This window comes from Astatotilapia calliptera, chromosome 1, assembly GCF_964374335.1.
Source record: "Astatotilapia calliptera chromosome 1, fAstCal68.1, whole genome shotgun sequence".
Classification (NCBI taxonomy): Eukaryota; Metazoa; Chordata; class Actinopteri; order Cichliformes; family Cichlidae; genus Astatotilapia; species Astatotilapia calliptera.
In genome coordinates this window covers 22647833-22792011 of record NC_137422.1, presented here as the reverse complement: position 1 = coordinate 22792011, position 144179 = coordinate 22647833, and the positions used below count along the sequence as shown (strand labels likewise).

The 144179-nt window shown below is 40.3% G+C and overlaps 3 long non-coding RNA genes across 3 annotated transcripts; 1 reads left to right on the top strand and 2 right to left on the bottom strand.

Annotated features, from left to right (window-relative positions):
• Positions 1-46899: 46899 nt before the first annotated feature.
• LOC145425454 (uncharacterized) lies at positions 46900-130668 on the top strand. The gene is made up of 4 exons (XR_013906143.1): positions 46900-47032; positions 86285-86319; positions 107646-107688; positions 130261-130668. It is a non-coding gene; the product is annotated as an uncharacterized LOC145425454 (long non-coding RNA).
• On the bottom strand, positions 110141-111593 carry LOC145425451 (uncharacterized). The gene is made up of 2 exons (XR_013906141.1): positions 111269-111593; positions 110141-110916 (listed from the first exon to the last, which is right to left on the bottom strand). It is a non-coding gene; the product is annotated as an uncharacterized LOC145425451 (long non-coding RNA).
• Positions 130669-136963: 6295 nt separating the features above from the next.
• Positions 136964-143942, bottom strand: LOC113022743 (uncharacterized). Its single transcript, XR_003272447.2, has 2 exons — positions 143284-143942; positions 136964-138202 (listed from the first exon to the last, which is right to left on the bottom strand). It is a non-coding gene; the product is annotated as an uncharacterized LOC113022743 (long non-coding RNA).
• Positions 143943-144179: the final 237 nt, after the last annotated feature.

Below are 144179 nucleotides of genomic sequence, written 5' to 3'. Positions count from 1 at the left end.
CTAAACAAGTGAGGTGAAGGAGCACATTTTTTTTTTATCTCCTTTCTCCCTTCACTCTTTCATTCGGCCTTTTTTTTTTTTGCAAGAAGAGATCATCGAAATGCCAAGCGTTCCAGGAACGCTGTTCGTCTGATAACACTATTGGCTGAAGAATGGCTACTGTGGATGGACACAGTGGTCACATGACCTTGCTGTAGAATTTCCCCGAAGCGGAAGCATTTACACATCCACCAAAGAATCGGGGTCGATTACGCTGTCTTTGAGCGTACAGACAAACTCGCACCAACTGAATGCAGTTTTACTTTCAGTGAGAATTTTACTTTCTCATTTTAACTGTTGCATTATTTCCTGTAAATTTTGAACATGCTTCTTTTTAGCCACAAAGAAAAATGGTGTTCCTTTTGTTGGAAATTAACCGAACGTTTTCTAAAATTCTGTGGTAAAAAGAAAAACATGATAATTTGCTTTTTGTGTCGCAATTATTCTTGGTATTCTTTATAAATTTTGTCATTTTTAAAATCGTATTCACCAAAATATATTAAAGGAGGAGAGCGATTTAGTGTGGAAAAAAACATCACCAGACAGAAAGCCATTTTTTTCCCTTTTACTGTTCATATATTGTTTATCCAAAAAACAAACAACAAAGGCAGAAAGTAAATGTATTTCTTAGGACGCGCACAGAAGCTTGTGTGTGTATACTGTATATATCGCAGATGCTTATGTGTTAGTCTGTAATTTCTGGACTGTACTATATCTCCATGACAACATGGTTTTGATGTGGGTTCCCTTCCTGACATTTCCCTGTTTGGGAAGGCTTGTGAATTGCATTGCCTCTCCTTCAGTCAGCATGTCACATGAAAAAAAAAAAAAAGGTGTTTGGGGGTGGTGGGTGAATGGGGTGGGGAGGGGTACATAGGGGGGGCAGTATGAGGAATCTAATGGGCGTCTGGTCTGATTGTCCTCAGCCGTGGCAGTAGAGACAAAGCAGATGAATTGTGCAATGGATTCGAAGAGATTGGAGACAAGTGCATGTCAGCAGCTCCTCCATCTCTCCTCCTTTCCTCCCCCCATCCTCCAGGATCCCTCCCTCTCCATCTCTCCTCTCTTTTTGTCTGACATCCTGAAAAAAACAGGCATGACAGCAGTGCTCCGCTTGAGCAAAACATTAAAAACAAAATGCAATCCTCACCCATTTTGCTTTTATATTAGATATTCAGGCAGACACTCAGTGTGTTGGGCCCATATTAATTGTGAAACTCTGCATGACGAATTTTCACAATATTAATCACTGAGCAAACATCAAGGACATTTTGATTCATGCTGTCTGAAGTGCTAGAAATAAATGACAGCATTTATACAAAACACATTTAAAGATAAAGGCACTTATCTAATCATCTTAAAAGAGGCACGCTGGGCTGGAATCTGATAGACTTTTTCCCTGAATGTTTTTGTCTCTCATTCTCCTGATTTCTGCCCCTTTTTTTTCTTTTTCTTTTTTTTTGTTGCTAGGATGGAAGTGGGGGGTAGGGATGCGGATTTGGTGGGGGACACTGTATCTTTCTCCATCTTGAGTAAATGTCTAGCCAGTGTGTCTGGCGAGTATCTATCTTTTCCACCGGACACTAACCTCCAGGAAAACGTTGCTCGTCAGCAGCCCCACTGCTTCCGTCCTGAAGCTGGTCACAGAGCAGCCATGCTTTGCATTTTCACTCGATCGTTTCTGAACCCTGGCAGGAAAAACAAAACAAAAGTGAGAAATCCACTGTCTTTTTCACACAAGTTTCTGGTCAGTGTCTTAGAGTCAGTGACTGATTTGTTTGCAGTACAGTCCGGGACTGTAAGTGTGAGGCTCCCCTATATTAAGCATGCTTATGTATTTTAAACAGCTGCTTTGAACTTCCAAAGAGGAAGGGATCTGCGAGGTATGGCATTTCTTTCTACAAAACAGGTGTAGTCATTTAGTGTCCTTTTATTTATTTATTATTTCTCTCTCTCTTATTTATAGCTATATATCTATATGTCTCTCTTTCTCTCTCTACATATATATACATATATATATATATATAATATGTACGATAAAACAAAACACATTAAAGCAAAAGTAATCTCAGGAGTGGAGAAACTTTAATTTGTTTAATTTGTTATGTCTTAGAAAAAATAACCCATTATTAAGATAAATGGACCCAATAAATTTTCATTTCTGTCAAGTGGCCACCTTGACAGTACTGGTCTGCCAGCTTTTGTTTTGTGTTGACTGCATTTATTATTCATCTTTACATCAGTCTGTATTTTAATATGAATAATGGAAGAGGTATCAGAGAAAGAAGAGGGATGTGAGAGAGGGGTGCCACACAGCATGTGTCCTTGGCTGTTCTCTGCTCCAGCACTCCTCAGAGTGGAGCAGGTGGGGGGTGGAGGGGCGGGGGGTTAGAGGAAGAGAAGGTTTGTTGGGCCCCGAGTCTTGCTGTGTCTGGTGCAGGGCCAGGATTCTGGGTCCTGCTCTCTTTGTCTTTCTCTCTCTCTCTCTGTCCCTCCTCTCCACCTCCTCCTGCCTGCTTACCTGGCTGGCTCTCTTGTCGGATTTAATAACAGTGTATAAATCAAAAGCCTCCTGTCAGCCACACAGCCTTCATTAAATTCAAATGGGGAACGGGTCTCTTTGGATCCAATTTTAATAAAACCAGGTAATCAAATATGGGTTTAAAATTGGGTCATCATTTCACAGCCGCACAGAAGTCTGATCGCCATTGGTTTCTTGTACACACATTTACCATTTCAGTGAAGAAGCCCTCACTTATACATATAGAGTATACAGTAAATATTTTCTCCAAGGGCAACTATATATTGTTTTCTTTTTATGCACACACAATGAAAACTTACTAACTTATTGCATTCTTTTCAGTCCAAGAACTTCATCATCAACGCGTTTTACGTTTCTTTGTGCAGTTTGTAATGACATTGTGATTTTTTTTTTTAATATGAGCAAAATATACATCGGTGAAAGTAGTTCATCTTCCCTGAATGCAGTTAACAGAAAAAAAGAGATAAATCTCATCAAAGGTGTATTAAATTGTCATTGTTACTGAGCCTTTAGATAATTCACAGAAATTCAATTTGGCTCAAGATTTTCAGTTTTTATAGCTTTCTAATCAAAACATGCCTGACCACGTCACACATATGTATATGTACAGTGTGTTGCAGCTGGGCCAAAGATCAGTGTTCTTACTGTATAGAGTGATTATATCATCTATATGAGGTATCACGATTCACTGAAAGATAAATTAAGCTTTCAGGGTGATCCCCCCCCCCCCCCCCCTCCCAAAAAAATAAATAAATAAAAATAAATAAATAAATAAAGTTTAATTGTGCCCAGTTACTTGTAAGAACTGCATGTGATGAATGCATCAGTGCTAGCTATCTCCTTTTTTAATGGTGGTGCCTTCAGACCTTGTCTACATGTTTTCGATATCTGATGTTTGATGTGTTGATGTTTATAGGTTTGCACATCAGCTTTTTTATTTTTTCATTATGACTATAAATAAGGATATAAATCATTGTGCATGTGCAGAAATGTAAGAAAAACGAAGGACTTCTGTCCTTTATTAGGTGCTTTGCACATGTGTTTTGATGATCAATAGTTGGGAAAACATGCATCATGCAGCTTGCGAGCAGAAGAGGGCACTATGAGTCGCTGCTGTGCATTCTCTGTCCCTCTCTTTCATTCTGTGTCCATCTCATCTCACTTTGTTTTGCCTCCCTCTGTTTTTTTGTAACAATTCACCATATATGTGTACTTCAAAGCCAAAAGCCACTTTATGTCTGGAAAAAAGGAGGGAATATGTAGGATCATAGTTAGAACACATTCTTTAAAACCACAGGTGGAAATTATGAAAAAGCTACAAATACCATTTTCTGCACAGACCACTGCTTCATCTGCTTTGTTTAACCTTATACATGTAGTATAAGGTGCAATATTGTACCTTAGCACTCCCTTTAGTGAACGATATTAACATGTTTATAGTTTTACATACAAAGTTACAAAAAAATGCCCCAACAACTATATCTGTTGTTGTGCAATTTTATATTTTATGTAAATACTGATTTAAGTACATAATCACATTTTTTGTACTTAACAATACTGTAAGTGGCTATGCTTTCTATATTTCTTTTATGTCCAAGATCCCTCCCTTTAAGCGTTCCAGCCACACCTTTGTTAGAGGAAGACAATCACAGTCGGTCCCGGAATTATTTTTCCTCCTCAAAAGCCATCATGGCCGCTCTACCTGAGCATTGTGTCCTCTACAGGCAGGTCAGAGGAGTTCCCATCGCCCCCTGGTGTGTTTCCCTCTTGCCTCTGTTCTTCCTGCCTCCCTTCCTGTTGCCATCGTGGCCTGCCATGTTAGTGCTGGCTCCCGCTGCTCAGCCCTCTCCTTCAATAAATCTTCATATGTGTTGGAGGGAAGGTGGAGGGTACAGACAACAATAAACACCGGTACTCTCCATCAAAGGGTTATCTGGCTTTCACAGGCGCACTGACAGACTGCTCTCTGACACGGAGCAGAGGCCAAGTGCCATGGCTCAGATGGGGAAGGGAGGCCAAGATTTGAAGAAAGGAAAGTGATTCATTTACACGCCTAAAAAAAAAAATCTTCAAAAAGTTCAAGCATCAAGAGAAAAGAACTGATGTCAAAACAAAGTTTGAATGATTAAGTCGCCAAAGATTCATGAGTCCCCATAGTCTTCCATGCATAGCACCCCCTTTACTGCATTTCTTTCTCACTTTTGTCTATCTTAATATTAAAATAGTAAATCTGCAATTTGGCTCTGAGTATGAGTATGCTTATTCGTCTGATTTTAAACAAATAGACTCAATCTTCTTGCAGCGTTTCAGAAGAAACTGTGTTTTATGAACGGTATATATTTTTTTGTGTGTCGAGTTGCAGGGCCCTATTCTTCAGTGCCATATTAGTGTGTCAGCGAGGCCTGCATGTTATGAATTACCAGCCCCAAATTTTGCAACTTAAAAAGTGGGAATGAGAGTAAACCTTTTGTTTATGTCACCTATCATCTTGAAATATTTACCACTCTACGCCTCTCAGCTCCCTGTCTCCCTCCAGTGTGATAAAAGGTTGCTGGCTCCCAGTCTTAACCCCTTCTTGCTTCGTCCCATCTCCAGCTCCATCTGTGCTGAGAACAGACATCATATAAACCTCATCTTTCTGCTCAAACCTGCTGCCTCCATTTTTTTTTCTTTCTTTCTTTCCCGCAGGAAGTAGTTTATTCAGGCTGGTTCCTTTGGGAATCATATAAGCATTTGACCAGGTGTCTGTGACACTTTTCAGTATTTTATTTCAGAGCATGTTTGTGTGTTTAGTTGTGTATTTGAGTTATTATATGTTTGACTACTTAGTTCGAGGAGAAACAATACACGTTTGTACTTTTGCACTTTGTATGTATGTGTGGTAGGGTATGGGTGAAAAGACAGAGAGAGAGAAAGAAAAGGAAATGAAATTCAATGCTGAATGAATTATGGAGTATGTATCGTTACCTACTGCGTGTTGTTCTGAGCGTGCAAGAGAATGGAATTCATGTGCGGAAGGTGCAGAAATAAAAACAGAAAAGCTGCAGTGTGTTTTAGACGGAGTGCCATGTACTGTATGAATTGCCTGCGGTTGCCTTGCAGGACTGATACCTCTGAAATCCACTATTTCTCTCCATTTGCTTTCAACAAAAAACATGTCCCCCAGCTAAGGTGCACATTCACTGTTTTACCACCACTTTTTCAAGAGAAAACAAAACTGTGCGGAGTAACAGCCAGATACTGGTTTTGTAAAGATGTATCGCAGTGCTTTCTAAGGTAGATTGGCATTGTGCGAGAGTCCCCTTCCATGCACCGCTTTTCACTGTGAGGGGCTAGCTGGTGAGATCAGAATTACTGAAAATTACTGCTGTTGTGTTGCTTTGTTACGTAAAATGATTGTTTCATCAAACGCGGTACTTGTCGTTCTAGGAATTGCTAATCAAAAGACAAGTGAGCCTACAGTAGAAGAAGAAAAAGCATCCTCTATTTTTGATTTACTTTTTTTTTTGTTATTGACATGAATTCTAATAGGCTTAGCTACATGTGTTGCACAGGATAGATCTTACTGAGTTTGATCTTTTTATTAAATTATTTTTTTGTTTTCCAGTTTGAATAAATGGAAATCAGTGCTTACAGGAAAGTTTATAATAATAAAAACCTACTGTCAAATAAATGGAAATCTTTGGTGAGTAGTTCAAGATCCCTAGTTTTGTATTGCTCAATAATATGCATAATTCTAAAAGGCAATTCTTCCTGTTCTACACATTGCACTCACCTCTGTCCTTGTCTTTTACTTTGTCTTTGTCTTCTACCTCTTCTGTTTACTCCACTTTCACCTAATCTTTCTGTTTGGACATACCTCAAGTATTCTCAGTTGCATTGAACAGTGAAACGACTCTCCTCTCTGCCATCCTTGTTTTCAAGTCCCATCCAGATTTTTTTTCTTTTTACTATTGGATTGGGGGTGGGGGGTGGGGGGGGGGGGGGGTGTAGGCCTGATGTGGGGGTTATGTTAGGAGGGGTGATCATAAATATTAGGAGCTGCATGGAGACAAAGAGGCTAAAATGGAAAGGCTTGGCTGGACGAGGGGACCTGGCCATGTCATGTACCCCAGTCATTTTTCTTGTGCGCTTAGAACTCAGTCAGGGGTTTAATTGGAATCCAGACTTCAAAGAAACCCTCGGCCCATCCAGCAGCACCCCATCCCACCTCCACCCCTGCACTAACTCCCCTGGCTGGATCCACTCACGTCCACAGCACATACACACAGACCGTGACCACTACAATATCAGAGAGAGCATCACCATGCACGACCCCGGCTGAAATTGACTTTGCTCATATTTTCACAAGATGTTTAGGTGTGGTGCATGGATTTGTGTGGTCCTTGGTTGTGCTCCTATTTGCACATACCCATTTTTGTTGTGCTTTATAAAAGTTGCATACACTTTATATATTTTGTTTGTTTGGCAATGATTAAACCCAGATATAATATATAAAATCAGAATAAACAGAAGTTGACATAATATATATGTATATATAATTTTCCTATTGCTGTGTAAAAGAAAAGAATCCGCTTGTGTGGAATATGAATGAAATATGAATGTCACCATATTTCAAGAAATCTACAATAGCAAAAATACATACTATGTATTGGTACTAAAAACTTAAAACATCTCAAATAGTTTAGAATTGTTAACAGGTAAATACATTTTGTTGTACAGTTTCCTCCACAAGCCATCGAACAAAACTTTTACTATGCTGAATGACTGTTTTTCATCTAGTGGGCACACACTGGTATGTTATTTTACTCTTTTAAATGATTGTCTATGTTATTTCTACACTGAATTGTCTGGCATTTATGCCATTATTACAGGAATTAAAAATATGCTGTATATGACTCAGAATTAAAGTGAGAGAAAGTTAACTTTGTAATAGGCAAAGCCAGAAAAAAATGGGTGAGATAAAATGTCTGTTGTATAGTAATTAATATTGGAGCAGCAGGGGTTGATGGGTAGTAATATTCACCTATGTAATTAAGACTTATGCATGGTCCTTTGGAGTTTCAGTAGGCCTTGTTAGCACTGTGTGGAAGACCTTTCTAAATCCTTACCTGTAAGATAATATGTTTCAAAGCTGTAATTATGAGTAGGGAAAGAGGACCTATTTTCAGACCTCTAACAAATCACTTTTTCCGTTACACCTGGTTAAGGTGTTAATGACTCCTTGTCTTGTTAATTTTTTCCATTTGAATTATGAAACAACTTGGGTGAATGGGTGAAGTTTTAGTAGAATTGCATAGAAAAAACAAGTATTCAGTTTAAAAACTATTGTGGCTTTAATAAAGGTGAGGAGGAAAAGGTGCTTTTTCAAAAATGGATTAGCAAGTTCCAAAATAGGTAAATACAAGAAGTAAATGTGTGATTAGAAGCACAATTTGGATAATATTACTGAAATTGTGGATAGCTTTCATTATTTCATTTAAGGAAAATAAAAAATAAATTAATGGGCAAATATTGGTTTACGTTTTGTTACGCCTTCACGGCCTAATTTTTTATTAAACTACCTCATTTATACTTATTTTGTGAAATTGTGACATTTTAATGAGGTCATTTTACTTGCTGTAACATTTTCTTTCGAGGACTAGCTGTTCAGTTTTGACCTGCCATATCATAGTTTACAGTTGACTGCGTAAATGAATTCAGGCAGATCAGTTTAATGCAAGAGCCATACTAACAGCTGGTGGTAGTGATGATGATGACTGTGTTGTTTAAAAGAAAACAAAGAGGTCTTTTCTACTATCCAGCTGTCTTGCTCAAAAAAAAAGAAAGAAAAGAAATGTATGGCTGTCTTGAAGAGAAGCGTGGGCTCTGAATGACTAATAGAGCTGCTCATACAGAATGGTTTGTAATGGAGGTGTTAATGACCATGTTGCTTAAAGGTTACTTCTGAGTGCTGTTTTCTTTCTCCCTCACGTCAACACCTTTATGCTCCCACCAACGTGTTCACTTTGTTTCCTATTATCTTCCCCTTTTCCAGCGCAACCTCGAGTGTAACTGCAGCATCCAGAAGATCAAGGGATGACAGAATCTGAAAAGAATAAAGAAATATATATATAAAAAAAAGATAATGAGAGAGAAAGAGAGACACGAGACTATAAGGGGAGAAAAAGGTGCTAAATAACAGAGGTCTCCGCCCAGCGGGATTTTGACTTGAAGGGACTCGGACACCGGTCAGCGGTGCTGTTAGCGCAACTGACACCTATAGATGCATAGAACAAAACACACAGATTCCTGTTGCCTGTGGATTCCAAAGTGGGTGAAATTTGGGGGAAGAAGGGGTAGGAAAGAGAAAAGGGGAGGAATTTTTTGAGAAGTGTGGAGTCGGTGGTTATTTGGGGTGTACATAGAGAGGGGGTGCTAGTGAATGGGTGTGTATGTATGGGTGGCTAGGTGGAGGGGTGGTAGGTTTTTTTTGGTAATTGCATCTCAACATCCCATTGTCAGTGGGCTCAGTGGTAGGTCTAATTTGGGAGCAGAGGTTGTTGTGCTTTGCACCCTGGCAGACCAGACTATTGTCATATGTAGCGGAGCAGGGGGCTCTGCAGCACTTTCATGCTGGGTCTTTATCGAAGAAACAGGTGCACGTTTGGGTAAATAGACATCGTTTTCAAGAAGATGGCGAACATTTGCATAAACTGATGTCCTTACCTGAAAACAGGTGAATGACTGTTCATATATATGTCCTGGGTCCTGGTGGACTCGGCATGAGAGATCATACATGTACAGCTGTCATATAGGGTGTAAATTAAGGCAATTAAATGGTGATCGTTTCTTCTCATATGATCGCTATTGCACTTTTTGTTCCGATTTTCATATTTGTTCAAATCCTAGTCAGTCTATAAATATTCTACCCACCTTCACGGTTACCTGATAAGGTTTCTTTGTATATTGTTAGTTGTTTACAAATTTACATAAAACAATGAAGAATGAGCAAGTTGCAGACATGTCTGTTGCCCTTTTTATGTAGACACACTGGAAAACATTTCGTCTTTGACCCAGTAAAGAATATGAGTCTTAACAGATTTGAAACTAGTCATCTGAACTGCAGCGAAAAGAGCAAAAAAAATGGAACTCTTGGCAGCATTTTTAGCTAAACAATTGGTTTGGATAAAGAGCCTACCATTACAGCATGCTTCCAAAAAGGAGCATGTCATTACTGTGCACCATGTAGTAATATGCACTCAATGAATGGCGATGAAGACCTCAGTAGTTGGAAGAACAATTAGTGACAATTACCAGTGGGAGTCCTCATTTTAAGGTGCTCAACGACTCATGTACTATACTTTAGAAAGGTTTGTAGAACCTAGTTAGCCAAAGAGAGTCAAACACTGAGTCTGTCCACACAGTACATGGCTCAGCAATGTGGACCCTGTGGATAATTCTGATAATTTCGTACAAAAGTTCCAGTGGCAGAAAAAAAGCATACTATGCATATAAATGTTTTCCTCCGAAGTTGGTTTGAATACATGATTTGAGTCTATTAAGCATAAAGTGAAGCACTGTTTCCAACTTTTTGCAAACCTTTGCTGATTTGGAATGAAGGACTACACCCTACTATTAGGATGCTGTAATTTAAAGTCTAAAATAACACACACACACACACACACACACACACCATTGTATCTCCCTACATCATCTGGGTTGATAACAGACCTTAGTGCAAAGAGAGAGGAGATAGAACATGACCACAGAGAGAGCAGCTTTGCTAAACAGCCCACTCCTTCTTCACCTGCATGTTACACCTGGTTCAAACATCATGCTTCCCTACTTCATCACTGTGGATAAAACTACAGTCTATATATATACTGACTGAGCTCATTTAAATGCTGTCTTTTATAAATGTCAAGGAGAATATTTCACAACACAGAATCTTCAAACCATAAATCTGTCTCGATCACACCTATGGTGGTATTTAAATAAAACGAATAGCGTGGCTACCAGCATCACAGTGAAATTATATTTGTTTGGCCTTTTTCTAGGGTGTTTTAAAGGGTACGCTATTACAGCCGATGCAGAAAATTGAGTAGTGTATATATATATATTTAAATTTCAATGACATAAGTATAAGCACAATTAATATATGTCGCATTAAACAGCACCCTTGGAAATATGAAACAAAGCACGTATATCTACGAACTTTGGAATTCTAGGTAATAAAGCAAGACTTGGCTATAAATGTTACAATGATTTGCAAGACTTCAGAATAGAAAGGTGAACCTCCTGATCATTTGTGTAAGCGCAGGTAACAAAATGTTTGGTTGAAGTTTTGAAGGACTTGTCAAATATTAATAAAGCCACACCACAACTTGAAACATAAGTGCATATTTGTGAAAATGTACCTTAAAACAAGTTTAACAACCTTAAATTGTTCATCCCACACATATTGGTTGTTAAATACAATTTTCTTTCAGATCTGCACATATTTTTGCTCTTGCATCCTTAGACAAATGAAGCTGCTGTGAATGTTTCTATAGGTACAAATTTGTATACAAACTATGTTAAGAAAGAAAAATGCTGGACTATCATTCAACCAAAAGCATTAGTGATCATTAATGCCTAAACATGACTGCAAATATTTTAGCCGCTATCTGTGTTTATTGCATTACTAGAGGAAATACTAGAGGAAAAATATATGACGTTCACTGTCAAACAGTATTTTTGTATTGACACATATCTCAAAAATCATTGCATTGTATATATTCCATTGTACTGATAAAATCTGTTATTCAGACATTACACCAGCCTAAGTTTTATAGAGGACACAATAAGCAAAAAACATACCAACCGTTCAATTATCCTTTACTTTCTGCTTGGTTTTATATTTGCTGGTGGTGTTTCTTTTGTGAAACTCCACCCATCTTCAAGCGTACTTGAAAAGCAAAAGGTGGGAGGAGCGTGCCTGCCTGCTGGAAGGGTCAGGGGAAGAAGCAGGACGGTATCAATACAGAACAACCGATTCACTTACAGCAGCCTGTGTGGAGGTGGGTTGCAAAGCGGCCTGCAGAATGGCTGATGTCATGCACCCATGTTCTGTATGTTTGAAGATATGTCTTTTGCATGATCTAGTTACATTTCAAGTAGATGTTGAAAGTAAAACAAAAAGTGCAGACACAGTTATTCTATGTGCTTGTGTTGTGTGCTGAGGCATCCTTTGTGCACCCTCCTGAAACGCCAGGCTGAGCCCGTCAGACTGTGACACAGGAGGGCAATCTGCTCCTCCTGTGGTTTTGTGTGGTAACAACCTCCATGCTTCAGACTTCTACCAAGGGGATTAGGCCTACCAGTGGGGAGAAGCAGAGTGGAAGCCTGTGTTCCTAACATTGTAGTGATCCTCTCTGCTGGTGACTGTTGTGGGATACCTTTTTCACCCACTGAAGCTGCACTCCAAATTGTAGCCTCCAAACTACCTGTGCCTCGCAAGGAAATCTCTTACAAAGTACTTGTAGCTTTTATTCTCACTTTTATTGCGCCACAAAAGTGTCTCTGAAGTCTGTCGATCACTTTATATAAAGGGTTCGCTGTAGTTCACTTAAACCTCCTTGTCCTCTGTCTCTATCTTTACATTATTTTGTTCTGATCAATACCTGCATTTCTTTGCACCTTATTAGGAATGTGATTGTAAGTTTAGAATGAAAGTGTTTAAGTGCCGAATCCACAAACGCAGAGAGAGTAAAGAAATGCTGTGCCAGCCCTCCTGCAACAAAGGCTCCATGTTCTATAAAAACCTTAATTGGTCTGTTAAACATTAGACTGTAATCTCATGTGGTGAGCCTGGAGAGATCTGTAAACACCCTGTATGTGGTGTTTCTCTCCACCCTCTCCTCTGCTTCTTTTCCCCTTACACCACACCAAAACAGACCCATGTGTTGATTTCAAGGCCTGAAACTGGATTATGGAGTTTACTATCTTTTTTAGGTAGTAAAGATCTCAATAAAATAATGTTTGGAAATTTATTTATTTATTTATTTTAATTGGTCCTTCTGTTAGCCGTAGGACCCTAAAACAGAGGTGTTCTGCTCTTTATTTCAGAGCCAGTTAAAGGGTAGCAGACATCAGGTTGCATGTAATAGTCACCTTCCTAACATGTGGCACAAAAGTTAATTTTATTGGGCCAAAGCATGAAGATGTAGGTCAGTTGAAGGACAACATGGAGAAAGCAGAAAAACATCACCCGCATAATGTGAAAGCTGTCTGGTTTTAGGTCAATCAGTTTTCTTCGGTACACCCCCATTTCTCTGCTCATTCACTCACAGACTCAGTGGAGCCAATCATCACGGAGTGGGAACACAAAGGGGTCATTGTTTATTAACTTTTCAGCAATGTACTTTACAAAATAGTTAGCAACATACCGTGCTACGGTGAAAACACTGCTTGACTGCACCACTGTCTACACCTCTTTATACTTTGCTGCATGTCCTGTCGACAGTGTTAAGAATATCGTAAACAATGGTTTTATCAACATATCTAAATTATTCAAAGCAGTTTTCGTATCAGTGCATATTGAACAACACATACGCTAAAACTGATGTATAGATTAGTTCAAACAATAAATACATTTCAATTCAATTCCATATATATATAGTGCCAAATCACAATAACCGTTTGCCTCAAGGCGCTTTATATTCTAAGGTAAATACCCTATAATAATACAAATAAAACAGAGAAAACCCCAGCAATCATGTGACCATCCTATTAGCAAGCGTTTTGGTGACAGCGGGAAGGAAAAACTTCCTTTTAACAGGAAGTAAACCTCCAGCAGACTCAGGCTTAGGGAGAGGTGGCCATCTGTTGGTTTAGGGGAGAAAGATGGGACAAAGAAGGAAAATAGATTGCATTTTTTTTTTACCTGTATTGTAGTTAGCAGGAATCCGACATTGGTGAAATGGAAGCAAGATTTTCCATACTGTGCCATTAGATTTTTAGGGAGGGTAGCACTGCACTCAATATTAGTCCAAAATAGCATTTTTTTAATGAAACTGAAGTCGTAGGCATTAATTTTGCTGGTGAAACAAACAGCAGTCACTGGATGCTGGAGTGAGATCTTTCAGTTTAAATAATAGGTGGCATCCTATCTCACGGCTCCACCCTGCAGTCCTACCTAGTAGTGCACATGCAGACACACACGAAGTATCTGCATGTCTTCTGATACGTGCAGTATAGCTTTGTTGTTGTTGTTGTTTTTATTTGGCAAGGTGAACCCCCTTTGTGAATTTCACACTGCATAGAAAATGATTGCTGTGACACTTTCGTGAAAAATTTGTCATAATATGGAAAGAACATAATTGCCAAGCTGAAAACTGATGCACTTTTTTATTATTGCTCTTGAGGGTTTTCTTCTAAAGCCGGTGAGGTGGTGTCCTATTCTGTTATTACACCCAGAGAGCTGATAGCTAATGTAGATACATGCTGATAGAGGAGGTTTATCACAACACAGCACAGCCGCACTGATGGCTGCACTCTCCCAGAGGGTAGAGGTGCTTATTATGCATCCCATACTATACAACGGCACAGTGTTTGCTCATAAAAGCCCAGTCTGGATAACGATGCTTGAACACTCACTCTCATCTGATTTCATCTAAAGACTAATGATGAGTTTGCCTTCTAACTTCATTTCCTCTAGACATCACAGGGCAGCTGCATTTTTTTTTTGTGTTTTTAAGTGTTATAAAACATGTGGACGAAATGTCTGAGGTACATTGGTGAAATGAGGCAACACAAGTCCAGTTTTTCCAGTGGATGGAATTAATTCTTTAAATTAACACAGAGTAGCTGTGTCTTTCCCCCCCTTCCTCTTCTTATTCTTCCACTTCCTGTATTTAGAAGAGCCCATGCAAACATGTTACAGCTAGTTACAAAAAATCTCAACTAGTTAGCTGACATTTTGCTACCGTTAAATCAATTTTGTCCACTAAATGGTAAATTTATCTAATGAAAATGAAAAAAAAAATTCTGCATATTGGATTGGTAGAAATTGTTTAGATTTGCTCTCCATGTACCTATGAACTTCATTCTAAACAATTTAATCCAGCTCTATCTTTAAACTGTTGTAGCCTTAATAATGATTTATGACAAATGTGGCTAGAAATTAGTTAATTCATATACTTTTTTCTCTGTGACTTTGAAAGTCTTTTTCTGTTACGTTTCAAAAGGGACTAAATATTTTAACGTCTAACTACAAAGATACACTTTAAGACAGGCTTAAAGGGAAAAAATCCATCACTGCAAACCAATATAATGCTGTAGGCATGGCAGTTTTTAAATGCGATAGAGAGACAGAAAAGAAACTGCAGAATTCGAGTGACTACATGAGGAAAAGAGTGATGTGTGTTACACTGAATACTATGGTAAAACCAACAAGGTAAAGCCACAAGCCATGAAATCTGTGTTGATCACATGCTTTCCTGTAGTTGCTAAAGTGGAACAACTGTTTTCACTGCAGCCTGTATCCACCCATCCATAAACATTGACCTTATGCCTGAAAAATCAATTGCCTCTCTGAAATCCTACAGTTAACATCGCTGGACTGTTGTGGATGAATGGGGAGAAAATGAAACATGCTTATTTTTTTTTTCACTTTACTTTACTAATAATAATGAAAATGAGCTACTCGTTTAGTGTTTGTAATATGTCATTTACAGCAAATATAATCAAAAATCTTAATCTGTATGTATATATACATGTGTGGATATATACATACATATGTATATGTATATATATGTATACAGGGCTGCTGGTCATTTGAAAAAGTAAACATGAGAAGACATGTGGTCCCTTCCCCCTCTTTGTAGCGTCCTTCCTCTGAGCCACTTTTGAATTTAATATTCCATGAAATAAGGCAGCCCATCAGGCTATTGTAATCACATCAGGTTAATAGAAGAAGCAAAATTACTCTTAGTATTTACTTCTCTCTCCTCTCTGCAACACTTTCTCAACTGTACCCTTTTTTCCCTCAATCATGAGCACATTATAAGCCAAACTGCGCCATAGTATTTTATCCTTCCTTGAAATTCTTTATCCTTCCTGCCCAAGCGTTCTGATTATTATTAGCATTCTTCCTGAATGGCTGATGTAGAACCTTTTGAGAGTGAAACGACTGATTTTCCAGTCTTAATAGGATGTTCGTTTTTCTGGAAAATAAATTTGGACCCTCATTCCTCCTTCACTTATGCTGTTGTTGTTCATTCTCTACCTTGCAACCCACAGTTATATGCTCACACCCACATGCGCACACATACAAACATGGCTGAAGTCTGTGGGTGTCAGCCTGTCAGGGTTCTAGATGTCATGTAATTGTATGTATCACCTGCAGCATTCCTTCAGTGTAAAAGCATTCTCCTGCAGCACCAAGGCCTGCTGTTCCATAGTGATACAGCAATGCCATACATGTGACACCCCCGCATTCTCCCTGTGGATCACTCTTTATTGCTCCCATCTCACCTCCATCAAGGCCTGGTCTGCTGCCATTATGACACCTGAGGAGAGAAGGAGGAAATGGAAGAGAAGGAGAACAGTCACACTTAGGGCAGTACGAGCCTGACAGACTGTCTTTTGGACAGGCTGGGGACAAAGAGTTTCCAGGCAGGTAGCTCCATAAGTATGATTTCCCCGTTTTTATAGCACACCTTTTCTCAAAAAGATTGGTGTCTCTAAGTTTGCTGACTTAAGTCAAACATAGGTGGGAAAAGTCAGAAAAGATGTGTCGGGAAAGCTAGTCACGTGCATGTGGAAGCTTTTGGTGTGCTTAAATTTGACTTTGACTTTTTTAGATATATGTTTAAAAATGAAACCTCAGAGGCATTCAGATTTTTCCCAGAAATATAAGTTTTATTGGAACATTTGCCATTTGTAAGCAAAAACTGGCTAAAACAGTTTTCATTTCATTTATTTGTTTATTTATTTATTTGTGTTTTTTGTTATTTTTTGTTTCCTCAAGCTAGCGTCATGTTAAATTAACCAAACCATGCTCATTTATGACTTTGGAGCGTGTAAATGGGTTAGGCGTGTTTTTTGACATTACTTGTGGTCAAAAATGATTCATAAACATCCGTGTTTTGGATATGATGAATAATAAATATGTGAAATGGGGTGAAACGTTTGGCTGATATTAATGATCCAAGGGCTGGTATGATGTAATAGTTTAATTTCATAGTATATATTTTAACATTTTAGATAATTTACAGTGAAGTTACGTAAGCGTATCCACAACGTCAAGTACCTGAAACACATTGGGGTACACTGACAATTATTATTCCCAGGATACGATCTCTCTTTCTTGCTTCCTTAAAGCCTTTTCACTGGAGAAGGGTCTGTGTCATATTAAGAGAGGACAATTTAAAGCAGGACAAAGGGCAGAAAGAATCTTGACAGGACTACTGGCATTATGCCTGCTCTTAAACATAAACCTTGGTTTGTCTGTAATAAAAAGAAAAGAAAAACATTATTTACCATTTATTAAAATCTGCATCTGTGCTCTTCATCTACCATGTAGCTTAGTAAGGTATGCTGAGAGTTATGGGCTTTATCTTTTCAAGGTGGAACTTGTATCTGTGCACCAATTATATTTTATCAGTATTGTAGTGATTTCCATGAACTTCACTATTAGTGTTTTAGAGGAAATTAAACGACAATTTAAGACTCCAATCTCATTGTGATTATCAGTTTTCTAATATTTTTATAGCAGTCACGTCACTGCAGTATTTTCCTCTTAATGTTTTTGTTCATCTTGACACAGCATCACATTTAACAGTCTATTTATTATGCCATAGCTTAAGATTTATTAGTGAAGGAAGCTGCGAGCTGTAATGCGTCTGGCACTCTGTTTGCTTTTGCAGATGCTAGATTAAATATATTCTGTTTAATTAAAGAGCATATTTACCTAATACCAGCTTAATTCATGTAATAAAATTAGGTTTAGTACCCATAGTTTTTGCTATTTCGTTATTTTATTTGGAAGCGTCTCATAAACTGACGCAGTTTTACAGTTTTAATGTAATCTTTAGTAATGGGGCGGGGTGGGTTTGGATGGGGGTATAAAGAACAGGGAGAGATGGGGTTAAGATGTTGTATGCTGATTTATAGCAAGGCCAGAGAGCAAAGCCCTGAAGCAGCAAATGCAGTGCCTCAAATAGAGATTGCTGGTGGCCTTTGGTGTGATCGGTGACCCAAGGTGAGGCACTTAGTGATTTATCTCACACATATCCCTTCATCTCTCTTGCTCTGCAACGGGGCCAGGGCAGGCTAAAACATGTAGCACCTCACTCGGAGCTCTGATCTTGGCCTTGACTCTGACTGGCTCTGGAACATAGCTGAGCCTGGGCTGGGAAGCATAGGACACAGAGCCCAAAACCTCTGACAGTTAGGGTTAGCAACACAAAAAAACGTGGGTCAGAGATGCAGGTCAAGCTGGCAGACCTCTTACCACCACTGAAGTGCACCCGCTGCAAATCTACTGTACTCTGATCTGATTGTTTTTGTTTTCTTCTATTTTTGAGAATCCGTCTGCCTCTTTCGTCTTTCCTTGCCTTCACTTTTTTTTACACACACACACACTAACACTCACTTTTACACTATGCTATGATCCTTGCTCTCTCACACGCACACATGCCTGCTGTGCACACCTTCATATATACAGTTATGAACACTCTCTGAGCCCACAGCTGTCTAAAGCTGAGGTTGGCTAATGAGGAAATGTCTTCGCAGTTGAGTGGACTTGATGCCAGCAGGAAAACCTGCAGAATCAGCCCTACAGCTTCATCTGTCCTCTTTCTGTTAAATGTGTGTGTGTGTGTGTGTGTGTGTGTGTGTGTGTGTGTGTGTGTGTGTGTGTGTGTGTGTGTGTGTGTGTGTGTGTATGGGTCTCTGTGTATATGTGTATCTACTGTATGAACACACATACACAAAATGCTCCCCGTTAGTGTGCAGTCGAATGTGGGCGAGTATGAGAAGTGTGTATTTGTGCATGGCAGACCGAAAGAGAGCTCGACTCCACTCTTAACATATTTCACTGCATGGGACTGAGGCTGACATCTCCCATGCCCTGGGATCCTTAAGGAGCATATTTAGAGTGATTTTCAGTGCAATTATACCTGCCAGCTTTGACTGGTAGACTTGCCCTCTTCTCGGATCATGTCTTCATGCTAGAGAGCAGCTCCTGTAGTGTTGAGGAGGCTAGTGCTGAGGCCCAGGGCCAAGAGCCAGATAAACTAGAGGATGCGCCCCTCCCTTGCTACGAGAAGAGAAGGGCTGCAACCAAAGTCCTCCACGGTGCCCAGGACAGGAAGCCATTCACAGCCAGCGGAAGGTGATAATGAGCTCCTGCGCTGAGTGTCAGTCGCCACTGTGTCCTGTCCTTGTAATGTGTGAGGGTGTGTGGGTGTATAGAGGTTTGAATTTTGGTGGCATAATTGGAGGGGCCATGTGCGGAGGTGCAAATGACAGCATTAGGCCTCAGTGGATGATTAGTGATCTCTGCACCTCTAAATAGCCTCTACTTATGTATTATGAGCTGGTAAAAGCATTTTTGACGCTGAATTGTTATATTACATCAAATGGATGTCGCAGATATTAAAAATATGACATTTTTATCTATACTGTGCAAACATAATATTTTCAGTTATACAGATTATCGCTCAATGCAATCACCGCAGTGTAATGCGTGTGCATGTTTATGTGTGCGAGAGCAAGTGTATCGTTTTTCTGACCTGGACCCCGATGACCTCTGTCTGTATTCTGGTCTGGGGCCAGACTGCACTGTCTTCGACACCATATATCAGATTAGCCATAAAAACCTGTCCTGGCCCAATTCTGCCGCACACACTAGCAACTAATGAGAGATGAACTACCAGCTGCACAATGAAGCCACTCACCGCTACTAGTGAAGTAGCCTGGGTAATAAAGAGGGGAGGGGTGTTGAGGACAATTTGATCCCTTACAAGAAGTATATTACCACTTCAGCTGCCGTGTCCATGTGCCGTCCATTTTACCTGTATCAAGGTAGATGGTAAATGCACAGGCTCATTTTCCAGGTGAGAAGAGGCTCTGCGCAGAGACTCGAGCACTTCTCGCTAATTTCACAGATATTTCACAGAAGCTCAGAAGAACATTTTTGTGTTGTACTGGTGTTTCAGGAGATTAGGAGAGAAGAGTCTTTGCCTGGCTGTGGAGGAGCTTTTTCAGTGTGTGCAGGGAAGAAATGAGACTGAACTGAGGCAAGTCAGGGACAGGCAGATTAAACAAAGGTGCTGTGCGCATACACGTAACAGTAACACTGTTTGTGTGAATTTGTCGATGAACCCTTCCGTTATAGGGTGAAAAAGCTCAAGAGCAAGGGTCATTCTGAACACTAAACATGGAGCGAGTTAATGTGTTTGTAGTGTCACGTAATAAACCCAAACCACTGCTCATCCAGTTTGCTGCGAGCAGTTCTTGATAGATGCATATATAATTTGTATATCATTTTAAAAGTGGTGCCCATCCATTTGCCAGTGGCTACAGTTAAATGCACACATTTGTGGGTTGCACTGATTGAGAACAATGCAACATGCGTAAAAATGATGAATATGTCATGCATTTGTCTTTGTCAAAGGCAGTTTTCTCTCTTTGACACATGCTTGATCAGCTGCCTGAAGATAAATGCCAATCATCTGTTTAGTGCAGTAGATTGTGTTATTGTATTGCTCTTAATTCTTTTATTCACTTAAAAAAAAAAAAAAAACTTTACAAAAGATCATTTCTGGTAATAAGCAGCCGGAAGGAGTGGAAGGGTGTGTTGTTCCATATTTGTGTCATGATGCAAAGAATGAACAGAAAAAAATGTAAAGACAAAGTAGGGTTAAATTCTTCTTCTTATCAGTTTAAGGATGGGTTTATTCCACTCCTCTGAAACCAACTAAAAAGTTAGGTTTGGGCCTGTTTATATTGGCTGACCATTGCAAGGGTTTTTTTTTTTTCATTTGTTGTTTTGCTCTTAAACAAAGTCAAAAAAAGAATGTTAGTTTCCCAGTAAGTGTATCAAGCAACAGTTTACTCAGAGGTTTGAGGGAAATAATCGATAGGGAATAGTGGGCAGATGAAAGCTAGACTGAATATGTTTTTTTAAACCAGAGACAGCGATTTCAGGATTACATCAGATATACTGTATATATGTTCAGATTAAGCATAATTTTATTTCTTTTATTTTCTGTTGTTTGTTTTTTATTTTTGGACATAAAGCAATGTGATAACAGATGCCACCAGAATCGATACATTTAATGCTTTTCAATATCTTTTGATAACAGAAATGAAAAATACAACAGTAATTTTTAATTTTTTTAATACCATAACTACTACAAAGGTAGCACTACCAATGGTATGGAGGCTTTATTTATACTCTGTTCTTTTGCTTATAACTGAGTGGTATCATAAATGGCCGGCATTTGTATAGCGCTTTTCTAGTCCTTAAGGACCCTAAAGCGCTTTACACTACATTCAGTCATTCACCCATTCACACACTGGCGATAGCAAGCTACATTGTAGCCACAGCTGCCCTGGGGCTCACTGACAGAGGCGAGGCTGCCGGACACAGGCGCCACCACCAGTAGGCAAACATGGGGTTAGTATCTTGCCCAAGGATATTTGGCATGCAGCCAGGAGGCAGCCTGGGATCGAACCACCGACCTTTTGATTAGTTGCTGACCTGTTCTGCCACCTGAGCTACAGCCACCCAAGATACAGAAGAAGGGACACCCACAAGCACAGGAAAAGCAACTACAGATGGAAGATGGCGACTGGTGCAGCTGCCGCTGCTCCGCCACACCTCGTTGATAAGAAAAGGCAGTAAGAGTCAGCTGTGGAACTACTTTGCATTGTTATCCCAAAATGCACATTGCTTTTCTTCTTAGACTGCTTTCATTGTTGTCATGAAACCATCTTCCATAGGCTAAATGGAACAAAGATGGTTTTCTTTTACAGTGGTATGAAATTAGATATCAAGAATCATGTAAATCTACTTGTATTGGTACAACTACTATATTTTTGTAAAAGAGATGCTAAAATATTTCTTGCCGCTAAACTAAGATTTTAAACAAAGAGACACGTTTTGGTTCTGGTAGCTTAGGTTGCATTAGCAGAGATATAGAAAAATCTTAAATGTCCCTGTTTACAAAAGTTTGAAGTTGCCTTGCACTCTGGCTTTCTCCTGTCCAGAGATATGCATAGCAGGTTAAGTAGTGTGAACATGAATGGTTGTCTGTCCCCATGTGTTATCCCTGCAATAGACTGGTGACCTGTCCAGTGTCACGCTATGACAGCTGGGATGGGCTCCAACCCCCTGCGACCCTTATTGGATATGCAGTGGAGAATGGATTGATGGATGGATGTTTATGCTGTTATAGTGACTTAAATTGTGTAAAATCTCCATTCCACACATCTTGTCTGTACACAAACACACAGTGATTATGTATTGATGGGTGCCCCTCTTGTTCCTCTTGTTTGTTGCATGGTGCTGACTCTGAAAAAGCACCTGTGCACAGATAAATAATACAGCCAAAGTGGCTTTCTCGTGTTGTTCCACGGCATCAACTCCAGACGTCAAAGTTGACAACTCAGCTGTAAGGCGTCCATCATCTGTTGAAGAACAGGCTCTTCCTGTAGAGGACGCATGTGTTTAAGCACGAAATGGCGTCCCCGGGCCCTTATGTCAACTCACCTCTTCCTCTGCCCCTTACTGTTACAATCAAAGCAACACAAAGGCAGAGGGCATCTCTGCCTATTAATATCCTCCTCTGCTCAATGTCATGTTTATCCGTTAAGGTCATGATTGGGATGAACTGTGATCAAGTACGCTCTCGTGCACTCACAAATACTCGCACACACACCCTTACACTCTCCTTCTGTCACTCCTCTGAGTTGCGCTCGCAGTCAACAAAAGCATTCAACGGCAGAGTGTTTGATTCCCCTGCTCTCTGTCACTATTTATTCTAATATCCTTTGGCATTATAGCAGTAGCTCATAATGAGTTCTGATAAATTAAAGGTTGTATTGTTCAGCTGCCATGGCTGTCCTTGATCAGGATGCCAATTATGGAGGGTAATTTTTCCACTCTCCCCTTTTCTTCCATATGTTCGTAACAAAAGGAGGTTTCTGCAGGGTGGATCAAGTTGACACATGGTGACAAGTCTTTTTTCCCCAATAATATTTCAATGTTATGATGGAATTTTCCACATTTTATTAAATCCTACCCCCATTTTGTGTCCTTTCTTTAGGGGTAAAGTACAAAATACTGCTTCTTTGACTCAATTGAAAATGTCACCCAAGAATCTTTAACGTGAATAGAATAGTTTTGACTCTCCTTATGAAACATGACAGATGAGGACACAGTCTATCTTTATTTGTAAAGATGTAGTCAGACAAGTATGCCTGTGCCTAACTAGTGCATGTCTAAAAATAAGTAAATAAAACTAACATGCTCGGAGGCAGGTGAAGGGAGGGGAACCTTTGCTGTTTTTTTCATAAACAATATATGAGGTGCTTTTTGCAAGTCAAATCCTTAAAGATTTACTCCTGGCTCCACTCTCGGTGCTTTTAAAAGGGCCAAATAGCTTGCATAGGAAATGGCGAAGCCTAGGGTGAGGTTGGTAAACAGGAAAAGATGCACTATATAATAGTTAATGGATCATATTTAACCTCAGCATGTCAATCCATCTCTCTATCCCCCTTTATTTACAGTCTACAGTATGGAGAGAGCTAAGATATGCTCACATGCCCAACTTCTTGTCTGTGCTTAAAACTGGGCTGCCAGCACAGTTTTACTCAGAATCTGTGTAGCATCTCCTCAGTCACGGAGTGACCAGTAATTAAGGCGCTCAGATTCCCACTGCATGTTATCGCTTTTATAGTCTCCAGGGTAAGATGCTTTTTGACTGCTGGTTGTGCAGTGACCTGTGCACATCAAGCTTTTCTCTGTTTATTGGGTTGTCTTCTTTCCACCCTAATGGCCATAGGGGTCTGAGTCCAGGCTTCACCTGACCACGGCTCACAAAGCTGGGTCTCTGGAACCGACAGGCGGAACAGAAATCACATTAACCCAACTCGAACCAAAAGGAAAGCCTGCATTCTCTTGCACCATATTCTAAACAAAACAGGAGAGTCTTGCTATTTTTCCCCCTTCATCAGCAGCATGTGTCAGTTCAACTCATTGTTGTTTACTGGTGTTTCATGAAGGCCGTCTGCCACCCACACCTCCTTCCAGAGGGCAGTCGACAGGCACCTTGCAAGGACACTGCTGGGCTGAAGATATAAAACACCCTGTAGGTGATGCCGTGGTCTGACCTCTTTAGGCAGCAAAAACAAATTTTGTCAAAGGGAGAGTATAATTTGCTTGATTTTCTTCTAATTAAAGGTTCATTTCTCTAATTCAGTGCAGTTTTTCAAACAGGTCAAACAATCTGATGGCAGTTTCCATGACCATAACCAAACTAGGGCATTGCAATCTGGCATATCACATCCTGCCTTCAGGCATAAAGGGAAGGAATGGAAGGTGAATTAAAGCTAAATTAGTTATCATAGCACTGGCAAGATTTTTTTTCTTGTAAAGAGTGTGGTCGAGTTTTTTTAGGTGAGCCTCCACGTCTCTCATCTTTCATCTCTGTGCGGAGCTCTGTGTCCAGAAGGCATCTAGACTCATTTCTTTTCTCCCCTTTACATTGCACCTCATCATAAACTCCCCCCACACTGACAATGCTGTGGAGAATAAATCGACCATATTTCAGCACTGATGCTCCCTGCCCATTCCCAGTCCTTCAGAGGGGAGGGCAGTAGCACTGGCAGTTTGTTGTTTTTATTTAATGTGCTCCTACTTCTATGTCATATTTTTTCTCTTTAATTGATGCCCATGCCTGTGTAGTTGCCCATTGCACCATTGAGAGGATGCTTTCTCCAAACAGGCCCTTATCTTGCTCTAATAGGCCTGGCACTCCTCTGAGGCCTTCAGCTGTGTCAGGCCACTGCTGCCTTGCTGCGCCTCCGGTTTGAAGTGTTGCCGTGTTGCCCATTAGTTCTCTCTCCAGACCTCACTATTCCCTGTGCTCATTCCTCTGCCACCTCACCCCACCCCCACCCCCACAGCCTTCCCAGCCTTATCTTTCACCTCTGCCTCCTTTGCTCCCTGCTCTCCACTCCCCAATGTTTCATCAGCTATAATATGAGCATGCTTTCACAGTAAACATTTTTCTTCTCATTTTTCTCTGCAGTTCACTTCCGTGGGTCTGGTCGTGTCCAGGCTATATGTATTTTGGAGGTACTTAAGGCCATGTGCCACCACAAGCCCTCCCTCACGTAAGAGCTCTCATTGATCAAACCAGTGCGCGGGCTCTACGATTTTAGCCTTCATTTAATTGGCGTGACATTTGCATGTATGATGTTTTTTATTCATTCACTGTTGGGTTGGATCCAGTTCTTGGTAATCAAAATACCCCAACGTTGAGGCATGGTGCTAACAAATCACTTACCAAGCAAAGATCAGTGTTAAAACATGCAGGTACTGTAACATTAGAAGGCTTCTCATTTAGAGATGACACTAATTGACCCTTTTACTTTTTAAAATGACTAATGTCACTGCCAACTAGATTAAACCAGCTGGAACTAATTAATGTTAATGTTTTACCAGTTACACTGAAACCAGTTTTTTAATGTGCTCACTCTAAGCTGACTGTATCTGACAGACAGAATAGAACATTATATTATTAGTAATTATATAATAATTAATAACTATTATAATATATTATTATATATAATATAGTAGAATATAGATAGATGAATGAAAAGACATGCCAGTCTGTAACATAACTATGATTACCAGTGAACTGGTGCATCAGTGATAAAAGTAGTTTAGGCATCAAATCAGTATTTTGAGTTTATTAGATTACAGCAAGTAGTTTATGAGAAATCTGATGTAAAAGGCAGCTGTCATATCAGTGTATACAATACAGTCAATTAATTATCATTTCATATATTTTAATTGAAGCTAAAAGTTGGGGAAACCTTTTTTGGTCGGTGTAATTGATTTTAATTATGTCTTTGCTTGGGCTTGGTGATTTGGATCATAACCATAGCTTTTGTTTGGCAGATTAAGAAATACCCAATATGCAGTGCCAGAAATGATTATTTGATCCCCTGCTGAATTTGTAACTTTGCTCACTTACAAAGAAGTGAGCAGTCGCTTATTCTTCTGGCAGTTTCATTTTCCTGGAGAGAGATAGAATATCAACCAAAAATAAAACAAACAAACAAAAACATTACACAAAAGCCATAAATTGATTTACATGCAGCTGACTAAAGTAAGTATTTGATCCTCAAGGGAAACATTTCTCAGTATTTGGTGGAGAAACCTTTGTTGGCAAGCACAGCAGTAAGATGTTTCTTGTAGTTGGTCACCAGGTTTGAACACATATCAGCAGGAATTTTGACCCACTACTCTTTACAGAAATTCTCTAAAACCCTTTAGGTTTTTTAGCTTCTGCTTGGCAAATCAAAGCTTCAGCTTCCGCCACAGATGTTTGTTGGACTGAGGTCTGAAGACGAGCTAGGCCACTCCATGGCCTTAATGTGCTCCTTCCTTAGCCACTTCTTTGTTGGCTTGGTGGTATGTTTTGGATCATTGTCATGGTCCAAGACCAATCCAAGACCCATCATCAGTGTTCTGAATGGGGGAAGGAGGAGGTTTTTTGTGACCGCTCAGATGGTTTCTTTCCCTTTTTAAAAATGTACTGAAAAAATGTGTTGTCAGTCTCCACATTGTATGTGTTGCTAACATTAAGTGCCATCTCCTACTCTCGCCTCGGATATCCTGTAATTTAATACAGTAAAATCCCCAATAAGTGTTCTCAGTTATCTTTGTTTTCTGTTTCTGTTATTAAACAATGTCATTTTAACACATCCAGTTAAGACTGCACTGTTAACCAGATGTTGTTTCCCAACCGTTTGCTTCATCTAAAATCTGTATTTTTGTAACTGTTACAACTGATAATAAAATAAGGATAGATATCATTTAGACGTGATTTTGACGATATTTTACATATAAAACGATCACTAAGAGAGATGTGGAGTTCATTTACATTTATGTCAGCTGCCCTGCAATAAGCTGAATGTTGCTGTCACTTGTGAACAGAGATGGTTGCTTTTACAGACCTTGTGCTCTTGGGGCAGTACTGGCAACTCTTGTGTGGAAAGATTTGTCTAAAAAGTTGTTAGGTTTATTGCTGTTTTTTTAAATGGCTAAAGGGGTCTCCAAAGTCTATACATAGAATTAGCAAGAATGAGGACAACTAGAGAGTGAGCGGGGCCAAGTTTGCTTCCAGTTGGAGGAGGATTGTGGGGGCGGGGCTGTGCAGAAATTGAGAAATGTCTCAGGTGTTGTTTGATTTGTATTGATATAGCTTAAAAAGTTTATATTTTTTCTTTCCTTACAGATGGCAGTGAACTGAGTACTTGATGCAAATGATGAAAGCTAAACTTATTGATATTTGATAGAAAGGTGGATTTGACTCTGGATTTGGATCCAGTAACACTGTGTCCATAGTGTGCTTCTGTTTTTATGTAATCTAGTTTCTAAAGTTTGACAGTGAAATCTATGACAGTAGACCAGTAGGCCATCTTAAAATCAGAGCCCCTGCACTGCATTGATAGATTGGCAAAGCAGTTTGTTCTACCAAATTTAACAATGATATATCATTATCACAACTTTCGGGGAAATCTATAAAATCAATAGGCCTGCCGGTGGAGCAGGATTAGTATTACTAACACGCTGAGAGAGTGTTAAAGTGCCCGAGTATGGATCTCAGTTGTGGCTTGGATCAATGGCATTTGTGGACACTAAGCTCAATAACAAGCCATCCAAGAACTGGTTAGAAGAAGAAAGAAATAGATGTGAAAAGCAAATTTGCTGGTAGAGAAGCTAATATCCTGTGTGCGCCTGGCTGAACATGAGCTGTGTAACTGCTGGCGGGTGAAGAGGGAGAAGAGGGCAAGAGAGGAATAGATCCTACTGCTGAAATGGTACAGATACAAATGTAGCTGTCATTATTGATATTCTTCCATCATTGATATTGACAGACAGGGATGAAGAATGTAAAATACATTGATCTCAAAGGGTGGGAAAGTGTATTGAGTGACACAGTTTGATTTAGCTATTGAGTGTTTTCAGAAACACAAGTGATGTTGAAGGGGTTATTGAGAAAACCGTAGAATGAATCTCTTTGAGTTTTTCCCTCTTTTTTTTTAAGGAGTTGTTCGCCTTCAGATAAGAATAATCGCTGACATCCCTGTTTGAACGGGGCAGAGTGAGATGTAGTGCTCTGTTTGCATGGCTTGCTGCACGGTACAACATCGAAAGGTGAGGCAGAGCTGCTGTAATTGGATCGGTAAAAGTCAAATTTCCTGTTTAGTGCCCAAGTCTTGAAACGATCACACAGAGTGCTGTTTTTATGTCTGACCACAAGGACTGTGTTCTTTCATGAAAGCAATGGCAGACCCCATGAAAATACATATTTTCCTCAACACTGCACAAGAGTAAAAGATATCTCCAGTTAGCACTCACTTTACCGAGTACTCTGCCAGTACAGAAAAAGCCGACTACACTTGGAAGGTGTTGTAGCTTTCTGATTTAATCAAACTGCAGCGATTGTAACAGATAGTGGTGTTTCACTGAGCTGCATTATATTCGTTCTAATTTTTTGTCACTACCATTTACAAACATGAGATGAGCAGAATATTGTGATCACCTTTCTGTAATCTGAAAAACCTTCTTATGAAACAACTGTCCTGGATTACATTTGATTTTACAGGCGTACAGTATACAGTCACATGGGATGGACTTTATAGTTTAATGTAAACCAATGAAATCCTGCCATAAGTGATTATTATTTCCCACCTCAGTTGCTGTGTTTCTGATCATTTTAGCATTTTAAAGATCTGCATTGTTTTTAGCTCTTGAAGGCTTTTTAAATTCTGTTAATTACAGCTTATGCCAGTGTCTCCTTTTTTCATGTCTGTGTCTCTGTACTGAGCAACCCCATGTGATGCATTAACTCTCAAGTCGTGAAAACAGGAAATAGTGGAGTGCTGAGACTGTAGACTAGTAGTTCTCAAAGTTTTGATGATCAAGTGTCAGTTTAGATTGTCAAAATGTGACTGACGGCTGAATAATAAGTGCATAATACGTGAAACACAATAGTTTTTCTAATGCATCTGTTCAGACGATAGTTTTATGTGTATTTTGCTTTGTTTTTTTAAATCATTATTAAGGTGGATGTTCTGTTTCGCGACATGTGCTGATCAATGTTAAGAGGATTTAACGTGATTTAACTAGAGCAGAAGTTCTAGCTAAAGTGAACTGTGGATGCTTGGAATACAGTAATGTTTTTTTCCCACTTGTGGTTATATAAAATATTTCCAAGGGTCAACAAAGGTGACACCATGAGACATAATAATTAGAGGATGTTTATTGAGTAGGTTTATAGTGTGCCTGTGGTTCATTAAAAACCGCCTCTACACTCCACTTAACTTAGGAAACTGACACATGATGACATTATACTAGTAAACTTTTCTAAATATATTTTCATGTATGTGTGCTTTAAAAAAACATCGTCACACATATAGTTCTTATTTGCAGGCATATAGTCGGTTTTCTCCATCTACCAAGACACTTGAAGAGGCAAACAGGGCATTTTCTTTCTGCCACTGAATCTGATTGCTTATGGGCTGTTGCTCTGTGATTGTACATCCAATACTTGTCGGCTCTGGCTCCAAATGTAACTGCTGGGGAAAGGTAGCATGTGAGTTGTGGTCAAACAACATCACTTCCCTAAGAACACAAGTGGGTCATCTATACAAAGGGCCGGCGATAACAGCAAGACAACAACCCAACTTATTGGTTTGGAGGAAAATACAAAGGGGAGAATGATAGATTGAGCAGAAGGGAGGAAGAGGAGAGATTGTTCTCTGAGACGCAAAATAAGACCAGGTACAAAAGGGAAGGGACAAAGTAAAAGGGAGATTGTGCCAAGAGGATGATGTGTGACAAAAAGAGAAAACTAAAAAGCTGTGACGAGAGCCCGGACCACTTCTGATGGGGACAGTTTGTTTTTTGCCTCTATTTTGACAGAGATGATGGATAGGTGGAGAGAGACGCGAACAGGCCGTAATTAAACAGCCTAATGAGTTTGTGGCTCCTTTGAAGACTGTTTTTAAATGGAGCGCTGGTTTTGTGGTAGAAAATCTTCTCTTTCAGAGATGTCAAAGAAGTTTCTGACAGAGCAGTTATCACAGCATGTCAAATTGCTCCAGCTCAAGAAATAATTTGGAATTTTTTCTTTTCACAGAGTCCTGCGAAACAAAAGCACCCCCCACCCCCTCCCTAATTTGCCTTGGCAGGGTCCCTCTGGGTGGGGGGTCCGCATGGACAGAGAGGGCTTTGCCAGAGGATTATAGGATGAGAGGGGGTGAGATGAGAGAGTATGTATGTGTGTGCGTGTGTTAGAGGTGTGTATATCTGTGTGTGATGGGCATGGGGTGTGATGGTGGTGGTGGGGTTGCAAGCAATTTTACCCAAAATGCTGCAATTGTCCCCAAGATTGAACAGTGCAGAGTGGTAACGCTCATTTTCCAGTCTATTCATTATCTCCTCTGTATTTACTTATCTTTGTCTCACAAGTAAAAAAAAAAAACTGTTAAAAAGGGGCCCCTTTTATGTGAAGAGGGTTTTTAACAGGGCTTTATGCTCTGACATGGTTGAGTTAAACTAAACTGTAGATATGTTATGAAAGCAGTATGAATAGCAAATTAGTAGTTTCTGCTTTTCAGTGGTGTTATAAACTGTATTAGATCCCTGATTTCTGCAAATTACATTTCCCTGCAGTCTCGTATAATGCCTTCTTTTGGATGAAATTCTCAGTTTTGTGGTGTTAAATTAGTGCAAAGAAAATTACACCATTATTCTGGGACAGAAAAAAAATTATAGTGTTTTTTTACAACCTGTGCCATAGTAGTTTATGATTTTATTTCTCTTTGAAACTAAATCCCCTCATAAATGATTCATTTTTGGCGAGAGATCATCTGACAAGGAATAATAAACCAGTACTAGCTGAGCCATATTTACATTCAAATAAATGCAGACAAAGGGAGTTCATATGAAAAGATATTTCTTCTGTTCTCAACACAATAAACATAGTTGTCATTGCCTCTCTCAATGACTGTCAAAGCTGATTTACAGGTTTGTTTCTCTTTGCGTCTTATACCTTGACACAACATCACTAGTGACGATTTTTACAGCTATTACTTTTACTGTACACATTTTTCTTTGATCAAAAAAATGTGACAAAATATTGTATTTTGCTCTGTTTTAAGTCAATTTATCACAGAGCTGCTAATTACTGAGCTCACCTATTTTGTGACGACAGCGAATTATTAAAAGGTTATTTGTACAGCTGAAAAAAATTACATCCCTAGTTTGTTATTAAAATTTTAGATGATTAATTAAAGCTACTCTCACTCTTATGCAATAAAGAAACTACAAATGTGGCAGGTTCATTTTGAAATGAAAGACTTGTTAATAATTCTGTCTTAAAAAACAGAAATTGGGCTGTTGTGATGATAATACTAAATACAAATAACCCTTAAATAAATCCCCTTTGACCCCCAGATGTCTGTAGTTTCATCGATTATCACTTCCTGTGTTATCACAGCTGACTGGTAATGAACTGCAGTTTAAAAGGATGTTACATTGTGTTTAGAGTGCTGATAAAGTGACACTGCTGCAGATACAGTGAAGTCTGTGATAGAAATAGCTTGGAGAAACATCTCCTCGGGGCACACCTACAGCTTTCAGCCATCTCTTCGGGAGGAAAAAAAGTCCTATAAAGAACTCTCAAACAATAAGGTTTTTTTCTCTCCCTTCCAACTTAATTACAGATATTTCTCTGTAATAGGTGCCTGATTTGAGGTAGATAATTAGGTGGGATATTGAAGTGGGCCTCCAGGGGGCCCAGGTCTGGTAGATCAGGAGTACAAAGATGAGGGGAGACACCATCTTTTCAAATTATTCTGGGGGGCCAGTGCTCCCAAGCAGCTTATGCAGCTAAGGCTTGGTAATTAAATTATAATTTAACCTGCTGAGGGTGGAGTGGCAGGACTGGACCAGACTGGGGGTGGAATGGCACTGACAGGATTTACACTTAATGAAATAATAAAGCAACACCAACAAGGTAGCTGGCAGCGGAGAAACAGAAGCACTGCCACTTGGCTTTCTGTTTATCCACTCTTCTGCGTTGGAGGAAGGTTCAAAGCTAACGAGTGGTTTTCTCTCTCATTTTCCATTTCTCTTGTTGTTGAGTTCAGGTGAATATAGTGAGCTGCCATGTCTTTCTGTCAGTATAATGTTTTTATAGTTTTATTTTTGAGTTTATTGTATATATCTGTATGTGCGTTTTGTTAATCTTAAATGCTGGCTGTTTACAAACCTGTGAATGTAAAAAACACAGTGATTCTGACTGTGTTTCTTGGATTTGTGCTGAGGACTTTATTATTTTATATTTATCCTGCTGCATTTTGCTAAGGGTTTATGTTTGTTGTTGTGCCCGGTAATTCTCTGTTGATTAATTAAAAGCTCTCTGTGGGGACCCTTAAAGTGTATATAATTAAAAACTCTCAAAATACCCACAATATAGCTGATTCTCAAGCATAAAAAACTGCAAAAAGCAAAAGCTCACTTAAGAACAGTGTTAGTCCCACATAAATGAATGCTGACTGGCTGTTACTGTGTATAAATTGTAGTATTTTTTATATGATCCTTTTACTGTGAGTTGTTTTGTTTAGTTTTACAGTTTTTCAAGTGATTACATTTACTTGAACGTGTAGCCCAGTGTAATTCAAGAAATTCAAGTATATTTTATCTATGTCTCTGACGTTTTTTCTGCAGCATCCTGATTGAGATCATACACTATCAGACAGCCAGATAATATATTAATGCAAACTAAATTCACAAAGAAGCTAGAAAATATATGAAAGAAGAAGAAAGTGAATGAGAGAGAAAAAGGCAGAGCAATTTCAAAACCAATGAGGTAGCAAGAAATATCGAATGCACCACATCTGTTTTGTGTCGCTGCATCTCTTCCTCTCATTCCCTTCTCTCTTCTTGCTCCGTCTCTGCAGCTGTTAAGATGGATGCCTCACAGCGGAGGGAAAAACCATGCAGTGTTCCTATAGCTCCGCATTGCCGCAAGCTCATTATAACCCTCCCCTCCAAAATCACTCCCACCCTTGTCTGCCCCACTCCCACCGTTCACCCAAGCCTAAATCTGCCCCCAGCCTCAGCCCAAGATCCAGCCCCAGCCAGCATGACAGACAGGCCCAGTTAACAGTCCCTGTAAGCGGGGTAAGAAAGCCAAGCATAGAGGTAAAATGACTGGACCGCAAATGACAGGTGTAGTTAAAATAGTGAGGCGCAGAAAGGCTTGAGGACAGAGAGCCGGGGCGGCACTGTAATAAGCAGGATGAAGGAGCTCAAGCATTGCCTAAGTTTTCCACTCTCTTCCACTAACATCCTTCCTGAGGCAAACAAAGGGAAAATAAGAGAAAGTTAACTTTTTCTTTTAGTCACTTCCTCTCTTCATTCACTTATTCCTCTCATGATAGTCCCATCTTCCGCTGCTTCTTTAAGGGACACTAATGACGCTTTATTGACATAATGCAAGATATTTCTAAAATTTAAGACTTTTAATAACACGCTGTGCAACAGGGTTACTTGAATTGTAAATGGGTGAGAAAAATCATTTTGCATGGTCCCCCATTGGATTCATGTAGATGGACACAGGAGGGATGTGCCTTCACTGCATAACTGCATCTGTTTTCTACGCCATTCATACATTTTCCATTTTGCCTGTTTTATCGCCACCTTTCAATCAGATCCCCTGCAGACTCATTTCTAAAATAAGTCATTTTTTTTAAGCATCTCCACGCGGGGCAGCTTGAGATGGGGCGGTGAGCAGTTAATAGATTGGATGTGTGTAAACACTAGTCAGCACATGCGGAGGACTTGGAATATGTAGAGCCGTTGACTGTTGTCGCTAACCTTGCATCTAAACAAAGCTCATTGTAATCGTTCTAAAAAATAGTGAAAATGATTAAGATTGGTTCAGTCATTAGTTTCTTTTTTTATTCTTCTTCCCCTCTCCACCAGCAGATGGCTGCTCCTTCCTGTGCCTAGTTCTGCCTGAGGCATCCTCCTGTTAAATGGGAGTTTTTCTTTCCCACTGTCGCCACGTGCTTGCTCATTGTGGTGTTTTTCTTGTGTGTTTTTGTTTGTTTAAGAGTTTATGGTCTGTAGCCTACAATATTAAAGCACTTTGAGGTGACAGTTGTTGGCGCTATAGAAATAAAATTGAATACAAAATAATGAAAAGAAACTGCAGTTTTAATCTCAGCGTGTTATCAGAGTTATTAAAATTCATATAGGCAGCCTCGTGGATATCTGTACCAAATTTCAATAACAAAAACAACAAACCTCCCCAAACAACAGTAATAAAGACATCTCCATCTTAAACAGAAATGCCAACTTCATAGTAGCACTAAGGGAAAAGTCAAGCTTCATTCATGTCATTTGAATTCCTTGTTTGGGAGTCGTGTCAGTCTGGACTAGATTTAATGGCAATCAATCAAAAAGCTGTAAAGAAGTTATAACTAACAACCACAAATGTCAACCTACAGGAATATTCAGAGGCTTTATCCTTTAGGGACCATGAATGTCTGTGCAATATTTGATAGCAGTTCAACCAACTTGATGTAGTGACAAACTGACATCGCCTACACGAGTAAATCAGTAAATAAAAAATACAGTGAGGACAGTGGATGACAGCCAGTTGTTACACACTAAGCCGCAAGTAAATATAGCATTTGTGTGATTTGGTGGATTTTCTTTTTACGTTATTTTCCCTGATTTCTCTGAGTAAATTTGTTTTGCTGTTTAAATTGGATTGTGCTCTTGCTTCTCTCCTACTGCTTCCTTCTCCTCCTTGCCCTCTTCAACTCTGATTCCTCACCCTATCTGATTTGTATTAACAGGATTATCAATGCCGCTGCCATAATTAGAAGTAATGCACTGCAATTACTGATATAGATCAGGGGGGATTAAACTTCATAATGTTGAGCTTGCTTCCAGGCAATAAATCTAATGCGTTTTGATCATATGGACTTTGTTGATATCTTCATGTCAGTATTTATAAAACACTCTGCCACTATTTCCACAAGACTTGAAGTAGCCAATAATTATTGGCTCTCAACCCACCTTAACTCTGGCAGATACTGTACAAGTGAGTAAATTAGTTTTCTTTCATGGTGGGAGCTGATTTCAGGTTGAGTTGATGCCATGGTCTTTATTGGAGTATGTTTTTTAGGAGTTTATTGAGCTGTATATTTAGAGTGAAGTGACAGAACAGATGAAAGAAATAGTGTGGTTAGTATTTGACATCAGCTCATAATGTCACAGCAGACCTTATAGACCAAAGTCCGCCCAGCTATAGAATGCTAAGATCATATCCTGCTGTAATATACGACCATGTATTGCATGTCTCTTCAGACTATATAAATCTGAACCAAAACGGCGCCTTAGAAATAGATTGGGTACAGAGTATCACCATCTGGGGGCTAAATTTAACAGGTCCTTGTACAGAAGATGAACATCTGTCATTAGGGGTGGTTAACTCAGTACAGGAAACTCAGCACATGTAATTCATGCAATATTTAGATGAGAGGGTCAGAGTGCTCCTGTGGGGATGGAGGCAGGCTCTGTTGCGCTGACTGCATGATTGACCTGTGCCTCATCTGTGGAGAGGTGCCAGCTCTGATCTCTTTAAAGGACAAGACGGCACGCAGGAATGTCATGCTGGAACTCCTCCATCTGCAGAAGTTGCGCTTTTGGCGGATAAAGCAATAACATGACTGCATATTACACACGAGAAGCTAAAGGATGCATGCATTAATGGGTATAGCTGGGATAAGGATTAACTGGGATTTTGATAGTGGAACTCATAGCCAACTGGTAGAAAGTAAAACTACTTTAAATTACATTCGTATTTGTAACCAAATACGATGTGGTACTGGTATTTTACAAGAAAGTTTAAAGATTCCATTCCATACTTTCATAGTGTGTGAAAACCTGCTTAAAGCATTGAAAAAGAGAAAAATAGCATATGAATAGTTGGTTAACTGCAGCACAAATGTGTGATAATGCTGAAGAGAAAGGTCAAAGAAGTTCGCTGAAGTCTGACAAGTATGTTGTATAGATTTCTTTTAGATGCATCCATACCTTTAAATGGAATATCTGTATTGTAAATGGTCTTTCAGCGCTTTTCTATTTTAATTGAACACTCAACTTGCTTGTCACTAAAGACGCTGTAGTAAAAATAGTGCAAAGCGCACATTCATAGAGCACTTTTTGTATTGACAAAAAGTGCTCTATGAATGTGCGCTATCCACACGCTTACACTTCAATGAAGCCATCGGGGCATCTCAGGGTTTGGTATCTTACTAGAGGAGCCAGGGATTGAACCACCAACCTTCCAGATAGTAGAAAACCCACTCAAGCCACAGCTGCCCAGCTAGCATATATATTAGGTGAACAATGGTTTTTATGTAAAGGCTTTAGTCCTGGTCACGAGGACTGCAAAAATAATATAACTGTGAATCAAATCTTGCCAAACATATTTACAATATTTGAAAAAATCATACTTTCAAACCTCAACGAGGGACTTTGTGTTATTCTATTTTTTATAAGTTCATTTAGCATGTGCAGCTGTTCCTGGAGAAGACCCTCTTCTCACACTGAGATGGTCTTCACTAAGTATTTCTTGGCAACAGACCTGTCTTATCTTAGGGGTGTCATGCTGTAGCGTCGGTCCTATGATTGCTCTGTTCAGACCAGCAGAAGCAGAGAGAGGAGAGCTAAACAGAGCCGAAGTTCTCCCAGTCCTCCTCCTACACATATTATCAGGCTGGAATACACAGAATTACTGACATGGATTCAGCCAAGACAGATAGATCGTAAAGATGCAAACCCAATGGGTCACCTGCGTCTCTGGCTGCCCGTCTCTCTGTTGCACAATGAAAAGCAGATACAGAGTAAGAAGTACTTCAGTATTCTAAAAGTACATAAATATTTGTAATGATGATTAATCTGAGTAGTGAGAACTTATTTGATATTTTTTTTATAATTCTGACCTACCTTGTCTACCTTTCAGTCCACAGATGATCCACACATGACGATGGAAGCTTATAACAAGCTGATAAGCACATAGTTGAAACTGTTCCAATAAGCTCCCACAGAGGAGAGAAATTCCATCTTATCAAATCAGTCATCCACCCACAGATGCGCAGTGATGATACTTGAATAATAACTTTAAACAAAAAGAACAATCTCATTCATGAGATGAGCTGGCCGTTTTTGTTCCCTTCCTGCTAAGTGATCTGCCATTGTGCAACAGCAGCGCGATCAAAATATGACATTATTTAGAAGTGAAGCCAATAACCCGTTAAGATATATGAAATACATTTGTGAAATGTTTGAGAAATTGTTGCCAGGGGCTTTGTGGCTTAATGCAGTCTCTGATGGCAACGCTGAAGATTCACACAGAGGAGTTAAATAATGAAAATTGAAGAAGAAAAATCACAATGAAATAATTTGCAAATTTATGCTTAACGTATGGCTCTGTGATTGTGTCCATTTGAGTATGTATTTATCTACAGAGAGCCTACAGAGAGGAGTTTCCAATCAAGGCAAACGTGCTCCCGTGCGCGTTTCCAAAATGCCAACCACTTGATGTGCGTTGGTCAAAAGCTGATTTGGTCGGAACAGGGTGGAGAGCAAGAACAGGAATGGTGAAAAAACATCAAAGATCAAAAATACAGCATGAAAAGTACAGAGTGGCTTCAGTGGACACTTTTCATTGTTTTCCGCACTTTGTATGTTATAACTTTGATTCTCCACCGCTGGCTGGTGGACTGACAACACAAGCAAGAGTAGCCCACAGAGCAGTTGTACCACTTATTTTTGACACTGCCCCCATCTGACAAGAGATGCTCTCTGCAGCTAGAAGTTGTGTCTGTAGCTGCCCACAGACTGCCAACATTCTGCCAATGCATTACCACCGCTGAATCATAATTTTCCCATTAGATGGCACACACACACACACACACACACACACACACACACACACACACACACACACACACACACACACACACAGATTTTCACATGCCATCTCCCAAGCTTTGAATTTATGTGATAAAAAAACATTGTCCTTCATGCTCTGCAGCTGATGTCTGATATTTCATCCTCGTTATATTAAAAATTGAAACAAGTTTATGTCTCCAACAAATATAAATTAGCCATTTTCTCTGACACACACTCTGATCTAATGGAGAAATATTAAGAAAAGAGGAGAGAGATGGAGATGGAAGGAGAAAGTGAGGCGGTTATGTTATATTATATTTCCACATGTGAATTTAATATGTTTAAAGAAAACATTACGTTATCGGTTCCAAGTGGGTGCTGTTATATTTGGTTTAAAAAGGCTCATCGGAATATGTGGGAATTCAGCAGTTACTTTACCTCACTTTACTACTGAGGAGACAAACATAACCTATTTTTCTTAATATAATATAAAGGTGCAGTCTGTCTAATTTTAACTACGCCGAATGAACGGGTAACCTCAGTATTCCTCCTGCCACCAGTTATTCTTTCCTGTAACTTTGTCGATAAACTTCTTGTAAAGCTGTTTCATCTTAGGCATTTGCTACGTTTAATTTCTGTGTCTCATTCCATCGGCGGCTCTTATGTCACTGCTCTCGTGCATCCTCGGAGTCAATCGATTACCTCCACGGGTGAGGTTGCTACTCTCATCTGACGCATTGGGTATCCATCCTTGGTTTTCTGACCCGGGCCAACCCCTTTCCTCACCCTGTGGCTCCTTCCGAACTTTGATGCCAGGTTCCGTATCTATGTCACCAGTCTGACACTGTCTGTCCTGCATCAATAAACATTTGGGGAGGGCAGATTTTTCTAGGCTGAATAATTTATAGTGCATGATTAGAAACTCTATCCTGAGTGGAGGATCTAGTTGCTTGCATGTTTGTCTAGGATCTTTACAATAAAACATGACCCAGTCTGATTAGAAAGTCCAGTGCCACACAGTTGGTCACTGTGTATGTGTGTGTATGAGAACCAGAGAGGAGATAGAGAAATGAAATGGATATAGGGTTTAGCTTTGTTCTCCCTTGGATTGGGATGTCCAGATTTAGTAAGGAAAGACTCTTAATAAGGCTCTGTAATTTTCTTTATACGTTTCCTTTGTGTTCTTGCAGAAAGAAACGCAAAGAGAGGAAACTGGCAATGTAGCAATGTTGCTGAGACATCCCGCCCTTAATTAAAGTTAAAGGAAATTGCCAAACTGTATGGAGGAGATGTTCTGTGTGATTTGATGAATCACTGTCAGTCATATTGATTATTTCTTTAAAAGTAGCAACATTATAACTTCATAAAGCTATTTATCATTGTGTGACAAGTAAGTAGCACAGTTAGTAATAGTTTTTTAGATCGCAGAAAGGTTACTGCTGAATATGTATTTCTCATATATTTTATACTCTCATGTAGTTCAGCTGACTTTTTGTTTAGTTTATGTCAAGCAGTTTATTTCAGCAGCTTACTAGAGGTTTATGTAGCAGTAGCACACTTACTGACCGGGGTGCCACCAGTGAAAAGTAAAAGAAATCACACTGACAGGGAAAATGAAAACTTTAAGCCATTATCTTTATTTGAAATGTGCATCTGAACTAACAATTTGTGGTTATTTTTATGAGTCAGGCACAGTCTGAAGCCTCAATCTTTTACCATCAATATCTAAAAGGATAAGAAAACTAACTTTAAAAGTGACGCCTTTTTTTTCATTTCAGCACCCCGTCTGTTTTACAAATTGCAGAGGAATATTCTGCATGTTCAAAATAGCAAACCTTTCAGCTTCTCGCAGTTAACAGGGGCAGATGCAAGGGATGTGTCTGGCAGGCACTTTTGTCCTTCGCTGCAGCCTGTTTCTCTTTGCGTTTCATAGGGACAACAGAGAGCGCATCATGAACTTCTCATCATACAGTAGCTAGGAGTGTGTGTTTGGGGTGGGTAAGGGGGTGTTATGTTCATTAGCACAGTCAAAATGCCTAGAGGCATAAGTAGAAGAGGAGTGAGTGAAGGAGAGTGGGGAGGGAAGGGGTGGCTTGTATGGAAATTGACCAGTGTGCTGTAACTGTTCATCTGGTGTAGGCCTTTGAAGTGAGCTGTTCAACACTGCAGCAGGCCTTGTTCTTGATAATTGCCTAAATGATCTCCATGGAGCGTGGGGTTGTGTTACAACTGAACTAATCCAGGGGCAACCCGCTGATTTGGCAGAGAGCTCTTCGCTATGTCAGTCAGTCCCCCACCCCCCCACCCCCCCCTCGCCCAAACAACAGCCTATCTTCCATTCTGTTTCGTCTGTTTATTAGGCTAACACAGCAGGGGGTGTGATGCTCGTGTTGTGGATTCTGGAGTGATGGGAGGTGGTATGGGACCCGGGGGTGGGGGGAGTCCTGTTTGTTGTAGGGTTGATGGCCTCTGCTCCCCAAGCTTAGCCACACGCTTAACCCGCACTCCTTGACATCATACCCTTCGCTCGCCCCATTGATATGTAAATTAGCAGCAGCTCTGTTTGCAAATGAGGGAGGAATAATTAGTCAGGAGCACTTAGTAACAACAACAATAATACACACGTCTGATCTAGGCTGAGCTGCTCTCTCTTTGTCATTTGAGCTGCTCCTGGCAATCTTTCAATTCCCCCCACCCCCCCGCCCCCAATTGCCAAACCAGAGACACTGGTGGGTGGTTGGGCATACGCTACAGTGTTTGGCCTTTTGGAGCTTCACCAGGGTTTAGGAAGCCAGTGGAGCATGGAGGCCAAGCAGGGCCCTAGGCCAAGAGAACCAAGTGCAGAGCACAGCCTGGGTTGGAGACCTTTCTGGTATGCAGGGAGGTCAGAGCAGAGAGCAAAACAGACAGGAAGTAATGTGCATACCCTGGGACCTGAGCTTTACAGGTCCTGAAGGAAGAGCACCGTCACTCATGCCCATGAAAAGGACCATGCTTAGATGGGGAAAATGGAAGTTCAGTTAAATTTTTAAACTGCATTAATCCCAGAAAGAATCAGATCAACAGAGCGGACCATTGACTAAAAACAAAATGGCTGACAGAAAAGCCAATAAGAAGCATCTGTTTTGGAAATGTGACTCTGCACACTGACTGGGAAAAATAGATTATTACGTTCAATTTACATATGTTTTTGGTGGTTCAAAGAAGTGGGTGTCAGGTTAGTACTTCGGTGCCAGGGGTAATGAAGAGCCCCCCCTACTCCCACTGTCCTGGGACAGGCCCAGTGGCAGAGTATCAGGTAGACTGAGGTCCCATATAAAAGCGGCCCCTATGAATTATAAATCATAGGCCACTGGAGCCACAGCCTGTGGGAAACATAAGGGGGTAAGAGTGACTATATTCCTGGAACAAAGCACAACAATGGGAGGGGGTGAGGTGGAAAGGTGGTGGGACAGCATCATACAGTAAAAGTTAAAGGACAGACAACTTGATGGTGTATCCCAAATAAAAGCTCTGTAATCACAGTGTTTGTCCAGTGCTCCACTTTATGCTTATGTTGACGCGGAAGGATTTCTGAACCAGATGGACTTTTCTGGTCCTCCCGATTGGTCATTGGGTTGCAGGCCTGGTTCAGTCAGAGGTGATTGAATAGAAATATTGTTGTTTTTTTTCCTGGGGTGGGGTGGTTGGAGGGGGGGCATACTGATGAAAGGTTGATTGATATGGTGTCAGGCGCTCTGTGATGGATTAAATTGTGTGTGCAGACGTTGTGGCCCTGGCCAGTCATGGCTGTTGCTGCCTTTTCCGCCAGCCAGTGCTGCGGCAGCTTTAAGAAAATTTGATTTTCGCAGCTCAGAAACACACGGCAGACCCTTTCTCTCCGCTGCCTGACTTCCATTTAGTTTGAGAGTGCACAAGTGATTCTTTATTGGATGAAATCTGCGCCGGATTGGATAAAGTGTTAGAGCGCTGAGCCATCTATCACTATCACCGCCCCAGCTCCAGTTTCATTTTAAAAGAAAAGAACGAAAGCAGAAAAAACAGAAAGAAGAAGAAGAAAAACAGACAGCCATAGGATGTTGGAGATTTGAAAATTAACTGTGGCAAGGGAAAAAAAAGATCTATCCTCCAACCACTAAGCCTGTTTCCTCTGTTGGAGGATACCAAGCTTTTCTCTGTAGAGATGCCTCCATGACTCACTAGCCTCTCAAGCTCTCCTGTCTCATAATGTTTGCTGACCAGCTCAAGCTCACACCTGTTCAAACCCTGCTTTACAGATCGAATCATTCAACCCAACTTCATCTCATAGCAATTATCTTATCTTTACTATTCTACTAATAATTTTGTTGGTGTCAGACACTGAATTATCAAACATGCGTTTTTATTGACCATTATTAGTTTATAACTACTGAACATTACAGCTGCACTTACAGTAGCAGCAAAAAAGGTCCTTCATGTTGCATTGATAACATTTTGAGATAGTCTTTTGCAATCTTTGATTTTTCCTTAATGTATCATAACTAGTCCCCACAGCTCGCCTAAAAATACTGGTGACATTTTGGATGCGTTTATTTACACGCTACATTGTATAAATGTTGTTTTCTTGCACCTTGCAGACTTCGATCTCATGCAGAGCTTTTCTTTTTATCAAACCGAAAGCCTTACATTTATATAAAGACCATATTTACGAAAAGCACAGGTTTGGTATTAATTTTTAAATTAAATTTACCCTCGCAGACGTGCGACAGACCAAACACCAGCCTTACAAATTCTCTGACACCCCATTGAGCCCACATGAAGAAGAGTTAGTGTAACTCATCAGTCCCGGGTCTGTCCTAGGTCATGCCAGTTAGTGAGACGTGTGTATTTGCTCACATCTGACCATCTCACTTCCATTCATTTTTAAAGACTATTTCTTATATATCCCCCTGTCTGTCCATTAGTGCTTTGCTGTATAAAGCACCTGGCCATGAATTTACCTCAAGGCGATGCTCAATGAGAGCTTCTCAAAGACGGAAGAGTAGGAAAAAAAAGAGCGAGGGAAAAAGGCGGCAAAATTGTGAAACTCCTATGTATTTCATTTCGTCTTACATAATTCATTTTGAAATGCATCTTGGATGATGTAAATCTGTTCAGAGGCACCCTCTATTCCGAGCCTTTACCCTTAAATGTCTCTGTGGTTGGAGTGTCCTGAGGCAGTTTGGACCCACCAGCCTTCCCCACCCCCACCTTAATAAATCATTATGGCGCAGAGCCGCACTTATCAAGCTGGTCAGAGACCTCTAATGAGCACAGGGACCACGACTCTGCACAGCCCCAGAAATATTTTATTAAGAGCACATTTAGACACACACTACTCAGGATGTATGACCACATTGGTAAGCTCCCCTTATTGCATCTGCATCATAAATAGCAGGCTTGGGAGTACAGACTATGTGAGATGCACACATTGTTTTAGCTGCTCGCTGTGATGCGGCCAACTCTCACTTCTTGTATGACTTGTCCACAGCCGACACTGAGTGCCCTCTACGGAGTGCTCGGATTATTTCCTGGATCCCGATGACTCCTGTGGGGCCTTATGACCTTTGATCTTTACGCTCCGCTTATGATGACCCATCAGAGAAGCGAACATACTCACAAGTCAGACATAAGTCGTCTCCTTGAATAATGGTTTTCGGGCCTCTGCTTGTTTTATGTGCAAAATTTTTAACAAAGGCAGAACTATAAAAACACTCTCTAGGCTTCTTTCAGTCAGTCCTCAATCAAGGCAGTTCATGTTAGAGTATGAACAAATAACTTTTATGTCAGTCAAACAGACATGTATACCAGGCTGAATTAATTAATGAAGTCAGATGCTGTGCTGTTAAATTGAAATGAACCACAGCTCTTGTTGCTTTGTTTTTAACACCACCTACCAATTTCTTTCCTCATGTCAAACAAAACACTTCGCAGAAATGCAGCGTATTTTATGCGAGGGAAATCGCTGCCTTTGAAAAAGACCACGAGCTTCTGCTCATGTATTTTCTACAAATGAATTAATGCAATTTAAACTAGCCGGTAAGGCATTTTGTGGAAAAATGAGAAAAAAGAGAAAAAGATCATATCAGAGGTTAAGGCTAGTCTCTTTGATACAGTCAGACTATCATTAAAGAAATGCTCAGGCTCTGAGCCATGAATCCACCATTCAGAAACACCTGACCCAGGATAATGGCAAGTACATTGTTAATGCATCATTTTTTTAATAAGTTCCAAAATTGCTTAGACCACTGAACAAAGTCAAAATGAGCAAGGACTCACTGACAGTAATAATAAAAGGTAAGAAAGCCTTTCTGTTACATTCCTTTTAAGTTTTCAACATCCAAGACTGAAAAAAACTAGTGAGAGAAAAAAAATCATTACCCGGTTGTTTCATCTGACTCTTTTCTTCCCCAGCACAGAAACACCGGGCTGATTAAAGATGACTAAAACCTAAAACCGACCAAGCTACGTCCTTCTTCTCTTCCCCCCTCTCTGCAACTTTTATTTTTAATGGAAAATCGGCCCTGAGCTCGTTTACTCAGGAACAGAGGGATATAAATGTTTTAAAATTTAACCAAAAAAGAAAAAGAAAGGCAGGAAAATGGAATGGAAGGAGGAAAGGATAGGTAATATGAGAAAGATTTTAATCTTAATAATTCATAAAGCAGTCCTTCAATCCCCCTTTTCTCTCTGCTGACTGGTGTTTGATGAAGATACAAGCTTTCTCTCTGCTGGGCTCCTGCAAAGTAAATGTTGTGTGGTGTAGATAGACCTCCGATAAGGCCAATATATGAGACACTTACCGAGGGGGAGTGGGAAAATGGCGTTACCCAGACAGGACATGAGGGAAAAGCACAGAGCAGGACGGGATCAGAAACAAGGTTAGAATGGCAGAAAAGGCCCTAAGGGAAACCAAGCAAGACAACAACTCTTGAATGCATGCTGACTTTGGCACCTATGGGTCACAGGGTTATTAAAAGAGTGGGACATGGGTCCTTAAGGCTCCACAGACCCATGTTTGTTTATATAAGAATCATTTTTTTAAATCCACCGACAAAAAAAGGGATTTGTTTATGAGACCTGGCATCTTTTTTTAAGCATCTGTTTATTGTAATTAGCAAGAATGTGATGTTCATTAATTTGTAAAACGAAAAACTTTCATGTCACAATATGTCCTTGAAACAGCTCTGATGTCCACAGAAAAGCTATGATAATTTTTTTGTTCATTTCCTGCAGGTTTTGTGCATGTTTAGTCCAGAATTCACAAAGAAATTTTCAGTGGTAGGCAAGTATGAAAAAATTGTTAGGCTGCGAGTGTGCAGAAAAAGAGAACGGCAAAGACGAGGAGGAAGGAAGAGGGCTTTGCTGCTCTGAGGTACAACGCTCTGATCTCCTTTTAAGTTGTGGCCCAGCATGCTCAGCAACATAGTCAGTCAAACCTGCAGCCCCCCAGGGTTCAAGCTCTGCTCAAAGGGTTCTCCTCTCTGAGGCTCCTCTGTGTAACCACCAGGCCATGGCTCCTTTCCACCTCAGTGATCACACACACTCCCCGGCCAAAACTCGTATGTTGACACTGTGTTTGAGGAAGCATTCTGTGATAATGTCCCAGTATTGATCAGCTATCTGTGATGATAGCTGTTGGGAAAGTGACCTGAATTTAATCTAGAATGATTGCTAATGCTGGATACTGGATAGGTGGGCCCGCCTGTAGGCCGCCATACTCTAGGTGAGGGTGATGGGGCTAGGGTTCACCAAAGGTGAGGGGCCCATCCTTTCCCTCTGCGGTCATGAGAGTCAAGTTCAGCCAGAGGGTCTATGGGGGACCGGAGGTCTGGACGCCATGTCCATCTGGATAAATCTGCATACAAAGGCCAGCTGACTGAGACAGCCCCTCCTGGTTGGTGACAGAAGAAGATGGCTGAAGGAGACGGTTGATTTGGGAAATGTGATTTTTCTAAGTAATAGAGAACTGAAGTACTAGCCTTTATATTTGGTAATGCAATGCAAATTGATTTTCAACATCACCATCACTGCTCATATCTCACTGGTTCAAGTTTATTTGACTTACATTATCTATGTAATGGAAGGACGCGGCCTGTATATAATTTATTTAAAAAATGACACTAAAATAAAAAAAATGTTAAAAAAGACTTTAAACATTTAACTTTGAATCATAAGAAGACAGTTAAAAAAAAGTGAGGGGCAATTTCATTAAAAAACACATTTTAACATCCACATGTCAATTTTAAACTTCCTTCCTCTATGGTGGATCTAGATGTCATATATTTGTGTATGTATATATACATAAGCCATTCATGAGATTAGTGTGAACCTTGTCCTCCCTGAAGGTGCAAAGGCCAGGCACACTGCCGCTGCTCATATGCATCTCTTTTATTGTCTATTGTGTGTAATCACAGTCTCCTCGCTTCTCAGTGCCAGACTTTTGACCCCTTTTATTTTGTTGTCCATTTTCAGCTGCTCCGCAACATAACAGGCATTAGACTGCTGAACAGATGTGCAGGGATGGGGGGCAGTCAGTGAATGCTAATGAAGGTTCCTGAATCACCAAATTCTGAGAATGGATGGCAAAATGAGGAAAAGTAGTAAAACGCACATTAAGTCCAATTTTAGTGAAATGATGGCTTCAACTTAAAAAAAAAAAAGGCTTTAATTATAGCTGTAACCCAGATCTTACCGTGTGAGTCTCGGGCCACGTGTGCGTTTGTGTTTTTCTGTGTCATCGCGTGCACGTGTCTGTGTACGTCACTTACATGCAAGCGTGTGCATCAGCATTCTGGCTGTCCGTGCATGTGTGTATGTGTGTCCCCCAGGCTAGACAAAGCATGCTACTCCTTGGCAGTTCCCCCCTGTCACCGCAGAGGCCTCAGTGTGAGTGCAAGTGTGTGATCAATCTCACGTGGACCAGTCGTGGTGTCAGGGCAGCAGTGGATCTGACTCTCACTCACCCCTCTATCTCTCTCTCTGTCTCCCTCTCATCTCTCCCCCTGTCCCATTTCTCTTCCTCTTTCTCTCTTGCTCCTATCCAGCCTTTTCTTTGACTGTGGGACAGTAGGGATGCTGGGTCAGAAGCAAGCCTATAGAGCACCCATCTATCCAAGAGGATAATTAATGCATGCCAAGTTGGACGACTGATCCCGCCAGCAGACTACTCCAAACAGGTACCTATGCCTTCCTCCTCTGTGGAGCTGCCCTGCTCTGTCTCACTTTGTCACCTGATCTTTGCTGACTGACTGATTTGCTGACTAGCACTCATTCATGCTTCCTCTTTTTCACACTGTCTCTCTCCCGCCCTCTCTCTCTCTCTCTCCTCACTCTTTCACTCTCTCTCTCTCTCACACACACAAACACACACCGCTCGCACATACTGTACGCAAGACAATACTCAAGTGCATGCAGTCACATTACTGAGTAACTTTTAATAGTGTTTTCTTGAATTAGAATGGCTCGGTTTTTGCTCCACAATGTGTGGGTTTGCAGGTTTACAGGTGTAGAGTTAGAGAGACACATTTTCTGCTCTGAGGTGGCAAATGTCATGTTTTTGAAGTTGAAGTGGGTTGTCTTTACTGCTCTGGGCTGTACTAGGTGCTTCTACACCTCTGATCGCCTCTGATCGACTTTCACAAAGGTTACAGCTTCTCTCTTTACTGTGATTTTGTGTATTTGATGTGTTACTCCTTGCTGAGTTAAAAAAAAAAAGCACAATATGTGGCAAACTGTGATAATTCTCAAGCATATAAGTCTGTTTGACTGCTTTGCAACAGTGTTCCCTCTTTACACCAAAATGTAGGGCTCCTAAAAATTATTATAAGAATAATAAACAATAAAAAGAATGAAAGATGATATTAATTTAAATGGTATTGAAGGTAGTAATGGTTGTTAAACTTGAAGTTGCAGTATGAGTAGTACATTTGTTAGTTTTCCAAATGATGGTTTATTCTCTTTCTATTTACTGCCAAACTAAACAATATGCATTAAATTCACACGACCTGGTAAAAGGATAATTAAAAACTTTAGCCACTGTTTTGAGTTTCCCCTCGTCCCATTAGTCAGATTGACAGGTTAGATCAACTTTCGAAGTCCTGTAGGTATGTAGGCAAACAGCTACTTCACAGATGTGAGGAAAGAGGAAAAGGCGTTTCCTGTAAATGTCACTCTCATTTTTAGATGAAGAGAGATTTTTCTAAAGGGTCAGCACAAGAATTTATGGTAGGCACTGCTCTGGGACTTTTCAGAGGGGGTTAATTTGGAGAGTATGTGCCAAGGCTTTCAGCAGTCTTTTTTTTTTTTTTTGCCAAAAACAAAAAAACAACAACAACAAAAAAAACCCAAAAACCTGCCATCAAAAGCTGTTTGGTGTTGTATTGTAATATGTCTTAAATATGTTAGCATTCCATTTATTAGATGACACTAGGTAACCCATTTAGAAGTTGTTTTAAACTTAATTTACACGTACATCCACCAGTCCAAAAGGTTAATGGCTGACAAATTAACCCCTGCAGCATTATCTTACAAATGGCCTGCAGCATATGATAACCTATAATCAATATCACCAATTATATGTCAGGCAGAGGCTATTGGCTGTGACCTGTCTCTTGTGGAGAGACTTTCTGAGGAAACAGGATCTCCTCCACTATGTAGATGCAGGATATCTCACATGCTGATGTCATTAGAGACACCTGGGACCACCTATCATCCACTGGCTGCATCTATTCATCTGATTTTGTTGCTTCATAACCTTCCACTCTGCTTTTTTTCCCTCTTCTCCTCCACTTCATCTTTGTATCCTCTGCATCTTCTTACTCTTGTCCTCTTCCTTCCTTTGTCATTCTGCCTCTCCATCTCTCGTTTTAAACAAATGTGGTCATTTTCAAAACATAGTCTAAAATGTTTAGTCGCACATTTCCTTGTGACTGCCACTTGGCAAAAAACACATAAGAAAAATTTCTGACCAGATATCATCGTTTAATTTTGTCATAATACCTAAAACATTTTGCTGCTCAAATTAAATTGCTGCTTATATAATCCTTGAGCTGAATGTGCCTTTATTAATAAAGCATTTTCACCCAAAGAATAAACAACCAATTTTATTTAAATTGACTGGAAATCAGAAAAACTTAATTTTTCCTCACTCCATCTTTTTTTTTTCCAAAGGATTTGACTCTGGAGAAACCACAAACCCGGCCTCACACATACAAATCACTACTTGAATCTGAACACCTGAGCTTCTCCTTACAGTTAAAATAAAATGATTTTGTTCTTAAGTTGAGATAAAGAAAGTGTTAATGACAGTTTTTTTTTTAATTTAACAGGCCATTCAACAACTCCAAACGTGAAATTAAAATTACATAATTAGTAATAAATAAAGAAATAAGCACGATTAAAAAACATGCCAGGTAATGCTTTTAGATAACTGTCGGCCTTTTGCTAAACATGAGCACCTGAAGGTTTAATGAAGTCAAGCTGCTTCCAAATTAGAAGTATTACAACCACTGTAATGATACAGCTTGCACTATTATTATTTTTATTTATTTATTTATTTTACTATTTTGCCCCAAATCACCCGATACAGCTTTAAAAAAGTGTGTGGCTTAAGCTTTTTTGTTTACTTTTACATGACGAGGAAAAAAAATCTAATTGGGTGGCCTCGTCACAAACTTTAAAAATGAAAGGTTACTGATTCTCAGTTTCCGTCGTGGTCTAAACGATTTAAATGGAAAATAATATATTTATGAAGTAGGCGACCCACCTTAAATTCGATATTTCTCAAGTCTTACATTTCGTGGAGATTCATTTAAAATGTATCGTCTACAACTCTTTATGCATTTGAATAATAAAAAAAATAATAATGATACAAATAATAATAATAAACAAAAAAGATATGTTGTTTATTTATTTGGCGCTGGAACATTCGGGCAGACAGGCAGGATGTAGACAGCAGGCGCTTCTGTCTGCGTCCGCGCTGCTCCCGTAATGGTCACTGGCTTCAGAGACCTTGAACTTCACCGGAGCTGCTTGGGGGTTCAAATGCGGGGGGGCAGCTGAGAGCCATATGCCTTCAAGTGACTGCTGTTACACCCAGCGCAGGGGTGAGTAATGCTCACCGACTCTTACAGGGAGGACAAATACCCACTGGTTCTCTGACGCCTGAATATTTCTCTAAAATATATATAATCCTTCATATTTGTGTATCTGCGTTTGTTCAGTTTTTTACACAAATCTCGCGATTATGAATTTCCCGTGCTCCACACTGGCCTGCGTGTCACTGCTCTGCGGGCTTACAGCATTAATTTTGATCAAGAAATGAAACCTGAAATTGATTAAAATTTTATATTCAGGAAGGTATATATTTCTTAAATTTCCGCGATAAAGGCCTCATGAATGTTGAACCTTTGAATAGCAGCATGCAGATGGGCCTATAAAATATTCAGCCAAGAGAAAGGTAAGTGATGTGTAGAGTTCAAAACAAAAAAAGGGAGGGGGTCAACTTAGGGTGGGTTTAGCCCCCTCACACTGCAGCCACCCGTTACCCTCACCCACGCTGCTGTCCAGAGCTGCTTTAAATTTCGGCCCATCTTAGGATACAGAGGGTGGGGTTGTGGCTTACTGGAAACCAACATAAATAGAAGGCAAGCAAATAATTGTAAGGCCTACTCGACTCTAAATGTCTTGGTGATGGTCCTGCTACATTCATCATCCTCTTTTGTTTTTTCTTTGTTTCTTTTTTTTTCTTTTTCTTTCCTTTTTACCCACAAAACGGGCTATTTTGTTTCATAAATGTTAATTGATTAATGATCAAACATTCTCGCCAGTAGATCCGTTTACATCCTGCATTGATGTTTCAGGTTTCTATTTTTATTGCACATCAGTTTGGGCTATGTAAGACTACAGGCCCTATCCTCTACACGATATGTCAGTTCTTGCAGTATATGATGTCATGTTTGAAATCCCTTTGGTCTTTGAATGACTGAAAGTAACTCTTAATAACGGAGGCTAAATAAACACTATTATTTCGCTGTTGTGGGGAAAGAGATGGGGCTGACACCGAGGTTGAAGATAAATAAATGATGTTTAGATTTGAATCTTGAAAACAAACTCAGGTAGATGAAACGCTTGATTGTGGCAGGTCCCAATACTACTCGTTTGCCTGCTCGGAAAAAAAAAGCGAAGGTTTATTATCCATATTTTCTACCGCTAAACTTTGATAAATAATGAAAAAAAAAGTTTGGGGTTATTTTTTATCCGGAGGCTCATAAAACGATTTGGCAAAGATTAAACAGCAGGCCCTACTCTGACTTAAATTACACTGAAGTCAGGTTTATATTATAAATAATTTAGTCTTAAGAAAAAAATTGGGATTATTTATGTCGCTCTTTTCACAATTAAAATCATAATTTAAAAAAAAAGTTTTTTCTACTCACAATAGCAACAACAACAAAACAAGAACAAATTAAAGAAAACTTTAAATAAATATATATATATATATATATTTATATATTTACGAAAACGATTAAAAAACAACATGTTGAGTACAAGATTGGCCCTAATTGGTATACTCATGCTAACAAGTGTCCTATTAGAATATAATGAATATTAAATAGACGGAATAAACTTGTCAGATTCAATTGGATCACTCGTCAAATTCCTCAACAGTTGGCCCGCGAGGCATTAAATACAAGCTATTACCCCGCGATAAGGCCTAATTAGCCCCGATTAGTGCAGAAGGGGAGGGTGGGGGCGCTAATTGAAAAATCCTTCAGAAAAGGGAGGTTGTGTATTGTAGGCCCGAGCTCCTTAAGCAGCTCTCAGTGGTAAATACCATTCACATTCAAATGAGAGTGACAAACTTTGGCACAGAAACAAGCACACGTCCGCCTCCCGGCCTCAGCCTTTTTTTAAGCGCTCCGCCTTTTGTTAACCTGACACGTGCTTAGAGGAGCGTGATATGGTTAATTCCGTAGGAGGATGGCACTGTGCCCGACAGCCCGGAAAAGAAACCCGACCACATATATTTAAAAGAAAGAAAGAAAGAAAAGAAACAATAAAAAAAAAACCAATAATTAAAATGATCTCTTTTTTTTGGCCTCTGCTTTCACCTTACATTAAAATGTAAAGCTCCCAGAGACATGCGCACACAGCCAAGCGCGCACACAGCAGCCAACAAAAGCACAGTAGAAGAATAATCTTCGTTGAAATAAAAAGGGGGAGTGTGTGTGTGTGTGTGTGTGTGTGTGTGTGTGTGTGTGTGTGTGTGTGTTAAGAATGGACTTCAAATGCGTTTAAGCTACAGTATAGAGAGCAGAGCCTTGCACCTGTCTCCCTCTCGCTGGAGATTTGCACCCCTCCTGCTGCCGGCATTGAACAGTCGTGTGTGTCTGAGTGTGCGTGTGTGTGACCAGCCATGCATGTCATATTTTTCGACCGAGACACACGCACTCGCACATCCAAACGACGCCTTTCCTGCGGCATTTGTCTCTTTCTTGCGCATTACAGTGAATATGTGACCTAAATAACCATTTTATTGTCTGTTCCTCCTTTTAGGCTTCTCATAAGAACAATCCGTAATATTGCACGTTTTGTCGTATCCTCCCTCCTTCTCCATGGTATAGTCTTCTTTGATGAGTGTAATATTAACATGATAAGGAGATGTCAATGAAAAGCTCTCTACCTGACTGAGCAGACGGCTCTGTGATATACTGGGTCTAATGTAATATTAATGCATGCAGGGCTTGTTTCTTATCAGGAAAGATCTCTCCAAAATTGTCCTCCACAGGGACCCACTTAAAGAGTGAAGCCCACATAATAGAAATGATCACTCTTTTTTAGCCTGCATCTGAAAGATATCACTCCGTTTTATGCAGTTTGTGACAGGAATGCTAAACTCTTTATCTTTTATTTACCATTTGCATATGTATATGTTTTTAGTTCATTCAGACACATTATTTTTGTTAAATGTACAGTTTTAAGTTTGATCATCTCCCATTAAACATTTTTTAATAATAATCGCCATTAAAATAAATTAATTCAATTAAAATTTCATATTTTTTATAAATATTTAGGCTCTGGGGCTGAGAATATTCTGAGATCAAAATGAAAATGATTATTGTAAAATTGGAATCATGCTAAGTCACTAAATGAAAGTACTTACATTTGAAATTAGATTGCACTTTTACTGCTATCATCATAATTAATCTGGAATTCACTGGTAATTTCTCATATTAATTGCAAAGGTATTTCCATTATCCTCTGTTTATTATATTTATTTGCATATGCATATTAATTTATACTATCTTAATGGTTATCTGAGAATCGCTACAAAAAATCAGAAATAATTTTTGTGCATGGTGCCGAATAAGTGTTGACTTCAGCTTAGGTCACTTGAGTTGTATTTAAATGAAAAAATGTTGTCACTTTTAGGTATTGATTGTGGGATTGCAAATATGTAAGTAAAATTGAGTGTTGATGTGCCTCGTCTGGGCTGTTCCCTGTTAACAGAGAGCACCCAAGGATAATGAGGCATAATGCTGCCTGAGACGGGGCCTCCTGCTGAATAAATCCTAAATTATATCCCAAACCTAAAGTGAACATTCTCCTGGGGGCTGCAAGGTCAAGTCCATGACCTTTAACCCCAGAGAGTCTGGGTCTGGAGAGGAGGTGAAGCAAGAGACTGAACATAGCTGCTGCTGCTGCTGCTGATGATGATGGCAAGGGAAGTGCCGAGGACCTGGTTGTTGTATGTCTCCGCAGCCTGCTGTCCTCAGCCCTGCTCCTCCCAGCTTGATTTTAGCCAACACTCCATCTATTATTTAGGAGACTTATTAAAAGTTATTTCAGAGCCATCAGGTCCTGCCAGATGACCTGAGAAAGAGGCCCTCCTGAGTGGCCAGGCAGACTGGATAATCCAAATGGACACAGTGGAACTGCTAAAACACATAGACTGAAAACAAACAGAAAACAGAGCCTGCATTATTAAGAGGTGCATCCACTATAGGCAAAATAAGAGCTTTTCAATATTTCACAAGCACAATCTCAAGTATAGAAGAATGTTTAATTAAAGCCAAGTTTTGCAGTAAGATGGAAAAAAGTAGATGGCATGAAGCATGAAAAGCATAAAAACCCAGTTTCAGCAATGCACAAAACTTTATTAAATATCTTCTGAATTATGTGAGAAAAATCATTTTTAAATTCTTAAATTTGTTTCAAAAAACAGAGCAAAACAAAAAAAAAAAAGACTTAAGCAAGACCTGTTTTAAAATTTTGAGGTTTTGATGAAATGAAGCGGAAACTAACAGACGTTTGAACCACAGGAATTCACAAAAATAGGGTTGTAATCATTACAATATTTTAAATGTAAATTGTTTTCATTTGTTAAGTAAACTGCAAATGCACCTTATTTTCTGGGAATATTTAAATACTACAGCAGCAAACAAGAAAATCCAACAGAAGAGGATTTTGTTTCAAATCCCTTTTTAAATTTTATTCGAATTCTACAGCCAATAAAAGCCGGACCATATTCAAACATGTAGGCTTAGGAGGCCGACTTAACCTATGGCTTGACACGGCTTTTGTGTCGTTCTGTGTTTAGTTTTGAATATTCATATCTTTGTTGTAAAAGCGTGACATAACCTTTTTCCACCTAATGAGATGTGCGCACATGCACTTCCCATCTGTGTCCAGAGAGGGCAGGGCTATCATGGAGAGGTGGGGGTGGGGGGTGATTGGGGTTGGGGGTGAAAGGCGCACAGAGCAGGAGCTGGCCGAGGCGGAAAGGTCAGGAGAGGCAGGAGACAGGCGGGCTGGCCGACCACTAAAGCTTTGAACCTAACAGATGGTGAAGGTTAGGTGACGTCCCCTCGCCTGGCCTTTCCCCAGTAATTGAGGATAATTTGAGCACCAAAGAGAGCAGGCCTGTCCACTGTCAGGCCCAGAGAGGAGAGACGAGGTTAATATGAAAATGATTTTGCATTATGGTTGGCTTTGTGAGGCTGGGCGCAATCCTAATCCTGGCCTGAGGCAGCAGGAATGAAGAAGTGTCACCCTGGGTCCAGGCGCCACGCCATGCACATGAATACATCTCCAACCCATGGCCCTGTGCCCCCCATTAACCAGCACTCTGCCAGGACCGATTACACACTCCCACTCAGAAGCCAGGCTTTGGGGGCATTTTAGGGAGGCTTGGGAGTGAACTGACATCACCTCTTATCCCATAAGAACAAAAGAGGTACAGAAAGGCCATGTGATATCAATGGGGATTTTTCACCTCTCACCGCAGCTACTGTATCTGAGCACATCATTGCCTCTTTGCAACTTAACTCGAAACATTTGGAGTTGTTGAAATCTTATAAAGAAACACTGCAAGCGATGATGTTACATCTTGTCTAATCATTTATGTTTCCTTAGACTGTGACACATCTTTTGAAAAACTTTGCACCTTAACTACACTAACCAGACCTACACCCACAGGACGAGCTTGTAAAACTTCCCAAATGTGGGGCCAGTATATTAAGAAAGTTGCCTATTGGTGCAATGAAGTCATTTATAACTATTGATATAATAGTCAAACTGGGCATGTTAACCCGAACAGCCTTGGAGGGAGTTTCTGGGAAAATGGAGGTGCCCTAGGGACCCACTCATAAGCCCAAGTAAGACTCAATAGATAGATGTAATTTAAAATGCATGCCTGGGCCCTTCAATAGCAGAAGCTATTGAAGACAAAATAACACACTCAAACACAAAAATATTTACCATGTCAACTGTGGAATCCTAATTTTTAGCAGGTCTGCCACAGTGAGACCAAAGTTTCAATTTTTTTTAAAGATGTAAATATTTCAATGAGCATTATCATAAATGTATGAAGTTTATCCATAATAACCACCTTAATCAGATGATTTCCCATCTGTATAGTTTGCTTGTCCATTGCTCATCATTTTTTCTGATGATCTGCTCCTGCTGTATTTATTTCATTTTTAAATTCACCATATGACAAGTGTCCAATAATCTCTCCACATGTTTGTGTGGATACACACAGCTCTTTGTGTGTCTGTGAGTAGCTGCGTGTGCTGTTGAGCTGGGTGGCCCGTGGGCTCCCTCAGGTGTAGTCCAGATGAAGGGGTCTTTACCGGGGCGTCCCTGCTGCTGTGCCCTCTGCTTGTCTACCTTGCTCCCCATGAGCAGCACGCTTTAAACCTCCTCGGCTTGTGACCTCCTCCTCCAGCATGGCCTGTCTGAGCAGTAAAGGGACTCTCCCCACCCTGGAGGATAGTCCCTGGCTGTAACTGCAGTCCCCATCTTTCTTTCGCGTTTGCCCTCCTTGTTCACAGGAGCCCCTGCTGAAGTTCATGTTCATGTAGAGAATGTAGCTAAATAATAACTTAGTGGCTCTACTTACACCACTGATTTTGGTAATTGTCTGAAAGATGAAGCAAAAGAAGTGGGGTTTTCTTCCCTCTGTGGATTGGTCAGGTGTCAGGTCAGCTGTTCTCTCAGAGGAAAAATGCTGAATAAAAACTGCATGCTGCTTCCCTAAACAATGAGAGAAGCAGCTGTTTTACGAGACTATTAGGCCATTTTCTTTTTACTGGCAACAAAGAAATGCAAACACAGGCTTACACACACTTTGAATATGACTGAATTTTTCTCTTATTTTCCAGTTTACATGTCGCTAAATCACATGAATGAAATATTTTAATCTGATTCCTCACCAGGGGTCTGTGTCTTGTTTTTTTTGTAGTGGGAGATATTGTTTTGCATGTGTTTTCTATTGTACAAGTGCAGGCTAGAGATCTGGGAGGAACCAGTGGCATGACAGGGCTTTCTATAATATTACTTTCTGATTATTTCACCTTTTTTTTTTTTTTTTGCTTCAATTGGAAAAACAACATTCATCATTCTTTTGACCTATAAGATCATGGCAGAAAGTATGTCTTTGAAAGGTAAAACAAAAAATCCACTTTTAAATAAGATCAATTGTAAACAAACCTGGGGCAACCCTTTGAAAAGCCCCACCAAGAGATTTACCTCACCCTGTGGCAAATAATATTTCTTGAACTGGGCTTAAATTTCAAGTGCCTTGGGTTTATAAGAACCTGGAACAAAAGAAAGCCAGTCTCTGAACAGCAAATATTATCTGCTGGTTGGGCAAGATGTCAAGATTGCCTTTTTGTTGTCTCAAATACAGGGCCAGATCTAGTGTCTAGCAAATCCCAGAATAAACCTCAGAATAGACTCCTGTTTACTAGAATTTAGTAGGATTGCTGTAAAACCACATCTGCATTTATAGTTTGATTTAGTCCTTATCTGTGTAATGCATTTTCACAAGTTGCCTTCTTCTGGGATTACTTTAAGTTTCTTTTTAACCGCTTCCCTTGCTTGTTGAAATATGTGTTAATTCACAGTAAAAACAGCATTCAATCAACATTTGTTTTTTTCTCAGCTATCAAAATGTTTGCTCAAACTTTATTAGATTTGACTGCAATTTTAGGCTCTAAGTAATTCTGGATGACATTAGAATAACTATATTTTTTATGTTTCCACTTATGATATGCAATATAATTTATAAGAGGATTGAGTGTGGAAAAAAAAGGTGCTGGCTCGCTATATAATAGCTATCTTTCAGGATGATAAACATTGCAATAACTATTTACTGTTCCTTGGTAATAACAGTACTGGGAAACCAAGTAATGTCCTGTTCCCTTGATCAGTCTCATCGAGTCATGATGAAAGCATATGGGAATTTGCTATAGGGGCCTGGTGTGACATCCATTACTCCTTAATATCCTGTAATCTTTCCACTCTCCTCACTCCTTTCCCCCAAAATTCCCATCACTGCAAATATAACACCCCACCTCAGCACAAACATTCCCTCTCTGTCCTTAATGCTGTGACTGATTTGGTCTTTTGTTTGTTTATGATATTAAAAAAAAAAGTGAACACATCAGAAAGAAATGGCTAAGTAATCATAAAAGAAAGCTGCTGCTGCACCGCTGAGTCACTTTTCTTTTAATTGGATACAGCTTTTCAGTGAACTTCACAGGCTGGGTAAAGGGAGGAACGGTACTGTCCGTAATTTCGTTTTACTTTGTAGTGAGCCCTTGTCAGAGCCAAATAAACGTAGTGCAGCTCACCGACCGGGCAACCTTTCTTACAAACCATTGCAACCCAGCAAGAGAGCCTTCTCTGTCATCTGATGTTCCACTCTACTTAAAACAGAGCTGGGGGGTTAGAGTGTGGGGTGCAGGGAAAAAAGAAAAAGAAAAAGAGAGAAGCCATGGCCCCGCTATCATCATTTTATTTTGATTTTTTTCATCCCATTCTTTAATCCCTCTGATGAAGTCTGGACAGGCAGAGGCATGCTCTCGCAGACAGCAATTTCACTTCACCATATGCGCCTCACACATGGCAGGGAGGAGAGGGGTCTGTCGGCAGCACAGCCAGGAGAAAGAAGAGAGGAAGAAAATTCATGACATGAAATCCAGAACGGGCAGCAGTCGGGTGCATTGATACCCCGTGATGTTTCGTCTGCAGCATCCACTTAATGCTCCTTTAGAAACGCGCCTGTCATGCATGCACCCTTGCAAAAACACATTAAATGAGGCATGCCACGAATGATACTTTGGCCCATCGCAAATTAATAACACATATGCAGGTAAACATATGAGCCAGGTACTCACACAGAAGGAGCCAGGTACCCACACAAAATGGTGGTGAGCTCAGTGCTGCTTTGCCCCTCCCTACACTGAGTATGTGGTGCCGACACCCCGATCACATGATTAGAGAGGATGGAAAAAGGCTGCATGTCTACTGTGGTTGCCTTCAGACTTCCCTGGTTTGTTCGCTCGCCTGTAGGAGATGCCTTTAGTACACAGTAGGCAAGCATCGGTTAAACGCAGGGCAGCAAACAGAGGGTTAGATTACACGTATTTTATGATATGACCAAAAAACAACAACTTACATTCTGAATATATTTGTTTCTGCATGCATGCCCTTAAGCACTACAACATTTATATGGATATCAAAAACAACAGCATCAACAAAAATAGATGCATGTCATTGTAAAGGCGACAGGAAGGGGAAAGGGAATAGGTGGAGGGGGGCTAAAATAATTAAATTTGGGTCAATAGACCTTGCCCAGTTACATATAAGACGAGATCCATAATCCTGCTTTTCCAGCACACTCTGTGCTGAGCAAGCAGGTTGCTCCTTAAATCTCACACTTGCTTCCTATATACATAATATATCCATCTCATATCCTCTAGTCCTGTTTATTCCCTCGGTGAAATATGTGTACATCCCAGATGGGATACATTGCTTTCGTTCTTCGTAAGGTGGATAGAGGGAGCAAGCACTGGGCTACACCAAAGCTCTGATTGGGTAATATGTAATTAAGGCTGCGTTTGGCAGCTTTCGATTTTAGGTGAGAATTGAAGGGGAATTAGAGTGGCTGTGTCTATTACTAAGCTCAACTGAGAGCTCGGGAAGCTCAGTGTCCTCTTATAGACTCCTCCGCAGTAGGCCTGTCGGGCTTGCTGACATTGAGATGCTGTTGAAATGACCCGGTATCTTTAGAGAACGTCACCGTGTCTGCAGGGACAGAAAACAAAATAGAGGCAATTTACCTGTTTGATGATGATCGATGATGACACTTTGCTTTGATTGAAAGGTTTTCGCTCATTTCGAAACAAACGTCTTAGCACAAAGGTTTCCATCTGGTCCCATCCAAGATACCACCGTGAAACATTTTTCACAGCAACACATCAGCGTCACCGCGTCCATGCCGAGTTGGACAGTAGCTTCAGTGAATCGCTTTAAATGTATTTTAAATGGCAATAATGAGTCCTGCTGAGTGATTGATGTTGTCAGCAAATAGAGTATACCTAGGCAACCCTGGGCCCAGCAGGTGTAGATCAGCAGTACATTACGCAGACAGGAGAAATGTGGCACGCATGTGTTGGTGTCTGAGAGAAGAAAACATATATCAGCCGTCCCTCGGCAGAGGCAGTGCATGTACTGTAGCCACTGGTTGTGTGGTAAGAGCTTCGCCCAGGAGGATCTGTATAATGCTCTTCATTTGCTGGAGGGAAAACTGAGACATCCTGAGATATTGACCCAACTATTGACATCATTTGATGGTTTCTTTCAAGCATATTGTTAGGCTGCCAAGGAAAGAGAGTGAGAGTGTCTAGGGGGTGATCTCTCTGTCATCAGGGCCGCATGTGTGTAATGTACTACATGCATATTCAAGCTACTGTTGTTTAGAAAAAAGTAATCCCTCATCCTGGCCCGTGCAGCTTAGCCTTCCTCTTTTTCAAGTTTTTAAATCAAAGAAAGGCTCCAGCTCACTAACGCTTCTCATGCCTGTCAGTTTGTGTGTGTGAGTGTGTGTATGTATCAGCTGGTCTAATTAAGTAAATGTGTTAAAAAAAATAATTGTAATTTTTGGATAATCACAGTGAAATTCATCATTCATCATTAAACTGTAATTTGTTCCTGTTGAAAATTTAAATATTTTAGTCACCATTTGGTAATTACCCTAATTCACTGAGAGACTGCTACTGCGTCCAGTCAGCGTTTGGTCTGTGGAGGCTGCCCTTGACTTTGAGCCGTTCCCAGGCTCCTAAGGGCTGCAAGGGGCTCCAAGGGGACAGCTTTGTGTGACGCACAGAGAGCAGATGTTCCTCTGCATTTGTTGTGACCAGTTTGGGATGCTTTCTCTGTCCAGACATGACCTCCGACCCTTTAGGTTGATTAGCATGCTCCCGCAGTAGGGGTTGAAAAACAAATCTCTCGTAATCACAGCAGCTTTGCATTTAAGATGGGAGGAAAATCTGTTTTCAGCGAAGGATCTTTTTTCAGTTCAATGCATTAAACTGATAAGCTGTTATATGTGATTTTTTTTATACAAGAAATTTGTTTAGTGCTATTTTGGTTATCTAAACGAAATCTGGAAAAAGCTTAGCACAGTGTCTTATTTTAATAAAAAAAAATGCATTTTTCTTCCTGACTATTTAAAGGCCTTTGCTTTTGGAATATTTTCTTTTAGGCACAATACCTCTGAATTTTGTGTATGATTGTATTTTTCTATGTTTTCTTTCTTTATCCCTTCTTTCTTGCTTTTCTGCACAGATACAATAAACTACATTAAATGAGAATTTTTATAACATGGATATAGTAGTGGGTCTTTATGCTTTATGGTTATATTTAAAAAATGACACTTAAGCTACAAACACTCTTAGGCTAACAAAAGTTCAGCTTCAAGTTTAAGCGGTACAGTTTTTCTTTTTTCCCCGTCATGCTGTGTTTGTGTGTACCACTTTCACTGTATGCAAGGTTTCTGAGAACTCATATGTGCGAAGATGGAGCTCAAGCAATGCATCCCAGCTGAACTGGGAATATATTCCACTTGTCTTAAATAGTTAGGTCATGAATTCACCTGGCATGGCACCTCTGTCTCAAATAGGGGTCCTCTCTTCTGCTTTTCCTTCCGCTCACTATGTATCATGCAGCGCTGAGATGTTGTGAAGCTGCTCCCCACTGACCACCTTAAGGCCCCCGGGCTTTCTGTGGGGAATGAGCTGACTTGCTGACCACTTCAATAAAATTCAATCATGGGTATCATTCACAATTCTTGTAACTATGTTCAGACTTTATAATGTGACAGGCTCAGTCAAAATCTAGATTATTGGAATAGAAGTTAAAGCAAAATTTTCCTCCAATGGATCATTTGTGGGTGGGGCAAATGCTGTTACTGAAAGGTGTGCTGAAAGGGAAATGGGAAGACTTTCGGAATATTGATTCTTGTTAAACAAGGAAAGTTAACTTTTCTTGAGTTTATCAAACTAAATGCAGTGTGAACAGGTATGCAGGGCACTAACGGTTCAGTGTGTCTGACAGGATGTTTGTACGTATCAGTGTTGAGTTTGATGCTTACAAATGATTACCCTCTTTTCTTTTTTTTAAAAAAAATGTATATTTTAGATGGTTTTTTTAGGTCTCTGTTATTCCATGTGGAAAATAGCAATTTTGCCACATTGGATAGTACAAAGTCTTTATTAAGAAGAACTGATATCCCTTTAAAATGATCAGTGATGCAGTAAAATTACTCATTGTAAAACTTTAATTTCACAATGAAAAAATTGAATTTTGATATGAATACAAGCCCCATAGTCATAATCACAGTCCTGAAAAAGAAACGCCTTGCACCGCTCTGTTATCCTGATCAATTATATTTAATAATCTATTTTACATCCCGACTAAACTCTCGTATGACTCAGTTCTACTGGCTAAAAACTAAATGCCGGCTGATTCATGCTTTACAAGTTTTGATTGACAAAATGATGAAAATAGGATTGGTCTGTAGAGAAAAGCAGCTTCGTGGGGCTGAGCTTTGGTGGCTTTTTATTGTCCATCCCTTCTGAGACATGCTGCACAGACTCAGGTTTATTTGACCTCAGCCACATTGTTGACTTTTTCAAGGTAATGGGAAGCATCTTATTGTGTTGTCTGAAGTACGTTGATTATTGCTTTCCCTATGAAAGTTTCTCCAGGATCAAAGACTCTCTCATGCATTAATAAAGGGTGTTTTGTGAGACTCTTATTAGCTGTAATGTGCCTGTCTGGTAATTCATGTCTGATGGCAGCAAGCGTCAGTTGTAGGCGGAAGAATGAAAGAGCACAGACAGTGTTGTATTTCAATATTGCTGCCTTTTATGGGTACTGGGGCTAAATTTATATTGATCTGAATTTGATAATGATTCTATTAGCTCTATTAAATCTGTATATATTCAAGGGCTCAGTTACACACTGAAACAGAAAAAGAGCCAAAGAAAACAAATTAGTGTGTAAGGGTGGATTGTGTTGCATGTAATATAAGAGGGGGCCAGCGGGGATCATCAGGAGCTGTCAGTGAAGTTGGAAAGGAGAAAAGAAGAGCCTGTGTTTGTGCTTGTGTATGTGTAAATATCTAAATTGCTTCTGGCAGATGATAATTAATAGATGTAATAAATTATTCAAATTGTGCGTGGTGTGTGTGTGTGTTTGTGTGCGTGTGTGTGGGAGGTTAATATACATAAACCTATAATATGTTTGTGTACATTTTAAAATGCAACACTCTGTTTCACAAGTATTTTTGTGCTATAAAATTTTATATTATCACCTGTTTTTTTTATTAAAGGAAGTTTAGCATACCTAGCTGCATCCTAGGTGATAATCTTCTCCTCGAACATAGAAGTTGGTCCGTTTACAGAGGCCACTAGGTCAGTTGTTATTAACACACTTACCAATTATTGGCACATCACTGACACTGGTCAGCGAGCCTGCCAATACCTGTCTCCTGCTATCATGGCCAGACAAAGGTCATTATCAGAGATCTGGGCCACAATGGGGGACCTCAGGGACTCCACTATTCACCGGCTCAACAGGCCTATAGCCAAGGCAGGTCAGGTCAAGGCTAGCGCCCGCCCTCCAACCTCAGCCTCTCTCTGACTTCTTCCTCTTCTCTCTCTCTCTGCGTTTCTGCCTCATCCTGGTTTTTTTTCCCTTTACCACACGCCGCAGCTTCCATGAAAGACTTTACTGGCACACCTTGATATTTTCTTAGTTTCCGGGGATGTTTTCTATCACTAGATTTACAGCCATGTAGGTTATCATCACTGAGTGCCTCCAAGCTTTGCCTGTGGCTTGCAGTTAACAGTTGATATGGAGGAATCGCAAGTCATCCTCAGTGTTTTCATTTCAGCTGGCACCATAGGCCTGATAAATCTTTAGGAAAACACTCATTTAGATGGTATGCATATGGATACATGCCTTGAGAGTAATGCGCGTTGTATACTTAGGGGAATTAACATAAGACATTTTACACAGTCTAAGAAAAATATAATTCATGCATAATTGATTGGCGGCATGATTGCCTGAGTTTACTGTCATTTTTCTGTGGTGAGACAAAGTCTTTCCTCAGGCTGTTTAGCCTAATGGACTTTGGGGATATTTAATTTAGGGCTGTCCAGGAGCTGATGTGGAGCTCCAAAACTCTCACTCCTTTTTATATAACATATATGGATCCAACTACTCAAATGACTCTCATTTAGCACGCAAACCCATGGTCAGAGCCAGTCTAATTGCCTGTCATTTTGATAAACTCCATCAAGTTATTTAAATGTGTTGCGCCTCACATCCCAGTTTGAGGCGCAGGTGAGAAGAGAGGGTGCCTGCTTCAGTCTGTTTCATGACACGCTCTCGGTTTACACACAGTTGTGTTCGACAGAATCACAGTATAGTGCAAAATCTACTGTGTATGAAAATGAAAGATTGTGGAAACACACCACAAACACATCTTTAAAATCATGAAATACAAACGTCATCTAGGAAGGGGCGTTGTGCACTCTTTTGATGTTGCCGTGGAAAAAAGACTTGAGATTAAAAGAAGATTATAGTCAAAGTTTAATTTTTCAGTTATAATTTTTTAATAGTCTTAATTTGACAGAACTGTAGCGATCAAGGGGGAAGGACTGCAGACAAGGGTCCAGGACAGAATCAAACCTGGGATGCTGCAGCCTTTTGTCGGCTCATCAAGTGAGCTAAAGTTTTAACATATTTTTGATCATGATGGTACTACTCCTGTTTTCAGTAGTGTAAAGTTGCATTTGCAGTAGTACTCTATTTATCTGTCCATTTTGGAAGTACGATTGAGGGTATTCACTTTAGTCACTGAAACAAAAACACACCAGCCACTGAAGAATCATACAGGACAACACGTACATATTTGTTTGTGATTTTTTGGAGGGGGAATGGTGCGTGATTATTTTGACCTAGCATTTATAAGAAAATGCTCACAGTAGGACTGAAGCAGGTGTGGAAGCCCATCATTGGTTGGTTAAAGTTTAAATGCTGCTCTCTGCTTTCAACAAACTGGTTTGTGTGTTGCTGAAGGCGTTGGACAGGTTGTTTTAGTTATTAATAAGTCCTCTCCAACAGATAAACTGAGATTGGCAAGCTGTCTGTCATGAAGAGGGGGATGAAATAATAAACGTGAGGATTCTTGGAAGGTTTTCTTCACAGTTTATTTATAGTGAACACTTGCTCAGTCCAACACAATACTAACTGATGAATGAAAAGATTAAAGTTGCAACAAGAGTTGGACATTTTCACAGCTAGGCACTTTCCACGGGGCGTACCAGCAGGCTAGGAACTTATGACGGCTCAAAACCAGGACGGGCTAATAGCCACATTCGGCGGTGGGCCCTTTCACAGCAGGGTGGACGGGGTGAACAGAACACGGCCAAGCCCCCGGTCGCCGCTTCATTATCCTGCTGTAACCATCCACATCAGCAGACACCTCCGCTCCAGCCTGCTGGGCCTGCTGCTGCACCGACCACTCGCCCGAGACGAAAGGCAATGAACTCCAAAACATGCCGTTCATCTTCCAGATGGAGTGATTTACTGATTTAGCATGGACTCTCTCCCCCAAGAGCCACTGCACCCATATACCAGCTTTCCCCACTCTGCTGAATAAACATTTATATTCTTTAACTTGATGTTCTGATATTATGAAAATAGAAATCAAGCAGTCGAAATGCATTTGGAACATTCTCTGCATAACCAACCGATGGAGAAAATAGAGAAAAATGACACTGGGGGAGTAAGTGAGGAAAAATGAATATATCTGACTGGACTGCAGTGTTCAGAGGGGATTTGAAATTGTACTGGGGGAGGACGGGAGTGTGGGGTTGCTCCTTTTCTTGCTGAGTTGTGCCGAAGAGGAGAAGGGGCACAGTTACTTTTTATTTCCCCCTTTTTTTATTACCTTCCAAGAAGGAGAGTTTTTTAGAAGCTGGATTTCAATTTCGTAATTTTCTCATCACTCTGATGCGGCCACCTGTCTCTTCCTAAGATCCCCTTCCTTTGTCTCTTGAATAATAAGCCTACGTCCGCATACGAAATGGGGTAAGGAGAATGACCAGGGAGGGAAAATAGAAGGTGTTAGTGAGGGAGGCAAGAAATGAAAAAGTGGGGGAGAGAAAAAGAATATATATATATGTGGGAAAAAAAACACAACACCGCAATAGAAGGTGTGCTGGGGGAGGGAGGGGTGTATTAAAAGATGAGAGAGGTGACCTTTTTCTCCCGGCTTGCGTCTGGCCATCAGTAAGCAGCCATGTTTGAGAGGGAAGCCATTTTCTTGTCCCGCTCATTATTGTTGTGTTTTATATTCAGCTGTGTTGGGATTCGCTGGTCACTGTTCAACCCTGCAGTCATGTCAGGCTTCAGTTGAAGGGTGTATATTATGTCTGTGTCTGTGTGTGGAAGGTTTAAGGGAGGGGCTGTGAAGGGTAGCCAGGGGCGCTAAGGATTAGACAGAAAGACCACTGGGTTGGAGGCCAGAGCTCAAGTTCATCAAAGACAGACAGACAGACAATGGAAAGCTCTTCAGAAAGCAATTGGGCTCTTAGTGATTTTGGCGTCTGTGGCGTTGGCCGTCCTGCAAAACTCTCTTCTTGTGCATCGCCGTCATCTCCACCTTTTGCTCCTTCATGCCTTCTCCCAGTCCAGCTACCTTCCCGTAAGGATGGCCAGATGCCACGGTGACCATTTGTGTGTTTATTTGCGTGGTTCATTTTCCCTGTGTGTGTGTGTATGAGGGACAAAGGTGCTATTTTTTCTGGGCATGCGCACGGGGTCAGACTGTGCTCTGAGCACAATACTTGACGATAGCACGGCACACACACATAGCACACCACCACTACCATCAGTCCTTCTCCCTCCTGCCCTTCTCCCAACCTAACCTCCTCCCTCTTTACACCCCTTCACTAGGACATCTGCTCCCCTAGCGTAGCTGCCATTGTGGCGCTCCTCACTAACAGGGGTTTTAGCCACTGGTGGTGTGAAATTAAACAGCCACCTCGTCCCTTGATGATAAGTGGCGTCCTGTCTTCATGCTGCGGCTATCTCCTGTCACACAGCACAAGGTCACGCTTTCAAGGGTGATCATGGGAATTAGACTTCACTATTGTAAAAAAAAAAGAAAAAGAAAAAAATGATAAAGAGTGAACACGAAGGAGCAATAGTCGAAACTATCTTTTTTTTGGTGCTGTTTTCTATTTTTGACTGAACCCCTCTATCTGATATTGTATTGGACATGAAAATACACTGAATCACCTCCATCATGCAGCACCCACATCCATTTTGTGCCCTGTTTTCATGAAAGTAAACACTTATGTGGCTGTCTCATAGTCTTAATATCATCAAATATTCTATTTGAAACACGGGTGAATATTCTAATTACGTATCATTCACAGAGCCACAATCAGAAGGTGCACTTAGAAAAAGGAAAAGGAGCCATAGAAGTAATGAAAAGGCTTTTTTCCTTGGCAAATTATCTTCTTGAAATTAATAGTTAATATTTTAGTATTGTTATATATTTTTAATTCACCCTTTGCATTTTTGCAAATATAATGTATCCTTCCACATTCATTTCGCTGCGCGGTCCTGATGAGTACTTCAAATGTGAATTAAAGCACTCAATTTTAAGAGGAAAATGAGTAATAATTCAAAGATATTAATAAAACATAATAATGCTATTCAGGAAAATTGAAAGTTGGAAAAACAGAGGAGAAGGAAGGAAGAAACATTAACTCTTAAAGTGTTTAGCGATGCTTTATGGTTACCCGTCTAGAAAATGATGCGCACCGAGTGGATATCAGGCACACGGCAGGTTTTTATGTCACTGGTCAGATGGGAGCGTGAGGTTGGAGAGCAGATGACAGTTGTGTGAAAGAGGAGGACTTTAAGAGCGAGTGGGTTAAACTATTAATTGTCTTGTTTATATAGTAATTACACCTTGTAACTTGTACCATGGTGAGGCCAGTAAGCAGACAGATGGAAGTGTGTGGCAGTGTGCCGGTCAGTGCTGGACACAGCAGCAGGAGGATTAGAGGTGACTCTAGATCACTTTTTCCCCCCTGTCTCATAAGATATCACTTTCTTCCCCATTCACTTAGTCTCTCTCAATTTAAGATAGTTAAGCAAAGGAAATGAAATTCCATTTTTTTATACCAGGGCTTTTAAAAATAATATTAGAAATTCTCATGATTATGATAGTATTAAAATGATTGAGATGGACTGTTAATGCCAATGGAGTAATTTTCCAGTTCTACTTAAGCCCTAATAGCAGTGATAGAATGGCCCAGCTGGGCCTTTGGCCACATCATTTCCTTTTCCAGGTACAGAAGATGGGCATCCTGTGGCTGAGGACCAAGCAGTTAACAGGCTCTACTGGGGACAGGCAGCTGGAGACTGAATTAGACTGTATAATAAAGTGCAGCACGGTGAGGGTCACATGGATAGTCATGAATTGTGTAAACAATTAACTTTCAATATCTTTTGTGGATTTTAAGCTGAGTAAGTGCGTGTGTGTATCTCTGTGTGTGTTAGCTGTTAAATGCATCTTTGTTTAAATCTTTTATGAGAAATATTAAATCTGTTCAAGTTTAGGCTGCGATGTGGTGAAAATGATCATTAGGTATTCAGCAGAGGCTCACAGCCTACATATTGAGTGATTGGATGAGATTCTTGTGTTTCTGTTGTATTGGAGTGATTCTCCTGCTTGGAGGGAGAGAGAGAGAGGAGGCTGATAGTGCTGACATAGTCTTGGGGGTCCACTCTGCAGTCATGACTCCTGCCTGGCTGTTTGCCCTCATGGGTGCATATTGCAGCAGCCTGTTGACCAGCGTGGCAACTCCAGCTTACACAGCTATTTCCACCCCCTCCCGCCGTCTTCTTTATGTGTAAGTGCAGGCCCTAAACGTAATTACTCAATGTTTGGCCATTCATACTACACAGAAATTTGAACTCATTCTTTCATAATTAATTATTTGTAGTGGTTTAGATTACAACAGTATGAAATTAGCTAAACTAAAACTATAGTTAACACAAAGAGTACACACAAAAAACCCGTTTCTTCTTTTTTAAGTTACATCTCAAAATTTCATTTTTTTTCGACATACATTAACAGGAGGAAGTGAGTTTTGGGTTTGGTGTTTCAGGCCCTGAAACCCAGTGTTACAGATGTTTGCAATGTCTACACTAAGTTTACTTTAAGTTTACACTAGTTTTATTGTAGTTTCTATTAATATCTTCAAGCTTTGTCAGAGCTTTGTTACAATCACAAATATTTTCTTAAAATTCTTTGCTTAAAACACAAAGACAAAACCCTTCGATATTGGAGCAAAAAGGGTTATTTTTTTTTGTGCGTGTGTGTGTATGTAATTTTAAATTGATCATCTTATTAATTAATTAATTAATTGGTTAAAACTTTGTTAAATCAAATGATTATTCATATGCTAATTAATCAAATCCATTTCAATATAAATGTGTCAATGGGATATTGAACTGTAGATTAAAAATGATTTACTGTGAATATTGTAATTGCTTTATTGTACATACCATAGAGCGATGCAGTAATTTTGGAATATTTAGCACCAAACGTAATGAGATATGATCATCTTTAAAGGGATATGCTCAAATCAAAAGTTTAATGCTTTTTAAATTGCTAAAACTCAAAAATATGACTCAGTCTGACTATGAATTTGCAACCATTTCACCTATTTTATGAAAGTTTGAAACTCTGTGTTGAAATTGCTTGTGTTGAATGAATTTTGTGTAAATTTGATTTTTGGATAATATTAATAGTAAATATTTTTATTTAAATCATTTTTATTATAATAATTTCACTTGATACAGAAGGCTTATTTGTCTGTCCACCTCACGCTTGTACTTTATCTATCTTTTTCTCTTTCACTGACACACACACACACACACACACACACACACACACACACATAAAGGTATAAATCATTTTGATGAAAAAATGAGTGGCAGTGTGATTTGGGACAGCTTGGAGCCAGCAGTGATGTCATTAGGCAGCACCTTGGATGATAAGGCAATCCCAGCCATTGAATAAATAAATAAATTAAAATCATATCTTATGTATTCTTTTCACCTCCCTTCAGACCCCTGCTATCACAAATCCTGACCCCTCATCCCTGCCCCCCCTGCCACCACCCCAGCCTCCACCAAACACACATATAACAAATACACCCCTTCGCTGCTGATGCAGTCGCCACAACTGCTCCCTTCCCCCGCATGTCCACCGGCATATCAGGAAAAAAAAATGAATGCAGCTTTGTAATAAATAATGCATTTTACTAATACGCATTCAGGTGGAGTCAGTCTTTGGCCCCTTCTCATGCACATCTAGAGTGAAGAGAAATATAGCATCCAAGAAGGGAAGGCTTTCCTCCTGAACTGAAATCGGTGACGGCTCGATAATAGGCTAAAACAACGAGCATGAGAGCGAAAGAGTGAGACAGAGAATGAGAGAGAGGGAACAGAGGAAGAAGGGGGGGTAAGAGAGAGGGAGAGAGTGGCAAGCATATTATAACTCATCCATGTGGATCACACTAGTAGATTGGGAGCAATCCCTTGTTGAAATTGTCTTCTAAATACTTAGAGAGAAGGAGACAGAACGGAGCGGCCAGCCCATCTCAGTGTGCCTGTGTGTGTACTCTCACACTGCCTGCTATCCCAGCCAAGGTAGAGAGACCTCTGACAGACTTCTTGCATGTGTGTGTATTTCACTTTACTTGTGTGTGTGTGAGTGCATGTGTGTGTGTGTGTGTGTGTGTATGCATGTGCTCTTCCCTATCTTGTGGGCCAGCCAGCTAGTGAGTGTTTGCCTGTGTGTTTGAGCGAGAGGGAGAGAGAAGGTGTGTGTGTGTGTGGGGTATTATGCACCCTGGATGTTGCCTCGTGCTTTAAACAGCTGCCTACAAGCCCAGGTAGTGCGTGCCGGCTTCTAAATAAGCAGCACATTCACCGTCCCCTTCAGGACGGGAGGCTAGGCTGCAGAGTGTGAAATCAGACTAATACAGTGGCGTAGGGCTGAGCAGGAGCAGGAAGCAGCTCCTGCATGACTTACTTAGACCAGAGGTTTAGAGGACAAGAACCAGCAGAAGAAAAAGAGGGGACTGGACGTCAGAGAGAAAAGGGAGGAAAATAAGACAGTAAGGTCAGTACATTTTTTTTAAATTTCTGCTTTGTGGAATCTTTCTTTGAGTGTTTAGTAGTTTGAGTACAAGTAGTGTGAAGCTGGGACTGAGGCTGTGACTGCTGTGTTTTGCTGGAGAAAGTATTGATCTTTCTAAGTTTGTGGGAAGTGTGCTCTTTTTGATCCTGCCAGGTGAGAGCAGATGGAAACACTAGATGTGGGGGGGCTGGCTTAGAATGGCCCAGTTCTTTATTGTGCGTGCATGCATGTGCGTGCGTGTGTGCATGTGTGTGTCAGGTGTGTGTGTGTTTAGCATGTGTGTATGTAATGGTATAGAATTATTGTATTTACATAACTTTATGCATAAGTGACTAAATGTACTGTGCAGTGTATTATGGGCATTTTTTTTAGATTTAAGAATTTAAAGTAATGTTCAAGTCGCGTTTGTGTGTGTGTGTGTGTGTGTGTGTGTGTGTGTGTGTGTGTGTGTGTGTGTGTGTGTGTGTGTGTGTGTGTGTGTGTGTGTGTGTGTGTGTGTGGTGAGTACACCCAGAAGGGCTATAGTGGACTAGATAACAGGACGGTCGTGATGAACAAAAAAGAAAAAAATTCCTTCCTTTATCCTCAGTTTGCGTTGATGCCGTTACCATTAGACGCCATTGACAGACAGAGAGTCAGTATATGGTCCAAACACACCACCGTCACTGTGTCATGTGGCAGCATGTTACCCAATGAGAGGGTCAGTGTATACAGGTGCAAAAAGACCATGTGACTACGGTGCACACACGCACACACACACAAGATGGTCTCCACAGTCTCAGTAGAGAAAGTTGAGTTTAGCAATGCAACATGCTTTTTGTAAATTGAACATTTAATGCAAATTGAATATTACAGATAATGAGGCGTTGAATAATTTTTTTAAGGTTTTGGAATATACGCCCGGAAGTTTGCAAAATTTTAATTTGAAATTCTTGTTGAATTGAGCCCCCCACAAAAAGAAAAAAAAAATCTGGCAAAGGATATTGTTCATCCAAAAGCAGATTTTGAGTTGGTGTGAAACACTGATGTGTAGGTATGAGCATGTGCCAGAATTTAGATGTGTTTAGCCACACACAAGCACAGGAAAAGTGAAAAAGCCTGGACTACCAAATTGTCAGCAATACTAAAGACATCAACACAAAAATTTCAGCCATCCATCACAGCTGTCGGCCTGTTTCTGTGGCGACAGTGATTTATTCTAGGGCTAAAATCCATTTGGACTTTCTCTCTCTCTCTCTCTCTCCATCCCTCACTTACTCCTCACACTAAAAACCACATATAAACCCAAATACCATGCACAGCAACTCTCCCGTTGTTAATAACTGTTGATTTTTTTTTCCAGTTGCAATTATTTTGAGTTGACAAGTGTTGATTGGAGAATTATCTGTCCACTTACAGAGCTGACATGGCTCAGGGGCAGGTGTTCAAAATATCAAATATGTTTTACTCTGGTGAGTGTGGGCTTTAACAATTTTTATTTTTCTACTTTCAGAGTAATATTAACCCTGATAGTTTGGTGATAGAGCGTGCATACAAATAATCAAAAGAATCACAGTGTTTACTGACAGCCATTTAAAGCATCAATTTGGCATTTTTTATTTATTTTTTTTTAGTTTTATGGGGGCATATTCATAACAAATACAAATTTAGTTTACTCTCAGTCATATAAATGGAATGAAGGGCAGGAAAAAAAAAACATTAAACACCTCTTAGTATAATGCAATATTATTCAAAAGCACCAACATCACCAGCCTCAAAATGACTCTGAAGTTAAATCTAGAGCTTCCTAAAAACCATCTAAAGAAATTTTTTTTTTTAACTTCCTAAATGAAAGATCCATCTCACAGATGACATTTCAGACTCCAAAATATTTAGGTCAGTGTACTTAATAAACTGATATACATTTGCGAGTGCACATACATTTAGTTAGTGAGCATGCTATATTTAAATGTTCTTGTTGTCATATCATATAAATTCAAGACACTTGACCACATTACTTTAAAAAAAAAACAACCAAAAACTGCACCACTCTTTCAAACACTTCAAAATAAAAGAGTGCTCAGTTCCATATTTTTTTGCCTTTGTGTTGAGGAGACCACTACTTTGAAAGTTTTGATAAATTTCAATAGAAATCTTTCTCTCGTCAGTAAAACGGCAGAGACTCGTGCATAAATTAAGGGTTTCAGATAGTGGTGATCCAGATTCTAAGCTCCAGAAATCCACACAGGAAGTAGCTGGTATTCTTACAAGTGTTCGAGACTATTTTTGACATGTGTATTAGCCGGGCGGTTAGCTACTGTTGTGCTCAAGACACAAGAAGAATAAATGTAGAAACATGAATCAGATCTGACATGTGGTGTGTATGTTTCCACATACAGATTGTGTTTATGGGTGAGGATGAGGAGGAAAACAGATGCCTGCTACAATACTGGTTTCCTCCCATTCTTTATACCGCTCTCATTTAATTTCCTCTCTTTTTGTCTACTGCTTCTCTGGTATTTTTTCATATGTCAGATGATAAGTCAGGTCCTACACTGTGCAGGAAGATTTATAAGTCAACACACAGCCCCTAATATCCCCCATCTGCCAACAAACACCCAGTTTCCTAAGCCCATGTTCTTGTCCTAAGCCTTGGCCCAGGCTCTCTGCACCCTAACACTGGTGCGCGCATGTGTATGTATGTGCGTGCAGCCACGTGACTGTGTGCTCGCCGCTGTCATGTTGCCCGATGGGTATTTGTCCACTGCTAAATCATGATGATGCTACTTTTGCAGATGCATGGTCAAGGCTGTCAGCTCTTAATATGTTTGTCTGCACAACTATCTTTGATGTTGATCTGAGCTGGTATGTGTGTATCTCGAGTCGAGCAGAGCAGGGAGTGCTGGGTTGCGTGCTTAGCTCTGTTCTGGACTGTGTACATCTGGAGGTGTGACGCTAACGTAGAGACTGAGGCTGGCCAGAGAGGTCACTCAGGCTCTGTGGGAGCCACTACTTTGGGTATGCCTCGCAACCATACGTTACAGAATAAAGACGCTTCATCTGTGTTCATACTATAGATGAAGTGCCTAGTTGGATAAAACTCTTACCCTTACCCTGGGTGTTAATTGTAATACTTTTATATATATCTGCACTTCAGTTTAAGATAAACTAAAAATATTTAAGGGGAAAGTCATAGACTCACTGATCATTTCAAGAATTTTAAAACTTTTTGTGTCTCTAGCACACCTACTATTTCATTCCAGTCCAGCTGCAGTGCTAGTCATGTCTGAGGCCTGTGTGACTGAGGCTGTGAGTGGTTCTGCATAGTGATTGAACTCCGTCTAAGGTCTGGGCCTTGCCATGATAACGTGCCAAACTTAGCTCTGCTCCTAAAATCCTGGATTAATGCCTGCTTTAAGAGCTTAACATGGTCAGCCATTCAAACATGCACTGGATTGACTGGGCTACCCTAGTTGCCTGTTATCTCCTCTGGAGTTTTACAAGCACAGTAGTCAGCGGGGGAGAAATGTAGCAAAATCACAGCCTGTGTTTCTCCACCCTGTACACCACTGATGTGGTATGCTTACGAAAAAAAACATTTATTCTAATTAATATTTTTTCTAATAAAGTTACTGCCTAAACTTCGTAATGTGACTTTAATTTAATGTAATTACAAACAAAAACAAAAACATATTTATCTTTCTTTCATTAATCTCATTTTGATTTAAATGCATAAAAATCTTACTTTTTTATTATAATTTTTATTTGAAAGAATAAATTACAAGTTGTGGAAAGCGGAACTTTTTTTTTTTTAATCAAAATTAATTTGTCATTGTCAGAATGCAACATTTTTAAAATGTTAAGATGATTTTTCTTTTTATTTAAGTCAACATTAACCCTATAATACTTGATACAGTTTGTTATGAACTAAATATTCATACACTTTAAGTTCTAATTTCCTTCCTTCTCTTTATATACTAAATAGACACATTTGTTGTTGTTTTTTCACATGCTGGCTGCAGAAGGTTCAGCAATATTAGCTTAAGGTCCATTGTTTTTCCTATCCTTTTGTGTGAACAGTGCTTTATAGCACACCACAATAGAGCAATGCAAGATATTTGAGTTTAAATTCACTCATTTGGTTCTGAGGCTTTTGTTAGCAAATGAATGCTGGCATGGCAGCTAGTGTCTTTGCTTCAGTCCTTCGATGTTACAAACTCTATTGGCTTTGTACAAAGAGTGACATCTGTCCCCTTCCTATAAGCTATCCACCTCTCTGCTGTGGTGCTGTAGAGCACCCGGGATTGGATGCTGCTTACAAACATAAAGTGTTTACTGACACAGGAAATGGCTGCATCTAAAGAAACGTCACTGCTGCTTTAGACGGCGTTTCTTTTTTTCTGTCTGACTGAAACAGGTGCATCCGTAAGTCTGATTTGCTTTGATGGTCAGAATTCCTCAGACAGTGCGCAGTGTCTAATGGGGACTGTGAAAAATTGCACAGCCTCAAGAAGTTCTGAAATCACATCAAGCAGATAGAGAAGCTGATGCCTACAGGGAATTAGTTTAATTACATTAATGTCCCTGATTTATGAAATTCTGCTTGACGTCCTTGTTGCCTCATTTGTTGTTGTTTCCATGTTTGCTTGCATATAGGAAGCGGGATGTAGTCACATTGGCTTGCTTTGCACAATGTCTGGAGTAAATGTGTATGGTCATTTTACATCTTATTACAGCTTATTACTGCAGTCATGTGCGTAATCACTTTATGCTTTTCTCGCGTGTGAGTAACTTTTGCACACTCATCTATAAGCCTGACCAAAGACGGTGCTTTTTCCAGCCTCAGTGTTTTATCTACTGTGTCATCCATGTCTTCAAGAGGACATTCAAATCTTTCTTTTATCATCATGTCTTCTCACGGATAACAATAAGAGCACTGGCATCTTACTCCAAAAAACTAAACAAAACAAATTATCATGCATTGGCCTTCACATGCAAAATTGTTATTTTAGGTATAATATTTTGTTTTTATTTTTTACGTTTAACTGACATGGCATAAAAAATCTAATTTTCTATTAGTTTGTTTTGGTTACAGTACATGATAAAAACAACACGGCGTGTGGCAGAGTGGGCATGATGGTTTTGTTGTGTTGTTTCAAATCACAAATGGAGATTCTCGCGATGATGTGAATGCACGGGGAAGACCAGAGCAATGCTATGTGCTTGATGTTGTGCTGGGTGTAAGAGTAATGATGCTGGGGTTTGGTGCTATGTTGATTCCATCTTGGCTGTTCTGCAATAATTCAGGAGAGGAGGAGGAGGAGGGGGAGGAGGAGGGGCGGGAGGTACCATTTTACTCCTCCAATCCTCCTCCGCCACCACTGGAATATAATCCTCTGTCTCCTGACCTTCAAATCATGCAGTGCTGCAGTCATTTCAATTGGCCCGGCCGCCATTAGCGTGAAATGTCCTCTAGCCACTCTGCTTCTGCACATGGAAGATTTCCTTTCTCCCAGCATGGCTTCCCTCTTCTACTTTGCTCCTTCCCTCCATCTCGTATTCTCTCCACCATGCCCCCTGAAGCCCGTCTGCGATGGAGGGTGGGAACCTCTTGCACTAAGGAAATGAGCCACCACAGGAGATGCTGGTGGTCAAAGACAGGATGAAAAACACTCACTCCATTAGGCTCTGATATGTTTGTGTTGCACCATGTTCCTTTAGAAAGAAAAATGTTTTTTGCACATATCTTACACGTCATTTGTTTTACGGGCTTTCGTTTCACAAAACGCCCAAGTGCACGCATGACCTTTGTAAGCGAAAGCGTCTTTGTCAAGAAGCACTGGCTTGTATTTGAATTATTTTATATCTTGAACAGATATTGAGCCGAAATACAACAAAACTAAAACATATCGAAACACATGCTGTAACATAGTAGAGTCATTGTCTTATATGCGGCGCCATTTGATTCTGATCCCAGAGACAAGAAAAGGCAGCTGTAAAGTGTTACTGACCCACAGTTTGTGGTCACAGGGTTTGTTGGCACGCGCTGAGGGTATATCCCTTGGCCAAGTAAATCACATCTAGAGAGCAGCCGGTGCCCTCCTTATCATACTGAATAGAGGGGAAGAAGATATACTGACTGAGGCATAGAAATCACATGCCAAATCCCAGCATGTGTTATGTTGCTAGTAGATAGATAGATCAATTATTGAAAGAGGACATATTTGATATGATCTGAATATTAAAAATATATCAGAGGGCAAACAACATTCATGACTGTCTTCAGATCTGTGCTGAGAGATGTGTGTCAAATCTCCAGAGAGATGCTTTTATTCAGAAGGGTCAAAGGGTTCTCTGAATGCTTGATAAGACGCAAGAAGGTTTTTTTTCTTATTATTTTTCATTTATAAAAAAAATTGTGTAAAAAATGTCAGCAGTACCTTTCAAATTTATGTTTATTACCAGCATGTCTCTTAAATTACTTTCCTTCCATATTCATAACTTCGGATAAATATTCTATGACCCAGAATTCATATAACGATACAACATCATTACACAAACACACATATCCCAGCGCATATTTACCCTGTTTCCAAAAAGATGTTGTTTTCCTGGTTGTACTCTGAGTGATTTGGGCTCACCCTGTCACTCCTTATTATGTTTCTGGGCCAATGACAATCGTAAATGTGTATTTCTGTATACATGTTGCCTGACTGTGTGCCAGCTCGGGGAAACATTGACCCAGGTGGAGTGGGTGAACTGATGAGATTTGTTTACACAGATAACCACTGTGTCCCCTGGTCTTGTACAAGTCCTCTTCTGAAACCTTCCCCCGAAGTCTGCTTCTCCCCACTGGTTGTTATTACATACAGTGTTTGTATTTATGATTAATGACCCCATTGGGGTATATCCATAATGCTATGACCTCAAGGTAAAATTGAAATGCATGCACTGAATGTAGAGCATTTGTATATTATTGCCCAATATACTTAGCGGCTATTACATTTGTTGGCGCTGGTGAAAATAAAACGAAAGGCTATGAGGTTTGAAATCAACAAGGCCACTCTAAGAAATGGACTTATTGGAATTGCATTAAGTTGATTAGACTGAGAAATGAAAACTGTTTACAATGGAAGAGTGTTAAACACTCGTTTTTTTTCCAGCAATAGGAGTACATTGACAGTTGGTCAGCATCAATTAAATCTCCTGATCTGTATATCCTGAGAGGCCGGACTTGTTGTCTTCCAATAAAGCCAGTCTGTGGCAGCAGAATGTTTCATTTCCTCTTGGAGATTGCCCTCAGTAATGCAGAGTGCTTATCATAGTCCTGAAAAAGGACTGCAACAACATAACATTCAGATGCTTGATACCCAGATCAACCTGAATCCAGTGCACACAGCTCTTCTGAGGGCCATTTGGACCCTTTTAGTTTCACTGAACCACAAACATTTAAACGCAGCAAGCCTCTTGGCTTTTAATTGTCTGTTTGATTGATGTCTTAATAATTGTACTGTACATTCTTTAGTTAACGTGTGTATATAAAAAAAACAACAATCACACTATTGCAAGGAATTTATGTTAAGGTGATTTCTTTTTCATGGCATGTGTGGTATTTTTGGAATACTATGAGTGCTCTTTCTCGCGGTTTTGTCTGTTTGTGCAGATGAAAATGAAAAATGGTGTCTGGAAGGGACAGGGTTGTGAGGGGGCCAAGCTGTCCCTGGCCATTCATTCTCTTTGGCCCCTCTGTCTAATTAATGGGCCACGTTCATACACGTTATTGCACCAGAGGGTTTGTCACTCATTAATCATGTGACCTTCTGTGGCACAGTTAATGACCTTGGAGGAGTAGATCAGCTGGAGATGGCTGAAGCTGTGGAATTAAATTGTTTCTGGAAGTGGTCATGGTCACATCAGGCACTTTAACTGCCTCCCTGCTCGGGCCTTCTCCTGTTACACCTACACTTGCGCCTCACCCGTAGGTTCTTGTAGCCGCCTCTGCTAGAGAGTAGGACTCCAGATTAGAGCAGGCAGAGAACTGAACTACTGTTGAATTCAAATCACTCAGTTATGACTTAATTGGCCAATTTCCTGCATGGCCATTGCTTGCCACTCTGCAAATCACGCATAAAACAGTTAGCTTGCACAAGCTTTTATAAATACAATTCTTTTATCAAAGTGTTGAAAGTTCAAAAAGAAATTATTGCGTCAATGAAAGCAAAATTGAATTGAATTTTTTTTTTTAAATGTTCCATTATGGGCATAACAATTACATACCTCGGGAGATTGCAACCACTTTGCAAGTTGTGGCGTAACTTGTTGATCTTGATTCGGTACAAAGAAGTTCAGTGCAGCGCCTAGAAGAGGATAAACAACATGTGTGTGTGCTAGCAGTCTGGCTATCACATGCAGCTGTAATTTAGGGCTGAAATGATTATTCGATTATTGGTGAGTAGAGACACAAAATCAAATGAACATTTTGTGATTATTCATTTAAGTCCTTAATTAACCACATACGCCATGCCAGAGCGGGGGGAAAAAAATAATAGCACAATCAACATGGATGAGTGAGTGCAGTATTTCTAACAATTAATTGAAACATGGGAAGTATAAATTCACACACTTCAAATAAAAGCAAGTCACATTTTTAATTGAGACTTAAAATATTCAACTCAAGTGCCTTGCTTAATTTTGTTAAGCGGGAAAAGAGCCATTATGGAGAAAGCTCAGCCATCCTTAGCATCGGGATATTGGAGCTTCTGCTCTGATTCAGACTTCAACTTTCTGTGTTAACTGCATATAACTGCAGATAAATATGGAGTTAATCAAAGTAAAGCATATAATGTATGAATGGCTGTGTTGCTGCCATAAGTAGCTCTATCTGTCTATACCTCTCTGTCTGTCTGTCTGTCTGTCTGTCTGTCTGTCTAGATAGATAGACAGTTAGACTGATAACACATTTAATTTTATGGAACTTTTTTTTAACTCTCTACCCCTGAGAGTTCCAAAAATCTGAACTAGTACAAAGTAGGACAGTATATTTAGAATAAAATAATATCAATAACAGGATCAGGAGAGATCTAAAATAGTTCTTCCACAAGCAAGGCCATAATAGGGAACCCATGAGTTGGGAGAATTACTATACCGCCTCGTGGCTGACGCAAGTGCAGCAATTATATCTCGGTTGCTACAATATTTATAATTAACTATTTTTGAGCAAAATAATCATTTCACCATGTGTCCAGAGTTTAAATGATGATCTAGTTATGGCTGCCACCTCCTGTTCACAATCGCAGCATAAAAATGTTGGCTTTCTTCTCAGTGACATTGAAATGGAGGGATTTTGTTTATCCCCGTCTTTGTTTATTTAACATTTTGCTCAGCGGGGGAGTTTCAGATAGATTGTTTTCAAGACAGTCCCTGCAGACAGCGAGCAAACACTCTACAGCTTCATCAAACAGAACAATCTTCAACTTTCCCCTTCTGCAGTGTGCAGGGAAATGTGACTGAGAGGAACATCATAATGGAATATGATTGAAAATGATCGTCATAATTTTGCTGTCTGAGTCTGTAACAATATGCTAGCACTGGTTTTTAGAGGATTTATTTAGAACCGTGTGTAAGTGTACCCTTACACGCGCACACACACACACACACACACACACACACACTAACACGAAGCACACTGATGGATGAAAACATTTCATTTTCATGTGGCAAACATTTGCAAGTTGTGTTATTAATGGATACGGGCTTGTGTGATTGATTGTAGATATGTAGATGGATTGTTTTATTTCCTCACTAAAAAAGCTTCAGCAGACACTGGGCCACATAAAATTCAACCTGGGATACAGAAAGGAAGCTAAAACAAATCTTTGTGAGCTGTGAAGTGAGTTTAACCCCGTATGAAATGGGTTCTGAATTGAGTTCATTTCACATTTGTGACTCCTTTTTGTGCAAATGTGAACCTTTGAGGTTTGATGGTGGCACTGTTAAAGAAAAAATAAATAAATAAATTTTTTTTTTTTTAAACCAAAAATGTCACACTCAATAATGCATATTGATATTCAAAGCCTGGTTGGGACAGTCATGAACCTTTGCGGCTGTACTCATTAAAATACATGAAACCAAGCAAACACACAAGCACATATAGCATGGGGACTGTGCAGTTGTCCCCTCTCCGTCTTTTCCACCCTGCATCTCTCATTGCCGTCTTCCTTCTATCTCTACTTTCCACCATCTTTTTGCTTGTAGCAGGCTTGATTAATATTTTCCACTGTTCCGTAACCATGGCAATAAGGTCACTGCATATGATACTTAATTGAATCTTCTCAGTGCTTTTGTGTGCTCCTCCAGTGTCCGGACAATAAAAATCTGCACTGATGACTTCAGGCCCCTTCTTTTTGCTCCACTCCCCTCCATCTTTCTTTTCATTTTGTGCCCCATGAATTTATTCATTTGTTTCCTTTGCTACCTCTTTCTTGTACTCCCTTTCTTTCCTGGCCTCTCTTTGACCTAGTCTTCCTCGCCCTGTCATAGTGTTTTACTCAGTTTTTTTCTCAAACGTTGTTCTTTATGCTTTGTCCTTCAGCAGGATAGTGACATTGTTGTGGTGTAGAGCTAAATTCAGCTTTTTTCTTCCTCTCTCTCTCTCATTTTTTTGTTGTTGTTCTTTCTTTTGTTTACACCCACGTGCTGGAACAATACTTGATGAATTCGTGCTTTTTAGTGCCGGAATAATGCACAGTCCTCTTTCCTTGGCCTTTTTGCCCCACTCTTATCTTCTTTCATTGTATATTGCTTTCTCTTTTTTCCCCGTGCGTCATTTGCATTCTCAAATCAGTCTCAGGCACAATCATTAAATTGATTTCAAATGACACTGATGGCTGAAGTGGGGAAACAAAAAGCCTGGCAGTCAGGGAACCACTGGGACACAAAGTGAGCCACTGACACAGGCAGCTCTCTGAGCAGGTGTTCTGATTAATGCCTAACAAATTGGGGTCCTCTAAGATCTGGACATAAGTGGGAGACACATTTCCTCTTCACACAACACATGGACCAACACATAAACACATGCTGACTGAGTCTTTGTTCATGCAAGTATGGAGGCTAATCCATGACAAGAGGGGATACAGGTTCGCAGGGAGAAAACACTGGAGTGGATAAAGAGTGGAGCGGTGAAGAGGAGGTGGTGCTCTGTGTGGGGAGCTGGCCTTTCAAAACACCACCACGGACACAGAAACACACTTTATCGATGTTAGATTGCCCCGAATTCGCTGCGGTAGAATTTAATTCTTTTTCCACTTTATTATTCAGTTTTTTACACAGCTCAATCTGGGACAAGAAGAATCATCCTTTAGTTTTATGTCGCAGAGTGAAATAAATATTATGCCACTGCTAACTTGAATATTACAAACAAATGAGTCATAATATATATATTTAAAAAAAAATCTGCGATCAGTAATATATTCAGGGACAAAAAAGTTGGTTTTGCAGCTGTGCTTCACAGGTCATTTTCCTGAAAGGTTTTTTTTTGTGAGTGTTACTGGATAGGATGAAGGTTTTTTTTTCTTTAAATAAATGTATAAAAGTGATCTTGAGGTAATAATTGCACTCAAATAAAACAGGAAAAGACACAGTGGGAGAGAGGATGAGAAAGAATGTGCACATCATGTTGGACACATGCACCATAAAACAACCATTAACAGTTACCTACAATCTGAAGAGACAGGCTATCAATAATGTCACTCTGAAAATTGGACAGGTTTGTTGCTGTGTTTAAATCACTAGAAACTCCACATAGCAGACGAGCACGCAGGTATAAGAAAGGCATCATGGCTTGATGTTAATGGGTTTGGTGGGAGCAGTGGGACACCAGGGGCACAAGAGGACATTGCTCTCTTCTCAATGAGCTACCAGCCATCTGCGTGGTTGGTAGCTCAGTCAGCAAAGACAGTATCGACAATGACTAAACTCAGTTTATCCAGTAACGCTGTCATTTACAGTCTGCTTTGATAAAGATGTGTTTCATCTCCAAACTCTCCAAAAATTAATCAGATTTACTGTATGCTGTATGCCAAATAAGCTCAGAATGCACAGTGTGAGCATGCTAACAAACAGCAGCGTAATCTCTGTGAAACTCTTAAAAAAATCTTCCATTAAATTTTCTTTTATCCCAACCCAATTTAAGTGTTCAATCTCCAAACTCAACTCAACCTAACACAATCCTTTTAAGCACACGCAAAGTGAATGCTGTCACTTTCAAAGATATGCAAACACGTATGCAAACACTCGCGGGCAACTGCCCCCTTCCTCCCTAATGGGGCATTTGTGTACAATCAAACTTTGTGTTGCATATGAATGGCCCTATTAATGAATGGGACATGCACACAGTGTCTGCCAGCTTTGAAAGCTGAGAGCAGAACACGCTTTCTTTCTGCTTCCGTGTTTAATCTGGAAGCACGTGGAGGCTATAGTATGCCCATCTGCTCCTCTCACACGCCCCTCGGCCGCCCCAGTTCTGCCATGTGCTGGCGTAACAGGCGAGCGTTATAGCAACAAGTGTCTCCACATTACCACGCTTGCCAGCTCCCCTCACTTGGCAGCGAGCCTGCTAAGCTGCCCGCCCCCTTATGAGAAAAAGACTTTATTGTGCCAGGGGAGAGAGCTTAGGGGGCAGAGTGGGGAGAGGTGGGGGATTTGATTTACATACTCCAGCTTATGTGACGCTCATCTGATTTTAAACAGCTCCAGAGCAATTAAGGGTCATTAGTTCTATTGTTTTTTGGGGTTTTTTTTGTTGTGGTCCATGTAGCACTGACAGCATCTGAGGCGAAGGCCCCCCTGTGGAGGCTGCCTGTGGGAATGCCAGCGTTATACAAGGTCTGTCTTCCATCGTTCCTCCCCGTTCGTGTCTGCTTTTCTGCCACCAGCACAGCGTTCCTGTGTGTGTAAACAAACATCTGCACCAGCCTGGTGCTGCGTGGAAAGCCACTTTGGCAAAGATCCAGCTCTGGAGTACGCAGCTGCCAATGGTGGGAACTCTGGGGGGCACAGGCTGCTTATCCTAATTGTTCTGATCATGATGACAATTTCTTTCATATGACATAATCAAAATAAATTTACAGAATTCATTTTTTTTCTCCATGTGTTTTTTTCTCCACTAGAAAAAAAAGCACACAGAAGCACATTGTAAATGGGAACGTTTCTATTTGAATTTTTGCATGTTTTGGTTTTTCGAGCTACTTGCAGCATGTCGGGTAGCGTACTACTAATCAATTGGACGCAAATATAAGATTTAAATGCAAATATCTACACAATTTAACACAAATAATGATTTTGTTTCTCTACGTAGACGTAGCAATCATGTCTATTGTGATTGCTCTCTTTATGCTGACTATACGCTACCCTGACAAGCGTGTGAGAACGAATACTGTGAAATAATTCAAACTGTGTTCCTGAATATAATAGCGTTCCAAAGTGTGGCTATAATGAAGCAGGTATTTTAAATAAGATATAGTGCAGAAAATAACATTGCCTCAAGGTCAATCGTGCAACTGTAATGAAGGCTGGGATGTATTCTTCAATATGTTTATGTCTCACCTAGCAGGCAGTGCTGTGTTAAGCACCCCCGCTACCGTGAAAAAAGGCATCAAAGGCAGCAAAAACATGTATGGTATGGAATGTGAATGTTCACATGTCCATTCGTGGGGCTGTAAGACCCTCCTCAGTTGGTATAGAAAAACACTTACTGCTAATGTAAATAGCAAGGCAGCATAAATCAGAAGACACGTGCAGCCCGGGAGAATATCGTGTAATAGTTATTGCGAAATGAAGTGGCATTGGGATCAATATCCCACTATATCTCACTCTGGCGTAATGGCGCAGAGGGAAGCTGGAGGCCAAGGGAGTCTGGTCCCTCCACCCCACCATGGGCCCATAAATCTGACTGACCTGCAGCCTGCTTATTAAAGTACATACACAATCAGCAGCCGGCATCCAAAAATACATGCTTACTTACTGACCTGGAGTCAGGGGAATGGATGCCTTTACTTTGTCTAAGGGCAAGGGTTAAAGTCTGATTGGCATCATCACTATACTATACATAGAAGAGGGCAAGTGTTAGTTCACTGTTGATAATGTCTAATAACATTTAAACATTTCAAGTAAACTTTCAATGCCTCGACCGCAGGGAATTGTTTAGATTAGTTTATGACCGTTGTAAATTCAGCGTGTCGTGTGTAACTTTTAATATTACGTTTATTTATAAATTAATCTGTTTTTATTCATGGTATCTTAAGGCACAAACTTTTCTGCTGCCACAGAGTGTAGAGCAATTATGCTTTCTAAGCTCTGGCTTGTTCACCAAAATTAAACTATGGTGTACTGTTCACTGAGGAATCTGCTGTGCTGTCAGTAATTATTTCATAATAAATGAAAGGAGAAAGAAAATTGTTTTCAAGGTTGCGCTTCCAAGGTTGAGATTTCCCTGCTTGAAAACTGTCTTTTCAACCTCAAGCTTGAATTTCATGGCCACACAGACACAACTAGTAGGGTTTGCTTTTGGCACAGTGCTCGGGACGAAGGGCGCGTGTCATTCTCACAATTACACAACACAAACACAAAGGGAAAGACGTATAAAAGCATAATGAAGATGCAATTTCTCTGATACCAGTGGAGAAAAGGCTTTATTCGAAGCTGTTTGCATTTGATTGCGCAGTGTTTTGTGGGTCCAATCGAGTACAGTATACACTATAGCATGCAGAGATGAAATTATTTTCTCTGCTCAGAATTGCTAATTACGAATGGTCTGAATAGGAGACCTACATTTTGGATGAGCAAGGAACAATGAGCTGGAGTGTGTTTGCGGTTTGGATGTTAAAAGAAGGCAATGGGTGTATAAAAAGAAGAGTAGTTTTTTGTTTTCTCTTCTCTGAGACTTCCTCTTTTCTGAGAAAGAGAAAGTCTTTTAGATGGCTTTTTCTGTATTTTATGCAACACATGTTTGCATAGTGTCCTTTTATTATCCCTCAGGTTGTAATATAATTTCTTAACAAACAGTACAGAGCCTGCAGACAAAATGAGTGCAACAGGACAATGTAATGATAATGGCTGTCTGTGATTTCCCAGATTATTCTGTTTTTTTCCACTCGCATATAAGTTGCAAGCTTAGTACAGCCTTGGGAAGATAATATTGCCCACTAAGAAGGTTGCTGGCAAATGCTTATTGATAGTAATTGTAATAAACTAATGAGAACAGTGAACTGTGTGGTTAACGTTTGATCCTTTACAGATATCTGTTTGATTGGTACACAACTGAAGACTGTGAACAATGATGCACCTCTCTTCTGTTTTGCAGGACTGTGAAGGAAGCTTCTCTCTGTTTCACAGTTGGTAAGTGTTTCCTTCTAAAATTGTCTTTCTTTCATTGTAGTTTCAGAGCATGTATGAGACTTTAGAGGGAGTACTTTCTTTGAGAAAAGTTTGAATTTTTGTTATATGAAATCTCAGAGTAACCCCTTTAAAACTTGAGTGAAAAAAGTATCAGATAAAGCTTTATGTGTTTAAACAATAAGAGATGGTATGCAGTCAGTCTTATTGACACACCCTTATAGGTACATCTTTAATTAATTCCAACATGTAATGGGTTCTTTTGTTATTGTAAATGATGTTACTTGCGTAAACTCTACTGTGCTCATAATAAATAATATTGTATGCAAAAGATTGATGAAACTACACATTTTGCAACCAATCTAATAAAAAGACATACAACTGATAAAAAAGGAGAGAAAGAAAAGAAAAACTGAACAAATATGTGGCACATTTAGAAAGTTCAGACTCTTGTAAACTCAGACTTCATAAACTTGTCAGGCCTTATTTGACTCGTTAGGACTTGTAGGGCAGGTGAAGAGCTGTCCTTAGGAATTGTCAGCTGATGACAGTACAGAGCTTGATCAATTCTCTGACTCTTTAGACCTTGTGGTAACAGTCAACAACTATGAGCTCCTCTAAGCAACTGACTGAGGATCTGAAAATGAAGTTATTTGATGTCTACAAAGCAGAGGAAGGCTATAAAAAGATATCAAAGCGCTTCCACCTTGCAATTTCCACTGTCCAAAATGTCATTAAGAAATTGCCGGAACCGTGGAAGTAAGAAGATCTTTAAGACCGAGAAAACTTTCAGATAAAACTGCGTTCCTGCTGGGCAGAAAGGGAAAGCAAAAACTTTGTATGATTGCAGAGGAACTGCTAAAAGGTGTAGCTCCTGACTCGGGAGTAGTGATATGCAATTGCGCTATGAAGCAATGATACACAAATAGGGTCTACTAAATCTTAGCAGCAACCTGTTCAAAAAAGGTATAATTTGAAATATGAAAAGCATCATGTGAATTAGCCAGAGTCATTTTAGAAATAAGTGCTGGACAAAAGGCCTTAAAACTTAGCTTTTTAATGACAATTACCAAAGGTGAGTTTGAAGAAAGGAAATACTAAGCTTAATACTAAGATAATACAAAAACATGGAGCTTTTGGATAAAAATATCATGCAGTTAGTCAAGAAACTGAAACTAACTCGGTGATCTAAAGTGTACCTCAAAATTCACCGTGAACTACTTAAAAATTATAAGCAGAGCCTTTTGGACTGGCCCTGACAGTACCATGACATGAGTATCATTAAAAATCTGTGGATAGATCTTGAACATGCTGTGTGTGCCAGACAGTCTAAAAAATATGTCAGAGGTTGAACTGAACTGCAAGGAAGAGTGTTGAAAATTTCTAATTTTAGAATTGGAAGGTTCCTAGCTTGGCTCAAAAAAATGTTTGAATACTGCAGGCTTTCCATGTCCTTTTTTTCACTCCAAAAGTCAGTTTGACTAAAGTTTTGCATAAAATTACCAACAGGTAAACTATATACATTCACCAGCTTCTTCATTAGGTACACCAGTTCAGTTGGTTGTTGATGCAAATATCTTATCAGTCAGTTAAATGGGAGAAACGTGTGTATGTATACGTGGATGCATACATGGTCAAGATGACTGGCAGAAGTTTAACCAAGTGTCAGAAAGGAAAAAAGATGATCCAAGTTACTTTAGACATGGCACACTTGTTGGTGTTAGTGAGATTGATCTGAGAAACTGTTGACTGTTGACTCTATGTTAGAAACTGTTGATACACTGGGATTTTCCCACAAAACCATATGTAGGGTTTAGAGGAAATGGTCTGAAAAAGAGAAAATATGCAGTGAGTGGCAGTTCTCTGGGAAAAAATGCAAGAGGTTGATGCCAGAGGTTTGGGGCGAATAGCAAGACTGCTTTGAGGGGATAGGTAAGCAATTGTAGCCCAAATATCAACTCGTTACAACCAAGGTAGGCAGAAGATGCATCTCTGAACACACAACACATCAAACCTTACACCACGAGCTACTGCAGTAGAAAGAAAAGAACTAAGAACAGAAAAGTGAGGCTACGTTTCACACGCCCTCACCAAAATCGGTCTGACGAGTCTCGATTTCTGTTGTAGTCAGATGATAGGGTCATAATTTGGTACAAATGGCATGAAAGCTTGGATCCATAATTTCTTGTATAAGTGGTTCTGGCTGGTGGTAGTGGTGTAATGCTGTGATATTTTCTTGGCACAATTTGGGCATCGTTTAAACACCACTGTCTACCTGAGTGTCCGTCCCTTTATGACCACCGTCTACCCATCTTCTGATTGCTGCTTCTAGCAGGAAAACTCAAATCATCTCTTGGGTTTCTTGAACATGTCAATGAGATGACAATACTTGCTCCATTAGAACACCTTTGGGTTGCAGTGGAAAGGAGAATCACATCACTGATGTGCAGATGACAAATGTGCAGCAACTGTGTGATGCCGTCATGTCAATATGGACCAAAATCTCTGAGGCATGTTTCCATTACCTTGTTGAATCAAAGAGAGCTCTGAAGGAAAACGGGTACTATTACAGTGTTACTAATGAAGTGATCGGTGAGTGTAACTGTCTATATTTTTCCAAGTTTTGAAAAGAGACAAAGAAGCAATGAATGTAACAGAAAACACAGGTAATGTATAGCCAATATGATGTGCAGCTATCTAAGTCTAAAAAAAGCCATTGTCCTCACAAATCCTTGATACATATTTCTAACTTTAAATAACTCATTTCAGAACTGGACTGATGTTAAGGCAAGCTGATGATTATATTAAAACAACTTGTTGCTATGAGATTATATTATAGGGTTGTAATGTAAGTGGTGATTTAAACAGTTGCTTCTAATTCAACACGAGTAAAATTGTACTTAGTGTAATTCAATAATGTGCTCAAGTGTAATTTTATAGCTGGGAAAAAGACTTACTGTATTAACATGATCATTTGTTTTGTTGCACATGTATCATATAGATTGGTTCTTTATACACGTGAATGAACAAGCATTACAGGGTTATTTGATCAGCATCTTCAAGTTTGCATGCAGTTCTTTAATAAACTTGACCTATTAATAGCACACACACAAACACACACACAGTACACCTCTCTTGAACTCTGAGTTCTATCACTGCCCTGAACTTGAACCTAGAAGGTTTACTGTAGCACATCATTGGTCTGAAGGATGGTCTGATTGTATAGAACAGGGAAGGGGCTAATTTGCAAGTGTGACATCATGAAAAAGGTTGAGGAAATGACTGGAGCCAGATCGAACTCCACTACAAGTCTGTACCACAGGTTAGCAAGAGCCGATGTGTGTGAATAACATGTAAATGAGCAGCACGGACTGACCTTTGTCCTGTGTGTGTGAGGATCTGTGACCAGTGGCTGACCCGTAATCCTCTCCTAAATGATTTGACAATAGAGAGGTGTATTGATCTGGCGAGTCTTCAGGCAAGAGGGTCAAGAGCCTGACAGACAGTCTAAGTCTTCTTGTAGGGAGAGAGGCGCTCCTTTTCTTTTCTACAGACTGTAGACATGTGCTGGGTCATGTGTGGATCAGTCTTCTCTTTCAGTCCCCAGGACAGACAGGCTTCGCACAGCACGTCGGATCCTACGTCACTTGCTTTACTATCTTAATTAGGATAACAAAGAGGCTATGTGTAAAAACAGAAAAAATAACACATTTGGGGGTCATATGACAAGCTCAGGAAATAGTTTCTTTTTTTTCCCTTTGAGACAGCACAAACTGTTTAAAGTAAAGCTTTATGCCTTAGAGAGCTTTGGTTACCTACACCATCAAATACCCCCCCTTTCAACAAAATAACACATGCCTGCAAACTCCCCCTCGGAGCCCCTGGATTTCCCCACTGTGCCTGGGCGGTTGCTGTCTTCTGGGTTCACCCAGAAAGGATTGGCCAGCTCCCACATCTGCACAGACACAAGAACAGAGAAAACAAAAGGAAATTCTCCTGCTGACCACAAGTCCCACCATCTTGCATAATCAAACCATCCCTCTCTCTCTCTCTCTCTCTCTCTCTCTCTCTCGGATTCTTTCAGAGTGACTGGTTTTAGAGCAACATCTGGAAGGAGCAGCAGTTTTCTTTCCCTGTATTTTTTTGGGGAGATTTAGGCCCCCGATAATCTGTCTCCCTGCTCATTAAAGGAGCTGAATAAACACTGGCCTCTTCCAGTTGTTCCTATGAATTTCCTCACCAGGCGTCAGGAGACCCAAGCAGGGGCTACTGGATCAAAGCAGCCGGCAGCCCCATGTGTGTAGAGAGTGAGAGTGCGTTCCGGGTTGGGCCCATTACCTTTCTCCCTTGGAGCCTTAAAGGCTCCTAGGTCACTGCCTGTCAGCTCTTTGGCCCAAGCTCAGCAGAGGAGGAGGAGGAGGAGGAGGAGGAGAAAACAGGAAAAGACAAGAAAAAAATGAGAGTCAACCAGAAGAGATCATTGTGTATGTGTGTATACATAGATAGGGTCAACACACAACAATATTTTTTTGTTGTCTCGGGTAAGCGGGTAAGCTTTTGGTTTCTGTTTTAATCTTTGCCTAACGGGGTTGTGCACTTGCAGTGGTAGTGAGACATATAGTCATTACAAGCGCCTATGTAAAGCTTTAGTCGCAGGTTTTCCAGCAATATGAAAAGAGCAAGCGCATTTTGAGAGTTTTGGTGCATGCCACTCTAATGCAGTGACCCCTGTGTGACATTAATTTTCTAATTCCCTGCACTTCCTGGCAATCAACTTAGAGGGGCAGTGGTTCGCTAGAAAAGTTTGTAGTGGAAGCAATTAAAGACCGAAATCTGAAAAAAGTAGCAGGAACAAACAGCAGCAGCAAAATCAACGCAAGAAAAAGGATGATGCTATAATTGTTGCTCAGAAAGATGATAAAAAAAATGTATCAGATTGTACCGGTTGCTCACCAAATAAAAAAACAAAACAAAAAAACACCAATTTTAAATGGTTAGTGTAATTAACTTGCTAGGCTACTAGCTACATGATGGTTACAGCTGCGCCTGGAAATTGCCAGTGTTTGTGTTTGTATATGTGCACTGTGTGTGTATGTGTGTGTCTGTGTGTACACAAATGGCCCTGTGGTCGTCATCAGGCTCCCATCAGCCCCTCCATTAGTTACTGAGCTGTGGGTCCGTGCTGGAGCCTACCTGCCCTGAATACAGATTAGGGTAAGGGTGTATGGACAGCAAGCACAATGAAGACAAACACACATGCACGCACATGCTCACACAAAAGATTGCATTAGCGTATTATCTACTTTGACATACAGTGGCATATTTTGACACACACACACATTACAATCAAAGTCACTACATTTCACACACCTAAAGACTGAGCTTTTGGATCATATCCACGGAGTAGTAAAAGCATTAAAACATTTCAGTATTTTTTTTTCCTTTGGCTGATAAAAGCATGATTTATATACTGGACACTGAAACACCAGCTCCTGCAGAGTACACTTCATCTGGTTCAGGCACATCATAGCTTACACATTTTAAAATAACGGCACACACAGCAGAGTACACACACTGTCAGCCTAGCACAAAGGCAAATACGCTTGCATACGTCTCCTTCTCGAGTCGCAGACACACGTGCTCATGACAAAAAGTCTGCAGTCAATCATTACAGCTGGCCAACCAAACACACAGCCGCCATGCTTAGTGATAATGTTTTCACATCTGCCACCGCTATCATAGAGACAATGACAACCTGAAAAGATTTGGTCCCTTTACATTTATTTCAAATGAATTAATTTTGCTTTTATTGGTTTGTTCTGTGGTTAATATTTTTGTGTGATAAAATGTTAAAAACAATGATAATTTAAAAAAAAAATTCCTTTCGCCTGTGAGGTTTGGACAGAGAAAGACGTGATGGTTTAGACAAATCAGGAATGATGCTTGTGTTTTCAAAGAGAAAAATAAGAAGTGAGTTGTGCAGGTTGAGGTCACGGCTGAAGACCAGGCCAGAGCTTTGGAGTTAACGCAGGAGCTGTAGGGCATAAAGGTTGAGGGTAGGGGAGCGGGTGTGTGATGGCTTCTGTGTGTCTCTCTGGCAGGGCAATGGGACTCTTGGGAGACCTGGGTCATGAGGCCTCCCTCCAGACCCCGCCCCATGCCCCCACCCCACCGCATTACTGTGCCATTTAAAGCCACCCAGCATCTATTTCCTCCAATAAAAACTAATAACCTTTTCTGTCGGAAATCACGGCAGCTCTTGAGTGCTGGAGCAGAGGCCTGACTGGATGGCCTGTAATTGCGGTCCAGTAGTCTCCCTTTAGTTTATTTTTTGCAGTGTTTTGGATTTTTTTTTTTTTTCCCCCCAGTCCTTTTGGTCCTCTGCGCTTTGCGGCTGATTGCCTGCGCAGCTCACCCCACACTCAGTAATCAGACAGGAGCTGGAGAGGGGGCAAAACAGCAACTCAAGGACCTTTTATAATTGGGAGGGATTTGGAGGGCAGTTGGACTTTACATTTGGTGTCAGAATAGGTTGTGATGGTGACTGTGCCAGATGAATAACAGAGGTGCCAAAGCCCCCACCGCAGTCAAGTGGTTCATTGTGAGGCGACTATGAATAGTCTGCATGTATATCTGTTCTGTTACTGTCCATTTGTCATCAGGAGTGTGGAATATTTTTGCAATTCACCTTCTCCGTCCACCATATTTTAAAAATAGAGTTTCACACACATTTTCACAAGGGCTTGGATAAATATTGTTGCTGTGTTATTAGCTGTACCATATAGAATATTTATCATTCAAGTTTGTTTTTGTCTGTCTTTTTCATTTAAAAATTAATGGACTAAAATGTTCTTTGTCAACTGGAATAAACATTAAAAGTCTCTAATTTTTAGTGTAAAATATGGCATTTAAAATATTTTTCTTTCTAAATTACGATGACACTGAATGAAGGAATGTAGAAATATCTCAAAGCATTAATTAATCTCTAAGAACATGTTTCAAGTGTAGAGTTTATGCAGTTTATCTAAAAACTGACAGATATGTTTTATTTCTTTTTTTTTTCTTTGCTGTAGACACAGCTGTAGACTATCAAACACAAAGTTACTCTCCTGTTGGGTCACTTGTATGCACGTGGGTATTTGATACAATATTTTAGTGCAAATGTTAGGTAAATCTAGGCCAGTACTACAAACAAGAAGTTAGAGGTCTTGGGGTTTTGGGAGGTAAAGAAACACTACATCTGGGACTGGTAAAAACTCAAAGGGTCTAAAGTACTGATCAGTTTTGTAATTACATTAGGAGAAGTGTATGCTTGGGCAAGCTGCTGGTTACTAATTTAAGACAGCCATAAACACCCTCAGGTTTACAGTTCTTCCTGTGGGTCTCTTCATGCACTCCACTGACAAAAAACAGCATGATATCTCTGCTACAAGGAGCCACTCCCCTTCAGGACACAGAGTCCAAACCTTAGGCTTGCTCTCTCACAGTACAAACAAATATCTCTTGTCCAAACAAAACTAGCATACTTTTTGTATGGCCTTGAATGTGCACGTCTTCTCATTTAAAAAGCAATACTGCTGTTCATTTGTTTTACGATGTTTATTCTTCAAGGTATTTCTGAGAATTATAAAGTTACAAAACAGTGTTATACTTTGATCTCTTAAAGGCAAATAAGTAGAAATGGTGCATTCACCCTGCATATTAGCAGTTTATTATAAGTGAATGTGCCATCTGGAAACATTTGTTATGTTACAAAGCTAATGAAATAGTGTTGCACAACGATAAAAAATAAAGCAAACTATCGAAAGATCACTAAATATATGTGAACTGCATTTTTATGTGGTTCTTTATTTTATCTGGACCACATGAGCCATAATAACTACCTGGAGTATTTTTAAAGGTAAAACATTTTTAAAATATTTTATTTATTTATTTAAACAAATGAATGCCTGCTCTTATAATTTTTTTTCCTTTCTTGTAATAAGGCAAGAGGTGCTTGGGGTGGATGGTGAGCACTTGTGGTTGAAGAATTGTGAAATTTTATTACTTCTCAAGTTATTTCTGTAGCAAAGGAGGTTTTTTTTTAAGAATGATTCCTTTATCAAAAGTACCAATAAAATACTATAAACCCCTAACTACATAAAACTGTATTATTGGCAAATTATAAATAAAGTATCAAAAGTTAAAATAATTATTCTACAAAAAACTGTTGCCCATCAGTTTTAAATAGATTACTATTACTGTTGAAGATGTTTAAACAATCACCGTTGACTTACAAGGCTTGAGCAGTGTGTAGCGTGGTTATTTTATATGTTAATATAATACAGAAGGATTAAAAAAGTGTTAATTCTGTTTCCAGAGACAATAGTCAGCTGCAACCGCAAGATGAGAGTAATGTAAAAGATGGATGTAAACAGGCATGAGAGAACACTGTTTCCGATTTATTTTGGCATGTTTTCATTCTATTTTTATATTTCACTGAACAAGCACTGCTTGCCTTGCTTGCCCTGATTGTGGGCGTACAAGATGGATGACTCTCCCACCAGAATATCAGTCCCATCAGACTGAATATCAGACAGCAAAAGCACTTTGCCTTGAATTAGAAAAAAATGTCATGCAAATGCATTTGTAGTGCCTCAGTTTACTGTCGACTTTTTCCGTACTGAACCAGAATATTGCTGTATCTCAAAACATATACTTCCCCAGATAACGCCTTTTAATGGAACTTTCTGACTATCATTATCGCTTGTTGTGCGGCTCAGATAATCCAAGATTATTTCAAGTACTGAGGTAGCCTGTTTGTATCGCTAATTAGATGATATCTGTGTCTGTGTACTGTACCTTTACAGTTTATGGATGCAGTGTCATAAACAAACTTACTCACATTTCACCCTCAGTGGTCTCCATCTTGGCGTTGTAGCTGAAAGGGAGTGATCTCTAATTTTCAGCAAGAGGGACACACCCATGAGAGGTTGTCAGAACTGATGGCAGTGCCAAAGCTAGCCAGCAGCAGCAATAGCTCTCGGGCACTTTAGGTTTCTTATTTTATTTGATGATTCTGATTGTCCTCTTCTCTTCAAAAGACTACATCAAATGTAAGGCCGGAGCCTGACCAAGCTTAAAGTAGTCATAAAATACAGCATTTAAAAATCACTGTCAAATGTTGCTGATTGTTATTTCCAGTAACTTCTTGGCGTGTTTCATTTAAGACAATACTAGTCTATCAAAATTGAAGCACTATACAAGTAAAAAGTCTATCAAGTGTTTGCAGTGTACTAGCAAAAGTATCCCAGCCTTCCCTAAAATAACCTAATTTTCCTTAACCATGTTTGAAAAATGTAATTCTGCAGTTCTGCAAATTTCCTTATTGTGCTTCTCATCCTGAGTTACCTCTGATGGTATTTTTGGTCATTAATGTACATCTGGATAATAACTATATGCTTTTAGTAACAAAAGGCTAAATTAAAATAAAGAATGAAAAAACGATTAGGGACTGTCAACGTGAAGATGACTATCAGGTACAATGTTCTTGTCAATACTGGAATTTGGATGTGAAAGCTTATGCTGTCCTTTGTTTACTGTGTAATCTATGTCCAGTGGTGACAGACGGGCAGATTAGGTGAAATGGGACAAATTTGTTGTTCTTATGACTTGTAAGGCAATAAGCATGGCTAGAAACTTCAGTTGCTGAGTGTTACAATGTGTGCGTACCATATGTTTACCTGTGAGCTATATAACCAATGTAAATGCGATTGCATTCTTTTCCATTTTGAGCACATAAATCCTAATACTACATATTTGTCAGTTTCAGTGTTTTTGTTTATTACTATTATTATTATTTTAAATTGTTCCTCTATTAGATTGTTCAACCTCCACTGACTGGCAAGCTTTTAGTCTGTTCTGGTTTGGTTTGGCTTTGCTTTGCCATCCCACAAAATATTAATGAAGGTATTGTGAATATTAGCCTACCACCCAAAGCATAAGATCTAGAAAGCAGTGGAAAGTCATCCCAATATGTTCTCTAGCCCATCTCAGTAGGGATTGTAAAATAATCTTTGCTGCCTTAACTCAAATTAAAAGTCTCTGCTTTTGAAATAAAAAGAAATAGGTGGAATTTACCCACAAATAACAAGGCAGCTGCACATGCAAAATGACTGTGCAAACATAGGCTATTCACTTCTGAGCACGGTTTAAGTTTGCAGTGTTGTAATGAAGTCTTTCTTGATTTTAGATGATCATACAGTGCTTGCAATTACATACTATATGCCAGAGGCTTGGGGTTAAGTGTTGGAGCGTGACTGTTACACCAAAAATATCCCAGTGTGTCCAAAGGCCTGTCATTTTACCTTGTGAATCAGAGGCAGCGTGTGTCTGTTTTCATTTATACTTCAAGGTGTGTGTTGTTTATTACATCAAACTATTTCTCCCCACATGAAAAGAAAATTTCAGGCATATTAGGAAATGGTGTTTCTACTTCTAACTATGGCACACGCCTGTAATAGTTTTATTCTTCCTGCTGTGCTCTATTCAAAGGTAAACACTCAAAAGTGGTTTGCATGTTCGTTTTTCCAGGCTAAGCCTAATAACTAAAGATTGGGAACTCTGCTTCCTAAGTATGCTTTACACACAGAAAATGTACGTATATGTACATTTTGCTGTATTTACATTAAGATGCAAGGTTACAATCTGTAGTGAGAAAAGGGATTTCAGCCTTTTATGTTTATATTTTAAAATCTTAACATAAAATAATGGCGCCAAAAGCTAGAGTATGAAATGGCATATATAAAACAGCTAAGCTAAGAGCTTGCATTGCCTGATAATTTAATGTTTTCCACTTGCTTTTTTTCTCTGTTCTATGTGTTCCTATTTTTGTGTTTCAGTCTGTTACTGTATGTTTGTGTGCACACTTCCTTAATTGCATTAAGAGGATGACGCACTTTCTTACTCTGTTTAAGCTCACTTTAATTGCCTCTGAATGGTGCACTAGGGAAGCAGGGACTGACGGTACAATGTGGACATGCAATTAGCTATCTTTCATAAGATGCTCAAGGGGAAAAGAGAGGGCTCCAATTCATAAAGGAATTTCACACAGAAGGCAACAAATGCTATTTTGTGTCACTGCTGTGGTGGCATCTTGATGGAATGGCATTTCATTCATTAAAGAATCAGACTTTCAGAGAAGGCAAGACAGAGATATCCATTCAAAGGGGAAAAGGAAGGATAAAAAAAAATCTGATGAAAGGGAAAAAATGTGCAGTGGTAGCTGGAGACACCAAGATATAGGTGAGGTGCAAATAAAAAATGAGAAGAGAAAGAAAGCATTACAGGAGACAGGAGGAGGGGTGAGGAAAGAGTGATTGTCAGAGATTGCACTAGAGACAGAGTGAGATATGTGTGCCCTGGTGACTTTCACTTCAGAATGAGTGCACCACTGATGGCACAATGACAGTATGGCTCTAGAAACTAGAGACTGACACATTTCACATATAAGATGCCAAATGTTTTTAAAGCCAGTGTGAGGTAAGTCATTTACAGTATACGACATACAAAAAACATTATTTTTAAAGGAAATGCTTTACTTATTATCAAGCAGACGATAAAAACCTTGCAACCTGGCTTTGTTCCAGAGAAAATGACAATAAATGTGACCTCCTTCTCTTCTTCTAACATAAACTTTTCACCAGTCATGATTGTGGGCCTCAGATCCATAAAGCTGTTATACATTGTAAATGTTACTTTACGTCATTTTTGAGGTGTATCTGAAGTAGATTGACAATAATATGGTAAGCAGCTCTTAAAATGTGATATTAGTTTATGATCCTTTATCTCAGCGGAGACAGGCCGCACATGCATTTTTCATGTGTATAAATTTATAAGTGTAAGGCATTAAGTAAATTACGTCATGCATTAAGTTAATGGCATTGTTGCGACACATATCAGAAGCTTTTAATGCCATGCAGTGCATAGGTAGCTCAAATAGCTCTATCTCTTCATGCTGCCCCTCCTTTTCCTTCTCCCTCTCCTTGTACTCATTTTTCTATGTTTTTTTTTTTGTTTTTCCCCTCTTTTCATTTTTCTATGCCCCCCTCCCCCTACTACCCCACCTCTAATACCCCTTCTCCCATCTTGGACAATCTCTCCCTGTCTCTTGCCATCTCTCCTCTTCTTCCTCTTTCTCTCTCTCTCTCTCTGTCTCTCTCTCATCCCAACTCCATTCTCCGTATCCCTCCCTCCACTCTTCTTCATTTAATAGTGGACCTCAGAGTGGTTGCCATGTCGACCAGCTGGCATATTACTATGGCAACCAGTCTGAGGAGACGAGGCTGCTGATTAGGGAGAGATGTCTAGTGTAGCCAGGCCAGCGGAGGGTGGGGAAGAAAAGGGGGGAAATGGTGTTGGGGTGCTAGAGGGGGGGTTGTATATTATAGGTCTGAACACTGTGTGTATTTGGGTGTGTATGTATTTATATATATGTGTGTGTGTGTGTGTGTGTGTGTGTGTGTGTGTGTGTGTGTGTGTGTGTGTCGTGTGCGTCTCAAGAAAATAATAATATGTTCTGCTTGGTCAGTTGTCTTGTAGTAAACCAAATGACATCCTACCTCAGATTTAAAACCACTGAAGGTCTCTACTGTCTGTCAGTGTTTTGTTTTATTTTTCATGTATTTATTTATTTATATACAATAAGTGAGAATTAGATAGGACTTTCGTAATCCTCTCCATGTACTCACCATCTTTATGTAGGATTGAAACGTATAGTTTCTGACTTTTTTCGTCAAAAGATTAATTATGAAAAAAAAAAAAAAAGAGTATGTTTCCATGCATGTTATACGGGAACTACCTTTACATTTACCTCAAGGTCCACAGTCCTGAGCTACTTTGTTATGGCGTTTACATAGGCAAAACAGAACCAGGCTGAAAATGCTGCTCTTATTGTATTTGAGCAGAATCATATCTGGTGTTATGACATGTGAGGGACGAAGCAGGCAGAGCTTTTAAAAAGCTGCGCCCTCCTCCAAGAACACTAATGAACGCTGTAGAGGATGCCTCAGACCTCCCAGATCCATCAGAGAAACTAATTACAAGATCCAATTAAAGAGAGAGAGGGAGAAGAAGGGAAAGAGAAGAAAAAGAGAGGGAGAGAGAGAGGGAGCGTTGGGGGTGGTGGGGGGGAGGGGGGGGGGGTTGGGGGTGTCTCTCTTTACCGTTGACCTAGCCAAGCCATCAGCTCATTCAAGACAGTAATTATAGCTTATTTATTATTCATCCTTGAGCTAAATAAGAGCGTGACATTTCAATAACAATAATAAGGGCAGAAAAAAGGCAGCACAAACTACAGACTTACTAATTGCAGTGCTCAGAGATTAAACGACTGGAAAAATGTTGTTATTTACTTATTCATAACATCTAGACCAGTCATAAGAGCACAGCAATTCACTTTGCTGTAAATGAGTCTAAGGGGCTCTTTCATGAGATCTCCCTGGTGGACGTAATCCTCAGCAAAATCAGGATGCCATGCTTCCCTTAACAAGTGTTTTTGGGGGTCTGCATTACAGGGCATGGCCATAATGACTCTCTCTCCGACTGTTTTTATCAGTGACTATGGTTCATTAGGATAACCAAAGATATGTAGTTGGTTGAGCTTAACGCTTTACACAACCAAGTAACTTACTCAGGTAATAATTTAGAAAACATATATATATATATATATATATATATATATATATATATATATATATATATATATATATATATATATATATATATATATGTTTATTCATTTCTTAAAACTACATTATTATCCAGCTATGGCCTAAATTCCTTTTCTTTCCATCATACCATCTTCCCACCTCTCCTCTCCCTAAGCTGAACTTTGAGGCACCTCATTAAGACTGCCAGCTCTTGGCCTCACTGGCTATGGCAGAGGTGAAGAATATCACATAATCATGAAGTGGAGATGGCATTACACTCATCACAAATTATAGATGAGTTTTACTGTGTGGTGTCCTGGCAGACTAGTGCTTAACTTAAGTGACTGTTACATGGGATCTACAGGCTGTGTTTCACCTCCTCTTTGAAACACTCCTTGCTCTTGGAAGTAACATTTATTGAGACTGTCTGTACTAGCATCTGGAATTTGTGTATTATATCACACATTACTGAATATTTTCTTTGATTTTTTTTTCCTCTTCAAACTGCTCCTTCCTGCATTGCTTCACAGAAGCTTAGCCAGATCAAAAGTCACAAGTGGTTTAGTGAGACTTAAAGATGAAGTGCTATTTTATCCAAGTCTGATCATTAAAAGGGCACCTATGATCAATACACATGGATGTTTTTTAGCGGTATTGACCAGGTTCAATGAATATCCTTAAACAAAATCCGTGACAGTTACACTTGATTGGCTGATGCATCAGCCAATCAAGCTAATATGGCCTGTATCAGCCATATTAGTGAATATTTTGTTGTCTTCTGTCATTTCCTTGCTTGCTCGGCACTAAGAGTAACTGGCTTTCATCATACAATTCGTATGTTAGGCCTTATGTTGGGGCTATTCCATTTTGGCACTTAGCTGAGGAATAATAATAAAATTTACAGTGATTTGCCTTTGATTTTATCTATTTGCATTTATATCTTCCTCCAAGCCTCTCTTGAAGTCTTAAACCACTAACGGAGTAATGTATAATAGTACAATTTAACGTGAGCCTGCAGTTCACTCTTGAGTCCCTTGCTTCCTTTTCCTCTTAATGCCTTTGTCCTTGAATCCCTGAGGAGCCTTGTTAATATACTTCTGTTAGGTGAATCAGGCAGCCACAGACTTCAGTGTACATGAATAGACAATATTTAGAGTTTGGTAGCAGCATGTAAACAGACAAATATGTGCAAATTGGTGTTTTAATATACGGTGTTTCATCTCATGAAAAATAAGAGCATGCTGCAATAGCACGTTCCTTATACTTTACATACGTGCTGTTGCACACAAGCAAAGCCGGGCAGAAACCTTGACCTTGCAGAATCGAAATAAAGGGATTGCAGCCCAGTGACCTGTGGAGGATGGGAGTTTTCATTCACATGCCTGGAAAGCTAAATCTCACCCCACCCCTCTTCGTGACTTTCCTCTTCTCCGTCTTCCACTTCCAGTCGTGTGCTTTTTCCTACCTTCCCTGTGTATGACTAAAACAAGCAGGGGGGAGGCTATACCACTTATCAGCTGATATAGGACATGTCCTCAGACAGTGCCATTGATTGTATTGACTGATTAATTTGTGATTTTCCCATACAGTTGACTGCTTGTAGCTTTAGATGACGGGACTGGGCTTATATGGAATGATTAAATTTTCTCGAAGGGCTTTGGCGTTTGCTGTAGTTCATAAATGAAAAAGTTAAGAAAGCCTAAGATTCTATCTTGTATATTTCTTTTCTTTTCTTTTTTTTTGTCACAAGAGACTATTCAGGATTCACAAATTAAGAAGGTAAACATCAGTTCTTCTTATTCTTTATCATCATGACCTTCACTTTGACCTCTTTACCATGCAAATGATGCGGAAACTGTCCACATGATTACACACATAGACCATACTTACAGGATCACATCAGATACACAGACAAATGCACTGCCCTCTTGCTCTCTCAACACACTAACAGAAACACATACAGACTGACCAGATCACACCCCCTTGGGGCTGTGGGGCAGTGCTTGAGTGATGTCTCCCCAGGGGGCTGATATTTTATAGTTTGTGTCCATCAGTGCTGTAGCCTGGGGCACCAGGGTTGACAGTAAGTGCTCTCAACACCGGTGACACTGATTCATCTGAGCTATGACACAGATGAGAGGGGAGAGATGAGGGACAACCAGAAAATATTAAACACATAAAGTAAAGTTTCTGTCCTGTGTTTACATGAGTGCATACTCCGTGCGCGTAATCAGAATTCAGTACATTTCAGTGTTAGTGAACACCAGACTGACTTCTCCTTTGTGATCTTTGATTGCAGGTTGATCGCAACACACATGGCTGTACTATGATATGGCGGGCTAATATGGGCTAGACTAGGCGAGACTAGAGTTATTGGCTTGAGGAAGGGACGGCAATCTAACATGGCATTTCAATTTCTCATTCTCCCTCATGGCTGTGCTGTGCACTGCTGCACCTCTTCTACATATATATAGGGAGGACGCCTCTGAACCCCAGCCTTCTGGATGCGCATACTAAGCAATCAATGTGTCACCTCTTCCTGACAATCCTATTTTTTCATATGGGGGCCATGCTCATTTTTTCTTTTCAGCAGAAGGTAATTTGCTGTATTGTGATTCAGTCCTAAAACTTGGTGACGAGGTGTCTGATAAGTCTCTATCTCCCCTCTGTCTCCCCCATTCCCTCACAGCATTCCATGCATCACCCATGCTAAGGAAAAAAAAAGAAAACCAAAAGAAAGCACCCCCAACCCCCATTCTGTCTACACCCAACTGCACCCCCACAACCCCGTCCCTTCTTTCCACACCAAGCCGAACATAGTTGTATCTGAGGCGGGCTGCTAAATTAGATAAGCGGGGCTGTGGCGCAGCGCCCCTGATTAATAAAAGATGCAGTGCTCCCTGGGGATGGCCCCTCTGAGGGCCGAGCAGAATCTACCCACAGACAATGGAGTTTGCTGGCACACAATGAACAGGAAATGGAGAGAATAAACCAATCATGGAAATATAACATTTAAAGCAGGACTATCCTGTGACCCTCTCTAGCATTATGCATGCATCATAATAGATAATAACAAATGTTGGAAGTGAAAAAAGAACAAAATATTAATATATTCATTTATTTTGAAAGAATATCCTTCTATTGACATATGTTGGATAGACAAGCAGAGGTCCTGCTGTTTTAGGATATTCAGGAGAGCCAGTGTTGGGGAGTAACGGAATACATGTACCGCCGTTACGTATTTAAAATACAAAATATGAGTAACTGTATTCCGTTACAGTTACCGTTTAAAAAGGTGGTATTCAGAATACAGTTACTTTGTTGAAATAAATGGATTACACTGCGGTACTTTCCTGTTTCATTTTGTCGCGGGTCAGGACTGTTTGGGTTTTGTTTGACAGCTACGTTCTGTTGTTCCAGGCGTTACGGTTGCCATGGTTACAGGGCGACGCTCTCTCTCTCTCTGCGACTGTGTGTTTCCTGGGGGAGAGAGCGCCTTTTCGTTGTTGTTGTTGTTGTTGTTGTTGTGCTAAGCTAAGAGGCAGAATGCTACAAGCATAGCTCTAAAGAACGTAGCATCATGGGCAGTGTAGTCCGTGTTGCAGGGAGAATGGACTGCCATACACGTTATGGGTCTGTGAGCGCGAGGAGGGAGAAAAAGGGGAGTGGAAAGGTACGAGTTGTCATCGAGGAAAAACGGGAGCTGGAAGCATGTAAATATAATAATAACCACTTCAGCCAAGAAGAGTGCCTGACGAGCCCAGATGTAAGTAAGCTATTAAGACTCGACTGTACACCGTGTTCATGTTTTCCTCCAAAAACAATAAGTTTCGTTGGAGCAGCCTTTCAACGCCTCTCTCTGTCTCTCGCAAGAAAAGTTGACCCACACAACAAAGTAAAGCTATTTTTCGGCTACGAGCCGACAGGGACCCCGCCGTATTAGTCAGAGGTCCCTTTACTACAGTTTGGAGTCGCGGACCTTCAGTAACAGTAATAAATCACACAGCAATAGTACATTCATGTTGTTGTAAAAAGTATGATAATATATTAAGTAATCCAAAGTATTCAGAATACGTTACTGTCATTGAGTAACGTAACGGAATACGTTACAGAATACATTTTGGGGCATGTATTCTGTATTCTGTAATGGAATACATTTTAAAAGTAACCTTTCCAACACTGAGGAGAGCATTTCCAAGTCCTTTAGCAGAAATCCCGCATGGTCAGTGGCTCTTGCCACAAACAGTGCACATTTAAAAATATACTTTTTAAAAAATATTATTTTAAGATGACCAAACTATGAAATATGGGACAGAACCTTAATCGCTGGTGTCATTTGCTTTCAGACTCTTATTTGAACAGTGATAACATTGCTTTTTGTGTGTAAATCACGAAAGACTCCTAATGAATTCGGAGACAATCCTAAAACAAGCTCAGATGTAGACAATTAGAACAAATTGTTGCTTTATTTTTTACATTTTATTTTAATAATGATGTAAAAACAACAACAACAACAAAAAAAAAAACCCCAGTCTAAATAAAGTCAGCCAATTAATGCATGTTTTAAAATCCTTTGTTTTTCAAGCCTTGTCTGCAGTTCACACTTGTCAATAGTTGGATATAGTTAAGTTTAATTTAAGCTAAATATTAAACATGTTTTTCTTTCAGTCGTATGAGGTTCTGGTTATTTTACTTTTCAAAAGAGCAACATCTTTTGTAGCTCTAGTCATAATGTTGGATATGAAACAAGTGCCTGCCACATTAATATGTAGGGCTGTATTTTGATTCATTTACATGTTTTTTTAATTATATTTAAAATTATTTTTAAATATAGCAATTGATTGGGTGGGGTTAACAGTAAAAAAATAGTTATATATTAAGTCTAGTTATTTTCATAGAATACATTTAGAGAATTTGCTAAATGAGAGAAAAAAATTGTACTACTACATGAAGTTAGCTGCTACAGTTAATACTTAGCACATATTTTGTCACATGTTTCATGGTTTAAAGAAAGACTGTCATCTTGGATTTTAGTTTTTGCGTACACTGCTGGTCCACAGAAGTACTCCTTTATAACAGCACAAGAACGATATGAATGTAAATATTGTTTACCTGCAGGAGAGTGTGCAAAAAAAATGCTCAGCTACCTTTCACACCCACATCGTGCTATCATGTCATTGCAGTCTTACATCAGTTCCATTCGCATTTGCCATCTAATCGCTTTGTTACCAGGAGAATATTATCCCTCTCACTACTCATGTTTATAAGACAGCCAGCAGTGATCCTGTTGCCTATGGAGACCACTGAAATCAAGGCTATATAGCTATCAGTGTTTCCTTTCAAAATTTGTCCTCTAAATTGTGCATTTAATGCTGTTCATACGAATACTTACATAATAATACAAAAGCATCCCCTTAAACCCGCCTTTCTAACGCCGACAGACGGGTTTACCAGGCAAATGCAGGGCTACATCACCACTAAACAATCAACATGAATCCATCAGCACATAGCCTCTTATGTGCGCATGTGCACTCCCGCTTTAGCAGACGTGTTTCTCCTTTCCTCTGTGTTAGTGGTGATCCATGTGATTGCAGCATGGATCATGAACACTAAAGCATTTATCTTTAAATAACCTCCATCACCCCCGTCGCTACTGAACAATAGCGGGACGCTTCTAATTTTCTGCACTGTAATGGTAGTCATATTGAGATGAAAAAGGTCAGGGGTTGGCTTGCGAGGTTCTGATTGGTTTGGTGTGTCACAGTTCCCCCGGAGGAAAAAAGGTGGAAAGTGATATTTCACTAATTGAACTGTCCTACAAAAGACCATTTGAGGTGGTGCGTAGAACCAGTTCTGTAATGATCCACCAGTAAAAGACTAAACAAAAAAATTTGATTGTGAAGTCTTGCGTCAGCAATTTGTGCTGCTTTTCCACGATCAGTGACACACAGCCTATAGTTTCCCACAAATTGTATTTTAAAGTTTAGTGATTCAAATTACCTCCCACCACCTAAAACCAGAATGGATTGATGGGTTTTCTTTGTGCATATGTATGTGAATGTGCAGTTTAACCTGCCTTTGACCTTCATGTGCTCACATGTATTCTCTGAGCTACTGTTATAAAACTCTGCATTGGGCTGTTTTAAAAGGGAAAACCATTTCTTGTTGAAGTAGATAATATAAGGTATTATGCACTGATTCCCCTCAATCCTCAAGCTGTTAGAGTAGCTGCTCCAGTCACATGCACCTAATTTAGGACATAACTCATGCATTTATATACTGTTTGATATTATGTAAATTCCCCAAAAGGGTTATGGATCAGCAACAGTAAGGAAACTTGTTTGTTTGTCATTTTTTTGTTTTGTTTTTCCCTGCTTGTCAGCTTTTGCATAATCTATTTGGTGAGGTGTCTACATATTTTTTTATTCCAGCCTGAAGACCAAATGCATCACATATTATGCACTGACCCAAACTGCATTTGCCAAACAGCGATTCAGCCAGTGGGAGTGGTCTGATCTTGTTGAGGAAGCTGCCCTTTAAGGTCATTACAATGGTCATGTGATAGGCTAGCAGAGCCCCCTGGGCCATATGACAAACCGAGCTGCCAGGCCGAGGTGTGTGTCAGGGGTGTTTTTCCACAAAGCATTCCATAAAAGTGTAACTGGGCTGTGTTTGCCCTTTCCTCCTGCTATGCGTTCAGCCAACAGGCCCCTGAAGATCTCTTAAAAAGTGCTGATCCAGAGAGCTGGGTTGGTGCTCTTGTAATCCTTCTAGCTCTGCTCCACCTCCCTTCACATTCCCACCCTCTATAGCTCCTGCATCTTCCCTCACATTCCCTCACTGTCTCCTGTGGATGCATTGCTCTGGTGTGAGCGAAATAGGTGATTGGATGACGAGGCTTGCTTGGGCCCCAAGCTAATTACCACACATGAGAGCATGACTAAATAAATCTTAAGTGCTGCTAATTGCTTGGCAGTGAAAACAATAACTGCGGTACTTGCCCAGAGGCTCTGGCGTAGTGAGGGGCCGGGGCACTGGGGACCGGGGGCCCTGGCACTGGGCCAGTAGAAGACACCAGTCGAGCGCCTCACCCGCTCTGCCGTCATGTTAAAGTCACACACCACTTGGCACTGTCGCTACATGCGCCATCTGCCCCCACAGCCACCACTGAGTCTAACACTAACACACTCCCTACAGCCCTCATCAGCAAAGAATAACGCATACATGACAGGCACAGACAAACTCAGTCTGTCTGTGGAGCCATCATACATCACTGCATTAATAAACATGAATTAGTAATGGCACAATTAGATGGGGTTGTTCTGACATTTACTGGTACAATAATGGCGTTCTCCTCTCTGCAACCCCCTTTAGCCTGTAGTGAAGCACCATCAGATGCAGACATTTAGATGTGAGGGGTTAAAAGGGTAGAAATGTCCCTGCCTGTATTTTTTTTAAATCAGAAAGATCTCTATCAGTGTTGTGTGTTTATATTTTTATATTTATGGTCAGCTAATTATACTGGCTAAAAACGTGAATTCAAATCCTGCTTTGGTTTGGCTTTATTCTTTCTTGCTCTCTTGCCATATGTATATATGTATTTAAACAAGTAATTGTGTGTCTGTGTGTGTTTCCCTGTAGGTTGCATTCTGTGAGTGAAGAACACATTTGGTGTGGCCCAAAGGTACGTTCAACACAGACATACTGCCAGACCTAAAATACTGAATGTGACATGACAAAGTTTTTAGCTTTGTCACAACACTCAGCAAAGATAAATGCCACAATTAGCACAGTTAATTTAGCAGATTCTCTGCACTTTCTGACAAATGTTGTGCGACTGTGTTTTCAAGTAGTCTTCATTTAAAGTCAGTAAATGTTAAAATACTGTCCCCCATAAAAAGACTGAGCCAGTGCAGTCATTGAGCACCACTATATACTGGTAAATATGTACACTATTGAGTTGTTTGATAAAGCACTCTTCCAGGATTGATGCTTTTATTTAATGAAAAATTATAAAACTAACAAAACATAGCTTAACATGGATATTATGATCAGTTAACATGTGTATGTGCAGAAGATAAATATGCCTTATTTTTTAACACATTTCTGAAATAAAAATATTGCTTAGAAACACCTGAAAATATACCAATCAAAACACACAGTCGGTTGCAGATCTTGTAAGTTCGTAGGTATCCACATTTTTTAAAATTTCCTTTGATACTCTTTTTTTATGGACACTTTATTCCATTTTTAATTATTTTATTTGTTTTGCTCAGAGATGAATGGGGTTCGTAGTGATCTTAGTGCCACATTTACCTTCTGCCACTTCCACATCCTCCTTTTCCCTGCTAAACAAGTCTCTTCTCATTTGTACTGTCACTCTTCTGCAGTGTTTTACAGCTTTCCCAGGGGACTCGTGCGCTTTTGTTGGCTTTTCTGTGTACACACACAGCCTAATTGGTTGATTAGTTCAGGTTGACTGCCTTGTTAATTGAATAGTAATTTAGATTTGATGTGTTTAATGAAGACCCTAATTTATTGTTTGGCATTCTTCCAAGGATTTGTTTTTGACAGTAGGAATCAAACGAAAAGGATAAAAGGAAACAAGGAAATGACTGCAGCACCCCAGTTCTGCTTTGATAGCACATGAATTATATCTTTGAGAGAGTTGATATGGCTTAAGTGTTTATCTTCCTGAAACTAAGCAGATATGGACAAAAGGAGAGTAACAATAAAAGTAAAAGCTATTGGTTAATTGTTCTAACCAATAAAAGAAGATGGATGGATGGATGTTTATGTAATTATGATGAAACATTGTTTAATGGGTAAAGCTCTAATTTTGAGGCTGTATCGATCAACTCCTGGCTTAACTCTCTTAGGTCTTAGGCTTTGTTGGTTTATGGCACAAACTGATTTATTTGACAAGTAGGTAATGCAAATGTAAGTGTGCAATTTATAACCTTTGCAACTGCTTTCTTTCGTCCACTTTTTTTAGCCAGCCAAGGTTGTTGACTAATCAACTTTAGCTTTGCATGGGCAAACAAGACTTTCATTCATTTGAATGGTGCCAGGATAGTGTTTCAGGAAGGATGACGACACAGTCATCCAACAAGGCATTGCACTGGCCAGTCAAACAAAGGCTAGCACACAGTCTTGTTGCAGTACTTCAAAACATGCAGCTTGTAACTGTACTGTAAAGCCTGTCTTTCCTGTACAGCGTTTTGCCACATGATATGGTACACCACCTGCATTTGCTGTACTGTATTTTCACAATTATATTAGTGCAGTAGTACCTTAAACATGCCCCCACCAGTGCAACCCCCAGTATTGTTCTAACACAGGTCCTGAATCTTTGCTGTTTGCCACTCAAAAAGTTCATGTTAAGAATATGGACATTTATCTTGAATAAATAGATTATACTAGTTTGCACTGTAGCTTTATATTTCAGATTTATTTAGGTGTCGTGATAATTAGTCACTTTAGGGACATTTGTTTATATTAACACATATGTCAGAGACCTGTGACAGCTTTTTTGTTTTGTTTTTTTCACCCCTAAGCTGATTGAAACATTTTTACTCAAAGCACTATGGATGGCAGTGGTTAAAATTGCTTGCTGCTGCTGCTGCTGCTGCTGCTGCTGCTGCTGCTGCTGCTGCTGGACATGTAATGTGTGCATTACGTATATTGACAAAGTCTGATACAAGTATTCTCATCCTGGTGTTGCTAACTTTCCTCTCATCATCTGAATGTCCTGGTTACCAATACTCCATCTGCTTTTTGAAATCCAGTTCAAGTGTGATACAAGTAGTAGCTCAGAACCAAACTCTGCCACAATATATAATCCCTCAACTGCACTTGTCAAAAAGTGTAATCTGTTTGAAGTCATATAAAATCACCATAGTGAAAAAATGTATTCATTCATACATGAAAGTATAAAAGTTTACAAAATATACGTTTATACATTTGTGATTTAATTTTTTCCCTCATTAGAAAATGGCATAGATTCATTGAACTCTGTTGGGAGCCACCCTGACACCCTGTCCAGAGCAGCATACTGTTAAACAGATTTGTTTTAGTGTGAAGAAGTGCTGCCACAGGTAAGGGGAAATAGTCCCACAAACATAGAGAGACTTATATTGTTTTCTATGTTTTTAAATTCTTTTTTGCAGTTTATTAACAAAATTACATGTGCCTTTTCCCTTGGTACATCACATTCATTTGTCAAGTCCAACTGATTTTTCACAATGAGTGAACCTGTAGAGCGTAGAGGCCTCTTTCTGTTTTTCCACATCAGGACTCCAGTGCATAGTGAGTTCATGAGTATCAATGAGCATTTATCTCCTCTCAAATACTCAGTTATGTGCAAGATAGTCACATTTAAAACCAATCAATGGAAACTTAATTTCCCTTTAGATTTGGAGGATGATCCCAAAAGCTTTTGGCTCCTCCTCCTGCAGTGCCGTTTGTGGCCTTAAATCGATCATTAATTTTCGCTGGTGAGCTTTGTCGACTAAGTCCTCTCTTCTGTAAAATTTCCACATAATTAAAATATTTTTTAAAAGTCTATTTAATCCAATGATCTGTAAAAATGTGAAAACTAAAATCCCAAAGACAGCTATATCCGCACCACTTAAAAATTGCGATACTGCAAACTGTTTTCCATAGCATACACTATCTTCATTCAGCCATTTTGATTTTTAGAACTGCATTGTTTCTTCCTATGTGGGTGTGTCCAAGTTGCAGACTTTTACTTTCCAAGAGGTCCAGGATTTCCCAGGAATATCCAGTTTTGATTTTGCTGTATCACCTGAATTCATGACAGCTCTGTGTGCTGGGCCTTCTTTGTCACCAAGGAAAAGTACCGACCATTCCAAGTACTACTTTTCAAAGAGGAAAAAAAGGTAGGGTGTTCCTGGAAAAAACAAAGAAAAGAAAAATACAGTTAGTAATAAATAAACTAAGCTCGGCTTTTCTTTGTGGAACATCTAATTAACTTATCAGCAAGATTCCTCACTTCTCCACAAACTCAGTCTCTTTGAACCTCATGCAGTCATGCACACTTATACACATGCAACAACCTTAAAGTGCTACATACTACAGCAGGCCAAACTAGTGCAGACATTAGCCACCTTGGGTGTTGGAGTCACCCCCTTTCGTCCATACATGTACACATTTCTTCACACTATTTCTACCCTTCCGTCACTTACCCGCAGTAGTCATTAGTCGCCCTTATCCCTCCCTTCCCTTAACGAGAAAGCAATTACCATTGGTTTCTCCCCAATCCCAGCGGCCTGGCAGCGTTTTCCGAAATCTTCCTTCCACCTGCCTTCAGCTCTGCATCTGCTTCTCTCTCAGATTCCCTTCTCTTCCCTTGCACCTCTTCTCCCTTTCACTGTAGCTGCAGACTCTCTCTCTTTCTCCATCCTCTCTGCAGCCTCTCTCTTTCGCTCCTCCCATCTCTGAGCTCTAGGCTGCTCTGGGTTTTAGACGGATCACTCTCACAATGGTTGATCAATACAGGTATTGATCCACTGGCAAAATGTTTATAAAATCATTCTGGGCAGCTGCGGTGCAGCGGGGAGGGTAGGCGGGGCGACAAGAGGGCCAGCGTGCCATGCCATTCGTCTACAAGAGAACCAGCGTGGACCTGATTGGCTGTCTGTCCGATGCCTTGCCAGGAAGAAGGCTGGCATAGTGTGCATTTGTGTGATTGTTGCTTGGTATAACACAGCCTTCCCTAGCTTATGCTGCTAAACGTCCCAGACCACCAAAGGAGAGTAGAGCTGTTTAACCCGTTCGGCTTTCGATGTCGACTGCTTGGGAAGCATTGGCATCAGCAAAGAAATTAATTTGCATAAATTAGCAAGCTGCAGGCAACACCAGTCTAATGATCCACTATCATCTCACTCTTCCATCCTCCCTGGGGAAAAGACTCTTTCTATTTAATACCACCCTGCTTGTCTGCATGTCCGCATGCCCACTCTGGGAAATATGCCAACACAGAAGCCTTGTGTCTGTTTCCCTTACGCAGAACAAAACACTTACAACGCCACAACTCCAAATATTAGTAAACACGAGGAACTAATAGGTTGCCGATGTGGGGAACACCTATTCACAGCATGTCCCTCTTCTACTGTGAAGAGGATGATGTAAGCAAGCCTGGGGACAGGACTTCCCCTTTGATTCCCTCCAGACTCTCACACTTTGATAAATAAAAGAGTTTTCCAGTCCTTGTCGATCTTTAGCAACATTAGCAGCGGTACGTCAACAATAGCAGGCTTCTGTGTTTTTGCATTTAAAAGCACGCTGTCACTCAACTAGGGAACACTATACTGTTAGACCGGCCAGCTCAAACACTTAAATACTTCAGCGCATTGCAACCGTAGATTCAAGTGGCATAGTTTATCAGTGACTTTGTAATCCAGGGAGGGGCTTTTGCTTATGTCTTGTTAAATGATGATGTATGAGATGTTTCATTGCACAGAGAATAAAATTTGCAGCGGGGAGCACAGTGCGGTGTAACTTTTTCCAGAGTCGCAAATCTTGTTGAATCAGACTAACATCTGTCAGCCATAAGAACAGGCAGTCGAAGTGACCGAGATTCAACCTCACATCTCTGGGTTGTGCGGCTTTGTCTGTCCCCCTCCCTCTCTGGCAATAACCCTGGACCCAGATACCCAAACGCTGGCCCAGACCACAATGCCTGGGCCTGCCCAAGGTCATCTTCTGTTGAGGAATGGTGTTAAAACTAATTGTGAGAGATTATTCTTGCCGCATTGCATTTTAATTAGCTCGCTTCTGTTTGGTTCAATGTGGAAAAGACCTCTTGGATATTTTAGGCCATATCCAGTTGACTAACCATGGATTCCCGTGATGAGCACACATGCACATACTGTCTGTATGTGCATGTGTGCTCATCATAATCACGGGAATCCATGGCGTTCGCAATCAAGTGTCACTCACACATATGCTGGAGAAGGATAATTACTCTTAACACATCCACAACTAGCCACAGCCCATTCATTACCATAACATGTTGTAATGAAGTTTAATCCCTCATCATGTTGTCTGTGGTCGGAGAGTGGTGTGTGGCTGTTATCCTCCGCTCCAGATGTCTTCCAGGCTGTGTCTTTTTCAATGCTGTGCTAGACTTAAGACATGGCATTCAGTCCACCACCTTTAGACATTCCCTTCATTTTTATCTCAGCTCTTTCTTTCTTTCTTTCTTTCTTTCTTTCTTTTACCCCCTTTTACTGTAAATTCATTTTGACCTCATCCATCTTTGTTTCTTCCCTCCTCCGCTATCCCATTTTTCACCTTCTGTTCCTTCTTCCACATACCCTCCCATCTCTACGAGAGTGTGTTATTTATTTCATCTGAATGCAGGGGCTCTTTGGTGCATGCTTCTCACAGAAATCAATTTCAGCTCAGACAGCATAACCAAACAAAGCACTGCACTCATTTCAGCACGGGCATAGATGTAACCCATCTCTCTCATTTTCTCCCTCCTGCTCCTTTATTGGAAGACATTTTGTTCTCACTCTGATGCCATTATGTCAATCACTGCAGACATGTGGTGATGTGTGAATGCAGCTACTAAATGAGCCATGGCAAGCAATGATCATTAGAGACTACAGAGTTTATATATGTGTTAATATATATGTCAATTTTGTTGCATATGATTGTCACCTTTCAGTCTGTGTGAATAAATGCAGGTTTTCAGTTTTTATTCAGTTTTATGACTTTTAGGGTGTGCGTGTGGGATGGCGTAGCAGTGAATTTTTTTCATTCATCATTCTCAGAATCTCCTTGTTCATACCAGACGACAACGCCGAGTGTTGGTAATAAGCAGATTTCTCTCAGTGTTGTATGAATGAGAAAGACTTGAGCTGCCCGCTCTCCTGTTTCCTTTTCTCTGCCAGCCATCCTCTTTGTACAGCCGTTGAGACCACCAGTTAATGCAGCTGCTGGATTGGCCTCTTTCCTTGCTCTGCTTTTATTGATTTCAGCCAGGCACAGAGACAGACAGAAAGAAAGGGCCTTTTCAGGAAGAAGTTAAATGGTCAAGTAGCGGGTGGAGGGTGGCTTTCACCACTTTATTGACGAGGTGGAAAAATGTCACTATTATGGAGGCCCTTGCAGCAGATAGCGAGCTGATTGGATGAGTGCCCCCAGGTCAGAGTGGAGCACGTTCCCCCTGCAGCCAAACGAGAGCAAATAAAAGGGCAGAGGAATCCGCTTGAACTGGAGGTGAGGTTTCTCTCTACCAGGCCTCTCTTTAGGCAACGTTTCTCAGGGTGTATGAGGCAAAGTGCTTGGAATTTGGACTGAGGGCCGGTCTCTGGTGGACTTCTTGCCTCTGAACTCTCTTCTCAAAGCGTTGTGGGTTTGCAAGATTTTATAGCTCTTGGGACTTCCATGTTTTATGTGTTACACAAGGCCGTGATACGCACAGATGTTCAACCTGCACTACACTGCCAGGACTGCAGCTTCATAGCAGGAGTTTAGAAAAGAGCGAGAGGGATGAATTGATGAGAAATGCTTGACGATTACATGGGTCACACAGAGAGGTGGTGTGCAAGGGCAGCCGCATCCAAGACACTGAAATCAAAAAGGAATTTGGCACAGTTGCTTATGGGTGCCCTACTGGCCTGGCGTGAGTCTATATTTGACCCTAAACTGAACATAGTTAAAGTTTTGCTTAACATACACGGGGGGCAGGAACACTAGGCTCACTGTATCACAAGAGAACAGGCAGGTGTCGCTCTTTTGACTGCCTCTCGTGTCAGACAAAAAGGATTATTCATGTATGAAAATTAAAGGGAAAAACGTGACGGGAGATTTAGAAAGAGTGACTGGGTGTACAGTAGTGCACTATACAAATGAAATTAGCTGTTGAATCGGACTTGTGACACTGAGAGCCCACGACAGAGATGCGACTGTGAGTCCTGACAAATGGCCGAAGGTTCAAATACAAGCCACTTTCATGCCAGGCCTGCTGACGTCAATCAGTGTAATTAGCCTAGCACATCATCTGGTTGGCTCCTCCTAGCAGCATAAGACAGACCTCTGGAAAGGTCAGCATGCCACAGCAGAGACAGAGCAGTGCTTAATCAGAGGTGAAATGGTTTCTTTCCAAATTGATTCCAGTTAGGATCAGACAAGAGTGTACTGTGTCGAGCCACTTAAAGACTTGAGGGAAAAGCGGCAGGCGCTTTTAAGGGGGCTTTTAAAACAAGACATTAACAAATAAAAACTGTTCTGGTGACATCTGGATCAGGGCCCAAAGAGCAGTGGGCCATATGAAAGATCTGTCTGTCTGTCTCTCTATCTTCATCTCTTTCTGGTCTCTTTCCCCTGTTTCACTCAGCTCTCTCTGTCTATCTCTTTATCGCCTTCTCTGCATGAGGCACAGTATACATTCACATGTGGGTGCACATACTCAGATGAACTGAGGAAACTCATTCTGTCTCTGCGGGGAACTTTGTCCCGCTACACTGTAAAACTTGCAAAATCACTTTTTCTAATGTTGACACAAATAGTATGGAATAAATATTTTGTCTTGGTGCTCACAAAGTAAACCAAGTACCATTAATGCTGCATCCCTGAGGCATTATAACTTTTTACACCCTCTTTAAAACTCTTTTTACAACAGGCATGTCACAACCATGTATACATAGAGGGAAACATCCGAGCCTGCCCGCACCCACACACAAGCATCTGCACACTGCACATTCACCAGCTCTCTTATGCTGAATGCATAATACATGTAATGAAATAATGTTTCCAGTGGGGATGGCTGTGGCTGGGGGATGGAGATGCGCGTTGAATATCAATGTGACTACCCCCAGACTCGCTGGTTCAATTGGTGTGATGGTGGGGGGTAAATGAACATGTGGGAGTAAGAGAAGCTTTATCCCTTTGCCCAAAGCTAAAGTGAGAAGTCCACACAGAAAGAGGATGGTCTCTTCTCTGGCTCAGTCAGTCATTATGAACTTGAGATTCATATGTTCTAGCTGGTGGTCTGCATGGGGTGGGTTTAGTCAGCTGGTCTAAAAGGAAACTACCAGCTCCTGAGTATCCATTGCCAACTAATAGCACAAAGACAAACACACAAGCTTAATGGCAGAGAGGAAGGTACTGTCCTTTATATCACGGTCAGTCCTTCCACAGAACATATCCAAGCTACACGATTTTGACCTATTCTGAACCACATACTCGCCACAAAATCTCAATGAAAATCAACTGAGAGACAAATTACATTTTCTCCCGTGCCTCACCTTGACTGACTCAAGTGAGCTCATCTGTTCCAGCTTGTCAGAGTGAAGATGCTGTGTCTCTGTCAGCCAGGGCTTTGATGTTTTAAACATTACCATTAATAATGTTTTCAGGATCAAAATTAATTTCTTCCCTACTATGTCCTGTTCTCTCCATTCTGTGTTGAAGCATGCATAAATCAAGACCAGCTACCTTTGTCTTGAAATTTTGAGGTCAGGAATTTGGGATGAGACCAATCCCGAATGTGGCCAAGTAGAGTATTCTTTGTGCGCATCTCTCAGTGGCTTTGTGTGTTTTGGCTGTGCTTTTTGCAGCTTCATTACGGGACTTAAGTAGTCGTGTTTTTGATACTTGCGCCGAATATGTGAACTTGCAGCACAGAGTGTTACTGCATAGTGCAACAGTCTGTGTGTGAGTTCATGTAAACTGTCGGTGCTTTGAGGTACTTTTCCGTGACCTTTCAGTGTAACGCTCAATTTTAAGGAGAGGCTGCTGTATGGTCTAGAAAGCATGAACCTTTGCCCAAATTACTCAAACGTCATTCAGAGATGTCTATGTTTTTTACTACAAAAGTTGTAATATTGGAACTGTCACTGAGTTGGCTTTGGGTTGTCGTTCAGTGCAGGATGTGGCAGCTTTTGAATTAGTCTGGATTAGACGCTAGAGAAGTATTTTTGTGACTTCCAGATGTTCTGTTATCTATAATTCCCAGCTGTGTTCTGAGAAGTTAAATGAGCTCCAAAGTTCCTGTCCAAGTTCTGTTATACTCATCAAACTCAGGGAAATGTAATTAGTGCCTATTTGAGTTCCCATCGCCTAGCAACTCCCTCCTAAATAAACACAAATAATTCCCTTCCATTTTCATTTAGCCACACCTCTTATTTGCCAAGCACCTCCTCTCGAGTGGCTCTGGCCATACCCTTACTCTGGGGCCCTGCAATGTGAAGACAGGGTGAGGAATGTGTGAAGCATCCAAGGAAACATGAACTGCTATTTTCCCACAAGTATGAAAAAACAGAGGCTATGGTGGAATCTTTCTGACGCAGTCAGCTAGTGGGATGGCTGCTGTACATTTGGGATTTGGACAGAGGCTCAGGTCAGGGTGTTTTTAAAGCTGTAGTCTTAGGGCTTAAAGATCTAAGCTGAGACTGTGTAGGTGAGAGAGAGCTGCTGAAGAGGTTAAAACCTGATGAGTAAACCTGGATGGAAAGATAGCAGCAGTTGCTGGATAGCCTCTTTTGGGAGCGCTCCTGCTATTTCATTTTTAACAGCATCTGTGGGGCAGCCTATTAATTGTTTGTTGGTCAAACCATCATTAAAAAAGCAGACAGCAGGGTGGCTTTTACCAAGATGTGAGTGGGAGCAGAGAGCTAAAACAGGAGAGAGGATCACTGAAGAGGCCCCAAGAGGCCCTCATAGAGACCCACATGTTTACCACGCTACCGTTGGCTCTGTAATTCCTCATACATTAAGACACAAGGTTGAAAGGAATTCCCAAACACAAAAACAGAGAAAACTTCAATGAGTTTTTCTTTCCTGATCTAATTATCGCTGCCCCCATAATCGCTGTTATATTCATCATAGTGCTCCGTATTTATGGGGTCTGTTTTCATCATAGTAATAATGTCACTCTGGAATTCCCATGCAGAAGGAGAGAGAGAGAGAGCGATAGAAAGAGACACACATCAGAGTATTTCCACTATAGTAGATGCAGCCAGATATTGTTTGAAGTTAAGGAAGCCACAACAGGAGGACCACTCCACCTCCCTGCAACTGTCCCTTTATTTTGTCTGCACTATCCCCCCCGCTGTGGAGTCTACATATAATCTGTGTTGAGTTCAGCCACTACTGATCCTGGTCTTGGTGTAGACTGCATCCTGGAGCTGGCAGTGAGCCTACTTGTGTGTCTAAGGCCCATCTGAGTTTGGAAGCCCACACAAACTTATTCGTCTTCCTTTCTTCTGTTCACATTTTGCAATTTCACTACATCAAAAGCCAATTTCTTTCTTTCTTTCTTTCTTTCTTTCTTTCTTTCTTTCTTTCTTTCTTTCTTTCTTTCTTTCTTTCTTTCTTTCTTTCTTTCTTTCTTTCTTTCTTTCTTTCTTTCTTTCTTTCTTTCTTTCCCCACAAATCAGACTTGTTTTCCCAATCCTTCTCTCTCAGTTCTCCATCTCTCACTGCACCCCTCCACCCCGAACTCCCTCCAATTCCAATGGAGCCCACTACCTTCTGTTCTCTGCCCCCACAATGCTGCTCCCAGTATTTGGATATATATTTAACACCCACATGTGAGGCCTGGTGAAAGTGCCTGGGGAATGGAAAGGAAAACAAGCATGCCCTCTCTCCCGGCCCTTTAGTGCTGGCCTGCTATAAATACCTCCGGGTGGCGCGCCAGTTCCAGCACCAGTGGCATGGGAAACTCTCTCCCTCCTGTAGCCCATTGCTTGACCACTCAAGTCCAGTCTGGGAAGGCTTTAGTCAGTAGGCTGCCCCGAAGGGTGGACGGGTGGGTAGATGGGTGGTGAGGTGTGTTGAGTGTGAACGGTGTAGGGAAACAGTATGGAGCTCTGTATGTAGCAGTGATGGTCTTCCTGTTTGTTTTGTCTGCATCTCTGAGGAGTATCCCTGTGTCTCTTCCCTTTCTGCTGCACTGTCATCTTCCTTTTCAAAAGGCTTCATGTATACTGCATTTATGCTGTTTTGCCTTATGAAGATTGTATGAATATGTGCTTTTCAAACTGTTAAAAAAAAGAGATCCCCTTTTCTTCACTGCGCTGAAGCGTTTGTTATGTTACTCCCCCAAAAATTGATTTAGACTTTTCAAAGGTTTGTTCTTCACAGTGCTGTCTCCCTGTGTCGATGCACGACAGGCTCAGCTCATATTTTCAGAGTTTGAGGTAATAGTTTTAAACTGACAGACTAAACATCTCTCTCCCCAGCTGTTCCACTTCTACAGAGTAAATAGTTTTAGGTGCACAAACGCACACGTGCACGAGCTGAATGACTGTCTCAGTCTAATGATTTTTTTCTTTTTTTTTTGATTTGGGGGGTTTCTGGAGAATTTGCTGGATTTTCACTGAAAGGATATGAATGTGGGCGCTCGCGGGTCACTTTCTTATCATTACAGCCTGTGCGTCTTTGAAAAGCAGTTATCCATTATAGATGTATACAGTAGATGCAAAGCAGATACTATGCTTGCGCTGTGCTAGTTCACATATTGTTTTTTTGGGGGGGTGGGGGTGTTTTAGGCCACTGAGAGCTCATGAATTAAATGCCTGTGCTGACTTAGATTGGGCCTGTTCCAGCATCAACTAAAAAGAGGTACTTGAGATCAAAGCTTTTTGTTTGGTCATTTAGCATGCTGAGTCTACAGATTAAATGTCTTTGTTGTTCCTTTTTCCTCCTCACACCTCTTAACATTCTCCCCGTGTCTCTTTTTCTATCCCTCTTTTAATACTCTTCTTTTCTCTCTCTCTCACCCCTACAAGGCTCACTTGTTATTTTTTCGTACAAGGTCCTGTAATTAAGTTTGACATAAGCACAGGGATTAAATATGTGGTTGAGGAGGGAGAGAAAGGAGCTCTGTTACAATCTCAAGGCCAGCTGTAAAATGGAACCAGATTGCGACACTTGGAGTTGGAAAGTTTGGGAAAGGAGCTTCAGAGCACAGCCAAGAGACTACTGAGACTCTGGCCAAAAAGGCTAATATTAAAAATCCTTAGGCAGAAGACTAACACTCAGTCCGATCCAATGATAATTTCTTTTTCAGCTAAAAGACTGCCATCACCTCCAGCTAAACGTTAACTGTTGTCTGTCCAACCAGATGACTGATAATTTCACCCCAGCCAAACTCTGCTGCCAAAATAACACCAGAAAGCTAAATACTGCCTAGTTAACTGCACATTTACAGCCTATGACCATAATGTATTGTTTCCCTTAACTGCAAAACAACTAATTTGTCTGCCAGTTTATATTTAGTTATCAAAGCCAATAAACTACACATTCGTATTAAAACCAGATGGTATAGTCACATGTTTTTATAGGTGCATAAGCAGCCAAATGAATTTTACAAGTGAAGAAAAAGGAGCTCACCCGTTACCTTTTAATTATAAGAACGGAAAAGTGATTGTAACTCTAAAGCACAAATGCAGCGGGGGAAACTGTTTCACATGCTATCACTCAATCACTGACACCAAATATAGAAATATAGGCTAAGATCAGCCCCCAGTGCACCGAGCGTGTCAATAGGATTTTCTTCTGTTCTGAACTCTGAGAGGTCTCACATGGAACTTTGCATTCTTAAATAACTCTGGCAAAACGCTTTAATCTTAATGAGTCTGAACAGCAAATCTCTCATCTGCAGCAAAAAGGATTAGGAATGCAGAAAAAAAGACTGCCGTTCCACTTTGATGAATTGTGTTTAGAAAATCCCTGGGCATGAAGTTCCCCCAATGAACAAAGCGTTAGGCGAGAACGGATGCTTTTAAACAACACAACTTATCTGGGAAAAACAGAACATGTATTTAAGTGAAAATACAAAAGCAGAGCTGATTCGACTCCTCTGCAAATGATAAAAGTGACTAAGTTTTTTCTTTGCTTTTTTTCTCTCCTCAATCCACTCAGCTACTTTTGGAATCAAACCTGGAGTAGCTTTGCACAAATTACGTGTATTGTGTTTTCAGTGCTTCATCAGTGTTTATTTATTCCCCGTGATGCCTTCTGACATTGTTAAGAGTAAATAAATGAATTCATAATTTTTCTTTCACCTCTTGGTAAAAGTTCTTGAAAATGGCTGATGCGCTGATGAAAAAGGAAGCTGATGAACAAAGACAGTTAAGTGCCAAGAGGTGTTGCTTCCAAAGCCGCGAGACTCTGCTGCTTCCACTGTAGTTTGCTGTGGTTTTCCTCATTGCCACCAAACTTTTTGAGTTAAGCGTGGAAGCGTAGTTACTTAAGTATGCTATTATGCAGAGGTGTTTATTTGTACTTGATTAATACATTATTGATAATATGTTAATGTAATCCAAATCAAAGCAGTTCAGCATTTACTTGATTAATTATTACTCTGTGGTGTAATTCCCCCAAACAGTCTCTCTGAGTGGTATGGGTTAGAGCAGTAAGCCTCTGGCTAGTTCAGACTGCTCAAACTACAAAGAGCCTCACTGCACTGGGACCTGCTCTGGGTTCCCCCTTTCCAACTCTCCACCCACCACCCCAAATGCCTCCAGGCCTTTGGAGATCTACCCTGGCTGATGTTTGCTGTATTTATTTTACCTTTCCGTCCAAATCAACGCCTCCCTTTGTTTCTTTTAATGGACGTAGGAAAGAGATATTGCTGATCCAGGTCAATATGGAGCATATTAATGAAAAAACACCAGATACAGTAAATAGCCTCTTGAAAAAAACAAACATATCAGAAGGCTGCGCTTTTCTATTTTATTTTATTTTGTTTTATTCCAAGTGCATAGTTTTCTTCACAGCGCAAGTCTCTGTGTTGTAGAGACATCAGCGCCTTGTGTGTGTGTATGTGTGTGTGTGTGCAGCGTAGTGATAAATATTACCATGTACTTGACCTATATTGATCCCCCACTAGGATGTGTACCCACTCCACCACGATGAGCCTAAACATCTGGTCACCAGAGTGTTTCTTTGAATGACAGATAACATCTGGGAAGACTGCTGCTATCACAGGAAACAATTTTCCTATCTCCCCCTCCCCGCCTTTCTGCCTCTACCCCCTGTCCCTCTTTCCCCTTGTCCTGCTCATAAGCACATCCCTCTCATTGATTTCCCATTAACCCCTTCTAGACTGTGAGTATCTGCCCACCCAGACAAGCAGACACCAGTGGATTGATTAACGACATAATGGCATCACTATTGCTGCCTGTTCTCATCAGTCTGACCAGGTCTGCAGACCGGCCCAGTCCATGTCCAGCTGTCTGTTGCAGTCGTCCACGTTTTTCTCCTCTTGTTATATTTTACTGTTTTCAGTCCCACTTTCCTTTATTATTGCTCCCTTTATGTTCCCCTCACTTCTCATCCACCTCAATCCTTCTGTTGTTTTTCTTCCTTCTTCCTTTTTTTCCATCTCTAACTTTGTGTCCTTGTGATCCTGCGTCCTATGCATCTTCTACCCCTCACGCAGCTCGCTGTTAATATTCACCTGGCATTCAGCCTCAGGGCACATGTGTAGAACCACCGTTTGAAACATGGTACTCGACGCTCCCGTTTGCTTTCACGATAGCATGATAAAACACACGTGTCTGTGCACAATACATCTCATCCTATGAACTGGCAGTTACATGCTGATTAGTGTCATTGAGGACAGTGTATTGGAGCTCATTCAGAGTCTGAGATGAACTGTGGCGCACACATTTAGTGGCATCAAAAAAATAACAGTACAGCTTTAGTTGTGTTCGCCGTAAAAATGGAACGCTGGTTAAAAATTGCCCACTGATGAGACTGCAACGGATGGGAAAATAAATCGTAATATGTGTGGGTGGGTGTTTTGAGATCTATGTATGTTTAGATTTTTTTCCTTTTGTTTTTAAATAGACTGTCTGCTATGATATGCACAGTATACATACATAAAAGGACGCAGTATCTGTTTCAGCATGTATTTCCTCCTTCGCTTTGGCAACTGCTTTGGTGGCAAAAATAAAGTAAATGTCTGTTTGTTAAATTGTGTTTGTGAGCCACAACGGAGGCAAGTTAGAAAAAGCCCTTCATTTAAGCATGGCGTGCCTCCATCAGTCCCAGTCTCTGATGTACAAAGAGCCCAGAGGAAGGAGCTTCACAGCTGTTTGTAAACTATGAGAACAGGAAAGGTCAACAAAGTAATGCTGTGCGTTTTTTGTAACGCATTTTCATCTCTCTCTGTTCCATAGTGAGACAGCAGGGCTGCGCCCTGCTTCAGTAGTACTGGTGCATTTAAATTACTGTTCTTGCCTGGAGAATAATGGTGAAAGCATAACCCCATTGTATTCTTTGATAAATTCTGGAAAATGCATGGTATAAGCTGAGGAAGAGGCGCGGTTTAAGGGCACAATTGCCTTGCAAATCTACCATGGCAAAGTTTTTCTGGGGGAGAGAGAAAGAGACGGGGAGGAAAAGAGTGGTGAGAGGAAGGGGAAATGTGGAATTGAGGGTTGAAGGAGAAAGAAAAGTGAGAGGGAGATGGTAGGATCCAGCACATGGGTAGAGTTGTAGTTGGAGGCGGGGGGGTCTGCATTGCAGGGACATGTGTTATCTCTGGGTGCAGAGGTCTTTGTTTGCAGGGCAGAGAGGTATAGATTTCCTCTCCATGTCAGCGCCTTTATTTAGGGCTCAGCACAGAGGGGACAATGGCAAACTAATCCACTACTGAATCAGGATTAATATTCAAGCTGAAAATATTAATTCACAGCCACAAGGAGGAAATGCAGAATGTGTCAAAATACTCAAACAAACAAAGAACAAAAAAGCCAGAGATCCTTGACCAAAAATTCCATCTCGAGTGCATTATTTTACTGCGTCCTGCAGTCTCGTCTCAGCATTCTGTTTGATTTCTGTATTAATCTTCATAATGATTTTCTATAGAAGAGCGAGAGCTAGGGGAAGCTGAAGAGCTGCATGTTGTTTTTGGCTATTCTCCTCACTAAGCTCTGGATTTAAGATCTGGATTTGAATATTTATGATAGAAAATAATGGAGGTTATAAAAATAAGTCCCTGCAGAGCTGGGCTGTAAGTTATAGGGGTAAGCAATGCCTCCCACATCAAAGAAGCCTGGAGATGTTGGCCAGTAGTCTGCTGCCTGTTGAAGCCTATAGCTCTTCATCCCGACCAGCAGAGAGTCTGGTTCTGCTGAAGATGAAGGATCCAGAAGTGTCGCTCAGCATCAGAGTCCTTACGAGCCTCAAAACAACAAGAGAAAAGAAATCTGCCATTAGGGTGACATCACTTGACTTGTTTCAAATGTAGTTTCACTTTTTTGGAGACTGGAAACAAGTGACAGCATTTTTTCAGCAGCAGGTTCTAGTTTCAACATAATATCACTTGATCCAAAAAGATGTTTTAAACATGCTGGTTTGCATTTGAAACAAGTGACATTTTGCCTTCCATTTCCAGTTTTTCCTTCTTTTTTTTTTTTTCTTGGAAACTTAGATGTTAACATTGAACACTAATGACAACATTATTTCGGAGAACTGTGGAAATAAAAATGTTCTCCATTGTTCTTTTTTTCAGTGTCTGAGCCTGAAAGCTTAGCATGAACATTCACAGGCTGGGTCTGAACTGTTTGACATAAACTGTATATTCAAACAATTTATATAATTTTTTTTATATTTAATTTTATATATATATATATATATATATATATATATATATATATATATATAATTTTTTTTTTTATTTTTTTTTTTTAGGGGTGCAACGATACACAAAATTCACGGTTCGGTTTGGTTCGATACTTTGGTGTCACGGTTTGATATTTTTTTGATTCAAAAAAATGTTCATGCTTTTTTAATTTGTCATTTATTAAAATTATAAATATATATTTTAAGTCAAACGTACAGTTTTTAAATTTAATGTTGCTGAAACAACAAAGTAATAAAAAATAAATAAATCTATCTGATGGAGAAATCACTCATCTTTGGAAAAGAGAGTTTATTACAGAGAAATGGGCTCTTTCCAAAATAAAAGCTATACTATAAGCTTCTTCTGGGCTATATTCTCAGCAGCATATTAAACATATCAGGTCCCCATAAGGAGAATCGTGTGCTAACGGCTGTCTAAATGACTCGGGTAAAGTTTGTAGCATGCCTGCTTGTTGTTTTTGTCTGCTTCCACTTGTCTTTGCACTAGGATGCTGTCGGAGTAAATGTGCAGTCCTATTCATTTTGTTCTCACTAGTGCTGTCAGCGTTAATCTGAAATGACGTTAACGCCACAACAGGGCAAATCTCCGTTAACGAGCTACCGCGGATTGCCTGGTGCGTGGGGCTGGACAGCGTCAACACGTTAACGAGCTAACTGCTAACGCAGTAGTTCCCACCCATGTAATTGAGCATTGCGTGGCACATCCGACACACTGTTTTACTTTTGTCCATGACGCGCTTACCTTCAGGGTCATACTTCACATGAAGACCAAAATAGTTCCAAAGGCCAGATCTGAATGAGGGTGGGGGAGGTTCAATTTGCCATGTTGCAACGAGCTTAGCATCTGTCTTGCTAGCTTGGCCTGCGCTCAGTGGATCTGCGCTCGACAGTGCAGTCTAGGCAGAGTAGTCGAACGCAGATCCACTGAGCTCTCAACACAGACAGCATCGTCAGAAGAAAAGTTGATCAAATAAATTAAAAATTTTGTATTGTTCGATACATATGCGTACCGAACCGAAAGCACTGTATCGAACGGTTCAATATCGATACGAGTATCGTTGTACCCCTAATATATATATATATGTATATACACCTTGTATAGTATTTTTGAATTGTTTTAGAACATTAACAGTTGTTATACAAACCATAACCCAAACACACACACAGGCAGTGTAATCCCACACTGGGGGGTAGAGGCCTGTTGTAAACCAGCCTCAAAAAACCATTGTGATGTTCAAAGGGACTTCACAGAGGCTCCAACCATTGATAAGGCCTAATGTAATGAGGCACTGTAAACTTCATCTTTTATACATGGCAACATAATGTGAAAGGTCATCTTATCTTAATCCTCAAATCTGCAGCATCCAGGCCCGTGGCCCCATTTCATGAAGTTAAAGAAATAATCTTAGAGACCACTCTGAAGACGGCCCTTATTATCTTCTCCGCAAGGTCCAATCAGAAGATGTCATTAGAGTGTACTATGAATGCACTGTAAGGAATAATTATTTCTTTTTTTTTTAATCGGCCCCAATCATATCATAGAATCAGCTGGACTGTGTGCTCATGGGGAGAAGCTTTATTATGTCCAGTGATTAATCATCAAGCACTACCTTATCCCTCTTAGACACACTTGCACACTGCAGGCGTGGTTCATAGAAGGAAGATGGAAATGCATCACCTTCATCAGCATCCTGCTTACCTGATTTTTCCATTACTTTCAGTTCACCCTGTTATAAAGTAGCATACCGTCATCTTTTGCCCAATTAATGCTTTTTTTTTTTACATGCCTTACAGTCATGATTGGATTTTGTTTAACTTATTGATCTGATTCGGGGTTTTTTCCCTTTTGATTAATCACCAACAGAAGTAACAATATGTCATTAAATTCTAAACAAATTGAGGACCAATTACATACCCAGTCAGGCTGAAGTGACTATTGTGTGAATTAATTCAGGTCAAAAAGGTTATTGTCTCAAGACTAAGTTTGGGCAATTTGTTGTTTCAGAATCCTTTGTTCTCAAACTGAAAGTGTGTCAAATGTAGACAGATTGTGAAATATTTATTCCTTGACTGCAGATCATATTAGAGTGTTATTGTTTGTTTCGTTTTGTATTCCACCCCTAATTTGCCAGTGGTACAGTTTTTTGGCAAGTCTAACAAACACACATCAACTTTAACAAAGGTAGAGCCTATCCTGTAGCTTTAATTAGAAGGAAATTGTAAACAGACGCATGCCGTTCTTTTACGGATTATCTATACTTTATGACTGAATGTTTGAAGTTATGAGGGATTCTGAATCAGCAGTGCTCGAGTGGTGCTCTTATAGGACATTGTTGTCTTCAATTATTTTCAGTTATATTCCCGTCTGTAAGAGGCAGAAGATCATTTATTATTTAAAGATGCAATCGTTGCTGTTTATCTGGGATTTTTAAAACCGGGTTATCTTTTCACATAGTTTTTTTTGATTAAATGGAACAAAGTGTAATAAAATGCAGTTTCAAATAGATGCTTGTCTCTCTAGTGCAAGAGCTCATCTGCCATTATTGTGATTTAATATGAACGGTGCCAAGCAGCTGCCGAGAGACGGGATCTAACGAGCATCAGGGATGCTTTAGTATGTACATAAAGGGTCTCACACAGACAAGCTGCCAAAGACATGCATGCAAATACACATATAGGTGCTGACTAACAATGTCATATATCTTCATCCATATGTAGTAGATAAACACGGCAAACTGAAAGACTTGCAGCTAACTTTTGCAGGTGGATTAGTTCATTTTCTTTGGAAATAATAATGATTTGAACAAAGATTTTAAATTAAGCACACTGAGATCAAACAGCAGATTTTTTTTCCTGCATGCTGTTTGTTTACCAGACAGCAAGAAGGAACAGGCTACAACACTACCCTACTGTAGTTGTACAATGCATTTTCCTACTTAATTCATTACTCTATAAAATTGGCATTCGCAGAGCTTCATCCCCAAACAGCAATGCAAAAATAAAACTTTTTCCCCATATTTTTTGCATACCATCACTAGTATCCAGTAGCTTCCCTCTTGTTACTTTTAGTACTTAACTTCACACTAAAGCCCCTGAGACCCCACTATCGGGAGATTAGGCTAGCGTCAGTTGAAGTAGACAATCTGCAATCAATACCTGTGATATAAGCAGTCTGCCTGGGTCAGGCGACCTTGCTGTACGGGACCCACAGCAAGTCTTGTAACGTCCTCATAGATTCTGGGTGACTGACCCCTGACGACCTGGGCAGATAAGGTCAGTCTGACCAGAGTGACCTAGAGCAAAGAGGCCAGTGTCCAGTCAGTCTGGCTGTCCTATAATGAAGTGGTCAGTATTGCTTTTCTGTCACTCAGCAATTACAGGAAGAGATATGGCGCCATAGATAGGTGCTGAATGCACATGGAGGCAGTAGCCACAGAATTACATTCACGAGGACCGGTAAAGTGACATGTAAACTACTCTAATATGGGCTGGTAATGACCGGGAGCAAGATGGATCAAAAGGAGTCTGACAATATCAGTACAGCTGCATTGCTTCCATGTACGCAGGCTCATGAAGCACATCTGTACAGCTTGTGGTTATTACCTGCTTTTAAATATCTAATGACTTTTTGTTAAGAAGTATAAAAACTATAAGTGTTCCTTATTGGAACCAGTATTACTTACAATGTCATATATATAACAACCACTGCAAATAAATTGTAAATTAATAGCTTAACTTTGGCAAATACTAAATTTACTGTCGACAAACAATAACATTATAATTAAAATAGTTTACTAGAATGACCCAAAGCTATAGTTAACTGTGGATTTTCTGAAAATAGTAACTTTTACTAAATGTCTAAATGTATTTTATCAGTAATCAGCCCTTGATTAAAGATGTTCCAGATTTATTAATGACACAGGTGTAGCTTGCCGAGTGAAGAGAAACCACAATGAAAGACAGACAAACATGTGTCACAGTGTTTCAGCCCTGGCCTTTTGTGCTCTTCGACACAGGTCAGGGGCTAGGAAATCCCCAGCCATCCAGCAGCTGCCATCACAGACTCATAGCATTCTTCTGTGTGCTAACTATTTAGTTGTCAGTGATTTGGTTAAGTGGAATTGACTTTTATCTGCGGTGTGCTATGGGGCTGCCACTGGCAATTCAGAATCCCCCTTCCTCAGCTCCCATCTTATCCTGGTGTCACATCCAGCACATTGCTATTGGCAGCTGAGCCAAGCCTAATCAATAGCCCAGGTCAGGGATGGCCCGCGGCTCTGCTGTGGGTGGGCTATTGATCCGACACATACACTCCCACAGGTCGCCCTGACAAACCGGGAAGTCGTGGCGTTGGACGAAGTGAGAGAGCGGGGAAGAGGGAGATGACAAATTAACAGCGCTGCTTTCTGACTGCTGTAACCGCTGACAAAATCCTGTCATGAAAATAATTTATTTATTCCCTAGCAAGGAGTGCACTGTGTACTCTCGATTTAAGGTGGCTCGAAAGGATTATTATTCGATTTGATATTTCAAATGGAAGTGATTGGATGCCGTGAAAGGCTGACCGCACATTAAAATCAAGACCAGGAGCAAAAAAAACCCCCGATAAAACATTTCAAATGCAAGCCCATCATAACCGCACAAGATGTCTGCCCCCGTCTCCCTTTCTTTCTCTTCTCTTCGCACCTTCATTTCTTTCTCTTTGCTTTGTGTATCCTCTGTTGACACTCTATCAGACCTGTGGCCAATGAGCAAGAGTCTAGTTATTTTTGTTGCAGTTTTAAATGTTGCTCCCCAAGCTCCTTATCAGCGCCACACTAAGAACTCTTGGGAACAATTAAACATGGGCTTTAACTCAAGTCTAACCACAGAGGTAAAAATAATCGCACAATGTTTCCAAATGGAAGCGGCTTCAAAAGAGCTATTCAGTTATCACAAGCTGTCTGCCTCTCCCGCCTGTATTCCCAAACTAAATCTCTGTCGCTGTGGAACTATTGGAACATATGACAAGCATATTTACTCAGCTTCACAAACCAGGCCCATGTGGAATTCAAAGGCGTTTTTTTTTAACATGTTCCTTTTTTTTTCATTGCTGGAATTGACAGTTGAATAAATATGTACTGTCTATGAGACTTTGTTGTCGTATACTGGAGATCCTCTGCAGAACAGGCAATTATATATGCTATTACAGGAATATGTCTTGTTCCGGTTACAGGGAAATTAAGTTTCTCAGGAAATCTTTTTCATTTTTCATTTTAAAAGTCTTCAGTGGTATGAGAACAGAAATTACTCACAGCAGTTCATTTGCTATTAAATGTAATCTTGAAGTCGTAAGAGGCTGTCCTGCAGTAGTAGCATCCAAATAATTATAGATTAATTTTGTTGACTCTAAAAAGAGCTGATTAATTTTGATGTCTTGATGGAAGTCATATTGCTCTGGTCTTTCTCTCTTGAAAGACATTTATTGTGTGCTCATATTTCCGGGATGAGGTAAAGATATTGTCGCTGCTCTTAGAAGACTGCACTGGAACTCTTTCATGGTTGTTGTGATTTTTAATTGCGTTCAAAACATGCTTCTGATGTTGTCTTTTTTCTTCTTCTTCTTCTTTGTTTCACGTTCCAGGTGATGGCGTCATTGTGAATTGCTCTTCTTGTGACCCGGGAGTCCCTAAATCCCAAAAACGTATAGCTTTGGAAAACCCTGGAAATACCTGGAATTCTAGGAGTAAATCACCAAAACTTCTTCAGGTGCCCAGGCACCAGATCTATAGCTTTACATTCTCCTTTATTATTTTTGTGAATACAAAGAAAGAAAGCCTGAACATTAGCAATAGCGTCTGGCCATCCACCATTGCTTCGACAAACCTGCTGTGACCAAGAGGGTGTGACCTTTCTGCCTGCTGACTTCAAACAGACACTTGAAACGAAAACACAGTCAGAGAGGCTTCTGTGTGTTGGAAACTCAGACCAAAAACCCCATCAGGTAAGGCTGTGAAGTCCCCCTTGCTCCTGCTGTCCAAACCCAAAGCCCTTTAACTTCTCCAGGGCTTTGAAGCTAACTTGTCCCCTCTGTATCCCTCACATGGTTAGCTCTCCCTCAGATTTGGGGTAAAGGAAAGTCTGGCTGATAAATGCCCCGCTTTCATGCTCTGCTCACCTGTTTATTCCTCTCAGATTAGAGGATCGGAATAGATTGTGGTTGTTTGGTTGATAGATGCTTATCCTAGGTTCTTCACCAGCCCCTTGCTGACTGGGCCAGTGATCAGCCAGAGCTTAGCGTTGGTGGCGTGGTTATGTGTCACACAGGCATGCTGTACAGATACATAAACTTGCAGACCATCATATGAAAATGTACAGGCCTGTGGACAGGAAATATACTTTATTTTTACACTATGACACACCTACAGTATACCCTCTCTTGCTTTCGATTACAGTTATCAGTATTCCTGTCAGTAATGGGATGTGCAAATATTCCAAGATGTGTGTGTTTTGAAGTTTAAAGGGACAAAAGTGATTTTCAGGCTGATAAAATGTCACCGCTGAGTGTGTGTGTGTGTGTGTGTGTGTGTGTGTGTGTGTGTGTGTGTGTGTGTGTGTGTGTGTGTGTGTGTGTGTGTGTGTGTGTGTGTGTGTTTATTGGTGCTTGTATATTGTCTTTTACTGCATGAGACTAGGTTTGTGCAAAAACGATATACAACATGGTTTTGAATCAGAAACATGCAACGGGGCACATTTGTGACGCTTGTATGCATTTTTTGGGCTAACGAAATAAGCATTTCTTTTTTTTGATTGACTTTAAAAGAAGCTTTCCTCCAAGTTTCATAAGGGTTTCCCTGTTGTTGTTTTTAGAACACTGACAACGTAGCTTCACACATTGATTAAGACCTGATCCCAGGTTATCTGGACTATATTAAGTTATTCTGCTTGATAAGATAATAAGCAAACTTCTGGCTGAGCAGCATAGCATGAGTCAAATAGCGTCATATGTAAAATAAAGATTGAGGTTAAGGTTTTGCACATATGTAGCAAACAATTTCCTTTTCGTCATGCAAAAGGCAAATATGTTCATCTTGGTTTGTCAACCAAAAATTAATGTATTACTTTGCACTCTGAAAACAAGCAAAATTGAGAATATAATTTGTTTATGTAATCAAGTGACTGTACTGGAGCAAACATAAAAGCAACAGGACACGCTGAGTGGCATGAGTTATGTCTTAAAGGAGTTAAAAAGATTTGTTCGAAAAGTTCAAAGTCATTTAGTAAAATTTGGGTCACTGAAATTGAATACTTAACAGCAAGTTGTTGTTTAAAAAAATAAAAAGAAATACACGGAAATGTTTTTCTTCTCCTGCATCTTTAAATGATATTTTTAGTGCTGGCAAAAATAATACACTTGAAAGCTCATGAAACAATATTTATCATCTCGGACCTAATTAAGGACGTGATCTGAAATGTATTTTCTATAAAGTCTGATTTAGGACCCACAGGGTCAGCTGCCTCACAAATAGGGCAACAATAATACAGCAGGAGTCAGGAGTGGAAAGGGCTCCAGTCTGGGGGAAAGCAACTCCCCTCCCTGGTCTGTGTGCTGATGGAGCTGTGCTATTGCCCAGGGCTCCACAGCTCCAGGGCTCCGACACTAGACCTTATTTTTCAAGTGGGCAGCACAATGTTCTGCTACTGTTGGGGTTACTCCCTTTGTGCCAGCCCTCCCCTTTTAGAGAAAAAGACATGCATGATTTCATACATGAAAGATATATGTAATTGGACAGCGGGGCCTATGCAATACATTTACAATTCTAAACAGCATATGTGAAAACCACCTTCCACTTTCTCTCCCCGTTTCTTCCTGAGGAAATGTATTTGAACATATCAAAAATATAAGATCAGAAAACAGAGGCGACACGGGTTACCATTCTTGTTACGTGCTTTGTATTGCATGTGAGTGCGCTTTGTCGGCGTGTGGCTCTGGGAATTGTCTCATAGCATTAAGAGAAACACAGCGTATTGGGGCATCTTTTGCAATAGATGCCTATTGTGACATCCTCAGTAGTAAATCCGAAGCTGCCATTACTTGTTCGCTCTTTTTGGCTTGGGTTAGGGGTTAATATCAGCCTCGCAGTAACAAGGGAACTTGTGTCAGGATGTGATGGTTTAGTTGACAATTTAAAAAAAAATAATGCAATCAGTCGATAAAAATATAGACATAAAATATACACAGAGTAATCATTTTAATCTGTAACTGTAAAAGTAAAATGCAGTACATATGTAGAAAAAGTGGGGGGTTATACATTGCTTTAGATGCTGGTTATGTTTTTTTTAGTGAATGTATTCAAATGAACTCTTAAAATACAAAAGAAAGGGAGATGTAACTCTGTGACATTTTAAACATTTCATTGTGGAAAGCAATCCATGCTTACTTTGGCATCTAAAAATAATTTTTAAACAGTTCACAGCCCCAATGTACAGAAATCAGTTGACTGGACTGAGTGACCACTCAAAGATGCAAAGATTTACTTCTGTTGTTTAAAACTGGTCATTGAAATGTAAAAGGATTTATTATAAGCTTGAACTTTCCTTTAATTGTAACGTTCAAGCTTAATATGAGCCAGAGACTAACTTGGTGATTCCAAGATTAATTTACAAACAGTCATGAAGTGAATTAATATGTGTCTGTGATTCAACGCACTCATTTTATCCTCTAAGCTATGAAACAGAATATCACATCACTGTCGCTCATTTGACCACAGGGAAGGTATGACCTTTTGGAATTCAAAGACAGTTTTTCATGTTGATATCTTTTTGCCCTTATAAGCAGCAAAACAACTGTATAAGTGGATCAGATTCAGCCGATAACACCACAAAGTTGTAGTGATGCACAGCCTTGCAAATGATTTAGTAACTACTTATCTGACAGAATTAGAAGTGTTACTACATTGTTCCTGCTTGCTGCTAACACATCTGTCACTCTCTTGTCACTGTTTGTGTTACTGCCTGTGTGTTTTTTAACACAGTAAAAAGTAAAAGAGCCCTTTCCTGCCACCCCTCCAAACCTCCAGTGTCACATATGCAGTAGACACACAACAAAAATAAAAGTGCTTGAATTAGGTAAAGGGCATTTCTGTCACAGCAACGAGGTCAGTTGATTGCTGCACACGCGCTAAAATACATAATACAGAAGTGATCTTAGCACGATGGCAGGGCATGTGAGATGCGTGCTCCTAGTAGCAGGGATACAGGTGTCATTACTGAGCATCATCCCTGTGCCATATGCAAGGCTTCTGACTGTCTGCGTGACAGCTCCGAGTCCAAGTTGAAAAGTTCAACTTGTGAAGTTGATTTTCCTCTGAGGAATTGCTTTTATAAGCCATCTTTATGGTCATTCATTGCATTATTATACATATATATTTGCATATATATTGTAGTAACACGACACCGGTGACAATAACGCTCGTGCAGACCTCCTGGTTTAAGGTCTTAGCCCTGTGCTCCTGTAATTTTTCTGTCACTGCAAAAAGTAAACACCTTTGCTATTAAATCCCTTAACAAGCTAACACCTAAAAAAAAAAGAACAGCACCATTAATCACCGGTTTTTATTGGCTTCAGGAACACTCACCTCCGCTGAGGTATTTAGAGAACATGACCACAACCCTTCCAACTCACCACACACAGCATATAGGTGGGGCTGCCTGCCACCAAGACGAGGTTTAGGAGAGCTGATAGGGGTTAAGCATCCATAATTCTGCCTCAGTTGCTTTGACCAGCTTAAATTGCTTTCACACAACCAGAGGGCTTCTTCACAGTACTGGAGGTTTGATAGCGTGGGGTTTTGGATGAGCCTGTTGGCTTTGTTTCTTAACTAGATGCAGCACAGATGCTGTCTCTGCATCAGTAGGGCGTTGTGTGGAGAGGTATGATATGGGTAGTTGATTTCCATGCAAAATTCCCTACGATCCCAACCTTGTCTGTCTTCACTTCTCTCACTTGTCTGAGTCGCAGCCTGCTGACTGGGTGTAGTAAATAGGTCCTGAATAGCCGCTGAATATATAAAGACAAATCAAAAGCTGTCTTTGTGTTCACTTTAGATTGAGCTACACCTGTGCATTATATCTGCTATGGATCATTTTTCTTGAATTGCCATCAGTGTTGTTATTCACTGTCATTGATTTGAATTGATTAATTCTCACTCCAATAATCACCAATTGTGTGGTTAATTTGGCATATTTAAAGCCTTATAATATAACCTGGTGGATGCTCTGTTATTTCAAACTCTGTCCTCTAAGTCCTCCCTTGGTGCTTTTTTTAAATTTATGCATTCAACTGTTCCTGCCAGATGATTATTACTGTTTTTATTCTTGTGAATCAACGGTAGGCAAACTTGAAACTGTGTCTGTCCCGTGTGACACAGGCCATTGTCTGCAGAAATATGGTGCAGCGTCCCAGAGGCTGCGGGTGACGCAGGATTTGGATTTGACCTCTGGCGACAGTCCTGGATCTGTGTGTTTGCCCTCCATGTCGCTTCCACCTGTCATATTTTATCTCGTTGTGTTGTTAGGGGGTATTTCTTTACATCAAGGAAAATTAACTCTAACTTTCTCGCGTTCGATTGAAAATTCAGCGAGCACCAAGTGGCATTTAAATAAGTTTTGCGCTGTGAGGATCTGCGAGTCTTCTCTTTGGGTCGGTTTACCATCAGCTAAAGTAGCTGTTGCCTGGAGTGGTCATATGGCTCTGATTTGGGATCCCTCTGTTTCAGTGAGCCTCTCTAAAGCGCGTAAAACCCCACGAGTCCCGCCTGTCTCACACCCAGTATCTGTGACAGCAGCTCTAAGGATTTCTCCACTATTCACTGTATCCCCCGATCTGAAATATGCATTATCAGAAGGCCTAGTCTGCGCTTATTTCCTTCCTCCGTTAACAGTGCGTTGCTTTAAAATGATCTCGACATTAAATACGAAATTTATCACATTTGTCCTTAAAACTATGTAGATTGTAATATTTACACAAGCCTTTGCCTTATGTTTTGTTTTTAGCTCAACGCGTGTTCTTCCTCGACGCTTTTATTTATTTTTTTCCAAATATATATTTCTGATTTGGAATTTCTATCTGGCAACACTTGCAAGATGTTTAGATCTGCGCAGAACCTGACATTTTCTTTATAAAAATACGAAAAGAGAAAAACATATATGTATATCTGTGTGTGTGTGTGTGTGTGTGTGTGTGTGTGTGTGTGTGTGTGTGTGTGTGTGTGTGTGTGTGTGTGTGTGTGTGTGTGTGTGTGTGTGTGGAGTTAATCGCTAATATAAATCATTAGTTTAAAAGAAAGTGGCTGAAAATGATTTTGTGTACTTGAAAGAGGTGAGGTGTGATGAGGCTGGACTGCTGTAGAATATCACTGCTCACACGCACTTTTGTGCTGTTGTTTTTACAGTGGTTTGTGAAACATTTGTACACTTGCAATTCGCCACTACGGCGATTACAACAAGAATAACAACAACAACTGTTATTATTATTATTATTAGTATTATTTTAATTTTCTGCCTATAAAATATGATGCGACAGAGTGATGCCCCCACTACCACCACACACATACACACACGCAGATACACACGCTCATGTAAACCATGCACAGAGGGGAAGGAGGCAGAGAAACAGGGAGAGTGAGACAAGGAGTCACGCTCGCTGATTTTTGGGGGAACGTACGTGTGTGCGTGTGTGTGTGTGTGTGTGTGTGTGTGTGTGTGTGTGTGTGTGTGTGTGTGTGTGTGTGTGTGTTTTTTTCTTGATGCGATTCAGTCGCAGTGGTCAGGGGGAAATAATCTGTACAATCAAGCAAAGACAGCAAAACATCGGAGATTTTTTAATGTTTTACGACATTTTTCGAATATTGACAGAATAATTATGGGTTAACACGACCGTCTTTCCAAAATCCAAACGTCAAAACTGTTTCTGAATAATGCATTTGATCATTAATAAGGCAGTACTGGCAGGGCGAGTAAATGGATGAGAGAGAGGAATTGATATGCCTTCTTTTTTCTCATGTAAATGAGGCAGACTGACCAGACGGTCGCTCGTCATTTATTCTATCCCAAACTCTAAAATCACAACACCAGCAGCAGGAAGCAGGTTCTCTTTTTTTTTACACTTCATGTAGCATTCAGAAATATGACGTAAGCTTTACCCCCGTGTTGCTGGTTTGTATGTATCTATCGTTAACATGTAGGTTAAAAAAATAAAAACAATTTTACATTGTCAACAGACATATTTCAGATGTAGCATGCAATCTCAAAAGAGTTTAAAAAAGAAAAGAAACGTGCAGGGCATATTTGTCCAAGGGAATTTTTTAATATCAATATTTTATTTCAGAAGCACTGGATTAACAACCTAAAATAAAAGAGCAATATTAAAAAAAAATTAATAAAAAATAAAATCACATGAAATAAACAAGCAAATACAACAGCAGGTAGAATATCCCCTTATAAGACATTACAGAAAAAATACACAAGCAAACAAATAGATCCATGAAAATACTGTAATAAATCTAGAAAGCATGTGAAATATGAATAAAATGATCCAACACACTATGTGATATGTGATGGGCAAGAGTGTAAGTGAAAGAGCACCAAAGAAGAGTCCAAACGTTGCATTTGATTTTGATAAACAAAAGATCCACCACAGTGATCAGCTGCATCCAGTCAGGAACATTCTGGGGGTGCCAAAAATGGAGGGGAAAAAAGGGGGAGGGTGGGGGGCTAGAAAGCTAGAGGCCACAGGCGTGTGTAGGTTTACTTTTTTTTAAATTGCTGGTTTAGAGAATAAAGCCGAGGAAATAAAATAGTTATAAGTAAAGGTTTGCAAAAAGATGTTTTTCCCCTGTCCACAAGGCACGTGGCACACATCCTTCAAGGATGATGGTGGGAAATCATGTGTAGAGTGCAAAGCATGTTACATTTATAGTCCCCAATCCAAAACGATTGTAAAAGGTTAATTTAGAAGTGGAATAGCTGCACTTTTGATTATTTATTTGTCTCTTTTCTGAAGTTGTGTATCAGCAGATTTCTGCAGGACGCCCCGCTAATTAGGCCAAAATTTCGGTTTGATCCGAGCTGGGCATGTTGTTGTTTTTCGCTCTCGGTCAGTCAGAGGCTATTTCAAAACTAGGATAATTTTCGGAGTGAATCTCGTGTCCTTAATGGTCGGTTAAAAAAATAAATAAACAAAAACACGTTTGACTGAAATGTCTGTGATTTCCAACGTTGAAATCCCTCGCCTATTTTGTCCACGCGATAACCTGAACGTGTTTGCGTGCCTCGTTTACATTCGAGTCCGTTTTTAAGATGCAACCACAGACTCAAAGGCAAAGGTGCGCTTTTGCAAAGACCTGGGTCCGCAGGCGCTTGGCTTCCATGAAAGAGCTGATGCGCTACTTGATCCCAGTGGTCAGGCTGAACATAAGAGGGCGCTCCCATTGCACCTGGCTGTGCTGCCCTATCCACCCTAGACACACGGAGCCGGACACCAGCCTCTCTCGTGGGTTCTGCAGCGGTAAACAGCGCAGGCTCAACTGTTACATTCGATTGATTATTGAGTGAGGGAAAAGGGGAAAAAGAACAACAAACATGATTTTAAGAAAATTGTATTTTCTCAAAATTTCAAATTATTCCGCATCAGTAAGTTGTACCTTTTTATGAAAAATAATAATATATTGAAAAGTTTTTAAATGTCTGTATTTACAGTTAAGATGGGTAACCTGGGCTCCAGTCTTTCTAGCCTATTATCAGCCCAGCTGGGGTCACTGAGCGGAGGATCGAACCCGCGGGCCGTGCGTGTGGCGTCTTTTAAATGTGTCATTAACATCTTCACTAAAAAGAAAAATCAATTTAATTTTCGTCGTTAAAAAAAATATTTGTGTTGTTTCCCTTTGTGTCTCAGCCTGAGCTTCGAGTCCACACGCAATTTTTATTTATATTTTCACAGCATAAGCTCGCTCAGTCGGTTTCCTTAAGAATTTCCTGATGCCCTTTTCATATCTGTTTACCATAGCCTGAACACATGACTGACACTCCTCTTGTTAATATTGCAGCCTATGAACATCTTAAATCCCTAAATCCTTCGGAATATAATGGTCGTTATCTCTTTATAAAGTTATATGACTTTTCTCGATAGCAGCTTTCATCTTTAAATACTTTCACCCCTGCTCATTTCCTCTGTTTCCCTTTGTGCTTTGTCTGGGATTCCGAGTGCATGGCGTACACGCTCGGGCACGCGTAACACGGGAGCACGGTAGCCGATCTGTTAAATAAAGTAAATGTAATTTAATTTGAACACATTAAAGTAAATATTTCTAAAAGCTGACAAGTGCTACACGTGGGTCTCTGACAACCATCACAGAGTGCCGGTTCAAGCACGTTAGTGACGATTATTGGGGGGAGGGGGGCTCTGCCCTCTGAATGCACAGTTTTGTTCCTTGCAGTCCTTCATATGGTCAAGCACTTTCATGTGCTCCGCATCTACGGAGAATTTTGCATTTTTAAGCTCCTCTGCCTTTCTTTGTCATATCCACGGGCTGTCATAGCCACAGGTTGTGTTGAATTTGCAATGCCACTCATCGATGTATGCCTATTGAGGCTGGCACGTGGACAGTTATCCTTCCCACTGAGAGGCGCAATTGAATGGTGGTAACACAAAAGCTTCAGACCCTGTCAGTTCCCCCTTTTTCTCTTTTCAGTGATGCATAGGCCCTAAAAGCATCAAGGCCTCTGCCTGACTGCTCTGCCTTTGATTTAGCCTACACTATACTCAATATGGTCGCTGATGGAGTAATATCAATCAGGCCTTTGCATAAATTTGTAAACTGAAGTTTGCATTGTTAGGCTTTAGGCGACTGACTGGCTCAAAGCTGCCTCCTACAAGCCTCAAATTACACCACACTCTTTTATTATCTCGCAGCCCCTTTAACTCCTCTCGCACGCTGTTTTCAACCTATTCATTTTTACAATCTCTTCTTCCCGAGAGAGCAGACACGTCGCAAATCCTCGAGATTCCTGCAGACTGCCTCTCACACTGCAAAAATGCGAGCTGTTCGAAGGGGCGATGCAGTTGTCTTGTTTTTCTAAGAGGGGCATGCTATACAGGCGATGCCGCATTGCTTAAAAACAGGTATCAGTGCCTACCGTGGCTTGTGGAAGGCAAGTGCTGAGGAAATGCCGTGTTACAGCACACCATATATTTTACCAGCAGAGAGAGAGGGAGAGAGAGAAGGGGGAGAGACAGACAGAGAGGGAGGGAGGGAGAGAAAGAGAGCGATGGAAGGGGGGAGTTGGGTCTTGGCCATATAGGATACAATGTAAGAAGTTTGATTTTCATAGGCTCTTCAAAGGAATATATGCTATTGGATCTGTAGAAACGCCGGGTCCCATGGGGTTTCATAACCTTTCTAACCTTTAAGTCAAAGGCCCCTGGAAAATATAAAATATGGTCTAGCATTCATCTACCATCTTCGCCACTGCACCATCACAAAAGGCTAAACACATCGGCTGTGTGAGATCCTCGAAAAAAATAAATAAAAATGAAACACATTAGATTTGTCTGTGCCATGCATTTCTATCCGAGACACGCGAAAACAAGCAAACAAACAAAATACATGTTCGGTAGATTTATTAACCCGGTTAAAAGTCGTTTCTTACCAAAGCTTTGTATACTGGGTACTTTGAATCTGTATGATTGGGCAATGTTTCGGCCGGGCTATGTTTGCCTTTTAACTGTTAACTCTGCGTCTGAATTCACCATATAGACCCAGGCTAACAAATCCGTATTGTTTCAATAAACATGGCACGTTGTGTTATCAGGGAAAGCTACTGCTTGTATTCAGTGGACCAGGGACTCTATATGGAAGTGTTTGCACAGAAAGTGTGCACACTAAGAGTGAGGGATTGTCCATTTCCTCGGAGAATCAACAATAAAATTATCATAACAAAGAGCACTGAAAGACTCAAAGGTTGATTTTTTGCAATGCGGTCTTTTCATTCGGAGGAAACGATGGGACATCAGTTACAGAGGAGACGTGCTTTACGGAAATATTATTAAGACAAACAAACGCAGAACCTCAACAAATTCATGTTCGGATCGATCATAAAGGCTTTCAGAATTTCCTGAACACGAAACACCTCAGGAGGAGATGAGACACTGACCACCTGGGCTTCCTGTCATAATATCAGTGTAATTATCACAGCATAGCAAATTCCATGCATACAGACCGGAGTGGACCAAACAAAAAAACGCCTGACACAACTCTGTCACCTTGTCACACATTTATAGTGTTATTATTATTATTTAAGAGAAGGTGCACTTATTGAACACGATGCTGCCAACAAACAAAATCAGTTTAGTAATAGATGTCTTGATAGCCTGTTTCCCCATCACTCCTCTGTGTTTCAGCAAGCCTTTCACTGATGTGCTGGGTAAGAAACAATATATGTATATTTTTTAAATAGCTACTTCAGGCTTATGCACATTATAAATAGCCTTAAAAATTAAATTAGATATAACACACATGTATATGGTTGTGGTTTCAACAAGTTCTTTATTTGGTTGGAGTTTTTTAAGAAGCTGAATTTTCTTTGCATACTGTACGAATAAAAGCAGCTCTCACGAGTTTGCCAGATTTACAGGAAAAAAAGAAAAAATATTTAAACCTTTTATGGGGTTCTCCTAATATCTTAAATAACAAATTATTTTATATTCCAACACTGCTATAAGATATTGTGCTGAATTTTATTTGGTCTGCAATTTGGAACTGGCTGTAACTGTAAGGACGACACGTCCTTTTCATACCTTCTCCGTCAAACTTGCATTTTGCTCTGTCTTATTCTATAAAACCAAATTTGACAATTTCACATTTCCGTCAGGTGTCATGGCTTTGTTTGCTTTATTTCACTTAAATATACGCACACACATTTTTATGCGAGTTGAGAAACACCTCATTGCTCTAAAGTTGCAGTAGACTTTCATATACGTCTCACCATTGAGCCAGTCACCGTTGTTTTAATTTGATTTGATTTTTATTTGGGAAATAAACGCAAGAATTCAAAAGGATTCCCTTCCATGTTTTTGCAAGGGTCGATCTACACGAAGTTGATCAAAGTTTGACATTTTTGAAGGCGCGCAACACCGCTGTTTAATGCCAACTTCAGTCTCTGGGCAAGTGGCTTTCCTCTTAATGCTTCAAAATGTATAAATGTACACGTACATATAACCTGTTAGTTCTAATATCCAGGGAACTAAGCATGCTCTTTTTTCCCTTTGTTTTTTGCGGGTTACAATAGTAAGCTATACCCTGGCATCCTGCATGCTGCTGTTACAGTACACTTTTGCATAGATGTGGAAATCGCTTTGAAAAAAATAATCATCCCCCCCGCAAATGTTTATTGTAGTTCTTTGCAAACACGACAGGTCGCTGAATGGTTACAGGTACACTGTGCCGATGACTAGCAGGCGAACTTTTCTGGTTATTTCAGCTGCCGAGAGTCTGATTTGGTTTTCAATAACTTCTTTAAACGTACAATCTAAACTCACTTAAAAAAAAAAGAAGAAGAAGAAGAAGAAACATAACCCTCCGTGCAGCTTTGACGGGACCAAATTGGCTCGCATGGACCCAAAAGAGACTGAATAAAATAAAGCCGGGCTGCTTATGCGCTTTAAGTGACCGAAACATGTGCATATCTTTCATTTTAAAAAGCAAAAACCGCGACAAGAAAACGTTTTCAAAAAGTGGAGGAAAAAAAAGAGCGGAAGAAAAGCTGCGTCCGTGGCACCGGGCTTTGCCTGCTACGGCTGCCTGCTCCACTATTAACTTTCGCTGCCTTTCCTCTAATCAAACTCTTACTTTCCGCTGTTCTTAATTCCATATTTTCAATTCCTGATCATTACTTTCCTCTTTTTTCTACTTGTATCTATCCATCCATCCCTCCCTCCCTCCTCTTTCTCCCTCCCTCCCTCCCTCTCTCTCCCGAGCTCTCTCCTTTGCTGAATCTTATTGATCCAGAAGGCGGCTAATTAGCCCTTCCCTTCGTGCCTGTGTAATGAAGCACATGCGCACTGAATTAATCACAGCCATTTTTTGCAGGAAACTAATTAGCAGGAATAAAGATCCAAAGAGTTTTTTCTTTTCAATCATCAGATCTCACTTTCACCTCTTCCTCGCTCCCTCTAACACAAGACTCATCGCCTGCTTTGCATCCAAATTATTTTTATATTGCCTTTAACAACTAATAGTACCTACTTCGTTTTTTACACTCCGCAACAACAATGATCTTTCTTTTGCCACCCTAAGCGCAAACTGACCAAAAGGGGACTGCCTTGATGGGATCTTTAGCTAAATCATCTCAATACTGGATTAAAAAGCGAGGATCACAAACCGGCAGCGAGAAATTGTAAGTTTCAACTTTGCGTTTGTCTCTTTTCCTCTGTTTCAGCGATCCTATTCTTTTCGCTGTCTGACTTATCTGAATCTCTCCTCTCCTATCTGTTCGTAGTTTTTTCGTGTAGCGGACCTGGCTATTCTCACGTTGTGAGAAAAGGCTGGCGATCACAAGTTCATTTCATGCAAGTAGTTGGTTTATTCTCGATTTTTATTCGTATCGTTACCTGTGTTTACATCAGCGTCCGTCCTCTCCTCCTCATGAATGGAAGATAAGAAATAGGCAAGACAGCGATCCACTCCAAGCAGTTGATCGTGGAGAGAGGGGGGGGGATAAAAAAAGCACGGTTTTAAAACAAATGTGTGCTTTTCGGTGGGATCGGGGAAAGGTGTAGAGGGTTTGTGGTTGTCGAGAAACGTGTTTTGAGGCACAAACGCAATGAGAGAGGGCTGTGCTGAGCGGCGGACGAAGGGCAGCGGCAGCTCCACATGAGCGCTGCCCAGAAAAGGAGCTCCAAGTCCAGCTAGTGGGGTCCGTGTGTGTCCGGCAGATGGGAACATCTCTCTCTTTCTAAATTTTGACAGATTTCACACTTGCCACATCCACGGGGTTTCACCAACGTCGTGTGCTTATAAAATCCTCTTCTGGATAAAGACATTTTTGTTCTTCTCCGACACGTCTCTGTCTGAAATGGGCAATCCCTCCGCCCTGCCTTAGTTCCTCTAGCTACACTTTCCCCCCTTTACCCCACTTTGTCCATCTTTTCTTTTTTATTTTTCATAGCGGTTTGCCTCTTTCAAGCGTTGTTTTTAAGTCGATACTCGCTCATTCACTGACGGAGTCACATGCAAATCGATCGACGTGTGTGTTTGTGTGTGTGTGTGTGTGTGCGTGCATGAGCGGGTTTGTGTTTGCGGGCGCGGTGTGTGCAATGTGAATGTGGTTTGTTGAGGGAAAAACGGAGCCCAGGGTCTCCTTCGTGACAGGAGCGGATCAGCAGGACCTTGTACACGGACAGCCTGAGAGTCTGAGCAGCGCTGCACAGAGCAGACATGCATTTTAGGGAAGACGGCGACAGCCTGCGTCTTCTGCCTCGAACTACTTGGCTACCGTATCTTGACT